Source organism: Siphateles boraxobius, unplaced genomic scaffold (genome assembly GCF_051911475.1).
Source record: "Siphateles boraxobius isolate OS27281-9 unplaced genomic scaffold, OSU_SipBor_1 7, whole genome shotgun sequence".
NCBI lineage: Eukaryota > Metazoa > Chordata > Actinopteri > Cypriniformes > Leuciscidae > Siphateles > Siphateles boraxobius.
In genome coordinates this window covers 26,767,603-26,902,971 of record NW_027509197.1, presented here as the reverse complement: position 1 = coordinate 26,902,971, position 135,369 = coordinate 26,767,603, and the positions used below count along the sequence as shown (strand labels likewise).

The window sequence follows — 135,369 nt, the reverse complement described above, 5'->3', positions numbered from 1 at the left end:
AATCACATTCTGACATTTTCATATATTGCGTACCATTATGTCTTCGGGGATTCGTACTATAGAAGAACTAATGAAAAAGCCCTCTGAGAACTCCGTTCATTAAGACTTCACACAGTCTGACTGGAATATTGACAGAAATGCCTTGCAGTAACGCTGTAGCACATTTCTCACAGTCCTCACTTTTTGTTATGTATCTTTTCGTAATGCATTCATACAGCAGCAAACGCCCGCTGCCAGCATTTTACAAATGACTGCATAATATAAAAAGTAGTAACAGAGTCCAGTGAGTATATGGCACTGCATGATAATGCCATTTCATAGAATAAAATATCTGTACACCAACAATTAGGTTCTAATAAGCTTCTAAAAAGAACAACATTTAAAAAGTTCCTGAGCATTTGAAATTCATTTTTTTTGTCCCTGCGTGTTTGAAACAACCAGGTTTCCAGCAACAAACAATTTGTTTGTTTACACAATGTAAATTTGCCCAATCAGATGTTTGTTGTTAAATGTAGTTATGATGACATTTAAACATTTAGGAAATGCTTTCATCAAAAGCAACTTGAGGAATACCACAAACAATTTATAATACAAAAGTATTCAAAGTTTTGTACAAAAAGTTTTGTACAAAAGCATATTCACAGTGACAATATTTGCAATATCACAATAACTATTGTGCAATAGTGAATCAAAATGAGTGGACAAGGCTACCAAGCATTACACATTCAACAAAATGTCCTATCGCACGTCACTTTCGCACCTGGTTAGGTCACAGTGTTAAGGTGCAATCACACTTAGAGCTCCATTCACATATGGAGTGAATAAGAGTCAGTCATAAAGCTGGAATGCAAGCACAAGTTTTGTTTTTCATCGCACACCAAAGTTCAAACTGGTAAAATCTGACCTAGAAATTTGCAAGTTATTTGACCAACAGAAGCTAAAAGTCTCAGACTGTCCTCTTTTGGGTAAAAAAAAAAAGAACAAAAGAACAGAAATCTCAGAGCTGCATACTGTTTGCAAAGTTCCGGGAAAGATAGTAGTCTATATTTAAAAAATATATATATATATTTTAAATTTAAATAAAAACATTTAATTATTAATTTATCTGGGTTTTTTTACGTTTTGTTTTTTTTATAGCCCTAATTCAAGTATTGTTTTTGATATCTACCACAGTGTAACATCACATGCTCAAATCCTAGTGTGACTTTTAGACAGCACTGAAGAATGAAGAGAGAAATTAAAGTGGAGGGGGGTCTTACTGCGGCGGGTCATTATGGAATCAGGCACAGGTGTTTACAATGGCGCCATTTCCGATTGCACTACTGTTTGTTGCCTACAACAGGAATATGGAGGCAGGTGGTCATGAGCCTCTGTATGCGCTCTATACTGCGGCCCAATGCCTAGCCAGCGGATACTGGAATCACCTCAATAAAACAACAGGAACCGGAGAACACACTCGAGCTGCTCCAGGAACAGCCACTTCCCATCTGTCTGCTCACCCCAACAGACACAGCCATCATGTGACCGCATGAAGCGCTAAATTCAGTCCCCACAGACGAGGGACGAAACCATTTCACGCCGATGGAAATGTCTTACTGTTACATATTAATAATAAAAACAATTAAACAACAGCTTGTTTTTGCTCTTCACTTTTAACTTTACATTTATGCATTTGGCAGATTCTTTACATTCAGGGTCTACATTTTATCACTTTGTTTCCCCTCTGAATCAAACCTATGGCATTGCTAACACTTGTTGCACAACAGGAAGTTCGTATCTGCTAATTAACAAATATTATATCACAAATCATAAACGTGCACCACTTTCTTCTTCAGAGACAAGAACACTTCTGTTCTTTGCGAGCTATAACTCTGACGTTGCAGTTATTTCTAGAGGGGAAAGTGGCCAGGGTGAAAGTATTCCAGTAATGTTAACCTCTGAATGGCGAGTAATGGAAGTAAATCGCTCGTTTGATATCTAGAGCTGTGTGATGACATCAGCGGGGGTCCTCCGGGGCTATGGTTGGGCTTGTGTGGAATGATAATTGATGCTCTGTCAGGGCTTCCCTTGGGTAACTGCAAGGACTGATAGGGGCAGATTAACCACAGAGAAGCGTCCACGCATTCATTTGGTCATTGCGATGACCCGCCTCGGACTGTGAGTTTAGCCGGCTTCTCTTTAGTGGGTCAAAGGTGAAGGGTGCAGTGTGGGGTGAGGGCTGAGCGACGGCACTGACGTCATTCGTTCAGGATAAGCTATCTACATGACGAGCATGCAGTTTTCCGACTCTAAGCAAACGCCTCTTGTTTTACTTTCTCTCGCCGTGAATCACATATGAGGTCATGGCCCACATAAACACACACACACACACACACCCACACAAACACACCATACTGTAGTTGATTCAAATGTGGTGTAATACCCAGATAACCTGCAAAGGTCATAAAGCGACATTAATCTCAGTCAGTCCTGACCTTTTCACACCATACACAAGACTGGATCTATTCAAATGCATTATATTCACGCAACCTCCCACAGTCCTTGTAGTGCATTATAAATTTGGACTGTAATGCAATACAATATGGAAACGCTACATATGAAACTCAAGGCAAAGCAGGGGATCCGAAGCATGTCGTTTATATGGGGCTATTAGTTTGAGCGCCTGGATGCGTCTTTGCGCGAGGCATTAAAAGGCACTATTGAAATTTTCTTTGGCGCGCAAATGCATTTGACAATAAAACCCCACATTAAAAGAGTGTATTTTCCCTTAATACCTGAGTGACTCATAGAGAATCTCTTAATATCAGCGCAGCTTACGTGGACCTCAGTGCCAAGGGCAGATTAGAAACTGACGAAAGTTTCTGCATTTCACTTCAGTTGCATAGACTCCATTCCATCTGCTCTCTCGGGTGCCATGGAGACGAGGCCTTGTCTCGACTGTGAATATTTCTGGACGGAGAGCGCTTGCTGCGAAAACTGCCTCTCTCCAAATGCTCTGAAAGATGAGCCAATAATTATATAGGCAAATAAATCCTTTTTATTAAAAAGTGTGTTAATACTCCCAAAGGTTGTTGTTCAAAAGCAAACGATTTGCCTTAAGACACAAGTTTTGACATTGCATAATAAATATTCCATAAATTAATCGGTAATACTTTAAAATGAGGTACAATTTTATTAACAATAGTTAGTACATTAAGTATCATGGACTCATAAAGGAGCATTTTTTTCAGCATTTATTAATTTAGGTTAATGTTAATTTACTGTTGTTAATTGCTAACTCACAGCTGCAAACGCATTAATATGGATCAGGTTTTATTTGTTAACATACTTCTGCAGCATTTATTATTATTTAATGTTAATTTCAACATTTACTACTACATTTTTTAAAACCAAACTTTCTATCTGTTAACATTATGCACTCACTGTGAACTAACATGAACGGGAACCTTTACATTGTTAGTTTATGTTAGTTAATTCATCAAATGAGACTATTGTAAAGTGTTACCAATAACATTAATTTATGCAGCTTGAATGGTTAAAATGTATTATTATATGTAGAACATTAACCTATAAATACTGTAAAAGTATGTTTATTGTTAGTTCATGATGCCTAATGCATTAAAGGGAAAATATATTTGGGTCATACTTTAGATTAGGGTCAAATTCTCACTCTTAACTAACTTTGACTACAGCTTTTGTCTCAATTAACTCATAATTACTGCTTATTAATAGTTAGCAAGGTAGTTGTTACGTTTAGGTATTGGGTAGGATTAAGGGATGTCGAATATGGTCATACAGAGTATGGCATTAATATGTGCTTTATAAGTGCTTATAAACTGCCAATGCATGCTAATAAGCAACCAGTCAATAGTGAGAATTTTAAACTAAAGTTTTAATGATATCTGGATTTTTTTGTTCATACATTGAAAGTCAATTTTATTGTATGAACAAAAAAAAGTTGAAATCATTTTCAAAGTATTTTTTGTGTTCTACAGAAGAGGAAATAAAGTCATACAAGTTTGGAACTACAAAATCGTGAGTAAATGGACAGAATTAGTATTTTTGGGGGGTGAACTCTTCCTTTAACAACACATTTGTGCCACGTGACGCAGATCATTTGCTGTGAATGATAACAGAATCTCGTGGGAGTCGGAAGTTGCCTATCCAGTACCAAATCTCCATACAGACTGATGTCTTACATCCAAACCCTGATATGACTCATACCTGCGCCTAACGGCTGTGCTACGGGTTTGGTGTGACCGTTTAGCATCTCTGGCGGCCCCCTGTGTGGGTGGGAATGCATTCTGTCTGCATTACTCAGTACTAAGTACCTGTGAAGCTTTAACATGATACACGCCATCAACACGCTGCAAGTCTTGTCCTGCTGTAGGGGTTTAGACATTTCTCCTGGTTATCACGCAGAGTGTACAATACACACATGGGTTAGTCTCATGACCACGGCAGACTGGAAGGGAAGAAGGTGGAGGGTGGGAATGTGTCAAGTGTATACATGAGACCACAGTGTATGATGGAGCTCAGGGTGGACACGCTGTCTGAGGGCCCAGTGCTGACACGACATGGACCTCAACTATCAGATAAAAAATAAATCATCTTGTTTGTTGCTTCCAAGGTTATTATTGCTACTAAAACTATTACGAAGAAAACCCTACTGCAGCTGTGTTAGAATGAACAAAACGTTGAACTTCAACACTGATGGTATTATTTTAAGTATGATAATTCATTATGCCTCATTGTGGGCAGATAGTTGTAATAAAGTACAGATACTACTGGTCAAATATACTACGTTACAAGTAAGATTTGTAAAGACCGATTTTTACTTAAGTAAAAGTACAGAAGTACTCGTTTTTAAAAGTACTTAAGTATCAGATGTAAAAAGTTAATGTCAATGTATTGTTTTATTATTGTTACATTGTTGTATGAAATACTTACAGTACCTTTATACCAGTATGCCTCTGAATCTATGCCTGCCTACATACCCTCAAAAGTGGGATTGAATGTGAGATTGAATAAGTGCAGTCAATAACGTCCACAATGGTTTTGGACACCCTAAAAGAGTGGTTCCCTCAAAGAGTGGCCTATTTAAAGTTTGGCTTTTAGTATGAATATGTTAGCCTTATCTATAAGCTAGTGTGCTCCAAAACAATGACAAAATTTGCATTTAGAAGATCAAACCCAATGTTGAAAATGAAAAAATAAGGTTGATGTCAGAATACAATGTCAGGTTGACGTTAATCTCCAACTTTGGACAGACGCTGTATTGTGGTTGAAAATGAAAATCGGGTTGACGTCAGAAACCAACATCAGTCGTCCATCTGACGTAGGGTTCTGAACCGACTTTCATTTCCGACCAAAATCCAACCCCTGCTACCAAAATCATCCCCTGACATACGTTACAACTTTCTACTCAAGGACCTTGACAGAAATGTAGTGGAGTAAAAAGTACGATATTTGTCTTTCAAATGTAGTGAAGTTCAAGTACAAAGTAATACTCAAGTAATACTAGAGTAAAGTACAGATACTAAGTACAGTGTACTTAAGTGCAGTAACCTACTCAAGTAAATGTACTTTGTTACTGTCCACCTCTGCTTAAATTGTGCAAATAAAATTATGTATGAAACTAACTGAAACTCCGAAGATTCAAAAGGCAAATTATACATCAAATAAAACAAGACCAATTAGATTTTTGCTGTTTGATTTAGTTGTGTTGTATATTAGTACAATTTTAACAACATTTATTAATTTAGGTTAATGACAATATATACACTAAAGTTCAACATTTTAGGGTCTTATATTCTCACCAAGGCTGCAATTATATGATCCACAAAACAAAAACAGCATTCTGGTCCTTTCCACATGTAGATCAGCGGCCAAGGAAGTAGATCCCCTAAGCCCAGATGCATGTGGCGGATGTGCTTGACTTCCTCTTTCCCTCCTTTCCTTCCTTCTTTCTCTCTGTCATGATCCAAGGTGTGCACATTCCACATTTCGTCCTGATTCCTGCCGCTGGATAGAAGGGGAGGTTAAACAGACAAACATGAATCCCAAGGGAGATGATCACTGCATGCACTAAATATTTGGACTCCAGAGACTTCTGGGCATCCTTATCCGCTTAGTTGGCATAGTTGACTCCAATATGTTCATACATTCATTCTACATCCAAATGTGGAAGAGGAGCCCATGCATGATGATACATCTTTCCAATGTACATTTTTTAAACTGTTTACTAAAAATACAAATGTTCCCGCAGTCAGTCATCCGTGACCCCGCATTAGGGCTGATGAAAGTCAATATGTGTGCAGACAAGACTAGCTGTTAGACATCTGAGAAGAGGTCAACAGTCAAGGGTTAATTGTCTTTTAATATAGCAGCATGTCCTCATGTCTCTTTCCACTTCTGAACTGTGATATCACTGCCTTGCTATGCCAAGGCTGCACACAGTGAATCAATTGATTTTGCATTAAATTTAATTTAAAAACAGCCGACAGTTGTACTTTTGTCATATCCATCAGTATTTGAGATTGTTTTTATTCTTAAAAAATAGAATATGCTTTAGAATTTGCATGAATGCTATAGTTTAAATATGAATCAGCTGTGCCTACATTTAAGTCATTTAGACGTTAAAAAAAGAACAAAATTTGCACATAAAATAAGTAAATTAATAATGCAGAATGTGCTTGCACTATATATGCACTATATTCTGATTTATTTTATTTGTGCAAAAATTGGTGTTCACAACCTTTTATATAGTGTATGAATTTTTATATTAATATACATTTTTACAGACAACTGTAAAAGAATATAAAAGAATATTAAAAATGCAATAAGAGTATTAACTCAATTAATTTTTATAGGACTATTATTTTATAATTTAACTATTAGACTATTCATTTAATTTGTTTACCCTATTTACCTGAAGTGTTTCCCCAGCAGATGAAAAAATGCGATCCCTACAAAAAAAGCAATATCTTTACTAAAATTAAATCCTTCTTAGAAATTCACTGCAAAATTTCGTAAGATGTTTATTTGCAAGAAACTATCTCTATTTATAAATTATAATAACAAAAATATAGTTACGCTTTAAAAAAAAATCTGAGTTTGAACAATCTTAAAAAACATTAAGAGGAAGTTATCATGTCTAAAACTCCAAACATTTGGTATGTCTGAAAAGCCCAGAAAATCTGTTATTATTTACTAACCATCATGTTGTTCCAAATGTATGTTATTTTTCTGCAAAAATAAAAAGATGAACTTATATAACCACACAGCTTGTTTCCTTCTGACCAGTTCTGTCAAGCTCTAAAGGACAAAAAGCACCACAAAAGTGGTCCATATGGCCACTTATATTCATGTCACTAAGTAAAATCTTGCCTTGCTACTAAATAATCTATAGTTTTCAATCTATACTTTCAAATCTATAGTTTCTACAATTTTTGTAGAAAAACTTTTCATTTCATAATGTGATTTCCCCTCCACTTTCAATTACTTTACTTCAATGAAAGGTTACATTTTTGCACATTTTTTTAATGAAAGATCAAAAGGATAAACAATGCGGATTTATTTTTTACAGGCATTTTTGATAATATTTACCAGAGCTGCCATTAATTCTGACCACAACTGTATGTCATTGTGATGATCTTTCAATAGATTCCATTTCTCTAAAAGGAACAGTGTGACCAAATGTACTCATTTACTCTCCCTCATGTTGTTTCCACGCAGTTAGATCTTTTTTTCTTTTTTGCACTCTCTGCACTCTCAGAAAAAAAATGGTACAAAAGCAGTCACTGGGAGGTACCCTTTAAAAAGGTTATAATACAGGTGAAACTCGAAAAATTATAATATTGTGCAACAGTACAATATTCATGTACTTCAGTAATTCAAATTAAAAGGTGAAACTAACATATTTAGTATATATAACTATACATCTGCATGATTATACTTTTCAGAGGGTCAACATTTCTGTATTTAAAATCCTTTTTTTTATTGATTTCATGTAATATTCTAATTTTCTGAGATTTTGAATTTGGGATTTTCATAAGCTGTGAGCCATAATCATCATAATTATAACTTTTGCACGATATTCACATTTTTTGAGTTTCACCTTTATATAGGCTACCTTTGAGGTACTAATAGGCACTCTTTAGGTACAAAGGTGTACCTTTTTAAAGGGGTACTGCGACAGTGTACATTTTTTCTGAGTGTGTGAGCACAAAAAGTGAATTTTTTAAGAATGTAGCCTACATACAATAAAAATAACATAACATTGGGTTAGAGTAGACAATACTATGGAAGCTTGTTTCCCCCACAGAATAAAAGAGTTTAAAACATAATTGCGACTTTTTATTTCACAATTCCATTTTTTTCTCACAATTGCGACTTAACATCTCGCAATTCTGAGAAAAAAATTCAGAATGGCGAGATTTAAAGCCAATTGCGATAAAAAAATTCAGAATTTTTTAGCAAGACGGGATTTAAACTTTGTCAGTTGGAGAACCAAATTTGGATTGATGACCAAATCGTTCCAAGCACAATGTTCTCTCACCATTCCTGATTTCAAACAGGCACTCACAACGTTCTGCGTGGTCTTGCGTGGTCTTGCGGCTATCAGAGCAGAAATGAAAGCTGCTCTTGGTATGTTTTTCTGTCTTCTCCGGCCACGTTCATATGTAAATTACGCAAGCTTATTTCGTCCATTAGATCGAAAGATCTGAAAAAAAACCATACATTTACAAGCCCATAGACCCTCCCTCGAAAAAATCAGGACAGAAGTGGTTGAAAGTGGACAAGAAAGACGTATTAAAATACCAGGTGTAAACGGGTATGTCTCCCTCGTCTACTTGTCATTCGATCGACCAAAACGCATTTTAAAACCAGCTGTAAACAGGGCCTTAGAGTGACACTATGAAAGGTAACGTCTGGCTGTCAACTGTGCAGTTCTCTTGGTCATTGCAGTAGCTGAGTCTGACCACATGACCCTGGTCCGGTCCCTGATGCCCTATAGTGCAGGACAGTAGTCTAGCTGTCCACAACAAAATCTGGCGAGCCAGCACAACTCAGCAGTCAGGGAGCATCTGACCCCAGCCAGTGGCATGTGACACGGGTTAGGTTTTCATTCATACCCTGAGCCCTGTAGAAAGGAAGCTGTTGTGCAATATGAGGAGGAGGGGAGAGAAGCCATCATTGATAGATGAAAAAGAGGAAGAAGGCATGACAGAAATGAACACCACATGACAGGAGGCCACCATACAGGGATTACAAGTCTCTCTCTCTCTCTCTCTCTCTCTCTCTCTCTCTCTCTCTCTGAAAGTCTTTTTTACCATAGAGTTGCTATCTGCTATATATATCCTTTTTGGTACACTCATTGATCTAATTATGCTAAAAAGCACATGATGTTAAAAAATAAACTACACGAAAATTGACTCAACCTTGTGTCGTTCCAAACCTGTATGGATTCCTGTAGATAATTCACACAATGCTCTTTTCCATATCGGTTTTCCACATTCACTGTTTGGAAAACAGCAGTATGAACATTGTGATTAATATCTTGTTTTGTGTTTCACTGAAGAAAGGAAGTCATAGAGGTTTAGAACGACATGAAGGTAGTAAATGATGACAGAATTTTAATTTTTTTAGATGAACTACCCCATTTAATGGCTGCTCCACTGAAAGCTCTGCTGAAGATGAATCTGTGATTTAGAGCTTCTCGCTCTCCTTTATTTGAAGATCCTCTACAACTCGGCACACAGCAAGATTTTGAGTGTGTCCTTTTGTTTCGAGTAGCTTAAGAGTAAGACTGTTGCCTAGCGACTACCCAGCATTACAGCGTTACAACACATACTTGTGGATAAGTGTGTGCGTGTTTTTGTGTGTGAATCAGCTGAGAGCCTATTTTCCAGTGCAGGGGATATCCTAAGGGTTAATCTCTTGGGAAAACATCTTCCCTCTTAATACATTTATGGATGCCAGGCTTTGGTACGGTAAAACACCTCCCAAAGGGAAACATCATTCAAACATTGCTAAAATGATCTATTGAAGGTTTAGGCTGATGAAACGCATTGAATTACATGCAGACCCTGTAGCAGGTGTAGTCGGGATCAAGTATTGGCAGTAAACTCTGTCCATTAATATTTTATGTGCATTGTATTTTTACTGAATGCAAAATAACTTTTCTTCACAGACAAACCTATTAACTATATCTAGTCTTTTTTGTGTTGTATGCTCACCAAGACCGCATTATTTGACCAAATCTGTAAAATCAGTAATATTGTGAAATATTATTACAATTTAAAATACGTTTTTCTATGTCAATCAGTGTAACAAGATACTTCAGAAATCATTCAATGCTGATTTGGTGCTCAAGAAACATTTCATATTATCTGTATATTAATTTCTGTTTCAAGTGCAAGACTTTGGAGTATAAAGAGTTAAATGCAATCCTAAAGCATTGAAACACGAGAGCCGACGAGGAAGAGGAAAGCGAGAGAGGGCATGGGGGGAATTTCAGGGAACCAGAGTGAATAGTCTCCGTCTTTCTCCGTTTCTCTCTTCTCAACGCATGCTTTCAGATGCTCAACTCCACAAAAGTGACAGCTCTGTTCCCCAGCAGCCATTAACAGCGTCGCTGGACTGACACTGCCACGACCGCTATACGCCACCCGACACAATGTGACCACAAAAGGGATCACTTTCATGTCACTTTCTTGGCTTTCAAAGTACTTTGAAGACCCCATTTCCTTGGCAAAGCTGAATCAGCCTTGAAAAATGCAACACGGCTGAGTCACACTTCCTCCTGGATATGACAGTGCTTCCTCCACAAACTGATCTGTCCTCCCTCCCTCCCCTCCCCACATTTAAAATGTTAAAGGGACGGAACATGGAAGAAGTGAGCAGGCAATGAGTCCACTCTGGTCTCAAACGTAAGATGAATAAACCTACATGGAAATAAAACACAGGCTTGCTCAAAATAAATGACTCAGAATGCATGTGATATATTCGGTCTAGATTTAAGTCTGCTTATATAAGTATACTTATATTATATATATACTATTAAATCAAATGTTTGGGGTCAGTTAGATTGTTTTTAAATATTTTTATTCAGCAAGGATGCATTCAATTGATCAAAAGTGACAGTAAAGACTTTTCCATTGTTACAAAAAAATGATATTTCAAATTTTATATTTCTATTTTCATTTTTTTTTTTTTTACTTTATTTTAATCGGAAAATGCTCGGGTGGCGGGGTGGGGGGGGGATTATCACATTTTCCACAAAGATATAAGCATCACATCTGTTTTCAAAATTGATAATAATAAGAAATGTTTCTTGAGTTTCTTACTGTTTTTTTTTTTTCAAATAAATGTTGCCTTGTTGAGCATAAGAAACGTTTTTCAAAAATTCTCCAATTCTCACTATTAACTATCTTTTAACTTTTGCCTCAATTAACTCAGAACTACTGCTTATTAATAATCAGTAAGGTAGTTAAGTTTATGTATTGGGTAGGATTAAGGGATGTAGAATATGGTCAATAAGGAATTAATATGTGCTTTATAAGTAGACTACTAAAAAACAGCCAATATCCTAGTAAAATGCAAGCTAATCAGCAAATATTTAATAGTGAGATTAAACCCTAAACTAAGGTTAGTGACCCAAAACTTTTGAACAGTGTGTAGGAAATTTTCATCAGATATTATTTTTTAATATTAATTTATTAGTTTGTATTTTGTATTTTAGGTTTTTTTATTATTTAATTATTTCAACATTTACTACATTATTTTTTGCAATTATTTTACTAAAATATGTTGTATTTATATATAATATTAGAAATATCTATAAAATAAACATACAACAATTGATAACATATTCATGTGTGATAGACAGTGCAAGGGGAATTCCATAGACTGATGAAAAACCTGTTGCACTTCTGCAAATACAGCATCAAGCATGGATGCCGAACTATGAAGAATCATGAACGTGTCGTTTGAGTAATTAACTGTAATATAAAGCAAAGAAGGGAAAGTTTTGCCAACAAAACGTGTGTCACACGAGTAAACAAACACAGTTCCCATACGCCTGACAAACACACACCCATGTCAATCGGTACGTCATTTCTGCAGGTGTCCCTTGTTAGAAACAGGATCTTTCCCCTCTGCTTTGTTGACACATAACAGCACAGCCATAAAAGACAACGGCAATCATCAGATGAGTGACGCTGACGTAGGGGATCAGCCACAGACGGATTGCACCAATGATGTCATTACAAGCCTCAAACCAGGACTGATTACTTAATAAATTAAATAACTATTTTTAAAGAAAACATTTAGTTTTCCACTGACACAAAAAGACAGTTTCACAAGAACCTGAACTCCACTCACTAAAGCTTAAAAGTCATAAAGGAATTCTGCTCTAATTGATTTCTCTCAGTGAAAAACTTTAAGCTTTCGTTTTCCTTGAACTCTACTCAGGGGGTATTCTAAACCGAGTGAAAAAGAAATGACTCATACAGGGAGCCAAGCGTTGTAGGAAGAGAGAGGACAAATATGGGCTCTCTCACTCTACCTCACTGAAGGCAGATCCGTTGAGAGCGTGGACCGGATCAGGAGCGGTTGAGACCACACTGGAGCCCACAGGGACCCTGAAGGTGTTCTGTCTGTGTGCCAACATTGCCATGCTGATTCATTCACTATGTACCGCAACCCAAACCCTACAAACCCCAGCATTTAACTCGTGGCTGCAACTGTCACAGTTGACGCATCAACCCAGACAGAAAAAACGGTTTTTAGATCTGTTCTAAACATACTTATATTTAAAGTATGAATTTGAGTTTTAGTTGCTTCAACTGGGACAATGTCAATGCAGTGTTTGTGCATAGCGGCTACTGCAACACTAATTCATTTTGTCCTGCAGTCTAGGTGAGGTTAGTTTTCAACAAGGATGTTATCTCAGTAACTATATCAGGTTTTTGCTTCTTTTCTCTAGTGGTTTTGTATCAACTAAATAGTTCAAATCCCTATTAAATTACAATATTTTTATGAATTCTGTTCTTCAAACTAAAATTACAATGACATCATAATTTACTGTTGGGTAAAACAAATTAACATTTTAAACAAGAGACTGAACTGTGTTCTCAGACAAGGGAGTTTTTCTAAATGTCAGGCTGGGGAAAGTTGTCTTAAATGTTATACTTTTTATTTATCAATTAGGCTACATTAATATGTGTTGGGCAAATAAGGGTTTGATATTTCTGTGTATTATATTTCTGTTTCATTTTTGCTTTACTGTTCAAATTTCTTTAAAAAAATAAATAAATTTAAAGGCAACTTAACCCAGATAGTAGGATGGGGCATGTTGTCACAAAAGGTCATCTTGTGTTTAATGAAATTAACTGTATGTTTTTTCCCCTGCACAATATCAGTGGAAACGTTCAACAGAATGTTGATACAGAAAAACTTGCTTTCAGTGCATGGAGAAAAACGTGTGACAACTAGGCTAATCCTTTATCCTCTGATTGCTAGAGTAATTGCATAGAGCTATCGAAGGTATAAGAGAGTCAAGGTGTTTAAAAAAAACTGTAATGTAAGAGGATGTCATAAACAAATCTCCATCTTTTAGGCTAGGCTACAACATTTTAAGTGTGAGCTGCTTTAAATGTTCCCCTCCTGTTAAAAGGGACCTTTCATCCATCAAAACATCCTGCCGGTTTACTCATGAATTAGGAATGACACGTTGAAAAGAAATGCAATTAAAGTTTATAAGCTATATTTGACCATTTTTATTATTATTCTTTTAATGTAAAAACATATTTTAATATAACGCATTGTGCATGATTCTAATATTGCTCCAAAGAACCTAATTAAATGCAATATCATTGTGATGAATACTAAGTTTTCAAAAGTCTCAAAGACAATTCGCATGTTGCTCCTTGTTTGTACAGCTGTCTAAATTGTCTAAATTCAGTTGGAATTGTAAACACCGCCATCGCGTGGTATTTATGTCGAAAAACCACAATACCGATTTCACAGTGCCTCAAAGGCAAACAGCCTACTAAATTGAAATACCTTTCACTTATTCTTCTTTTAGTTCTCCTTCACAGAATTCAGCCTTTAATCCAGTTTGAACCACTAATAACATCCATTCAAACTTTGTTTTTCGCTTAACGGAAGCCGCGTTGTGTTGATCGTCTCGAGCAGCCCAGAGAAAAGAAAGCCTGAAATCAAATACAAAAAAAATGTTGCAAGCTTTGGTGTTTAGCCTACTTCAAGAAATTAATATCTAGCATAGGCCATTCATTATTTTAAACTTAAATTACACGGGTCTTAAGCTCAAATGTGTTTCAAATCTCAATTCCTCTTCACATTGTTTTTCTAGACAATGACATGCAAAAGTGATCCAAATGGCTTACTTAGCTAAAATATTTCATAAACCGTATCATAATAGCAAAGATTTACATAACAATACGTTTTGGTTTATAATAACATTATGTGCAATTTGACATAATAGCGGAAATATAATCTGATGCCACACATGAGTAAGATCATCAGCATGAACACTAACGCTACTGGTATTTGGGGGAATTTTGTGCTCATGGCCATAATAACGGACAAGTCCATTTCCGAAGACACGGATGTAGATCATTCTTTTAAAGAGGCTTATTATGCTAAAATAGAGTGACATTTACAATAGTACCACTATTCATCAACCATGCCATAGGCGCCTAATAAAATTATAAATTTGGTAGCTTTGACATTTTGTGATAGTGCTGATAATTCTAAGCAACATTTAGCTATATTAACAACTGTAATTGACTATAGACTTTTGACAAGAACTAAGCTAGGCTATATGTTTAGACTGTGTACAGTTGAGATATGAGTAGCCTACAGTTGAGACACCTTAAATAACTTGCAAGTTGTGATTTTTGCTGTGCACACTGCACATGTGTATTAGTGTCCTCTTTGATCGTGGGAAATTTGAACAATGGGCGCATCTCCGATCCGAAGATATCAGAATTTTTTTTTCTAAGATATCCGATTTTTTTTTTTTCTAAGATAAGACTTTCACTTCACCATGCACACTCCACAATAAATAGCTTATTATCCTTATGCGACTGTAAAACGTAACTGGTATCATCACAAACGTTATTCTGTGCCTTAAAAACTGGCATATTTCATGGTATTGTGTCATGCAAGGTCATTCCAAAATCTAGAGAAATGTGCGAGGTGGCCAGCGGGGTATGAGACATGTCTCAACTGTACCCCCGTTAGAGTTCTATTAGGAAACACACTGTTTAGTTGTTCAAGTGTTACAGGTTGAACGTCATAATTAGCTAGCATAGGACACACATGAAAATAAAATTTGATATTTGTGATATTTAAACTGTGTATTATTATTGAATATATTAAATATATTGTTCGTGTTTTATATATTTTAACCAGTGCTAATTTAAATAAAATTAATGAATTTAAATGAATGAATAAATAAATGTTGCCTATGTTGCCCAGTTGTTATTTTCTTTATTTGTCTTTATTTATTATATTTGGAATGAACGTTTAGTTATCTTTACATCATTTAAAATGGGTGTCTCATCTGTAGCATTGTACTGTCTCTGTACCACATATGGGTACAGTTGAGACAAAAAGCACCTTATTTTTATGAGCTAATTGTGGAAAATATAAACTACTTATGGGTATTATTGATAGATAATATCTTAGTCTACAAGCTAATGAAATGTCATGTGGAAATTCACTTCTTTCCAGAATCTATTTTTGTGTGAAAAATCAAAACGCAAAAAGTGCCTCAACTGTACTCAGTCTAAGATTAAAATAGCCTAGTTTAATCTAGCCTATGTAATTATTAAGAATCTATCTATTATATAGCTAGGCTACAAAGCTTAGCCTATGTACAATACAATTGGCACTTTTTTCTTATGAAAATTATGTTTTTATTTGTAATAGGCTTTTATTTAGGCTTTTTATTTTAGGTTTTATTTAGTAAGATTCGGTTTAGTCACTTAGTAAATAAACTCGGTTTCCGCTCGTCCCGGGACTCGACTGAAATACCTATGATTAATACACGGTGAGTCAAATGTGCAGTGGACTATTTATGCTCCCTATATAGTCACAAGCCGTTCACACTCAGTGCAGCGCAGGTCACTGCTTTAGCTACTAGCACGTTCGGATTTTGCACCCTAGGCTAAACTATCCCTAAAATCAGAGGGAATAACTGATGGATAACACCGAGAAGCACCTGGTTGTAAGCCTACAGGCTATTTATTTAAATATTTTACAACGTCCACGTCTAGGCTACATTATTTATTTCGTTGGGGCAATGTTAAACAATAGCCTGTATGCCATTATAAAAAAAAAAAAAAAATTCATCGTTGACACACAGACTTGAATAAGAGACTGTTAAATTTACTTCCCTCAAAAATGTAACCATGTTTTCCTGTGGTCGGATGAGTAGACCGAAGAAAACTTTCAGAATTTACTCCCTCATATTGATATTTTCCTTTTATCTTAAATAATCTCTCCGTACAGCTGTGAATCATCGCAAGTAAAAACACAAGCATGTTTAACATGCACTATGAATCACGCGCGTGACTAATGTGACAGGAATAATCTTTAATCTTTCAGTCAAATGCAGTATTTTAAGTCTCACGACTGACATCTATTGCCCGGTTTGTGTCACAGTTTCAGTGATACAAACAGTTGGGGTATTTTTTTTAAAGGAACACGCCACCTTTTTTTGAAATAGGTGTTATTCACCGTCTCCCCTGCATTTAGATAGGTGGGCAAACGCATTTTTGTCTCAGTGCATGCATTGTCTTAGGCCCCATCCACACTACTGCGTTTTAGTTTAGAAGAATTAAAACGAATACGATCTCTGTCCACACCAGCGTTTCAGCTGCATATTTAGAATTGATCTCCGTCCACATTAAAACGACTGAAAACGCGGATCACGTCACCATTCACCTACACTGGGCATGCGCGTGCCGGTGTAAACAGGAAACAGATCGACTATTCCTCAGATTTCGCAGAGGTTGATAAGTGACCATCTGGACATTCTAAAGTTTTTGCACCATTCTTCAGGAACTACAACTTCATTGATAAAATTATCCAACCATGTGCTGGTTCTTCCTGGCATAACCCAAAACCGACGCTCCATGTACGGTCGATACCGCAGCTGCACACGGGAACTGTCACAGATCGCAGGAATAATAGCTTGCCTCCGGCGCATGTAGGCAGTTATAGCATTGTAAAATGCAGTCTACTTGGACTAACGTATAACTGGTAGTCCAGGCTGTTGTTGTATGTTTTCTTCCGTTGTATGACACCCAATCAGAGAACCAAGCGTGAGCCTCTGTGTCATCGTTTCTAAAGTCCTCCGTTTTGACCCGTCTTCACTAAAACGCCCCCCGGAGATTCAGCAGCGTTTCTAAACTTCTCCGTTTTAGGTCTTCGTTTTTGCCGTTTTAGTCTGGACGGGAGGTGCAAATGTAGCAAAAGGTCTCCGTTTCTAAACTAAAACGTTGTAGTGTGGATGGGGCCTTAGTCTGGCAGCGCCGAAACTAGCTTAGCTTAGCATAGCATAATGAATGGAATCCTTTGTTGCCATGCCTTTGATAGCATGTCGTGAGTGAAAGTGATAATAAAAAATAAAATAAAAAAAAACCAATTACTTTTTGTGGCCTGAGTATTCACAACGAGTAAAAATAGCAATGCAGATTAAGAGGCGATTTCCTAGACAGATATTGACTTGGGACTATATGGAGGGGGGGAGGGGCACAGGCGAAGCACTGCTACTTGGGCGCAGAGATATCATGCAAGTTAGGTAGCTGTGACACAACTGCGGGCACGGCCATCTTAATCTGACACGTTGAGCCTGGTCATCGATGGCAGTATCTTGTCCCACTCACCACAGCACATACACTCTATTTCAGACGGCATAGGTTGGCATATTCCCCCACACTCACACCACCAGTTCGTGTTGGCTCTCATCCTCACGTCCTCTGGCTGTTGAGCGATCGCAACCTCCTCCTCCTGTCGTTCTATTTCCAAAGCACGCAGCTCCTCTTCTGAAAACTCTGGTTCGTAGAGGTATGGTTCTGGATCTTGACTGTCTGAGAAGTCACCCTCTTCGTCTCTCACAAAATCCGCCATGTTCATCGCCATTCACTATGTCTACTGCAGGAAAAATAGCCAGCTAATATTCACGCCGGTATGTTGACGGAAGTTGGGGGATTTCAGGTGTTGCGTGATATCTCTGTGCCCAAGTAGTAGTGCTTCGCCTGTGCTTCACCCCAATATAGTCCCAAGTCAATATCTGCCCAGGAAATCGCCTAGTCTTAAAGCTGCAGTAGGGAGTTTTGAGAAAACGTTGACTTAGCCTGAAAATTTGAACAAGGACAACTTACAGGTCCCACCCCCTTGCTCTCTGCTGCGCTACCGCCCCCCTCCACAGCTCCTCCCCCACAGCGGAGCCTGCCGTGAACAAGCAGGCTAGTAAGCAGGGCCACCGATGACGGCGGATTATAAACAGTTATGGCACATTCACTAATAGGGACGAAACATCAACAATATGCTTTACATTGACTATGGCCTGCCCATAATTTGACTACAAACTTGGTCCTCAAATCATTATGTATTTTGCAATACATGAAACTTTATAATGTTGCACTCTTTCTATAAGTTATAAATATCTAGTAAGATAATGTAAATATAACGGTAACTAACGTTACAGTATGTAAGTAATTATTCTAGCAATATGTAATGCTAGATAAGGTTTGCTAGTACATCATTTCAGCAACATGATAAGCCAGTGAATTAGCAGGTTTCAATTGTTGCTTAGCACAGTGCGTGACATTTTTTCTACATGTTATGCGGCTAGAGTTTTGACACCGAGTCAATTGGCTCTGTCTAATTCTTTCTTTTTCGCTTGTTTATCATCATCGGTCTTTTTCCTTTTACCTCTTTGTTTTATGAGCAGGTGCCATCCGAGAAATTGGCAGTTTAGGTTGTTTCTCCGCCATTAGCACAGCTGCAGCACAACGGCAATCTTGAGTTTGAAGGACGGTTCGCGCTGTGCAAGAGAGGGGTGTGATCAGCGCGTACACGAGCGTGATTGACACTGCTAAGACATTCCTCCTGGCTCTGCTTGGTTGTTTCTGACCGGGAGCGGTGTATTTCTGCAAATGGCAATAGGACCACTGGGAGGAGCCAGAGGAGCTTGATTTTTTCACAGATTATCTGTCTCATATTCTACTGTCAGGACATAATGACAGTTTTAACAAATATGTAAAAAAAAATTTTTTTTACAAAAGTTACCTATACAGCAGCTTTAATCTGCATTGCTATTTGTACTCGTTGTGAATATGCAGGCCACAAGAAGTAATTTTTTTTAATCACTTTTACTCAGGACATGCTATCCGGCAACAAAGGATTCCATTCATTATGCCAAACTAGCGGCATCGCTGCCAGACTATGACAATGCATGCACTGAGACAAAAATGCGTTTGCCCACCTATCTAAATGTAGGGGAGACGGTGAATAACCCGTTTCAAAAAACAGTCCCTTTAATAGCCTAGTACAGTGATTCTCTACGGAGCACCTAAAGGGACGTGGTGGTGGAAAAAAATTTAGGATGGGAGAATTTTTTTTTTTTAATCTTTTGCGTTCCCTCGCAAAACTTTTGCGTTCCCCCGAGAAACTTTGCGTTCCATCGCAAAGTTATTTGCGTTCCCTCGCAAAACTTTTGCGTTCCCTCGCAAAGATATTTGCATTCCCACGCAACCCCTGTTGTGAGCTAGGACAGACACTTCCTGTTTAATGTTCCGCTGGCAGTGCTTCAGAGCTCCGTACGTTAATGGAGCGTTTCATAGTGTTTGAACTTGGACTCAAATATTAAGAAATGCTGGCAATATTCAAATAGGCTATTCAAACTTCCCGGATCAATATTCTTGAGCTAAACGTTGTTAAAACACAAACGACACCTATTTACAATCACAGTAACCTAGACAACGAGCTAATTCTCATAATATAAATTTATCTCTAAACAGCCGATTGAGAGACGTCCAAATAAGGGTCCGTCTGCAAAGTTCAAATCCCAAACCCATCTGCACATTTTATATTATTAAACATATTCTATAGCTTCACTATGACATTGTGGCCAAATTCAGTTCACACATCACCGCTCTCCTGCTGGTTATACTACAATACTTAGTTTGATTTAAAAAAAAGCATAGTTGTTATGATTTTTTATGAAATAAAATCAATAACTTCACACTGTTATGTGTAATCCCATCGAAATTCAGTAAGCAAATATAATGCATAAGCTATGATTGTAACTAGCTGCGCACAGTACCAATATAATTTTGTGTAAATAATAGGCCTACTTATTTTTTACGTGCAATTACTTCACATGCTAGCTTTCCTGTAGCTCAAACAGTAGAGCGTTGGTGCATGCAATACCAAGGTCATAGGTTCGTTTCCCAGGGAAGAGCAAGAACTCATAAGAATGTAAATATACACCTTTGGATAAAAGAGTTACATTTACATTTATGCATTTGGAGGAAAAAGTGTTATATAACCAATATTAGAGCAGTGATGTGTGAACTAAATTTGGTGTGTTACAGTGGAGTTATTGAATATTTTTCATAATATAAAATGTGCAAAAGCAGTGTAGTATGACCAGTGGGTCACCATTGATGTGTAAGCTGAATTGGGTGGCACTACAGTTTGTAACATTGAAGTTAATGACTATTTTTTGTATTTTTGAATATGAGTTGATGCTGTAGTCGTTTGTTGGGTTATATTGCACTTTGCAGATGGTCCCTTGACTTGTCTCTCAGCCGCCTGCACATAAAGATCCATTTAGCCTATACAGTAATGGAGAGCATGGTTGAAAGAAGTAGGCTAAATTAATTAATGCGATGAATGAACTGATGTGAATTCAAGTGCAATTTTTGTTGTCTCAAATGATGATTCCTTTTTCTACTGAGAGAAAAAAAGCAACATGGACATTAAATATTTGCTTGTCTTGAATTTATTCTAGATCATTAGACATGATGTTATAGTTCCTTGGAAGCCTGTCTAAAACTTTTCCTTAGTCCAAAAACACTGTCTGTCATACTGCAGAAATAGTAGGCTAAGCATAACATAATAGTATACTATTCTGAACGATAGTCAATATGAACAAAAATTATTGTCAATATTTTTGACGTTGTTATACTATTATTAAAGTTTTTTTCCTCGAATCAATATAAACTTTAAAATGCAATCTGTAAAATTGGATACAGGTGGAGTCAATAATATACACAAAATGGATTAAAATCATTATTCCAGAAGAACTCAATGAGTGAAACTGGGTTTGCATGTATAGCTTTGAAATTAGGCTGTATGCAGGAGGAAGTATTACCATGACGACAAGGGTTATCTTTGTTCTCCATGTGTTTCCTGTCTTAGTGAAGTGTTTAGTGCAGGGGATATAACAGATATACTACGGTTAACACTGAAGAGGTGCCAGTTTATTGTTTAATGTGTTGGTGTGCTCAAGGCTGCAGGGGTTTTAACCATACTGGGCTGCCACTATGGTGCTGTGATTCTGGGGTTTATGATACAGTAATGGCGGGGATATGGTCAGAGGTCTGGACATTGTACCTCATACTGGCACTTGGTACTCCAGACCCCTCACCAGCACCCCGGGAGAAATCCCATGACTTCAGAAGGATCCTCCTAGGTTTGGATAAATGCAATGCCTGCATTGGAACATCCATTTGCAATAAGTTTTTCAAGGATGAAATAAGGTAAACTTAGATATTTCTTATTTATGCAAAGAATACGTTTCTGTCAAGTTAAAAAGAAATGTTTGAAATATTCATACTACAATAGATTATTTACAGGATCCTTGGATCAAAGTATCCAAATGTCCAGGGGCTTAGCCATCGTTACAGAAGTGAGGAGGACAGAAGTGTCAAGTGTAATGCCATTTTTTCACTGACCTTTGTCTAAAAGACAGGTTTTATTTTTTTTCTTATATCTTGCTTTTAATTGCCCTAAAAGCAAATACACTGCTGAGCGATAACCACTCATTTGTAGTCTGTAATATTTTCCTATATTGATTATTTTATGCACTACAAACACTTGTGCATTAAAGGCGCATTGTGTAATATTTCTGAGGATCTATTGACAGAATATAAGATCCATAACTATGTTTTCAGTGGTGTATAAAGACCTTGCATAATGAACCGTTATGTTTTTATTACCTTAGAATGAGACATTTATATCTCCATAAACGCGGGCACCCCCTTCTATAAAGGTTGACATATAGTGTCTTCATGTTTCAACCGTAGCCGACAGTGAACAAACAGCGCTACAGAGCGTGTTTCGTCACTACCTTGAAAAATAAGTTTTCAGTGGTTTATAAAGACCTTACTTAATGAACCTTTATGTGTATTACCTTAGAATGAGCAGTTTCTATCTACATACACCGTGGGTTCCCTTACATTGAAATGCGCCGACATGTTTCTACAGTAGCCCTAAACGGACAAACACGTTTCGTTACTATGTTGCTCTTCGTGCAAGGAAGCAAGCTTAGTTCAGCAAATAAAACACTCACAATGATGAACAAGTAACAATAATATTTGCAATAAAATATAGTTTTACTGAATAATTAAGTAAATATAATTTCTTAATTTATCCTTGTAAAGAAACCTCATTGCTGAACTGGCTACTCTCTGCTGTCTCACACGATGACATATTTTCGTAACCTCACCACTAAATGCCGCTAAAAATCACACACTGCACCTTTAAGTCATCATGGATTTTATACAATGTAAAAAAAAAATCACAGAATAATATATTTTAAAGTTTCTAAACTGTAATAAAGGCTGACAATTAAAACTGTATTATTCATTTACTTTATTGTTATGGAAATACCTAGAGACGGCTTGAAAAACAAACAATAGATCACAATCGTGTTTATTGTCTACACATTTCATCAGGCAAAATGGTTCTGCTTTTTTTCTGCTTTGACCATATAAGGGATTTCCTGGAACGTCATAAGTGTAATGACTTCTATGAGTCTCACTTGTGGACTTTTTGCGTGAGAGCGCCCTATGGCTTCCAGTATGAATAAAAAAGACATAACATGAGAGTGTTTAGCTCCATAATGTTCACATCGCCTCAGTTTGGATAAGAAAACGGTCAGGCATAAACTACCTGGTCTCTTTAAATTAAAAGATTTATTCACTTTGGCCCATTAAAGCCTCTACGTGAACACATTTGACCGAAAAAATTATACGCCTTTCAAATGTCCAAATACAAAAATGTCTAGAAATTGAACTGAAGTAAAGATGTTCTGTTACATAACTTAAAACTGTTGCATATCATCGCTGATCTAAATACAGAACTAAATCATTGATCTGAGTGAGCAGCATGAGCAGTGAAACCAAAAACAGGAAGCTAATGTGGACGCTGATTATTTCACCGCAGGCTTGAAAGATGGCTGACTGCTCAGTCTAATCTCTCCTCAGCAGACGTGCGCTCATTTGAGGGGAACTATACAGACAGCACAGCGGGCTGGAGACCTGTGGTGCTGTCCCAATTGATGTCTCCTCACCTGCACAAGATATCAGACAAAAGCATTTGCACCTCAGCAGGCAAAGGGAAATCCTGCAGCATTGAAGCCGTCCTCAGGGCCACTTCACGCTTCCAAAGTTGGGTTCGCTCCAACATACTGCTTCCCGGCATGGTGAAGGTCTGCATTCGGTCTCTGTTTACTAATGTCTATTTGAGGTCAGCATTGGCTCAGGATTTAAGGTCCAAAGAATTACATTTCAAAGCAGTATCAATTTGAAAACTATACTGAAAATTATTATTGTTGTTTTAACTTAAAAAAGTAATTTACCTGGTTGCCTTAACATTTTGAGTTAATTGAAATTAAAAATTTGACTTAATGCAACAAAGGAGATTGGTCTAATAAATAGAAACTCAAAACATTATGTTATCTGAAGCACATTAATTATCTAATTTGATATGACAATAGATAAAATGTTGTTGTGATAAATCACGAAAATAATTTTTTACAGTGCACTGTAAAAATAATATGATCGATAAGTTGACAACATATGTTTTTACATTGTTATACAAGATTCAACTTTTTTTTTTACAGTGTCTGAAGTTGAAGAAAAACCTGTAAAACATTGTCTATTTAAAGTACATTTTTTACCTTCATCCTTCCACACCAAAGCTTTTCTTTTTTTGCCACCTTAAAAGTGCCAAATTCTCCTAATGTTCCAGATTTCAACTTTATTCTTTTAAAAACTTTTTATCATTTAAATTAGCCATTTATGTATATATTTTATGGTTATACCCTTCTCTCAGACCCAGATTTTTCAGTCATAATTTTTTAATGTTTAAAACTATGATAGTGTAAACCACTAGTCTAAAACTTTTGCTTGATGAATGCTTTATGAACAGTGTTAGGGAAAGTTACCTTTAAAAAAGTAATGCGTTACAATATTGCGTCACTTTCTAAAAAAGTAACAAATTGTATTAATTAGTAAAACATACTTGCAAAACATGGATGTAAAACATACTTTTTTTACTTTTTCTCACCTGAGCTGGGCTTGCTTTCTTGCTTTTTAATAGCAACCAGTATGGCACAGCTCAAACAAACCTGTCAGTTGTGCTGCCATTTTGCCTAATAAAAAAAATGTACAAATTATTTTTTATATGATTTTTATGAAGAGTTCTGCCATATCTGTACTTTTTTTTAAATCTGTGGTATATATATATATATATATATATATATATATATATATATATATATATATATATATATATATATATATATATATATATAATATACACTCTGTTGGACATTGTTAGTGGACAAATTATATAGTGAAAAAAAGTGTGACAGTGTCAACCAAGCCCATAGTTGAAGAAACATCTTACACGTCACATTTGACTGCTTCTAATGAGTATTATTTATCAAAACTCTTTCTCTATACTACAGGGTCTGGTCACCCCGATGCTGCGCTGTCCATCTCAGAGGTTGCTGGACCGTATTGTGCGACGCTACTTCGAAGTGACTGATGTGGGCAGTGTGCAGATGAAGCACTTCAGTGAAAAGGACAAACTCAGACTTCTTTACACTCTGGCTGTGAATCAACAGCCTCTTATACTGCTGGTATGATGATAAGCAGGCCAATATAATTAGCATGGCTCATGATTTTTAGCATGCTAGCAACATCAAGGTCATGGGTTCGATTCCCAGTGAATGCATGAGCTGATCAAAATATATACTTTAAAAATGCAATGCGAATCACTTTGGATAAAAGCATAAATCTGAATGTAAACAGTTATTTCATATAATTTAGGGAGCAGCTTTTCAAGGGTAAGGGGCATTATCTGAGACATTTCAATATCGTTGTTTCCAAACAGAGGAAGAGGGACTGTCTACCTCTTTATGTAAAGAAAGTGAAAATAACACACATTGGCATTGCCCGCTCAAGCTCCCTCGCTTCCTGTTTTCAGCCCTACTTTCGCCTTTTCTGCCTACAGATGTTTCCAGGCACGGAGGGCTGGCCCTTCCTCCGCTACCACGGCTCCTGTGGAAGGATGATGGTGTGTGCAGGGAGCAGACCCCTCAGGAGCCTGTTTAACTCTCCATTAGAGCACCGTGCAGACATCGTCTACCAGCTCCTTCACATCACCCAGAGCCTGAGCGCCAACAGCCTCCAGTTCAGCCTCTTCTACACCAGTGTCTCAGAGGACATGTTTGGCACCTTGGATGATAGCAGGGTCTTCATTGTGGATGCCAGTACCATAGGGATCATTGACTTACAGGAAGGTCAGTTTGGGCTTAATCGCTAGATTCGCTACAGTAAAAGCTGTAGTTTTCTGCAGTAAAATATTCATTTTACCATGTACACAGACAAACCTTATGAAGAAAAGAGTTGTATATACTGTACATCAACTGCCAGTTGGAATAAGCTTTACACCAGCAAAGCAAAAAAAAAAAGTACATATTCCTACAAACAGTTTGGGAATAATGTGCTTATTGGTTCAATATATATACTTATTTGCTCTTTATATTTATATATGAATGCTTTTTTGTGCCAGGTTTAAGGTACAATTTATAACGTTCACTATATAAACTAACATTCGAAAGTTTGGGGTCAGTAACATTTTTTTGTTAACAAATCAATACTTGCATAAGCAAAGACACACTGAATTGATGAAAAATAACAGTAAAGAACAAAGTTTCCACAAAAATATAAAGCAGCTCAATTGTTTTCAACATTGATAAAAATAAGAAATGTTTATTAAGTACTAAATCAGCATATATAGATGTACAGCATGATTTCTGAAGGATCATGTGACACTGAAGACTGGAGTAATGATGCTGTTCTGGAGTAAATTCAGCTTCGCCATCACTGAAATAAATTACATTTTAAAATATATCGAAAGTTATTTTAAATTGTAATATTCCTCAATATTAATGTACTGTATTTTTGATCAAATGAATGCAGACTTAGTGAGCATGAGACATTTTTATTTTAAATAATGTAATTTTAAGTGGACCCCAGGATGATTGATTAGTAACCACTTTGTGAAAGCCAGATAAAATATAAAAATAAAAGCTTTTTATTTATTCATAATTCTGCTTAAATGTACAGTAATCATTCTTGTTTAACCAAATCTGGTGCTGTGCTATACCTCTAATTAAATAATACCACTCCTTCCGGCAGGACATCCTCCTGATGAAGACTTGCTACCAGAATACCTTGATGTCTTCTCCCGTCTGAGTGAATCTTATGCGAGACCTCCCCCATGCGAGACTGTCCGAGCCACACAAAGTTTTACCCTACTATGCAAACATGTCCTTAACAAACTGCTCATCCCTAATGATGTGCAGTTCGGTCAGCTTCCCAGAGCAGCAGTGAATGAGCTAGCTAACTGCGCAGACCAATCTCAGTCTGACCAAAGAATAATCACTGCCATCCAAACCTTAAAAAACATCTTACAGACACTAAGGGCATGCAGCGCTCTATATGGATACAGGTATCCTGAATGCCTCTATAGTGACAAGTTCTAGACCATAACTACGAAGGAATAATTCTCCTAAAAAATTTTGATTCTGTCATTTTCAAACCTGTATTCATTTTTCCTATATAACATAGAGAATGGAAAAATGTAGCACCAAACACTAATTCAGATCAGACAAATGAACAAACTCCTTGCAGTGCGTAGATCACACGGAAAATAGTCCAACAAGCTCACACGATTTTATTGCCCAGAGGCCACAAATAAAGTGCAAAAAGTGCAAGGTGCACCTGAATGATATCAGGGTGAGTAAACAAAAATAGAATTAAAATTTTTGGGTGGAGTATCTATTTAAGTATGTGTGTAAAGTTCACAGATACAGTCTGAACCTGGTAGTGTCTTCCTGACACTACAACTTTACCAGCATATATCTAATAAAGAACGTTTATCTTATCAAAGTATTGCCAGCAGACAAACCTTGAGACATTATGCAATAAATAAATACACTAATATATATATATATATAAATTATTTTAAAAAAGAATAAATATTATTCACACCTGAGACAAGGAATTTCATCACAAAAGGAGAATATTTTAATTACAAAGACAACTCTGATTAGTAACCCATAAACCATATCAATCTTCATGTTTCTGTACAATGCTTGCTAAGCAGTTTTATTCATGTATATAAAATGTAAAAAGAGAAATTTTCAAAATTACATTACTCCATAAAATTTAATGGCAGGAACTCTGGAAAAAAATAACAGCATTCCATCAACAAATATTTTCAAGCAATAAATATTTATAAATAGTGTAAATTTACAAGATTAGAAATATAACACAAAAAACACAAATTAAAGTTTATTCCTTAGTCTATGTGCAACCCATTTTTCTTTGTGACTTGGCTATCCACACACCCCCACCCCCCACTTAACTTTTTCCTTAAGAAAAAGGAGTAAAAACTATTTTTAATAATAATAAAAAAAAATTCACATTACAAATTTCTTTTTTGTTACCTAAAGAAAATGTTGAACAAAAAAGACCAGCTACGGTAGTATTTAAGAGGAAATAAAATAAAAAATAAAATCATCATGTATCAGCCCATACATGAAGTACAGAAAAAACAAAAGAAAAACAAAAAAGGATTAAAGCAACAATAAAAAGGAAGAGTCAGTAGTTTTGAGTGATTTTGACATTTGTGGTATATACACAAAACCATTTTTCTTCAGCAATTAGTCTATTTTGAAGTTTGTGTTTCAAAGAAAAGTGATGCTGAACAAGCTGGAACAGTCCTGAAGATGGAGACGATCCCACTTCACTCCAGTGGGCCGAAACTCCATACTTGGCAAGGTTGCATAGACAAACAGCTTAGAACCAGCAGCCTCGTGGGGGTTTGCTACAGAAACCAGTGGTGTGGAACTGGGTCAGGTCTCCTGAATATCAGAAAGGGATGCGTTGCGTTCCAGGGTGTTATCCGAAGAACCGTTAATGTTAACGTCAAGACGAGGAGGAGGAGGGCAGGGGTGGGGCCTGTGGAGAGAGCAAGAGGACGTTAACCATGCTCAATGCTTTCTACCTGGGATTATTAATCGTATGAATATAAGTTGATATAAAAGCTTCATGCAGAGATTCATCTACAGGAAGTTGAGACTCACTAATGTGAACTGGTCATACACTTGCATGAGGTCCTCTATTTTGTACTGCTCTAAAACCACAAAGTTCTCAAGGTTAGGACTGCATCTCCGAGCGCAGCCCTGGCAGTGCACCACGTACGTCTTCCGTGAGTTGCTCTCACTGGTGACAAACAGCATATCAAAGACCTCCACCTGGGAAAGCAATGGAAAAGATCAGTTGACAAAAAAAAGAAACGAAGCAAGCATGGATAGAAAAGATCCAATCAAATGAAAAAGGACAAGTAGAATTAAAATCAACTAAAATATAAAAAAACCTCTCTAGTTAACTAGAAAAGTCTAGTGTCAAGAAAAAGATTGATCGAAATGTTCCCCTATAGAAATTTAGATTTTTCGTCACCCATTCACAGACCTGCAAACTCCTCAGAGTAAAAAAGGTTACAGTGTCGTGCTGGGGGGGGATTTGGCTTCACACATTTCTGAGCGCTTTATTAAACAGAAATTTGCTGTTGGTGTATTAGGGCTATTTAGATAAACAATCTGGCGAGCATGTTGTTTTAGGCTATGTTGTTAGAATTTACTGTTTACCAGGTTTTATGTTTTTGGTAATTTCCTTGATTAAATTTTTTAAATTCTTTTTTAAATGAAAACTAACATCATAAAGTATGATTTTTTTTTTACTTTGAGCAATTCTGGAGCTATAATTGACTCTTCTTAGGAGCATATAAAACAAAACAGCTCCTTGGAAAAAATGAAATGTAATATTGTAGTAGTTATAAACAAACATATTTTAGTTCAGATTAGTTTGAGGGCAGCAATTGTATTCATAATGTCAAAATAAAACCGACGTAATGTTACTTGAAGGCATTATAGCCTACTATTCCTGCCAAACTTCCATGGTTGCAGTTAGTGTTACAACAGTTAATCCATGGTGAATGTTGCTGATCTGTGGACATTGGATAGTTAATTCATGGCACAATGTTTCTTCCTGGTTTCCACTTCAGTGCTGTTTGATCCGTTAATAACGGAGAAATGTGAATGTTTCTCACTAGATCTCGCAGGAGATCTAAATTCAAATGCTTCCTTTACTGGATCTCTTATTAGTGCTGTGTAGTAACAGTGTCGCTTGATCAAGATCGTCTCTCGCTGCTTTGGTCCAAACCGATAAACGGTCCGTCAACCACACAATAACGAGCAGTTTCGTTCCGCTTGCATTACGTTTGCCATTTGATGTTGGGCAATGTTGTGGTGGCTCCGGCGGATTATGAGCGCGCTTACCACGCGCAACGCGCCTACATTTGAAATAACGAAAAATGGCCTACACCCCCCCCCTCCCCCCCTAAAAAAACTCTCCGGTTCTACACGATTCACGTAAATGACCCAATTGACCAAGAAAACGGCGATTGTCGCCGAAAAGCGACAAGTTTGCAGGTGTGCATTCACTATAAGATAATCAGGCCAATTTTGGGCCCAATTCTCCCCTTCCAACAATCCTAGGTAAAGTCCTGATTATCTTGATGGTTCTATAGATTATCTTATCAGATTTTCCTGTGGTGTGATGTGTTTTAAGAGTGATTGAATCTGCACGGAAGAATGTCAGGGCTGCACTGATCTCTACATGTTGAATATTTACAATCTGAAATTCTGTTGTGTGGGGGGGAACCCCAAGGACAAACACACGCGCACACACACACACAGTAGTTTGTCATATAGATCGAAATTATACCAAATCAGAAAACGAGCTGATGGAAAACTGAAGCATAACTTCCTCCAAACAGTTTTCTCTTCTTTCTCTTTCTCATTAGGGCTGGACATTGACACAAATTTAACGATTCGACTTCAATTGACTAGCTTGGATTTCGATTTCAATTCGATATCAATTAATCAGGGCCTATCAGGTACAGTACATGGCAAATGTCCTTAAGAAAAAAATTCACTAATGCTGTAAACTATACAGGGAACCCCAGGTGGTACATCAATATTAGATGTTGAAAAATTATCTGATATGTATAGGCTACTTGCATTAAATTACACATAAGAACGTTTTTATAATATTCAATTTATTATAACATTATTATAAAATTATATGAGTTTTTTTGTTTTGATTTTTTAAACAAACTTTTAGATAGTGGCTGTCAAAGACAGATTTATTCAAACATTAAATATTGGAGAACAGGTGGAGTAAAAATACAATGAATATGGAATATAGTGTGCATATTTAACAAAATGCTCCTCTCTAAAGTTTATGGTCACAGAATTGCTTTTATGAGGTAAATGCAACATTACGTGGCATTGTTTACGTACTGTTTTATTGACATCTTTCCACGTTTGAAACGCTGGTTTAGCAATTACGTGACATTATACAGATTTCAGTAAGTTTTACTGTGTCTTTCAACATACCTTCTGATGTTCATTCATGTTTATTTTGTGCTAGGAAACATTAATGAAGAATACACACCTCACAGATGCTACAGTAGTGAGCAGGTTCGTCCTTGGTCCTTCCATGCCAAACTGGCTCTTTGCCAGCCGCTATAAGAGCCTCCTTCAGCATCTGACACTGCTTTAGTGTCCTCAACAAACAGTACCTGAGGAAGAACAGACCATATTTAACACTTCCATTAAACTGCTTGAGTTTTCAGTCACAATAAACTCACTCAGAGCCACAATCATTAATGTGGTGCAGTAGACTCACTTGATCATCTCAAAGAGCTTGTGGTCTGACACTTTGATGTTCCTGGCCATGTTCCAAGAGAGGTGAATCATAGGAACGATGGATTTGACACTCTGGAGTTTGTTCCACTCGTAGCGTTCCACAGCTGACTTGTACTGATGCACTGAAGGACGAATAAGAATTAGACCCTTCTGTCAGTTAACAAATAGATGAACTGTATTACACCTTAAGGTTTACAGAAAAAATTACCTAATTATCAGTTATATATTTCACTTAAAGGCCTGTTCCCACCGGGACGAATTTCGCGCGATATTCGCCGACGTTTAACGCCTCGCGATTAAACAAAGGGCCCCAATGTGAGTGTGCATACCGACGTGAAAAACGTCACGCGTAAAAGCGTCATTTTTTTCAAAACGTCTCGGTTTCATTTTTTGGGTTTGACACACCGCGTCAAAAACTATCCAACCAATGAGATTGGTGCTTTTGCTCACGTGTGTGGAGCTTCTGAAGTTACAGTAAAACACAACTTGGGGGCGCTCAAATACAAACCCGTCTTGCCGAGCACACATACGTAACGGCGAAGAAGATATACGCCAAGTAGCGTCTACACACTGCCAGGAAGAAGACGAGGAAGAAGCAAGCCAAGATAAATGTAGAGCTGCTGGTCTCGTTGGTGTCGGAACATAAGGAACTGTATGACAAACGCGACAGCGACTAAAAAAATATTGATAAAAGAGAACTGTTATGGATTGGTATTGCAGAGCAAATGGGCCTTGATGGTGAGTTTCATTTCACTTAATTGTCTTTCATGTACAAATTGCTTCCAACGTAGTGTGTTCCAAATCAGTCACTTAAGACAATGAATAATGGTTTGGATGCTGTCTCAAGACAGCTGCATAGGTAGGCAGTGTGTCTTAGGCAGCTCATTAGAACAGATCTGGTGGTCCAACAGTAGTGATAAGAAACTTGGCAAATTTACCAGTGAGTGGTCCTACATTCCAGGCAATGTTGTTGCACCAGCCAATAGCCTGAACCCAATGCACAGTGCCTGTATTGAGCCAGACCAGATCACCTGGTCGCTGGATAAAGCGATACACTGGAACATTGGCCTCATACAAGTCCTCTAGATTTGGCCACCATGAGCCCATCAGGTAATTAATATTATTCCTGCATAACAAAGAACATGTCAGTCAGTGCATGTGCAAGATAAGTCTACTATATTGAGACATACTCATTTTAGCATATAATGATTCAACAAATTCACAGTTTTTGACAGCGCTCACTTTTCACAGAAATCATTCATGACACCCCAGTACGGCTCAGGAACAGCAAACCATTCACAATCTCCAGGGCCAATATTAATGGTGACAGAGCAGAAGTTGTTATTTTCTTGATGACCTGAATGGGTAAAGAAACATTTAACATCTACACTTAATCACTTTCAATTACTGTATTTGAGAATGCTGCCTCAGTAAAAGCACAGCAAGATGTGCATGTCCTTGCGTGCCAATAAACTGACCTGGTGTCCTGCTGCCTGGGACCTTCATATAGAGCTGTACGGTGTTCATGCCGAGAATGGTATGGCCCACATGACTGAGCAGATTCCCTGCAGACACCACCCGCGCAAAGGCAGGCAGCTTACTCAACTCAGCCAGCTGCAGCTTCCACCTGCAAGGCCACAGGGCAGAGAGTTCAGATATGATGACCTAATATGTCTTCCTGTTCCATCACAACTCTTAGGAGTCTGTCTGAATGCTGCAAGTGGTCCATTTAATTTTCACACAATCCTCAGATTACAACAGCCCCTTTCACACAGCGCGTTGATCCCGGTAAATTGCTGGGAAATTGCCAGAACTCCTTCTGTGTGAACACAAACACGACCCGGGATTGATCCCGGGATCGATGCAGGGTTGAGGACCTAGTAACATTGCCGGGATCAGTCCCGGAATGCGCGCTGTGTGAACAAAAGCCGTAATCAATGCCATATCGTAATGATGACGCTGAATTGAAAGCAGACTAGTGAAACGGTACATAATGCGCTAGTTTATGATCGAATCAAAGAAAAAAAATGCACAAGCGTGGTTTCTCGAGAGAGAAATCGCAGCTCATAGGCAAACTATAGACACTGCTGAGACATTACATGTCACATCGATGTCACGTGTCTTTACGGGATTTTTACGGGTTGTGTGTGAACGCACTCTCTGATCCCGGAAAATCACTGGCAGTGTGAATGAACCAAAATCAAACGAACCTGGGTCAAATCCCGGGTCACTTTATCCGTGTATTTTCCGGAATCTCTGTATGAAAGGGGCTAACGAAAACTCAAGAGCATTTTGATGAAGCACTAAACCACATGAGGCATGCATTAAAGTGATTGCATTACTAATAAAGAGTGTTGTCAAGCACTACAGGAAGCAGAGAGCCTAAGACTTCATTTCACCATGGTAAAACTCACTGCACTTCATGAACTTAAGTAGCTTACTGTTTTTTAAACGAACTCTTGTCCATTAGATAATCAAAAGCATTTAAGCTTTTTTTGCCAGATTATATTGATTTCAGATTCTGCTAGTTGACTTATCCTAGAATGCATTAAGCTTATCAAGAATAACTGTAAAGACATTTATAATGTTAAAAATGATTGCTATTTCTATTTCAAATAAATGGCAAATACGAAAATGTACAAGAAATGCAAGTGTACTCAACACGTCATAAACAAAGACACTGTACTGCTCCGTTTCCACACTTCATGAAGCAGCACATTCTTTTTCTACCAAACTTTTCTTGTTTCTCATATTTAAAAAGAAAAGTAATAAGAAGAAATTATGGATTGATTTTTATGGATTTAAAAATATATAAAAAATTTAATTATGAATTATATAAGTTTTCTTAGTGGACTTTAGTGATGAATGTCTTTTGAAAATGGAGCTTTGCAAATCACAGCTAAAATATATATACAGAAATGCTATTTTAAATACCAAAACACCATAAAAATGATTTTGTCTGGTTGAATGGCAGTGTTTAAACATACAACTGATGCGAGTATTCTCCAACTACAGAAGTGAGTACATCTGATATTTTACAACCAAATGTTTCTCCAAATACATTTTTATTGAACAAGTTGTGGCTATACAATGAATTTGGGACTTTTGATGCACACAAGCGCGTCTGCAACTTTGTATATCATGTTAGATGGTTGGGGTTTAAATAAAGAATCGCTCAGAGGAGGAACAAATCCAGTAAGCACTTACTTTTTCTCATCTGACAAGTCAATGTTTGTCCCAAATTTGATGTGCTTAAAGGAACCTCTTCTTCTCCGCAATACACTGAAACACAAATGCAGGATCCAGTTAAAGACTATGGTTCTGTCAAAAGTGTTTAAAACATTTAGGCTTTAATGGAACAAGGACTTACTTTTCTGACGGAGCAGATTCTGTGTCTGAGTGGTCTTTCTGCCCTTTCTTTTCATTTTCCTCCTGTTGGATAGTAAAAAAAATGTGAAAAGGAACCATTAGAAACCAAAGCACCAATCATGAACTCTTTCTCACTATCACTATTTCTCACATATGTCTTTTGTGATCTCGAAACACAGCTGGCTGAAACCAAACGCTTCAAGTATTTGGACTGCCTCAGAAGCTGCTAATGCACCTCTGCCAATGGGCATGATAGTGACAGAAAAACATACACACACACCCAAACTATTGGCATGAAGAGGAAATATAGATTGTTGACATTCTGGCCCAAGTTCAGAGCAAATGCACAATCAAAAGCGCAAGATTCTGGCCATTATTTTCAAGTAGAGTGATGAAGAAATGATCATGACGACCAGGATATCTGAAGCCATGTCAAACTTATGACACTAATGAAATATTTCTCTAATCTACATGTTTATCTAAGACAGCACGTTTTTTTCTTCATGATGGAATGACGACAACTCACCCGCAACGATTCCTGGAAAGACGAGGCCTGGTACTGAGCGTATCTGGCAATGGTGGTGTGAGACCGGCTGCTCTCACAACGCCACATCTTCCTGCTGCCCGTCACGTCCCAGTTCTCATCAGTGGGCTGAGATAACTGAGTCCTCACCTCCACCAGGTGCTCTGGGTTGGCCTCAACCAGAGTCTTGGTGGAGAACAATCCTAGGTCTGACACGAAGAGAAGTGGAGAGAAAGACATCAAATGATGAATATGGATATAAATTAAATAATATCCAGGACCATCAAATTGTCAGATCATAAGCTCTTTGAGATGATCAAGTGAGTCCTGCAGGTCCCAATGATGAAGTTTAAACAAGAGATTAGGTATTATAATAAACATTTAAATTACCAAAAAGGGATTCCCCTTTTAATTTATTTATAGGCATGTTTTTGGAGAGAAAAGTCGCTTTTCCAACGTCGGGCCAAACCATTCTCGTTGCTTCCACTGTGGGGCTGAAAACAGAGCTCTTTGGAATGTATATAGCGACTGATTTATGGAGGATGATCAGATATTTATTTTAATTTTATTATGAACTTTTATTATTAACTGTTTACTTCGCACAAATAGCGATCTTGGCCAGGTACAGAGAAACTGGGCAACAGACAAGAAGCTTAACCAATCCTGAGTGTCGACATCACTACACGCATTCTACCAGCATGGTTAACCGTGGCTAACTGAGCCGAGAACGGTTTGTAACCGTGCCTTGCCGAGCCAAGCTCAAGTGGAAATATAACTAACCATTCCTTATGTTACTTTCTTAGAACTGTTCAGCCCAATGGTGGAAAAGCAGCTAATGTGTCATTGAAATTTGCAGCATTTCTAAATCAAATGAGAAACAGCATTAACAAAATAAAATAAAAATAGGAGAAAGGGGCCATACCCTTTCTACAACTCAAATGTGAATATATTTAGGTTTCAAACCCTTACACACAGATTGTGCCATACGTGGAAAGACAGACAAACAACACTTGCCCTTTACTATGACTGTAAAAGTAGTGTGCAAATTTTGTCTAAATGGCTCAAATTTTCCAAACAACCAAAAATGATGAGATAATACATAACAGGTCTAAGATTGACAGGCACAATAATGCATACGTCAGTCGGAATCAAATTTTAAAAAGTAAATGTAAATTCTCCCTAACGTACTTCTACTTCCTGCAGACCATTAGAGACTATTCTCAAAGGAAAATGATATATTCCATTATGTCATTTATTAGGTTTGAAGAGCAGGTACATAAAAAGTCCATTTAAGAAGAATCCTGCTACTGTATTTTTCTTTTTTTGGTAGCAATTTCTTTTACAGTCCTGTTCCACATGAGCATACTATGCACTTCTTATAGTTATTACAATAACTGCGTAATAGCTAGGTACCTTATGCATAAACCTAATTTTAACCCTTAAATTACTCCGGTGTACTTTACAGTGTTCTTACCTAAGTGCACATACTGTAAAATAAAGTTTTTCTGTGGTGGGGATGCTTTTATGTAATGACACTTTCAGCATGCAGATGGTGCTGTTGTCATTTGAAGCCAAGTCATCTTGAAATGTGTTCCAAAACTCACTGTCTGTAGCAGTGCTAGTTAAATGTCTCCTGACTGTTGTAGTTTTGCAAATGAGAGCACTAAATTTAAACAAAATCAAATTTAAACAAATCCAAAATGAAAATAAAACAGACCACATCTCAATGCTCAACCATGTACGCAGTGCTTTGGCAAAAACACAAATGTGCACAAGCGCTCAGAAACACGCTCACCTAGCTTGAGTGCTCCAGCCAGGCCACGGATCACTGTAACGGGGTTGGCTGCGTTTGTGCAGAACTGGTGTAGCGGCGGAAAGAAAGCGTCCCTCTTGTTCTCCAACTGTCAAGGTTTTAAAAGGTAGGGTTAGGTGACTGTAGAAAATAACAGCTTTGAATAAAATAAAAAAGGGTGTAATAGAGCGAGCATAAATGTAGGTTTACTTAAATATCTTTCCAATGGCAAAAAAGTGCTTTCATTCAGTGCAACTCGTTTTGTTTTTTTGGAATGTACTTTGCCTTGTAAATAACATGCCGGCAGCAATACTAGAAAGAGTTAAGGAGGACAATCCAGGCCGCACCGTGTCAGACGTCGATGACATTTACTTACATAAATACTAGGGGTGGGAGGATTGAGCTTGTCCTTTGGCAGAGGAGGGAAGGGTGGAGGTGGTAACCGCGGAGGGGGACACTTGTCCAGTAAGATGCTGTTATTGGACACACCATTCTTTCCCAGGTTTCTGCAAAATAATTTTCACGAGATATTTATTAGCCCTTTTTCAGATGGTTTTATACTATAATATTATACAATAATTGATATAATAATGTTACAATTATAATAAAAAAAAAAATTTATTATATTATTGAACATTTTGATAGAGTGCATGATGCAGTGGAGAGCATCATTTCAGATGTCTTGTTAGCATGACAGGGACACAGGGTAGGGCACATGTGCTGCTGCTTTCTAGACACAGATGGAGCCACAAACCAGATTACTAGAGATCAACAGCCATTCCAGTCAAAACAAACAGTGTAGGAAACTTCCCACTTGATACAACACTGCATAGGGTTAAAAGTTCAGGAAATAAAATGTCTCTAAATAATTACTGCTGTGAGGATGAAGCATAGTTACACTTCTTTTGTTTGGAAGAGGAACCTTGGTGCTTGTGAAATTTTAAAAGTTTGACAGTCTGACATTTTCTGGCACTAAAGGCCTCATTATGCTTCTGCGTCAACTCCATGGCGTAGCTACGCCGTCACTCCTACGGCGTTGAGCCCGTTTTATTGTTCTGCGTCAGGTTGAGCTGCATTGCGGTGCATCTGACCAATCACAGCCCTTGTGGTCTGCGTCGCCTCGACGCGTAGTTACAATTTTTTGGAGGTGCATGTAGAGCTACGGCGGAGGGGTTCGCGGCGACGCAGAGGGGTCTGCGGGGGTACGCCGTCGATTCGACGCAGAAGCATAAAACAGGCTTAAGTCTCTGCGTTGTTGAGATCGTGGCACTTTGCTGTCATTTTTAATGATAGAATAGCTCATTTTAACATGCTGAGGCATTACAAAAAAATATATTTTGCAAAATGGAATTTATAAGTTAAGCTTATTACTAGGCTCTAGTATATATATATATATATATATATATATATATATATATATATATTTTTTTTTCTTTTCTTATTGACAGCAAAAACACTCTGGGATATCAGGGAAAAAAAGATTTAAAAAATGTATTGTTCATGGCTCTTATAATAACCAAGGCTGCATGCATTTGAGCAAAAATACAGTAAGATTTTCAGCATCATTACTCCGGTCTTCAGCCTCAAATGATACTTCAGAAATGATTCTATGATGATTTAGTTCTCAAGAAACATTTATTATTATTAGCAATATTGAAAACTGTTGTCCATAATATTTCAGTGGAAATTGAGGTACATTATTTTTTTTAACCCACTGACCCCAAACTTTTGAACGGTAATGTAAATAATTACTTTATTGGCCGGCGTGTATTGAAAGCAATCACACCATCCTGAAGACAACCACACAACACATCCTATAATCGTTCCCATCAAAAGTTATACAAATGACAAAATATCGCACTTTTAAGCTCAAAGCAATATTTCTACTACCTCAAAATAATGAATAGCTAAACACCACGGCAATTCAATTTAACACACAATTCAGAAAAATACATTTATTATAAATAATATATATAAAATAAGTCATCAACCTAAACCATAATTTTAAGGCAGCTTTAAACTAAATCAACTAGGATGGACTTATATTAGATCAGGGTTTTTTTAATCAAAGACAGTGGGCAATCCTTCTAAACTCCTCATAGTATGAATTGAATACAGCCTATATTAATTACTTATAGGCTACACAGATCCTTAATAAAGCTATGCAAGATATTCAGTCAAGAGCAGTAAATGGTTTTCAATTTCATTTGTTGTTGGATTAACATTAACAACAGACAGCAGCAGGAAGGCCTACATGGGGACTCCGTCACTTCAAGACTTTATGCATAGATCCAATATAGGCGAATGATAATTTTGCCCAACTGTAAACTTTCAATTTAGACATAAAAACGCAATAAGCCAGAAAGTGAACTTAATTCACGCTTCGGATTTGCTCCACAGAAAGCCACCCGTCAGTACCGGATCAGTTCTCTTTCACGGTTTATTGTGCTTTCAATAACTCATCAAGCACGTCCCACCCTTCTTCTCATTCATCCATGTTTCTTTGCTACTCTATCATGTTTAAGCAGTCATGCGCAGCACAGATATATATACATAATTTAGATAGAATAATCTCTATCGATTGACATGGTCATGTCACCCAGGCCTACTCCGCACCTCCCGTGACATGCTCTCAGGGCGGCATACCCCACACTTTGAAAACCCCTGTATAAGACAATAAAGAGCGGTGTGGATGTGGTCTGGGTGTGTCATTTGCATGCAAGCAAAAAAAACTAAAAAACAACAACAAAGAAAGGTAATCCTGCTGGGGTGGCTGAGGAAAACAAAAAAAGAAACAGCAGTAGCACAAATTTTGTGAAAAATACAATATCTACCTAGAAATCTGACAACTAGCTGAATACAGGAAGGAGTCAATTACCTGCATGCTTTGAGCACATCACTGGAGCTGGGGTAGATGGAGACAGAGGACCACGGGGCAAACGAGGGAGGTGTCGGTTTCCTACAAACCAGCGGAGATGCCACCTTCAAGGGGCTCTGAGAGTCCTCCAGACCTTTGCCATTGAGCGTGGGACTGTTAAGGCTGTTAACACTGTTCTGAGCGCTGTGATGGTCTGCCGATTTGGGTGAGGGTGTGGCCGTGGACATGGCAGAACACGGAGAGGATGCCACCGAGTTTTCCTGCGCCTTAAGCCCTGGGTGCAGACTCGGGTGAACGTTGTTAACCTTTGTGCCGAGAGCTGCCAACCCACCGCCATTACTATTATTACTATCATTGGCTTTTCCAATCAACAAGGCAGAGAGTTGAGGATTGTCTGAACTAAGTACACCTGGTGAGCAGGGTTTTGCCCCAGCATCGTCTGCCTGGCCCTGATGGACGTGATTAGGCAGTCCTTCTGCAGTGGCAGTGCTGTTAGGCGTCCCTGCGGAATGCCCGTTTCCTGAAGGCTTGCTCTCTTTGGTGTGCACCATGCCTTGCTGTCCACCTGAGGTAGCAGAGTGAGGGGAGCTAGGCGAGGGGAGGTGATTGTGACTGGCCTCCTGCGCTAACGTGTCGCTGGCTGTGGCCGAACGTCCGACCTGATTTGGAACGCCAGTGCCGGCTGCCGGGGTAGGCTGGGAAGTCCCAGCAGAAGAGAAAGGCTGCTTACTGTTAGGACCTGGACTTTTCTGAAGCCCCTGTGATAAATAATAAGGAAATGCTAGATTAAGGAGTGCATTTGTTACTCAACTTTTCATACACTACCATTCCAAAGTTTTGGGTCAGTAAGATTACTACTATCATGCAAGGATGCATAAAATTGACTGAAAGTGAATCTTAAAACTTTTACATTACTGCACAAAAATTCTATTTCAAATAAATGTTAATTTCTTTGAACTTTCTATTCAAAGAATCCTGAAAAAAAGGATCACTCTTTCCTTAAAAATATTAAGCAGAACATTAATAATTAAAAAAAAAAATCTTGAGCCCCAAATCAGCATATTAGAATGATTTCTGAAGGATCGTGACACTGAAGACTTGAGTAATGACTGCTGAAAATTCAGCTTTGCCATCACAGGAATAAATTACATATAAAATGTATTAAAAGAGAAAACAAATGTATGTAAATAAAATAAATATAGACTTGGAGAGCATAAGTGACATATCTAAAACTATTAAAAATTTTTTTTAGTGTACATTAATGTTGTGTTGACCAAATTCACTTGTAGCATTTAAAATTGTTGATTGTAGTTTTAAATGCATTATTTTTAATGAATTCCTAAACAAAACAGTATCGTTTAATATCGTCCATAACACGAAAATAATTAAGATTTTATCATATCGGCCAGGATATTTAATCTCACCTGAGTGGAGTTGATGTGTTGGCTTTTCCACGGTTCATCATCCATGCTGCTGCTGGTGGGGGTTGTGCAGTTATGAGGTAGTGCGTTTTGCCGCAAGTAAGGCACATTTCCGTTGCTCCTCAATCCTGGGAGGTGATTATTGCCCACAGAGACGGCATCTGTGTTACCCAGGGTTCCCGCCGTGCTGCATGGGGTGGGGCTTGCAAGGACAGGTCCGTTGGCTATTGGCTGAGCAGCGCATCGCAAGTGGGCAGAGGGTGTGCGACAAAGAGGGATGTGTGGATGGTGAGGGGATGATGTGGAATTAGATTTCATAGGCAGTGAGGAGTCCGTTACAGGACCGTTGGACACATTGGGTCGTATCTGACCCATAGCATTCAGCCTCATCTGTTGGAGAGAGCAAGAGTGTTAGCCAAGGCACCTTTATCAATATTAAAAATCTCACTAAAGTAAAGAAATGAAGACTAGAGAGGGCACAATCATGATTTCACTTTCACAACCACTCATACACTACCTCTAGTCTTTCTCAAAGTTTGCAGTCTGCTTTGTGCCACTATAAATGATCCATACCTGCTGATTCTGTTGCATTAGACTGAGCTGCTTTTCCAACTGTTCCAACATTTGCAGCTGCACTGGCTTCAGATTGGCCCTGTTGGTCCGTAACTGTTCAAGAAGCTGTGTAAACAAACCACACAATAATAAAAGTTTGTTTAGCCCCAGCTGTAATAAATACATAAATCATTCACTTTCAGCAGTTTAGATATATAACATTTGGATCTACAAACCTGAAGTTTCTGTGGGGTTAAACTCCAGTTGGGGACTTGATGACCTGGATCATTTGCCCAGGAATCTGGTGAACTCTGATGGCGGGACAAGAAAATCGTAAATCAAATATTTCCTGTCAGTTGTAATAGATTAAACAAACTAAAATGCTGTCTGTCCCTCAGTACCCTGGCTGGACTAGCAATCCTTTTCCTTTTGGCCGGGCTGGACTGGTCGTCTGTCTGGTCAGAGAGCATATGAGAAGGAAGAGACTGGCCTGGGATTTGGGACTGTGCTTCATTGCTCTGATGAGCTTTGCAGGTGGTCTGCTATAGGCAACAGATATAGAATTGCAGCTAGAACAATTGCACAAAAACATTTCACTAAACTAACCCAAATCTTCTTTTTTTTGCACCACTCAAGCTTTGGTATTGATTATTGTCAGACAGTGTAATACCACTCCCCACGACAATAAGCAAAAGGGCAGACAAGAGAAAGTGTCACCTTTCTCACTCTCAATTATATCAGTTAAATATATGACATATGTAAAGAATTAGAAGATTTAAATGGGTCCCCAAAATTAGTGACAAATATGTTGAAACAAAGGATGATGTGTGGTGATGAGTGCTATGGTCTAATGAACTAGAGGAAATAACTTTAAACCTTAGCAGTTTAAGATTATTCTCCAGAATCAATGTTAACAACAACATTGTTCTGCATGACTGGAAATTAAGGACCTTTTAGTGGTACTTAATCATGAAGTCAGGCCTTACCACACATTTTGATGTTTCATTAAAGGAATGTTACAGGTTCAATACAAGCTAAGCTCATTGAATGCATATGTGGAGATTAAGAAAATCTCATTGGGCATTATAAACATTATTATGTGCTTCTGTTGATTCAACAACTGTCACACATGTACAGTCACACACTACCGTTCAAAAGTTTGTGGTCAGTAAGATTTTGTCTCTAATGTAATAACCGTAATATTGTCAAATATTGTTACAATTTAAAGAACTGTTTTTTCTTTTTATTATATTGAATGTAATTTATCCCTGTAATGGAAAAGCTGAATTTTCAGCATCCATTACTCCAGTCTATAGTGTCACATGATCGGAATCATTCGAACATGCTCAATAAACATTCGTGATTATTATCAATGTTGAAAATGGTTGTGCTGCTTAATATTTTTGTAAAAAAAAATTAATTTTTTTCATTATTCTTTGATGAATAGAAAGCTTTTAAAAAAGGATTTTTATCTGAAATATAAAACTTCTGTAAAACTATAAAATGTCTTTACTGTCACTTTTGACCAATTCAATGCATCCTTGGTGAATGAAAGAAGGCCTATTCATTTCTTAAAAAAAAAAAAAAAAAATCTTACAAACCCCAAACTTTTGAACAGTAGAGTAAATAAGTTGAAATTGTTTTCTGTGGTAAACAATGCCATAAATTAAATGAAGCTAAACCTGTACTGAACCGAAAATATTCCTTTAAAACGGCACAATATCCAAGCTACCTCTACCAACATTTTTATAAGTCTAAACCATTATAAGTCTAAGCCATTCTTACTGGCTTGTCTAGCTGATCTGTTCTCACCTGTTGTGTTGTGTTGAGTGCTCCCTGTCTGGAGGTGAGCTCTGCTGGGATTGGTAGGCTCCATGCCTCCTCAATACTAGGGAGCATTTTACTTTTACTTGGTAAACTACCTTGCTGAAGATTACACAACTGAGCCTAGAAAAAGATTGCGCAGAAAACATGTTCAATGTCGGATTCGGCTAAGCTTGAGTCAATGCAATGGTGGTATGCATCAAATCACAGATGAAAATGACTCATATCATTCTCAGTGTAAAGTATGTCAGACACGGGGGCGTGAATCAAATCAAACAAGGAACTTAAAAAAAACAAAAACAACGAACAATGTACACAATCTGTTTCCAAAAAGAAAATAGTAATAATGACAGGCACATTAAAATGGAACATGTACACTTCCTCTCCTGATAATGTCACGTGCGAGCACTCTCTCTACCTGGAGGCATTTAATGCGAGCGGTTAAAGCTGGGATGTTACTGCAGGACTTGCTGCATGTGGCATTGATGTAGCACTTTATGGCATCCTGCGGCTGGTTGCAGGACTCGTACAGCGTGCCCAGGTCCATCCAGGCGGCCGCATGGCTGTGGTCCAGCTGCACTGCACAGATGTATGCCTGCAGTGCGTCCATCGGCTGGTTCTGCTGCTGGTACAACACACTGCAGCACAGCAGAGAGGAGGGGTCAAAGAGGAAAAGCAAAACAAACAGCGAGTCCCTAACTAGCTGCCACATGATAACGAGCAACCGATAATATCTCTCTCATGAGCCTTTGCAGCATTAACCTGATAAACAATGTTCATTAAGCGCTTACCCAATTGAGCACCATGTATCTGCACTGGCCTCAGACTTATCAATAGACTGTCGGTAAGATATGAAGGCATCTTGGACCTTCCCAATACTTGAGTAGCACCTGCATTAAGGCATAAACAAATCAAATCCTGACACTATAAAGCACATGGCGTGTAGAGCATACATGTGAGATAATTACTTTTATATGTTTCTTAATTTGACAGACACTCGTATCCAAAGAAAACGACATTGGTTTTGAGATATACATTTAATCGGTTTGAGCAACAGGAACTAAAAGGAACTTGTAGTTTTATTAAATAGTTTGGTGATCACTTCAGGACACAAGCAAAAAACGTTTGGTCAAACAACAGATAACAAATAACTAATATTCTGATTAATGCATTGTTATAAAAAATATAATAAAATTATACACGCACACACAAAAAACATTAAAAAAAATTACACTGATGTGTGTTAATTTAAATCAGACATAACACTACTACAAGATGTAAAAAAAAAAAAAAAATGCCTACCTGCCCAGAAAGTACCAAGTCTGTCCCGAACTGGGGTCTGCTTCTAGGGACTTCTGCAGACACTGAATAGCATAGCTATTTTTGTTGGCTTTATCTCCCAACTGTTCGACTGTGTGATGCATCCAGCCTGAGGAAACGGTGGGAAACATGAGAATTAAATCAAAAACTGCATTCTCAACAAAACAACTGGAATACCATCAATAACCAAACACTCTCTTCCCCAACACTAAGCCACGGTGTGGGCTGTGAAAGCTGTTACGCTGGTGCTTATAAAGGAGCAAATGGTTTGTGCTTGTATTCAGGGTAGGGTGGGGAGATGAGGTTGAGCTGGTGGAATTGGCGGCTGGGGGGGTTCTACTACAACCAGCAGCTTCAAAAGGTCCCAGCAGATATGGCTCTGTCCAAACAGCCCCTCTACTCTCAATTCCCACCCAGCCAGAGGTTGTTAAGGAGAACGAGACAGTGTGCAGACAAAGAACTTCCCCCATGAGGCCTGGCTTCTCCTAGACACTGATCCCAGCCGAGCTCTTAACACCTGTGGCAAGCGCCTGCACCCGGGACCCGTTACTACAGCAACCCGACCATTGCCGCCAATTGCAGGGCAACGTGGAAATGGTTTTATGGCAGCTGTTTTTTTTTGCTTTCTTTTTGTACTGATACAAGAAAGAAGCTTGGAGTGACGAGGAGCTGGTGTTTAAGGATTCACAACTCGCCACTGCAACAATTATTTAAATTATTATTCCATTACTTATTTATGCTTTTTACCCAAAGCACCTTACAGACAGTCCCATCCTGGAGTCCTTTGCTCATTGGTGGCAGTTTCCAGTTAAAGGAATGGCCTTAGCTCAGATTTCTAACCACACAACAGCATCCCAAAAGGAATTTGTGTATTTAACATTAGCACTTGCATCTGGCAAACTTGCACACCCTGGAGAACTGGGACACATTTGAGAAAACCTGGACAGTACATTTGGCTATGGGGTTGTTGAGAATGCCACAAAGATCTTTTGGGGAGACAGCATGATGCAATACCTTAGTGTGGAATGGATTGTTTGAACACTAATGTATTATTATGTACAATTATCTAAACTGAAAACCTGACATATTCTTACTACGGTTTTACAATTATTTCTAAATATGCCACATTACACATCTTCCGAATCATGTTTGCAGAATTTCACAAACACTGTGCAGAATTCCAAACATTCAAATCCCAATCATTTACATTCTTTGACACAACCCCCACCTTCTTGCATACTACTTTTTCTTACACTTTTGCCCAATTGTGTTTAACATTACTAACAAGACTGTCTTGTTTTTACCATTTCAGGACATTTTTTTACATTCAAATCCAGATTTTGTATACAAAATATGTGCAGAAAGTGTGCAGATTTCATTCTTTGACTATACTGAAAAAAAAAAACAGCAAACAAACATTTTAACAAATAAAAATTTCAGCAGTTTGTGATTACTGAATAAGTTGGTTTTAAAAAAATAATAATTTTATAAACACTGCACTAGAGTAATTTCCAATTGATGACATATTTAACAGCATAGCATAACTAGAAAAATATTTGATGACAGAAATAATGGCTTTTCCATGACTTTAATATTTTATTATCGAACATAACTTTTCCAGGCATGCAAATCTCAAATTCCCTAATATCCACAGGTACTCCATAACTGTGGGAACCCTGTAAAGCAGGAAGCAAGTAAAGCACACTCACCTAATTGTTGGAGCGTAGTTGCCTTCACCTGTGCAGGGAGATTCTCTGTTTGTAACAGACTCTCGTAGGCTTCCTTTGCGATGCGGTATTTCTTCTGCAGACAAACAGAGAGAGGAGAGATGTTTTAGCAGACAAAAAGGGTCGGCGCTTTTATGGCCCCTCTGGTCGAACACAAAGGGCCCTCGTCAGACTGACCACAATGTATGGTCTCTGGAAGAGATGAAACACACTGGACACTGACCAGGCCAGACACAGGGACGCAGAAGACAACAGACAAACACACAGACAGACGAGGGGGAGGGTCAGTCCAGGCCAGGCCAGACTAGACTTAACAAGTCTGACAAACACACACATGCTCTGTATCAGTGTAACTTGAGAAGCCCTCTCAAGAGTAAGTGTTTGTTTTTCTTAGCGACCTTGACACAGATCTTTGTTAGAGCTGATGGCTGACCACCATAACAGACCGACCTGAGCAACCTGACTCCAAACACACATGGGTCTAACAACATGAAAGCAATCTCATCTGTGAGTGGTGGACAATAAAATCATCCCATTGCAAAACGTAAGTGCTGGTTGGCAGGTTAGTGTAGCAGTCATTGCTTATAGCAAAGTTTTAAAATCAGTATAAGATTCAATTTAATATAAGACCAGGTGGATAATAACTATCCTGAATAGAAAGGACTAACTGAGTGACAAGAGTCTATCACTCATAACAGAGACCAATAATTTGAAGCAAAAATGGGAGGCCAGTGTGGGGACTGGTTGGCTGGCTGTAGACACAAACTATCAAGGATGCACCCTAAAAGCAAATCCATCAATCAGAGTGTTTGCAGGAGCACTAAACTGTGAGCAAAAGAAAACCCCAGATCCTACAACACTGTCCTGTCACCTCTATGGCCTGCATCCTTTACAAGCAGGTATCTTCAACGCCTATAGACCACAACAGCGGGGAGCTGGAAGTTTTAAAAATCAATTTAATTGCCAAATTCTAAGTGAAGAAGTCACAAGGTTTACTAATCATAGAAGCCAATTTTAGCATAAAAAAAATGATAATGGCAAGTAGGACTGTGGTGAGTTTGTAATGTTATGTAGTGTTTTCTGAAACAAACATATGGTGTTTTGAGTTTGTAATTAAATTTCAATTTTTTATTAAAAAGAAGATTCCCTTGTGGATTACATTATTACAATATATAAGTGGTTCTCAATCATGGGGCTATGGATTACTTAAAATATATTACATTAATAAAAATATATTTTTATTAATAAGAGCTGGGATAATAACTTTTCCAATATTGTTTGTATTGAAGAACATAAGATTATTTAAACATCTGGAATCATAAATAGAATCGTCGTTAATTTAATACATCAATACATCAAAAAAAAGTTTGAATATAATTGTAATGATTTTCTTTCAAAATGTTGTCATTTAAATACTTGATGCCAAAGATTGAACCCTCTGTCTACCCCTAATAGCCTTACCCTAATTTCTTTCAAAATAAATATGGCATCTCCTCTGACTAAAGTCTATGGATGGGAAATTACTTCAGAAACCAAGGTCTGAGTCAGAGCAAAGTCACTGCTGTAGTCTTTATCATACTGGACATATAAATCATTATACCCCCAAACATGAGTATCAGTGAAACACTGCAACTTATGATAAAACGTTACAAAAAGGGGAACACTCACCTGAATTTCATATACATGAGCGATGTGGAACTGAACTGTGGAGACAAAAAGAGGAAGATCAATACTGGAAATCCTTTTTTGATGGAAACAGTCCATCCAAATCTGATATGAGGTCAAAAATAAAACCAGCGTTCTTTGTCTTCACTGTTTCAGCTTGAGGGTTAATAAGCTTATGGGTGTACAGACACCGGGAAGGAAGAATATAAGCTTGCCCTTTGTGCACTTCAAGCATGTCATTACTGCCCGTATGCAAGGCAACACACGGCTGAATTTAGTCATGCAGTTTCCCTGGCAACTGGAGTCTCAGGCAGGATGGAGATGGTGAGAGGAAAAATCTAATTGAGGAAAGACTCAGCAAAGACATGCCAACCTTTTTCCTTTTCAACACTTTGTCTTTACTGCTAAAAAAATCCCTCATGCATAATGTGACAATGCGATTAGCAAATAAAAAGATATTTACTAAAAATTGACATTCTTAGAAGGGTACTTACTTTCAGCTTTGGACAAAGTGCAGGGAGTGGAGTCAATCAATGCCAGCTGAAAATGCTGCAAGACAAGGTGAAGTTTGATTAGACTGCTGGATATAGTTAGTAACACTTATAGATATTGGGTATTTTTACAGTCTGAATTGTCATTCTAAAGTCCTACTGTTAAATATGCCCATATGATTTTTTTACATCCAAAATCAATACCAACATAACAAACCATCCCATAAAGGATAAAAAGAAATTGGCAGTTTGAAAGTGCTGTTTCTTCTAAGTTTGCTACCTCTAATAGTATGGAAAGAGCCATATGGAATAACACCACAAATCTGTTTTTGATGGCATTACAACAACGGAAGTTTGACTAAATTCAACTACATCATAATAAATTGTAATTATGAAAGAGAGACAGAAAGTCAGGACAAGCATCGATCACCGTTTTCCCAAAACAACCTCAATCACAATTCCATCCATCAAACTATCCCATGACTCCACATCTAGTGAAACAATGATCATTGGACATTTGGATGTTGGCCAAGAACTTATGAACCGCAGCCGTTTTAAAAAACTACAGTTTTTTTTTTTTACTATTGAGAAAATGCCTCAGTACTACGTATTCACCAGCTGCCAAGGTTCCCTTCATTCTATGGGCTAGTCTTACAAAATTGGTTACTATTACCAGCCTTTCTTCAGTACCGGTAGTACTAAGCACCGGGTCAATCCAGAACACGCAAATAGGTGACCGTTTTCAAAAGTTCCTGTGCGTATTTGTGCAAGCACTCTGTGAAGTGCATTAACGGTTTTAGAATCATGTAGCCAATCGCAAACATGTTTGAGTGTGTGAATGCAACGGCCAATCAAAGGAGTTTAAGTTTGTCAGAATCCGTTCAAAACACCACGGTTTGTGTGCGAGCGAGTTCTGCATGCCCACAACCAAGTATAAACAATACATAAAAGAATCATTGTACAGTATAGACCGTTATTTTATTTTACGGGAGTTGCCAATTCAGCAAGCTTGTGCTTTTTGCTTGGTTTCAGAATTGCAGCCCATTCAGAATTTAAATAAAGTTTTATTTTTCATACTGGCAAGTACACGGCAAAGTTTTAGGACTGACAACCATATTAAAATGCGGGACTAGATCTGTGCATTAAGTCTCGCAGTGTAAGTGCTATAGACCTGCTACGTCCCATTACCTGTAATGCACTTCATTGTTTTTCAATTAATTACTAACTTTTAATTTGATATTTTTAATGCAATGTTTGTTTAATTGAGGTATCCATATATTATTTACTTATATTTTTATTAGCATAAACAATTAACTAATTTAATTTATTTAATAGCATTTAAAAATTTACTAATTTCATAAAAAAAAAATTTTAAGTTACAATAATTTTTGCTTTGCTATATATGAAGACTTCAGCTGCCAAATCCTCTAAGTCCATCTAAAATTTTTCTTTTAAATTAGCATTTTTTTCAGGCTCCTATGTTTAGGTTCAGTAATTTCACTTTAAAGGTTATTAGTCAGTTATTGAAAAATTTTATTTTCAAAAATGTCACTTTTTCAATTCGTTGGCATTTAAAAAATTTGATTGTCTTGTTCATGTGTGCTTTTTTTGCAAATAGCTTTAGATCTGTTCTCTGATGTAGGTTATGGCCATTTCTGTCAGAGTTACAGTAGCACACGAAACGCTGGTTTTTAAATGCTACTCACAAAATCATGTCATAGCCACTGTAACCCTTTTCTTTAGCCTTAAAATGGGCAGTAATATGAAGTTGATGAGTTTCCTTTTGACAGTGACTGAAACTACCACAGGCTCATCCATTTTATCATACTCTTCCATCTTTAGTTAAATATCTCTTTAAACAGACTTGCAGCCAGGCAATTAAAAGAAAGCTCATATAAACACCATTATTCATCTTAAAATCATGATTCCATTTGTCTCTCCTGATTGGTTTTATGAACCTGGAGGCTTTTGCTGGCAAAGGGAAGTGGTGTTTAGAGGTTTCTGCCAACGAACCAGTATTTCTGAATGGGCTATGGCTGGGATTTAGGGAACTAACAAACAATACTTGTACAGAATTTAATCATTTTAGTTAAAAATTATTTTAACATTTACTAATGAATTGAGATCAAAAGGTGTATCTATTAAAATTAGTTAATGCACTGTGAATTTTTATTAACAACAAACATTAAAAGTTAATAAATGCTGTAAAAAATGTATTGCTCATAGTTAGTTCAGCTTAATGCATTAACTGTTAACAAATGAGACCTTATTTTGAAGCGTTACCATAATTTGATGTATACAATTATAATATAATTGTACTGTTTTTAATTTATGCCTATTTGCATTTTTAATATTAGAATATTTTTATAGTATTATAGAAAAAAGAAAAATGCAGAAAGTGGGGGAAATGTTTGCCATTATTGTACTGCTATTATTTTATAGGTCTACTCATACATATCCTCCAAATTACTCTGACTCAAGAGAGGAAACAGCAAGGTCAAGAGGATGTGATCTTGTAGTCAAAGACAGCTACTGATGTATATTAAGATGGACACAGGGCATAGAGAAACCCTCGGTGAGCAGCATGATCACAACACTAATCACGAACCCTTTGACATGAAGAACTAACAGCTGCTCAGGTTACCAAGAAACCAGCCTAAAAGCACAGCCTCTGCTCCTTATTAAATAAAGCACTGAAAACTGTCCTAGCACAGAGGAACCTATCGGAAATCATCCACCTGCATATTCACAACTGAGGAAAGTGGCCATGCATTACAATGTCCTAAATTTGATGTCCAGACCACAAAGACAGATTACAAAAGGACTTAAGACTTCCAACACTCCACATTTACAGCCTACCTGTACAAATCACTGAGTCAAATTAACAGACAATAATCAGAGACACCAAATTCATTTTTTAGAATAATAGAAAGATAAAATGGTGCAGCCATTTTAAAAGCATTTAACAATCTTAGCACTTACATGCCAACGAATCTTAGCACTTACATGCCAACAAATCATCACTGCTGTCAGTCGAAACAAGGAAATCATACAAACACACACCTATCTGCTTCATACAGACATCCTCCACCAGACAAAAACACAGATTACTGACCATAGCAAGCCCTTTGTGCTGAGCTGGTCTCCATTGACCAACTGCTTCCTACAGTTTGCTCTCTCTCTCTCTATGCCTCTCGACTGGCAAGTAGATAATGCAGCAGGTTTACCAGTGTGTTTCTCTCTCTAATACTGATTACTATTCAAGAGAGCAGCGGCAGCAGCTGAGAGATGACACGCTGCTCTCTCCTGCCGTAAGCTTTCACTCTCTGCAGGAAATCGGGACAGAGGGACAGGTGTGAATAGGGAAAAAACAAGATGAAAAGACAGAAGAGGAGGCAGACTGTTCAGTGAATCACATCAGCAGGCATTAAAAGAGTTATATGGAACCAACATGCTTTCAGGACAAGTTCTTTATATAAAAAAAAAGCCACTCAAAGCATCTTAACGCGGTTAATGTCGAGAAACAATGAAATAACAGCACCCCATGCTGCAGCGGCCTATGTCTGAACAGACAATATAAAATTAATTAATTAATAACAAACAATTTTTGAAAAGTCTGGGGTAAGTACGCTTTATTTTTTAAGGAAATACCTTAATTTAGCAATGGATGCATTCAATTGATCAAATGTGACCGTAAAGACATTGATAATGTTACAAAAGACTGTTGCTGTTCTTTTAGACTTTATAGTCATCAAAAATGTATCATTGTTTCCACAAAAATATTAAGCAACACAACTGATATTAACACTGATAATACCAAGAAATAATTCTTGAGCACCAAATCAGCATATTAGAATGATTCCTGATGGATCTTGTGACATTGAAGACTGGAGTAATGATGGCAAATTTCAGCTTTGCATTCACAGAAATAAATTACATTTTTTTTAAAAAATATATTAACAGTTATTTTAAGTTATTACATAATATTTTGACTATATTTTTGATCAAATAAATGCAACATTGGCAAGCATACAGGACATCTTTAAAAAAAAAAATTTTAGAGACCCCAAATTATTTTCTGGCAAAGCCCTTTAAAGGATACAAGTAAAGCTCCTATTAACTGGAATTGTGAAAAATTGAAATCTAAATTGATTTTTAGGGTGGTCTAGTTAGTCAGTGAGCATACTCAATGTACTTGAATTATCTAATCTATAAAAAGATGACTGGCTCTTTTAACTTTAAGGCGGAAATTCTTACAGCAGCCACATAGTGTTATGAATTCTACCCATTAATATTTCTAAACAGATCCTCTCCACTATGCAGAACCTGCAGTAAGACAACTTCAGCCATGATGATTGAATAATCAATTCAGAATGAATTTAACACTAGGGATATTCAAGTATATAAATTTGAGATGACCATCACATTTATGCTACAGTTGATAAACCATTTTAGTTATGGCCAATATAAAGGTTAAGCTTTTGTAATAAGTGGATAAAAAGCCTAATATCATTTACTTCTAATAGCGTTGGCGCTTGTAACGCAAAGGTCATGGGTTCGATTCCCAGGGAAAGCAAAAACTGATAAGAATGTAAATGTGTACCTTGAAATGCAATATAAGTCGCTTTGGATAAAAGCGACTGCCAAATGCATGAATGTAAATGACTATACATTGACTACAATCCTGAACAGTTATCAAACTTTTAAATGCTGATAACTGATATCAGTCCATCTCTGCCAATGCAATGTCAAAAGGGATGACGCTGCAGTAAACAAAGCACGGTGTCTTTGCAACAGATTTATGACGCATAACGCTACAGATACAATGCTTTAAAAACGCAGCCGTAATCCTATAGTAGACACATACCAGAGGGATTTGCTCAAGGAGTGCAGAGTGCAGCGCACGGGTGCATAAAGAGAGCACTGCTGCCTGTCCTCAGAGCTGCTGCTTTGTTCCCGTAAGTGGGATGCACAGGGAGCAGGAGAGCATTCAGCCCCTGCCACCCCTTCCCCAGAGCAGAGGGAAGACTTATTACCACTCACTCACTTACTCTGGCTCACAATACCCTGAAGAGTAAGAGATTGTTGAGGATGTCTAATGCATTGCATTCCACACCTTCAGACTCTGCAGTTCAATCTAAGAACCTCTCACTTATGCTGGGTACACACTAAAAGATTTTTAAAATCGTATACAATTTTCAAAATGTAAAAGACCACAAACATGAGGACAAAAAATCCTAGATTTAACCGTTTTGCTACTATAGTGTGTGGTGTGACAAAGACAGCACACCACACACAAACAGATTTTCAACCAGTCATCTTGTCATAAAAAATAAAATAAATTCTAACTATAGTATTCATTTGGTTATACAAATTTTCAATACGCCTATAATAAAAACATGGTTCATTTTCAGACTCTCTCTGTCTCACAGTCATCATGTGTACTGGAACACCTATCCTCATGTGGAAGTCCCATATTAGGCGTAATGGTTTTTATACTGAGCTAATTACATTTTCTAGCCCCTTACCCCAACACAGAAAACTTTATGCATTTTTACATGCATAAATATGGGTCCTCATTCCAGAATGTAGGTCAAATGCGCACGCACGCTATTTGATTAGCTACCTGGTACCATAGACAGTAAAAGAAATGGACACAGCGACCCCATTGATTTTAACGGAGAAGACTGAAGCCCGATTATTGCACTTCCTGTCTGATGGCTGAGCGACTGCGCAGGCTCAAACTGAGCTTGACGACAGTCTGAACGTTGTAAATCTTCTAGTAGCTGTGGCAAGACAAATCTGAATCACCTAATTCCTCAAAAACGTTGTTGAAATATTTTGTCCCGTTGTTTTTATGGACTCTATCTATGGGCTTCTCCCTTCTCCTCCTGTCTACACGGTAATGTCTCTATTGTGCGATATAAAGTCGCGTGATTATGACGCAATCGTTAGCCTGTTTTTAACAAAGACGGCTTCTACGGGGCCATAACGTAAGATACAAAGTAATGGAGCCTTTTATACATTGGCGTGTTTCTTTAGAAATAAATAATGGACAAATGAAGTCTTTGGAAGCCTCAGATGTAAAGTTATTCGCTGTCAAAGTGACGGCAAAATGAATGGGAGTCAATGGAATGCTAACAGCTGGTGAAGTTCTGCTACAATGGCAGCTCCCGCGAGGCTTCAGTTTCCGGCTGATGGATTACCGCTTGCCTGGTACATACACTGCAGAAGCTATTTCCTGCATTTCTTATGCTTCCGTCTTCTCTCAGCTTGCTTTCTGATTGGATATTGTTTTGTTTGACGTGATAATCTCTAAAACGTGCCTGCGTTTGTCCTCTGGGTTCCCCCTACACATCAGAATTTATAAACATAAATATTCAAAATGTTGAATATTTACGATTCGCGATCGGGGCAGCTCCGACGTTCTTCTGAGCAGACTCAGTCACTCTTTAACACACCTCACACCAAGGGAACATCTGATAAGATAATCTGTAGAACCATAAATATAATCAGGACATTACACAGGATTGTCGGAAGGGGAGAAATCCGCCGGATTATCTTGTGGTGTGTACTAAGGGTGTCACGATTTAGATTTTAAATCGAAATCGATCGAAATTAATTCACAATCTCGAACTTCGAATTAAAAAATGGAATTGTCAATGCTGCCACGCCCCCATGTCACGTCCGGTCGGCGTGCCAAGCGGAAAAAAACACGTGTGTTGAAGTGCTGCGAGTCTATGGTCAACCTCCTCTAACTTACCTACAGCCACTCAAAAGATAGCATGGCAACTGCAGATGCAGGAGACCCATCGACAGAACTTGAACCCCCTCCTCTTACATTGAAGATGCAGGTGTGGTAATTTTTTTGATTTCCAGTGAGTTATGTTGAGAACGTTCGCGCTTCAAAAAAGCCACAGTTTGCAGACATCCCAAGTCTCGCGGAAGTTCCGGGAGTCTCCCGCATATTGATAGCGGCTCCCTGATGTACGCAAATTAGTTAAAATCTCCCGGAATCTAGAGTGAGCGAGCCAAGAGTGCGCATGCGAGACAGAAAAAACTGTGCACCAAACCGTATAGCGCGCGCACGGCAGAGAGGGAGAGAGCGAGAGACCTTGCGTGTGTGCCTCATGAAGCGCATGTAAGACAGAGAGCATCCTGATTGGCCGGTTTCGGCTTTAAAAAAAGTAAATGTAAAAATCGAATCGAACCGTGACCTTAGAATTGAAAATTTAATCGAATCGAGGATTTGGAGAATCGTGACACCCCTAGTGTGTACCCAGCATTAGACAGGAAGAGACTATCTGACTGACAAGTAAAAAAACACAATCACAGTCGATTTTGTACAATGTTTACAGTTATGTCTGATAGAAGATTCAATGTCATAAACCTAATGAACTTGACAAATCAGTCAGTACACAATAATATCAAAAAGCATCACAGGTAGCCTGAATTCTCAATTTCTAATAGCACTGATAGCTCAAGAGTTCTTGCTGGTGCCCTTAAAGGGGTGGTAAAACACGATTTCACTTTTCTAACTTTAGCTAGTGTGAAATGTTGCTGTTTGATCATAAACAACACCTGCAAATTTACAATGCTCAAAGTTCAAAGCAAAGGGAGATATTTGCTTTTAAAGAAAAGGACTACAATAAACGGCTTGTAGGGACTACACGACATTCCTCCCGGGTTAGTGACATCAGCAACCCTAAAATGTACATAAACCCCGCCCCCGGGAACACGTAGTCCATGTTGAGAAGAGGAAAAGTTGTTGTATAAGACTACATTTGTGAGTCAGCTCAAACTTTAGCATCCTTCTTTTCACATGCAATAAAAAGTCACTCTGTGTGCATCTCACAACAGTTCCTATACGAGCGATATATAGATTATCATGACAGAATATGCTAATTGACCCTTCGCAAAGACCCGCCCCCCTTAGTTACTGTCGCTATGTCCAACAAGCTATGCCGCTCTCACGCACGCACACACCATGTTCTCACGCAGTGAAAGATACATCGCGGACCAGAGAGGAGAATGACAATACGCTGACAGACAGGACAGACCAGGTTACTTTTCGGTTACTTTTGATATTAAACATATTAAACAAAGTCTCACCTTTCAAATTTGGTCATTTTTAAAAAGAAATTTAAACAATAAATACCGTTTTGTGGCTCTTTAATGTGTCGTGACAGATCGCTGTAGAGCCTCAGTTAAAGTTGCTTGTGAACCGATCATCTCTTCCTTCTAGTTAATTTATAGCATCAAATAAACATGAATGAACATAAGGAGGAATGTTTTTTTAACCGTGGAAAAACATCAGTATATTCAGTTTTTCAAGTTCAAATCCTCCCATGTTAATCTACTAAATCTCCTGACTGCTTTGTCGGACAAAATGGCGGATGGCGAAGTATGATTGGTCAGATCACCTGTCAATCAAGCTCCCTGCGAAGGGTCAATTGAAGATAGTTAACTCCACACTCCAGAGACGTCCTGTTGCATTCCACATGTTGTCATTTCTTGAGTCTCTCCATCTTTGTCTGACTGTTTTAACATTAAAGGCTGAACAGTTTCTGTCATTTTAGTTTGTCTGCATGAGGTAATCGCAGCTGCTAACACACAAGAGCTCTTGAAACCCCGCCCTCTGAGGCAGCTCATTTGCATTTAAAGGGCCAGGCACAAAACGGTGCGTTTTTGCTAACCCTCAAAAAGTGACAACTTTAACATGCTATATAACAATATCTGTGGGGTATTTTGTGCTAAAACTTCACACACACACACTCTGGAGAAATAAGAGATTTATTTTACATCTTGTGAAAAGGGCATTTTACCACCCCTTTAAGACCATGGAGTGGGATGAGGAAAAGAAGAGGAAGTCAATAAGCTCAAAAATCAAATCCTCTGCACAGAGGTTGTCTTTCCTTTAGCCCAGATGGCTACTCAGCATGCACACACTCACACTAGAAGAGCATGTTGAGAGGGGGGGAAGAAGAGAAGAAAAATTTCACACTCTGCCCTGCACTTGGTGATGACAATAAAAGGAGAGATTCATAAAAGAACAATAAAATTGTTCCAAAACAAAAAAAAGCAATAAAACACAAATAAGTAAAAAGACTATGACAGTGTATTTACAGTTTAGACTGTGAAGCTGAACAAAATCCCATAACGTAGGCAAAGACTCACTGGTTACTCAGTGACATACAAAACAGTTACAGTCTGCCAAATACAGCCTCTAGCACTGTAATCCCTGACCAGAGTAGAATCCAAGAGACTGGAAGAGCTAATTATAAGCCTGCTAATCAACCTAATACAAGCAAATAAACAATAAATGTATACATTTTTACAATATAAAAAAGTACAGATAAATATTGAATAAATATTAAGGAAAAGCTCGTTAACACGTTAAACATATGTTCATTGGTAGAGCTGCCCCCTAAGAGTAAACTAATTGTCAGTCGACTAGAAGAGGCCTAGTCGACCAAAAATTATATTAGTCGGTTAGTCAGATTTTACAACTTTACATGGCTGCTCGTTCTCACATTAACCTAGATAAATGTACGCTGTTATTAGGCACATATCCAAGTGTTTATGCGGTGTGAAAGCTATTAGCAAGCTTACTGCATGCCATGTAGGTTCCGGCACGATCACTTGCACTTAACTTAAAATACTCCGTCATTTTTGGTCTTACATCAAGAGTAGCCTAATATGATATTCAAATCTGACTAATTTTATTTGTGTGCACTCACAATAACTAAACATTACACTTTTGTAAAATAAAGAAAACAATCAGGATGCGCTTTCTACAGTCTCGGTCTCCGTGAACTTAAGCGGGTCAAAAAATAAAACCGGAACTTTACTCACAGACATAAGAAATACATCTATTGAAAGCTTGAAATGAACCGATTCAAATGGAAAACAAATATTATCAGATTATGCTATGAAATGTGTATATAGGTGCATGCAGTATTCTGCGGAGATGACTAGTCAGCATCGGCAACTTAATCACTGCAGCCGGAAATGCAGAAAAAACTTGCACTGTGGCAAGCTTTATGTGTGCCCTTAAGCGCTGATTAGGCTATGTATAGGCAATTAAAGGGTCATTATCATAATTTGGCTTATTAACATACATGTGCGATTAGTCAACTAATCCCTTAAATGAACGACTTATAGTCGACTATAAAAATCTTTAGATGAGGACAGCCCTACTCCGGTCAAATAACGTACAGACATGACATTTCTAATACACTGATCCGCTCCCTGCTACGCTCTCTGCTCACATGCTCTGATAATAATAGCTTTCTAGGACATAATTATTTGAAAAATTGGTCAAAAAAATAAATCTGTTAAATCTGATTCGGTTGCAAAGAACTGAATAAAAAATAATACATTGATATTTAATATATTTTCTGTCCAATATTAGTGTTACTTTCGATAAAATTGTGGTCATTTTAATTTATTTTTCTAGATTCAGTATCATTAAAATTATTGAATTTAATTTTAAAGTCTAATATTAATAGCATTAATAGCATTTTAATTTTCGGTTTTCAGCCAAGTGCATCCAGAATTTTCAGTTTCGGCCCAGAATTTTCATTTCTGTCCATCCCTAAAAACTAATTAAATTAATGCATTAAATCGAACAGCCCTAATAATAATCCAATACAATATTATAATAAAAGTTAATATAATTATTATTAATAATAATAATAATAATACTAACAACAATGATAACAACAACACTTATTTATTTTCATTTTACAGAACAATTACAATACGAAAACTTTTGGCTGTTTTTAAACGTTGAATCATTGAGCTTTTATTTTTGCGGAAAAACGCAGGGACACCTTATAGCTTCTCTTTGTCGATAACATATTAATAAACGATTCTCATATGAATGTTGAGTTCCCAAATGCGAATGATAAGATACTCAAACACACAGCACTTGTAGAACAGCATTTATTATGAATCGAAACTGAAAACACAGTGCTGTTACAGTACTCTGAAACATGCAGCACATCAGACAATAAATTTACATAATTACATCAGAACCGTTGTGATGTGATGATCTCATTAAGCCATATCAGATTCTCATCACTAAGCATTGTCAAATTTCGGTACAAATCATTACCGGGCAACTGCGAAGTAACCGTTTCAACGCTGATTTTTACTCTGATTTGATGCTTTGAACCATGGCTAACATACGAAGGTGTCCCGCAGATGGTTAGATCCCGCCATGAGTTATTGCAGTGGCTAACCATGTTAGAATCCATGCATGAAATAAATGTAATAGAAAATGTAACATTTTGCAGTTTATTTATTAAGGCCATTTTGCAATTTCAAACATCGTACAGTAACCTGCACTTCCCCCCTCCTCCAAAAGATATTCTCTTTCTCAGAAATACGCAGCTCTCATGGGTCAAAATTTTTTCAGGGTTGAAAATACTGTTAATCTGTATAAATATGGGAGGGGGGGTGGGGGGTGGGGGGAATCACATATCTGCCAGAATTATAAAATGTATACATATTTAGAGACTGTAGTTTTAGCTCCAACAGAAGAGCACAATGCTAGAGACGAAGGTCATGGTTCGATTCCCAGGGAATGCAATTGATAAAATGTAAATCAAGTTGCTTTGAATAAAAGTGTCTGCAAAATGCATAAATGTAAAATATTCAGGTAGACAGAGCTGTTAATAGACATACCTTGAGGCTTGACTCATAGTTTGTGTTGACTTTAAACATCAGGCCGAGTCGTAGATGGATCTCCTTGGCTCTTGAGAAGCTGGGGTCAATGTAAAGCACCTCTTGAAATGCCTTTATTGCCCTGCGAAAGACAAAAACAACAACAAAAGGAACCTTAAGGAAGGACATCCATAAATTTGTTCATGTGTAGAATGTGAATTAAAATGTGAAATGAATGCATAAAAAGCAGCAAAAAGTAAAATTAAACAAACAAAATGGTCCATGTGCTTTAAAAAGAAAAGCTAGCAGCAGAAGCACAAAGCATTTGTGCCGCATGGTTGATTCTGTTGTAACCCATCTCCCTGTATAATAGAGACAATATTGAGTGTAAAATATATCACAATATTAACTTATTTATTGAACTGTTGTATAAAACCAATATCACATTTGCACTCGTGCTATTCGATACAAAAACACTTGTGCGATTGTAGTTGCTGCTTGTGTGATATTGCTTAACTATATCATAGGCTTGCTGCGATAGTTGGTGTTACACAGTGTTCAGCTACACACCTATTACATCACTTGCCCACCGTGGCACCACCCCCCACTATCGTTTAGTTTTTTTTTTATAGCAATGATAATCATTTAGATCAATTAGAAAACAGACACTACAATTAATATATATATGCATGTATGACATTCAAATTTATAATAGCCAGAGTGCCACACACACACAGTGAACCATAACACATGATCTCCAGATATTGCAACACGTGGTCGGCTCACAGCGGTGGGCTTTGCTTGCTTATACAGTGTCTGTTCAGGCAAACAGAGGGTGTTTTTACTGAACCACGGCCCAATGAACTCAATGGCCCCAATCCCCCCTCCTCTCTGCAGAGCACTGCAGTGTGTGAGAGCCCTGCTGCATGACAGAATGAAAGCTTTTTCATCATTTCTTTATTGCTCGCAGATGAGCTGCAGCTAAATGTGGCTATCTGGCAGGCAATCAAAAAGATCACTCTATATGAAATTCAAGTGTCAATTGGATCAATTAGTATGTCTGGCTTCATAAAACGAAATACAAAAAACAAGCCAATCTGAACCCATCGTTTATCGATATAAAACTGACAGGTTTGTTATTTCAAACTGTAAAAAAAAGCTTTTTTTGGTGCTTTCCATTAGCATTCCATTTCAGCTCAGTGGCAAGAACCCACAGAAGTTTGACATTATAAATCGGCCATCTTTGCATATGGGCAATTCGTTGAACTGTAATGAACTGTAAATACCATGTGATTGATGACATGAAAGGCAGTTCATTTTAATCTCCATTTCATGCATTTAAGAGGGCATTAAAAAAGTCAGGCACTGACTATAAAATAGCATAAATTGCTTGCAAAACATTGAATATTGTTTTTTTAGGATGCACAACTTGTGATTGGCCTTCAATAGGGAAAGATATTAGGGGCTTAAAGCTGCTGTAGGTAACTTTTGTAAAAAAAATATTTTACATATTTGTTAAAACTGTCATTATGTCCTGACAGTAGAATATGAGACAGATAATCTGTGAAAAAATCAAGCTCCTCTGGCTCCTCCCAGTGGTCCTATTGCCATTTGCAGAAATACACCGCTCCCGGTCAGAAACAACCAATCAGAGCCAGGAGGAATGTCTTAGCAGTGTCAATCACGCTCGTGTATGCGCTGATCACACCCCACTCTTGTACAGCGCGAACCGTCGTTCAAACTCAAGATTGATTGAGATCAAGGTGCTGCAGCTGTGCTAATGGTGGAGAAACAACCTAAACTGCCAATTTCTCGAGTGCCACCTGCTCATAAAACCAAGAGGTAAAAGGAAAAAGACCGATGACGATAAACAAGCGAAAAAGAAAGAATTAGACAGAGCCCATTGACTCTGTGTCAAAAGTCTAGCCGCATAACATGTAGAAAAAATGTCACGCACTGTGCTAAGCAACAATTGAAACCTGCTGATTCACTGGCTTGTCATGTTGCTGAAATAATGTACTAGCAAACCTTATCTAGTATTACATATCGCTAGAATAATTACTTACATACTGTAACGTTAGTAAAGCCCGACCGATATATCGGCGAGCCGGTATTATCGGCCGATATTAGGCATTTTCATAACTATCGGTATCGGCATTTAAAATGGCCGATAAATTAATATTTCAAAAAATGCGGCTGCGGTGATTCATGTAAGGGTGGCGCTGCCAATAAAGCACCTAAGAAGTGTCACAAAGAACTGGCAAAAGCAATTATATGAATACATCAAATATAGCAAGGAGACATTTTAATTGTTTATTAATAACAAGTGTTTTCAGTCATTGTGGGCTGCAAAGATGAAGTTGACGATGCAGACTAGCGATCTTTGAACGTGCCAGAGAGAAATGCACATTTCATACGGATTATATAAGCAGAGAGCAGTCTGTCGTTTTGAATTGATCTGTTTAAAAGTAGACATTTCAATATAGATATTTCTCAGGTCTATCTCAGGTCTTCTGTTCGAGGTCTCTGTGAAAGTTTTAAAGCACTTTAGTGCCGCTTTCAGTGCGGTCATGTCCATAACATTGTTTTTTCCTCATAAATGCAAACTCGAAAAATAAAATGAATATTTTATTTCTGTTGAGAGCCAACACTTCTTCATCCGGTGGGTAGTAGCCTATTACTTTTGATTTGCGCCGTGTAATTCACAGAATTGATTTCTCTGCTACCAGCCTCTGTCAGGTATTGTGTGAGCTTGTGACTATTGCAAGCGTAGGCCTACAGCTGAGAAGTCCTGATTATATTGTCTGCTATATTTATTTCTTATTCATTAAATCCAGGCAATTGATTGATGAAAAATTGACAGTAAACTGATGCCTCGTTCTGCTTTGTAACGGGCGCTTTCTCGCGTCTATGGTAAACAGCTGTTGCGACGTGAGCAATAACGGCCGCGTCCGGTGTAGACAGTGTTAAAGCTCATTCTGCCTATAACGCTACGCTACAACATCAAGCAATATTCCAATCATTTCTATAATTATAACACTTTATATAGGGCAATTTTGCATTAAGAGTGTAGTTTCATGGTACATTTTGCTTAAGTATTTAAAATATATTAAAAGTACTGTACATATGTAATTAAAAACGTTTTCGTCATGATATTATTAATTTTACTTTAGTAAAAAGATCTGAGTTGTTTCTCCACTGGTAGAGATTAGAGGAATTAAGAATAAAAATAGAAGATAATAAGGTTTTGTTAGTGACACTTTTGATCGATTTATTGAAGTTGTTTTAATATAGCGTGACTAAATTAAAAGACAAAGTCGTTAGTGAAGATTATGCAACAGTATTTAGATAATAATATAATATAACATGCAATGCAAACTAGTTTGGTTACAGCTCAAATGTATCATTCTCATTCTATCATTCCCCCTGCCTCCATTACATATCTGTCACACAAGTGTTTGATCACCACATTTGAGTGATCATTGCGAAACGTTTATATATTTATTCTGTTTAAATACTATGTATTCTATATACAGTACCCATCAAAAGTTTGTACACATCAATAGGAAACTGTGTCCAAACTTTTGACTGGTACTGTACTATAATACACATAAATAATATTGCTACTGTACACAAATAATATCAGCCGATATATTAGTATCAGGCTTTTTTTTTATCCGTATCGGCCCACAAAAATCCATTTCGGTCAGGCTCTAAACGTTAGTTACCGTTATATTAACGTTATCTTACTTGCCATTTATAACTTATAGAAAGAGTGCAACGTTATAAAGATACATGTATTGCAAAATGCATAATGATTTGAGGACCAAGTTTGTAGTCAAAGTATGGGCAGGCCATAGTCAATGTAAAGCATATTGTTGATGTTTCGTCCCTATTAGTGAATGTGCCATAACCGTTTATAATCCGCCGTCATCGGTGGCCCTGCTTACTAGCCTGCGCGTTCACGGCAGGCTCCGCTGTGGGGGAGGAGCTGTGGAGGGGGGCGGTAGCGCAGCAGAGAGCAAGGGGGTGGGATCTGTAAGTCGTGCTTGTTCAAATTTTCAGGCTAAGTCAAAGTTTTCTCAAACTCCCTACTGCAGCTTTAACAAGGGCTATACAGCAAAATCTTGACTCCTTGTTCAATATTTATCTGAATATTTAAACATTTGTACTGAAATGGTTTAAAAGCAGCATTGCAGCCATTGCTGCCAAATACAAGCAAACTAAAAGCAAAACTAGTTCCATTGTTTTACAGTCATGCACCGAAAAAAAAATTCTGGGCCGAAACGGAAACAGAAAATTCAGGATGCCCTTGGCCAAAAACCAAAATGATTTTTTTATACTTATTTTAAATTATATAGTTTTGTATAATTGCATTAATATGAGTTTAATTAATTTAATTAATTCACTTAAATTACAATTTTCAGAAATAAAAAAAGTGTATTTGTTAGCCTAATCAATTAATGAAACAAAATGTATTTAATAACACACAAAAAACAGTATACAAAAAATATACAAAAATAAACAAAATAAAATTGAACATGAGGCAGTTTTTATATAAACTTTTTTAATAATAGAATCATGTATGCAACGGATCGCAGTGGATTCATGATCCGTATGGACCAAGCCCCACACATCGGCATGCATGTGATTCGCGGATTTAATTGCTTGCTAAATTTAACCATTATAGAGTGAAAGCTTATCATTTGCACATGTTTTATCTTGCCAATTTACACATTCAGGTGATTTTGAACCATTCAAGTGCAAGAAGAGGCGATAGAGAACTCTGTACCCATGCGCTGTTATCTGTGTGCACAACTCAGGCATGTGATTGGCTAAGGACAAAAAAGCAGGAAAATATACAGGAAAAGCAGGAAAAGATGTACCCCAGTGATTTCCATAGTATATTTTTCCCTATGGAAGTCAATGGGGACCAGCAACTGTCTGTTTACCCAGATTCTTCAAAATATCTTCTTTTGTGTTCAGCACAAGAAATAAATTAATACAGGTTTGGAACAACATTACAGTGAATAAATAATGACAATTTTTATTTTTGGGTCAATTATCCCTTTAAGGACAAGCAGCTGCATGTTTATTATTGGGGCTACTGTCTCTTTAAGAGCTGTACGCGATGCGTCTAATATACACTCGCATTTGACGAGCAGATTTCTCTCAGTTTTCTCGGTTTGCTTTAAGTTTAAACATAACCAACTTTCCTTATGTAAACCTTGTGTGTATTTGAGAGTATTAGCGAAATAAGACTCGAAAGATAACTTAGTCCAGTAACCAGACGCTGTTAGACAGGCTGTTTAAAGAGTGTGAAAACACCAAATTGATTCTCGTTTTGCGTCTCCTTGTGCTTGAACGGACACACACACACAAAACTATGTTAAAATACCAGTCATCAGTTATTTTTTCTAGCCAACTAACAAGATTTGGACATATATGCTGTCACGCCATATTAAAGAGTGCCAAAACATTTATCCTTTGAATTCATCCATTACATTTTTTTGATTATATATATATATATATATATATATATATATATATATATATATATATATATATATATATATACACACATACACACACACACTGACCTAAAGGATTATTAGGAACACCTGTTCAATTTCTCAATGCAATTATCTAATCAACCAATCACATGGCAGTTGCTTCAATGCATTTAGGGGTGTGGTCCTGGTCAAGACAATCTCCTGAACTCCAAACTGAATGTCAGAATGGGAAAGAAAGATAATTTAAGCAATTTTGAGCGTGGCATGGTTGTTGGTGCCGGACGGGCCGGTCTGAGTATTTCAGGATCTGCTCAGTTACTGGGATTTTCACACACAACCATTTCTAGGGTTTACAAAGAATGGCGTGAAAAGGGAAAAACATCCGGTATGCGGCAGTCCTGTGGGCGAAAATGCCTTGTTGATGCTAGAGGTCAGAGGAGAATGGGCCGACTGATTCAAGCTGATAGAAGAGCAGCTTTGACTGAAATAACCACTCGTTAGAAACAAGGTATGCAGCAAAGCATTTGTGAAGCCACAACACGCACAACCTTGAGGCGGATGGGCTACAACAGCAGAAAACCCCACCGGATACCACTCATCTCCACTACAAATAGGAAAAAGAGGCTACAATTTGCAAGAGCTCACCAAAATTGGACAGTTGAAGACTGGAAAAATGTTGCCTGGTCTGATGAGTCTCGATTTCTGTTGAGACATTTAGATGGTATAGTCATAATTTGGCGTAAACAGAATGAGAACATGGATCCATCATGCCTTGATACCACTGTGCAGGCTGCAGGTGCTGGTGTAATGGTGTGGGGGATGTTTTCTTGGCACACTTTAGGCCCCTTAGTGCCAATTGGGCATCGTTTAAATGCCACGGCCTAACTTAGCATTGTTTCTGACCATGTCCATCCCGTTATGGCCACCATGGCCACCATCCTCTGATGGCTCCAGCAGGATAATGCACCATGTCACAAAGCTCGAATCATTTCAAATTGGTTTCTTGAACATAACAATGAGTTCACTGTACTAAAATGGCCCCCAGTCACCAGATCTCAACCCAATAGAGCATCTTTGGGATGTGGTGGAACGGGAGCTTCATGCCTTGGATGTGCATCCAACAAATCTCCATCAACTGCAAGATGCTAACCTATCAATATGGTCCAACATTTCTAAAGAATGCTTTCAGCACCTTGTTGAATCAATGCCACGTAGAATTAAGGTAGTTCTGAAGGCGAAAGGGGGTCAAACAGTATTAGTATGGTGTTCCTAATAATCCTTTAGGTGAGTGTGTGTGTGTATATATATATATATATATATATATATATTAGGGGTGTCCGTGGTTAACCGATTAACCGTTAAAAATTGCGTAACCGAGTGAAACATTTTGCTCGGTTAAGTGGCGTCAATGGCGTGCATTGAATTTAGTTGTAATACATTTTTGCACCGCCAGAGCGCTCCCAGACATTTGAATTGTCCACAAGAAGTTCACTTTTCATAATTTTAAGGCCGTAAATAGGCTTTCATTTCTCAAATAGTGTAATGTCTTAATTTTAGTTTGAATAGGTCTTAAATTAAGGAAAGACGAGGTGTATTCACCTTGCTGAGGGGGATGTGATCAAAGCCTGGAGTGGAGCGAAAGCACGTTCCTCTCTCCACTCTAGCATTCTGTAATCACTTCGCTAACAGTCCACTCCTGGTTTTCAATTCCCGCTCACAGAAAAAAACAAACATGTAAAAAGACCGCTTACAAGTAAACATTTTTTTAATAGTTGGTTGGGATGAGTAGCCTAACTGAGTAGCCTATTTAATTGGAATATCAAATAGGTTGTGCGATTATTTAAAAAAATCTCCATCTCCATGTTTTCGGTGCTGACGCGTTCATGTAATGTAGCCTGGGTTGCGCTGCCAATAACCTAAAAGCTGTCAAAAAGAACAGGCAAAAGTAATGATTATGAATATGTCAAATATAGCAAGGAGACATTTTAATTGTTTGCAGGCTCACTCAGCTGGAAAGATGAAGTTGACAATGCTGATTCGCGATCTTCGCAGTGACCTCGCCAGAGAGAAATGCACTTTTCATACGGATTACATAAGCAGAGAGCAGTCTGTTTTCTTTCGTTTTGAATTGTGTTTAAAAGTAGACATTTCAATATAGATTTATTTCTCAGGTCTGTGAGACAAGTAGGCTACCTTATAGCCTACGCTGAGTTTCGGAATTCGTTTATGAGATGAGCTCCAGTTCACGCGCCGGCGGCTCTGTATTATCTAATGTCTGCTATATTTACTTCTTATTTCCAGGTAATTGGTTGATGAAACATTGATTAAAATTAAGATACAATTAATACAAAACGAAATTCACTTTAAAGAAAGGCTTTGTGCATTCTGTTTGAGGTCTCTGTGAAAGTTTTAGTGCCGCTTCCAGAACTGCCACGTCCCATTGTTTGTTCCATATAAATGCGAACACGAAAAATAAAATAAAATGACTATTTTATGTTCTGGGGAGAACTGGCCCTTCTTCATTCGGCAGTAGTACTTTTGGTTTGTGCAGTGTAATTCACAGAATTAGGTAGCCTAAAACAATATTTTGCCACCTAAGAGTTAAAGATGTTTTGTGCAGTTATTAAAGGTGTTAAAAATGAACTACCCCTTTCTCGTGTGTCTCTGTCTCGAGGTTGCGGCGCGTAGACTATGTTTAACCGAGTATTAACCGCTAAGGGCCTCGGTTAACGGTTAATGAAAAACTTGAAAACGTGCAGCCCTAATATATATATATATATATATTTTAAGGGTGTCACGATTTCGATTTTAAATCGAAATCGATCAAAATTAATTCACAGTCTCAAAAACTGAAATAAAAAATGGAATCGTCGATGCTGCCACGCCCCCATGTCGCGCCCGTGATGGAAAGTTCGGATCATTTTACTGACTCTATTGTTCAATCTCGTTCATCAAAATTAACTAATCTTTTTTCTAGTCATTTCAGGGGCTTTAAATGTTATACTTTTAACAGGCAAATTCCCCGAACACATCCAACTACGCAAACTTGATCATATTCTGAATTAAGAAATCATTATATTGCAGTCAAAAATAATTTACAGGGAACACACTCCCAACGCAATAGAGTGCGGCGCGGGACTATATTTGATGGCGGAGTGCGAGCGCGGGCGGTAATGCCATTAATAATTACTTGACATTCCGAGTCTTTTGTTCATTTGTCGCGTGAAAGAGGCAATTTAGGATAGTTCATGAACGACTCATCACGGCGCGGAGAAAAAAAAAAACACATGTTGAAAGGCTGTGACTCCTCTAACTTAGATTCTGTGCCCGAGCCCGAACTTGGCCCGACCCATCTATAGACGTGCACTCACTCTGTGTGTGCGGGAGAGTAAAACGATTCGCGGGACTCTCGCAAACTAGAAATATTTATGAATAAAACATAAGAACTAATACATTTTTATTTATCTCAGGGTATCTGCACACTTTCTAAAGTCAAATTTAAGGCTTTTTAAGACCTTTTTAAGACCTGAAGAAATCAAAATTAATACCTTACATTAGGGGTGCGCAAATTGACAAAAATTTGTCTCAATATTTTCTAAGTTTTGTTGATAATTAGATGATATTTTACTGATTGTATTTGTGTACTGGTACCATGGCTGGTTTAGGCCTGTTGTTGACAGCTGACTCACGAAGATATTCATATTTTTCATATTCTATGCAGTGGTCAGGTCACAGCAGTGAAAGAAATAAACAATTTTTATTTTTTGCAACCTTAAATTGAGTTCCAGGGGCATTTTCACCCATATATTGACTTTTTTTTTACTTGGAGGTATGCATCACCTTTTATGTCAAATTCTAACATTCAAATTAAATTATATTAGAATAATAACAATACCACTGTTACCAGTTAAATTAAATCATTAAATCAAAATCCATCTTTGCAGTGCAGAGGAGACACAGAAGCAGCATCAGAACTGGCATTAATATATTTACACTCCATTTACAATTTCTAATTTCAAATTACGATTTCTAATTGTAACATTTTAATTACAGGGTACTCTAAATGTGAAACTAAATCTGCCAGTAGGCGGCGGCAAATCACTGTCTCTGGGAGTCATTCATTCAACTGATTTGTTCAAACGGCTGATTCATTCAGGAACTGCAAGTGATTGTTCATTGAATCGTTAAAATTATTCAGTCAAAACGCGGATTTCAGTCAAGAAATCATCGCTGTCTTTTGCATTGAGACTCTGCTACGGTTTCATTTTGAAATTCTCGTCAGCGAAATAAAGAGAAAACAAACAATATTGACATTATTGTTTATAAAATGTAACTCACAATGTTAATTTAACTGTTATATAAAATAAATATCATATTTGCTATTGTGCACGGGAAAACAGCCCTCTTACTGATGTAATATTGTATGATAACAACATATGATAAAATACAAAAACTTTATACGTCTATTAGGGAACATACCTATAACTGCACTGACACATTACGCAGTGAAAGCACACATGAGAAACAATGCGATGTCAGCTCGCAGTGCGCCCTCGTACATAGTTAACGTTAAAGTAAAACAATGTTTACAATATCATAACAGACAATACACATCGCACACCACTACACATATAAAGAATGAACTTACAATTGAACTGAAATTAACCAGCTTTCTTCTCCTCTCCTGCTGTTTCGCATGCAGGAGACGGACGTAATGCTGGCGCGAATGTGACGCGAACAAGCAAATCCACAAAGAACGAATAATAAATAAAAAAGTACGCTATTAGATAGTTTTAATTTGGAAAACATTTAGATATGTCTAAGTCAAATTGCCATCGAAAATTTAAGACCTTTCATAAGTAAAAATAAGACTAAGACTTTTTAGGGCCTTACATTTTTAAAATGTAATTTAAGGCTTTTTAAGGACCCGCGGACACCCTGTATCTGTTGCAGAAAGACACAAAGAAATTTCTGAACAAATAGGCTGTTCCCAGAGTGCTGTATCAAGGCACCTCAGTGGGAAGTCTGTGGGAAGGAAAAAGTGTGGCAAAAAACGCTGCACAACGAGAAGAGGTGACCGGACCCTGAGGAAGATTGTGGAGAAGGACCGATTCCAGACCTTGGGGGACCTGCGGAAGCAGTGGACTGAGTCTGGAGTAGAAACATCCAGAGCCACCGTGCACAGGCGTGTGCAGGAAATGGGCTACAGGTGCCGCATTCCCCAGGTCAAGCCACTTTTGAACCAGAAACAGCGGCAGAAGCGCCTGACCTGGGCTACAGAGAAGCAGCACTGGACTGTTGCTCAGTGGTCCAAAGTACTTTTTTCGGATGAAAGCAAATTTTGCATGTCATTCGGAAATCAAGGTGCCAGAGTCTGGAGGAAGACTGTGGAGAAGGAAATGCCAAAATGCCTGAAGTCCAGTGTCAAGTACCCACAGTCAGTGATGGTCTGGGGTGCCATGTCAGCTGCTGGTGTTAGTGCACTGTGTTTTATCAAGGGCAGGGTCAATGCAGCTAGCTATCAGGAGATTTTGGAGCACTTCATGCTTCCATCTGCTGAAAAGCTTTATGGAGATGAAGATTTCATTTTTCAGCACGACCTGGCACCTGCTCACAGTGCCAAAACCACTGGTAAATGGTTTACTGACCATGGTATTACTGTGCTCAATTGGCCTGCCAACTCTCCTGACCTGAACCCCATAGAGAATCTGTGGGATATTGTGAAGAGAAAGTTGAGAGACGCAAGACCCAACACTGGATGAGCTTAAGGCCGCTATCGAAGCATCCTGGGCCTCCATAACACCTCAGCAGTGCCACAGGCTGATTGCCTCCATGCCAAGCCGCATTGAAGCAGTCAATTCTGCAAAAGGATTCCTGACCAAGTATTGACTATTGAGAAAAACACTTATTTTATTGGTCGGATGAAATATGCTAATTTTCTGAGACAGGAATTTTGGGTTTTCATGAGCTGTATGCCAAAATCATCAGTATTAAAACAATAAAAGACCTGAAATATTTCAGTTGGTGTGCAATGAATGTAAAATATATGAAAGTTTAATTTTTATCATTACAATATGGAAAATAATGAACTTTATCACAATATGCTAATTTTTTGAGAAGGACCTGTATATATATATATATATAAATATATATATATGAGATTTAAGAATTAATATCAGTATCGATTAAAAATCGGGGAATCGTCATAGTCAACCAATCCCTGGAGTCCACACAGCTGACACGTTCAACTGTTTTAGTTTATCCACATTGTGTGGCTTTAACTAATTGTAACTGTTTCGGTAATTTTCAATCCTACATAACCATTTCGGCCCTAAAAACCTAATGCCTGGTTCACACTACAGGAGTTTTAAAATCCTAACCGATATTGAAATCTGGTTGCAGCACACACTTAAGGAGAATCTTTGCAGATCTTCTTCCCTCAAATCTTAAACATGCTCACACTACAAGATTTGAAAATCGCAGCGCATCACACACTACACAATGTTATTAAGATTATCGTGCCAGAGGAAGCGCCTTGATATGATTCCACCATGATCATGTGATCTCATGCAACAGATCGGAAGCAGAAAAGTGGGTGTAAACTAAATATCTGTCCTTCATATCAAGTCATATTCATGAAAAGGTTGCCTTGACCAAGGAAAGCAAAATCTTTAAAAAAAAAAAAAATCACCCTTTTAACATTTAAGGATATTTCTATGAATGGCGTCAGCTCTGGTCAATACAATAAATCAATGCCATTGATCTCTATCATGAGGTGATGCATCAGCTTCAGCGTTACCCATGCGTCAGATTGCTGCTCAGCTGAGTCTTATTAAGTGGAGCTTTCATTTTTTTAAAATTAAATATTAAAATAATTAACAGCTTGTTTCATTACATCTTAGAATGAATCCGATTTTTTTTACATTTTCGTTGAATGAACAATGACTCACTCAAAGGCAGTGCCTTGTCGCCACCTAGTGTCGTAACAGTGTAACTGGACTGAGTGACAGCCTGTCTATAACACGCAGAGACGAGCAATGACGATACTGGTGAAATATCAGCAGAAAGCCTCTCGTTAGGTGAAATTCGAGGATCGGGACTAACTGTTATATAACAATGATCTAACAAACTTATTGTCAGGTTTATGTTCTGTTATTATATTATGTGGACCCTTATTTTGACATCTTCTGTTTAGGCCTACTCCACTTTTTTTAGTTTCGGGTTCATTACTGAATATGTACTAGTCCTCGTGCCTGCTGACAACAGCGTAACACTTATTTATTTAGCAATACATAAATAAATTAAGATAATACTGCATATCACGCTGTTGAGTCACTCAAAATTACCTCAATGGAAATTCCTTCACCACAGCCCTACTTGTTTCTTATTGGCTATTGTGACAGTACTGACGTAATCACAATCTTGATCATCCCGATAAATATCAAACATGTTTGATATGATCGGGGCGAGCCCGATTTGTGTGAGAGCAGATCGGGAGGTGCAAGATTCGATCTGTGAACGCCTCACATTACCAGATAATCTGCGCCGAACATCGGAACCGATCGAGGTCCTCAACAAGATATTTTCTCCGATTCTCGGGAGGAGGAAATCGGGCATAAATCGGCCTAAAACTCCTGTAGTGTGAGCCAGGCTTAAAATAACTGTTTTGTCCACTGCAATTTCAGTGCATTCCTAGTTTCACAGAAATAATTTTTACTTGCATTTGTATGCAGGATAACTGATCTGCAAAAAAGATTAGATGAAAAAACGAATGACTTAAACAATAAGTCATTAGTTCTAGCAGTCCAAAACTCATGCCACAACCAACCCAACACACAAGCAGCAATGTAATCAAACTACAGGTTTTATATCCATTCCAAAATACCAAAAATAGAAAGGCAAACAAGAATAATTTAACAACCAACAAAATCCAAAGAACGTATTTGTAATCATCTTTTAGATCATACACAAACAAAATCTGACCAGATCATCTTCTTATAGTATGGACATATCTGCCTTCACAGCTCTCAACCTTATTGGATTTGAAGAACCCAGAATTACTGCAAGCAAGTTTATTTACTGAGCCTGTATAAGAAAAGAAAATCCCCAATGCTGAGTGAGTGGACAAGAATATGAGAGAGAGAGAGAGAGAGAGAGAGAGAGAGAGAGAGAGAGAGAGAGAGAGAGAGAGAGAGAGAGAGAGAGAGAGAGAGAGAGAGAGAGAGAGAGAGAGAGAGAGAGAGAGAGAGAGAGAGAGAGAGAGAGAGAGAGAGAGAGAGAGAGAGAGAGAGAGAGAGAGAGAGAGAGAATGTGAAGCAGGTCATTTAAGTTTCCTGCTCAGGAATCAAAAGGCAGGGGAAGATTACCTCATCACCAGCTACTAGCATGCAAGAAGCGGTGACTGGGTCAAGTGCTCTACAGTCCCTGCACACTGAAATTAATGACTTAAGTAACAGAAAATATAACCTACAGGACAAACATGTGACAAAGCAGTTCAGACCTTAAATGAGTAATTGATTCAGGGATCTGAAATGTCCATGGGGTCAAAAGAGACAGCTAAACGGAATGTTCCAGATTCGTTCTACCAACTGCATTTGTGGCATGCTATAGATTGGCAAAAAAAAAAAAAAAAAAAAAAAAGTATTAAGGATTTTATGGGGAAAGACGGTACCACAAAAAAAGTACAATCCAAAAACTTATAAAGAAATGAGAATGTACTGAAATGTGTTGATGGCTTTCTGTACATCACCGCAAACGTCTTTACCTTTATTGCAATCCTCATTCATCAAAACTTCACTAGCGAGACACTGGTTTGCTTTATCCAAGAGAGAAATGTAGTTTGCGTCAGAGTTTCCGCTAGAAAAAAATGGTGCCAGTCAAAGTGACCGGCAGAGGTTTCGTTTTACGGACATTTTGATGATATGCCGGTCAAAAATCGGGTCTTAGGCCTTGTCCACACGGAGACGCGTTTAGCTGTATACGGACAAATTTTTTATCGTCCAGACGGATCCGGCGTTTTGGGAGACTGAAACCACTATTTTTTGAGACCGGGTCCCAGGGTGGATAAATCTGAAAACGACACCCTTGTGTCTTCGTGTGTACGGTCAATCCGTATATTTTGTGAAACGATGATGTCAATCACCCCACGTGTCGACTAGTCAGACGCGCTAAATCAGTAGTGTAAGACTGGAAGAACTGGTTGATGGAATCAACCTCACCACAGGTCTATAACACAAAGGACCTTGCTTGCACATTAACATTTGAACATCTCACACACACACACGCACACACACACCCCACACACCCCTTCCTCTGAGCACCTTATCTACATTTTCTCTCTCTCTCAGTCAGTAACACTAAAAACTCACACAAGAATATATATGGTTTTAATGTGAATGTGATTATCTTTAAGGATTGTTTAGTATCATTTTAAAGGTCTCAGGGTGACTGGAACATAATGTCTCATTCCCAAAGAAGTAAAACAAAAGGTAATAAGGTTTTTAAGAGTTTAGGAATAACTGGCACACAAAGGAATGTGGTCTCTAGGCACTCCCAAAGGTGTAAATTCATGAATGCTAATTTCAGATGGTCAACTTCTACCCATAGTAATGGTGGGGGAATACAGTAAATTTCCACTAAACTCAAGTTTAACATATCAAATAAGGTCTGGCTATATAAGGAAAATGCAACGAGAGCTCAGGGCTGTTTTCTGTATTGAGATTAGCCCGTGTGGTTGAGGGTCTCGCGACTCTCAGCTCACGTAGCCATACAGTGTCGGGTAAAGGATTTTCCTCTTTGTTCTAGAACATTTGATGGTTTGCATTGATTATCTTTCAATTGATTATGGAATTGTAATAATACATTTACCTGACATAATAAATTGTTATATTTGATTATTGTAACAGACTTTGACTTTATTTTCATTGGAGTTAAAAGGAATAGTCAAACATTAATGTATATTTAATGATGCACAGATATCATTGAAAAACCTTTTCATTTTATGGAGTCAGATGAAACGAGTTAATACATAAGATAAAATGTATTGCTTTTAACCAAAAATACTTTGCCGCAAGAAAACACAGTAACACGCAAAGACCTTCACCGCTAATTCGATTACCGCCATTGGATCGAGTTAGACGGCCTTACAGTAGCCTAACACCAACATCAACTGCGACTACTTGCTTGAGTTCATGCTTCAGAAGCTACTGAGCCTATTTTATTTCTTTATTTATTATTTAGGCCTATTTTAATGTATTTTTATTTTATTTCACTTCTTTATTTGTTTATATTTCTTTATTATGCTTTGATGCTTGTATTTTGTCTGATTAAGACATTTCGTATTTTGTAGGGGTGGGCATTTCAAGCAAAAATAATATGCGACGAATTATTTGATTATTCAAAAAACGCACCTGTGCCCCCTCATGCTCAATGGTAACACGGCGTTCGCTCTGACATTAAATGTCTCTGTACTGTAGGCCTACATGTTGTAGCCATTAGAGAAAAGTTAGTTTCATATTAATGTTTAAATATGTTATTTTTTCCATTTCATATATGTTGATTATATGAAAAGTGAACAGCCTGAGCAGCCAAATCATAAGATGCGCAATATCGAGACATCATTTTGACCACTTCATTGAGTTTTGTTTTATATAAATACTTTCTTTAAAGTGAATTTCGTTTTGTATAAATTGTATCTTAATTTTAATCAATGTTTCATCAACCAATTCCCTGGATTTAATAAATAAGAAAATATAGCAGACAATAGCCATCAGGACACGGAGGCGCCGACGCGATATAACTTGCATCCCACGTGAACTGGAGCTTGTCTCATAAATGAACAGAAACTCAGAAATATATCTAAGCTTGAAATGTCTACTTTTAAACAAAACAATTCAAAACGAAAAGAAACAGACAACTCTTATAATCCGTATGAAGTGTGCATTTATCTCTATAAGCACCTTCACCTACTGCGAAGGTGGCGAGTCAGCATCGTCACAGAAAATAATTAATAAATAAAATGTCTCCTTGCTATATTTGACACATTCATAATGATTAGGCTATTTGCCGGTTCTTTGTGGCAAGCTTTATGCGTCTGCTAACTAATCGAATATCGTGACTCATTCCTATTTTGTACCAGGCCATTTATGGTTTTTCATATTGTTCAATAAAGTTCTTGGTTAAAAAGAAAGAAAAAAAAAGCTACTGTTCCTAATATTATTGTATACAGCGCGCAAGGTTTATGCGCAAGTCTTCTCTGTTTTTAGTGCATCTGTGTCAGAAATACAGCGCCTCATACTGGTCTGGCATGTAAACTACATCGGTTTCAGCGGTTTCGTGTGTACGCAGATTGTTCTTGAGACGCCGCGTTGTTTACGGAATTTTTTTTAGAACGAGGAAAAAAAAGATCGGATAGGGAAAGCTCTGGCTTCGTGTGGACGTGGCCTTAGTCAAGTTGTGGAAAACTGGAGGCAGTCTATGTAACTTAAAAAATGACATAATCAGGCCGTATAGAACGCAACATGTTCTTATTAGCTTAACTTTCAAATAGACAGAAAAAAACATGAACGTCCGCTTGGCGTCAATAAACGCCAATTGTTTTCTACTATGGTTTCACACACATTCACTTTTTGAAACATTGAGGCACGGATGTACCTAATACAAACAAATAAAACATCTCCAGTTAACTAGATTCATTCATTAATTTAGTTCGCTATTAAATAAGAGATCTAGCGCTAAAATCAGTTGTTTTTGAAATCAAGCTGAGCGCTCGTGTCCGCTGCTATCAGTTGCATGGACGACGCCCTGCGCGAGTTGTGCAATCTTCACTCGGACACGCGTTTCAATCTATCGCCGTTGCAGTGACTCTCTACTCATTCCGGTGAAATCACAACATAAAATGCACACAAAGGTGTCCCTGCTTGATATAGACTGTAAAGATGCACTGATGAACATAGGCTATTCAGTTTTGAAGAGAGAACAAAAAACTGTACGAGTTCACGGATTAGAACCACTGATCTATAGGCTATAATGAGATGTTCCTGATTCACCATCGTCTGGCCTCTGAATAAAGATTTTAAGGCTAGTCTGTCTGGGCCTGGCCATATTTGAAACGTCTCACTCAATTGTTCGATGTTTAGGTCTATATTACAGCCGTTTTAGGCATGCGCTTTATTTGAAATGCAGCATGAGATGCTGTTTCATAACTTTCAAATGGTATAGCCTGTTACTTTATATTTATAACATAGCCAAAGGTCGGTGTATTTTTGCTTTATACATTTTAGGCTTATTCTCAAATTCAGATTGTGTTATTGGGATTATTTGTCAATTTTAACCGGACAATTTGACCAGAGATTTAATTTTGTCAGAAATTTCTTTTTTTTCCCAGCCAATGTCCGGTAATTACTGGACAACGGAAACCTTGGTTTGCGTATCATCTGACCTTACAGCGGTGTGATGTTTTGACGGTCCGTTCAGTCTGTATTTCAGACTGCGTTCTCTATTCTCTCTACCATCTCTGATGCAATCAGCCTCATATTCTTTACATTATTTCTGTTTTTGACTGATTGTTTGAATTAATTTGCTTACTGGATCATTGGACGGAAAACTTTACTGGAGTTTAGCAGCTTAAAATCTGATCTGGAATTTTAAATGCAATTTTGAATTAATCACACTTTAAGGCTACAATGTCATTTTTTTCATTGCTAGGGGTCGCTAACCTTTTACAATAACAAAGGCGTAGGTTGATGACAAGCAGAATCATGGAACTTGTCGTCATGCTGATGGATCTAATAATGTTTATGGATTAGGGATGGAAAGATTACCAGTTTCGCAATAAAATGTCCTCACGGTTAGTATTATCATTTAAAATTTAATTACGAAAACCGTTCGATTATTACGATTTTGAAAAATCGCGGTAAATCCTGTCTAGGCAGCATCATTCTGACGCAGCCGCAGCAAGCAATGTTTGTTTGTTTTTTACGAGAAGACATGGCGGAAGGCAGTGACAGTACTCGGGAGATTCATCACCCGAAAAACCTCCCCACCGCGGCTCTAGTGACGTCCGATATTGTACGTACTATTCTCTGTTATTGTTAAGCCCTACTAAAGATATAAAAAATATTGTAAAGCACCATAAAGTTTTCATGCACTATATTCCAAGACTTCTGAAGCCATTTGATGTGAGGTACAAAACGAATATTTAAGTAATTAAAAGTTAAGGTCCTCAGTCATTCTCCATTCAGCATTCAAACAGCGGGTCTCGTTCGGTTACGACAGTAACTCACTCCAAGATCAATGTATTATATTAGGCCTATAATACTTTTGCCCAATGAACGATTAAGATTATTAATGTAGGGCCCTATAATTAATGCGTAATCTAGTGTTAACGCAGAATTTTACATATTTGGAATGAAATTCTGTTTTTGAAGAATGTGTGTCTAGGGAAAGGCAGACCGGGGAAAGCAAATCTGGGTGACAACCCCTCTCGTCATTTCATTTCATGTACACAAATAAAACAGGAATGACCTTAAATTTATTGAGGTAACATCACATTTACTCAGTACTTTTCAGGACAAATACTGCATGATGCGAAACGCAATATGTGGCAGCCGGTGTTGATTCTGTGGCGCACCACGACGAATTAGTCTATGAGTGGGAAACGCTGCATAAAATTCACGTGGGAACTGCTCGGCACGGTACTGAGGGCCTAGCGTCAAGTTTCTTAACTTTTTCGCCGACGAAAGCAGAGCCGTGGAGAACCGCTTCGCCATGCTTTCATTGTTTTGAAGGGGGAGAGGCAGCTGAAATGACGGGAGGGGTTGTGTCTCCCAGATTTGCTTCCCCCGGTCTGCATTTTCCCCAGACATACGTTCTTCTCCCACACAAAAATTGTTTGGAATTTCATTCCAAACATGTAAAATTCCGCATTAACACTAGATTCCGCGTTAACTTGCAAATTCTGCGATTCCGTCCGTGATTCTGTGACTGCGGAAATTATAGGGCCATAATTTTAATGAAACGAGAGAGCACGTCCACGCTGATAGAATAGATGTGTGCTGTTAAAATGCGTTGCTATTGACAACGTTCATATAATTTAATGTGTATGCTTAAAAAAAAGTGCATAGAGCTGCTAATTTTATTTGTTTTTTGTTGATTTCCAAATATAAAACGTGTTGAAATGTTTTCAGTGAGTCAGTTCTATTTGAACCTTTTCATCTAATTTTTACAAAGATAATCGCGATAATTTTGGTCACTATAATTGTGATATGAAATTTTCATAACATTGAAACATTCATGTTTCTTAACATGACTGTGGTATGAAGCAGGGCACGATTGCTAATGAGAGAGAAATCAGCATGGACAAAGGGATAAGGACATTTCATTCTACCGACCTACCCGCAAGTGCTGAATTACTACTCACACAGGTCAGTTTATTTGACGAATTAATCTTGAGGCAACGCAGCGCTGTTTCATTTGGTCTACTACACTATCATCTCGAAAATCTGATATTGATCCTCCTATAATTTCTACTTTTGTCCCAAAGTCTGCTTGGCATGGTCCATAATGTTTTAAGGAAACAACAACAGCGTGAGCATGCCCCTAGACGTAATGCAGTTGTTCATGTCTGTCGCCACGGTTACTATGGCAGTATAATCGGAAACCAGGGATAACATGGATATTACGTCATTGACAGGCGACAAGTGACGGGCACTATTTAAAATTGGGAATTTCTCTGAATTTACAAATTCTTGATAACATTTAGGATAATTTAAGTACACAATTGAAAGAAAAATGTATAGGCTAACACTGTGCAAGTGGTTTTGGATATTTTGCTACAAAATCCTTCAATATTGTACCTTTAATGTGTTAACGTTGACACCACTAATATTAACAAAAACAAATATCATATATACTTCACCTTTAAAGATGCAGATGCTTTATTTCTATCATCTATCAACACATTCCTTTTTTATCCAATATACACAATGTACTTCCACATATTCCAAGTAAATGCAATTCCTGCTGCTGAAGCAAGCTGAACAATTCTACAGAGCATGTCTGAGGCATACCCTTACAAAACCAACATGGTATGCCTACCTTCTCTGTCCAGAATGGGCATCTGAGGGGGTGCGCTGCACTGCCCTAAGACAAGAAAAGAGGGGACCTCCAGTAGTAAATATCACAACATGCCATCTGTACATACATTTGCCAAATCAATACCAATATCCTATATAATTTCATAGATGGTACAATAATATATATATTAAAATGACCATAAAAGCTATTGGGGAGGGAAAAACTGATTCATGAATGAGGGAATGTGATGCTTTTCCCATTTTCTTTTAAGACCCAGACCTCCATTGAGTGATGGCACAAGATCACCAACTGAACACAATAATGGTCTTTGGCAGATCTCAAATGTAACCTAAAATTCACCAGACTAGAGACCGTTAAATCATATACTTATAATTCCACAATATTTGAAAGAAAAAAAAACCTGCAATAAACTAGTAAAGCATAGACAGCTGCACAGAACAAAAAACACGAGGCAGAGGCAGGCATTAAACTCGTTCAAGAAAATCTGCATCCCCATCCCCGCAAAAATACCTATATCTCAAATGTTATAGTAACATGTACAGATATTGTCCATCCGTAATAAATACTGCATGTTTTAAAAACAATCCTGAGCCTGTTTTATGGCTTAGTTATAAAATACTAGTTAAGTTGAACATAAAACAATGTCGGTCCATTGCAGTTTTTCAGCACCTTGTGCGATAAGTGTTGCAATTTTGAGCTTCAAATTAAAGCAGCGAGGACAGAGAAGGTCATAAACCATAAATGAATTAAGTCCATAATATTTTTGTTTATTCATAGACAATGTCAAAAAAACAGAAATTTTAAAGAATTACACTAAATATTTATTAACTGCAGTTGCAACAAAAGTAGCTGTCTATTTGTGAACACTGTGGCCACTTCTCCAGCAATGTATGCACAGAAGTAAACACATATGTGGTCTTCTGCTTGCACTTTGCTGCTGTAGCCCACACCGCCAACTAGAGTTTTGGCTGTGTACTTGCAGAACACCAACGCAAAGCTATGAATGCAAACAACCATGTTGTAGGCTTGACTTATAATCATAATGGCCGAGAGAGAGTCTGTGGATCATGTCCATACTGGAAGCCACTCAAAAAAACAAACAAAAAACATGACACGCCAACCAACCAACCCCCACCCCACCGCACATGCGCGCGCACACACACACAAATGGAGAGACCCTTTACTTTGAACCACAAAAACTGCGTGGGACCATATACATATATGGCAACATTTTATGGTTTAATCACATAACTCAAATATGATTTTAAATCAATTTATGTAAATTGCCCTACAAACCAAAGAAGAGATAATGCCTTAAAAACAACACGTGTTATTTATCAACAGAACAACAATTCACACATTCTGCAGTCTTTAACAACAAAGATAAAAGGCTAAAAGTATTAAAAAAAAAAAAAAGTTAAAAAAAGAGGAGCAAGTGTATGATAAAATACAGAATTTGAAATCAGTCTGTATGCTGAGAAAGCATCAGCATCACGCATCAGGTCATGAAAAATGCTATAAGGGATAATATTTGAACAATCTGTGTTAAAGACGAAAAATGAAAAAAGAAACCACATGGAATGCATAAGAAAACAAATGCATTACAGAATACATTGAAATTGTGTACTTACCACTGAAAAGCATTGTAATGGAAGTAAACCAAACCAAGGCCATATAAAAAGGCAGCATTCTGGGGAAAAAAAGAGAGCTGAGAGTAAGAAACTTATGAAAACAAACTATTCATTAATTCATCATAGTTGAATTAATCTGTGAGATGACTTTCTCATAAAGGATGACACCTTAAGCATGAGTACCCTCACAGCAGGTCTGACAGATCTAATGCTAATGAGCAAGAGTTAAACTAAATAGGTGGCAAAGTCTTCATCTCCCGCAACCACAAAAGGTTATATTTACATAACGGAATGAATGTACAGTGCAAGAAAATATGGATCAATTAAACATGATCAGGTTATGCCTCAACTTGTTATCTGCGCTTGCAGAGGCAAAGTGTGACTCAAACTGAAAGCCACTGCGGCTCGTCTTCCCCACAAATGAACTTTCACTAGATGATGAAACTAGATGGCAAGCTCCCGAAAAACTAATTTGAAGTCCCCCTGTATTCAATCATTTTATCACTTAAAAGTCATCGTTGATCACCAAAATGACATATTTAAAAGTTTTTTTTCCAATGAAAAAAAAAATATTCATGCCTTAAAATAGCTTGAATGTAACTACATCCTTGCTCCATTTAGTTTATGCAAAACCATGAATATGCTAATTAGTCTGCCTCCACTCACTCACACCAGCTCAGAGATCCACTCTGTCAACTTTACTATAGTAAATGCTGCACAATGGCAAGTAGTAATACTGGTTTAATTCAGCAAAATATTTTTAAAACCAGAAACTGATTCAGAAGTGGAAGAGTGAATTATACAGGCACGTAATCGTATACAAGTCGATGCATCAGAATGGCAATATGTTTTATGCATTGCTCTGTACAACGTCGGACACATAACGGTAATTAATATGATTAGCCTTTAGCTTGATTACATTATCAAACAGCTAATAATGTGTTGCTGATGTTACACAAACCATGTTCACGTTCACCATCTCAGTCAGACAGCTGTTCAATCACCATGTATGCAATCAAACAATTTAAGTCCAGCCTTCTTGCCCTTATCTGATTGCAGTGAATGACAAAGAATACATAGACTACTATAATTACATGATACATGACATGAGCAGAACTCTTCACTCCAGTTTGCATGCAATTTTCATTATTCTGATTATTTGCTAATAAGTATGGTTATATCACTTAGATAGCCATACAGTATGCATGTTACAGGCCATTGTTTTAATCTACTCACATTAAATTTAAAATACATTTTTATGGACGTACTGGATTTTATTCTGTGCCGTGATGAATATCGCATGAAGATGAAGATACGGAGCAGAGACTGCGCAACGAGTTGTGTTGACAGAGTTTAGCGATTTGGAAGAGAAAACTTCAGAATAATGTCACGGAGTTCAATTCTGAACTTGTGTGAAAAAAAACAGCACCCATGTAAAAAAAAAATTTTTGTGTGAATAATCCCTTAAGCCAGAGCAAAACTGCAAAAAAACATGGTAGATATAGCATAGTAAAAGAGAAAATTTTACATTTGACAAATGCTTTTCTTTAAAGTGACTTTGCATTCAAGTTATATGTTTTTATCAGTTCATGAATTCCCTGGGGGTCAACCGGTTGCTGACACCATGCTCTTCTGTTTAAGCTACAGGAAATTTCACAAAAATACAAAATAAACGGCATAATAATGTGTAATGAATCAGGGCCACTATGTGGTGAGACAGAGTAAGAGAGACTGAAACTGATCCACCAGATTCACTCTTGTGCATTTAGTACAGCTTCAGTTCTGATCACTGATGTTAGATATTATATAAAACTTTCCCCATGCAAAATTGATGGAGCTTCACTTCAAACGACAAGACTTAAAAATGCAAACCAGGTTTTTCATTTTAGATGAATGCAAAACTAACTGAAGTCCTGCTCTGTTGAAATCCAATCAGGAAGGCAACAATGACCTGAAGTTTTAACGACTGGCATTAAAGCATGCGCTACTTGGTTGCATTCTAAAAAGCTAGCAATGTGAAGTCAGGACAAGCGCGGAAAGAGACTGCCAGACTCAAGAATTGACTGCAGAGCACATGGTGCATCACTCTGACAGGCTGACAGTACTGCACATGACTGCTCCTCACACCAGCACAAATCCTACACAGCTGTCTGAATGCAGAGACAGCACCCTTAACCCCTTCAGAGCAGGTACAAATTTAGAACGGGCCCTGACTCTAAAAGCCAAAATATTATTCTGACTCCTAAACAGAAGGGGGGTGGGACAAACTTTGCAGGAGGTACAAAATCTTTAACTTCCACAGCTGCGCTCTGCAATAGCTAGGTTTCCATTCATTTTTTTTTGTTAAAAAAAAAAGTTTAGCGCATAAATCTTTTAATGATGTAGCTGATAGAAATGACAATTATCATTAACTTTTTTGCAAATGTCGACAATCTTTTTCCATTGAACTTTAGCGCATAAATTCTAGGTCGAATACTTCAAATACTGCGAAAAACTAATTTGGAAACACTGTCTCAATAAAAAGGGCTTTATAAACGCAAACAAATGTGGTGTCACATGATAGAATTAGCCTATACTACAGCGTCCGCATTCGTGGTGTTGCTCCCGTTAAAGCACCGTTTCTCTGTAGTTAAGGCACATTAATCTATTATATAGGATATTTATTTCTTTTTACAGTGTATAAATTCAGAATAGGCAGTTGTTGCTCCCATTTTAAAAATAATAAGCCTATGAGCAATCATTCTTTTCAGTCTACAATCTAATAAATGTTAATCAGAAAAATAATTCAACTTTACCAGTTTCTGAATATTGCATGATCACGTCTAAATAGTCTTTATAATGAAGTTAAAAAAACATGACAAGTTAATAAAAAATCATTTTATGTACACTATTTAATAATACATAAAGTTTTGTTTCAAATGGATGAGTAAAATATAGCGCCAATCTATGCAGCTTGTCAAATTAAAATCAGACATCTTTCAAACGAATGAAGGCTTTTTCCAAAGCTGACAAAAAGAAAGGTAAAATACACGTTACTTGTGTATCTGAATAAAGTCATAAAAAAGTCTGAAGCTGGTTACTTGAGAAATGAAAAATCACAAACATGACACATTAAAGCAATTTTATATTTACAATTTATTGTAATATAATTTTCTCTCAAACAAATTAAGAAAATTAAGTGAATTGAATCTAAAAACCTCTAAACGAATTTTAGAATTATGAAGACGGCATCAGTTAAGCAATAGATCATTTCAAAAAGTTAAGTATAGGCCTACAAAAAAAAAAAAAAAAATCAGCAGCAATATGATGTTTTTGATCGATTTGATGTTATTGAAGCAGAGCGAATAACTTTTTTGGTTTGAATGATCTGAATATGTGCCACATCAAACCGCGACTGGCTTGACGGCATGTTCAAGGCTTATGTTAAAGACATGACAGAACATTTCACTGAACTGCCAACCCTTTTTATGGACCCTAGAATTTGGCATATGCTACAGGACAAATGCTCCATGAGGTTCATCAAATGAAGGCTTTTACATGCAGTCCTGTCAGACCAGCAGTCCCACTTTGCAGTGATCTTCTGATTTCCTAATATTTCCTAATTTAGTAATAGGCATGAAAATAATAAACGGTCCAATTCCAAATGCCTCATTACTCTTTCACATTTTTTGTAAAATGCAGATACTACATCACTTGGGATATACGCGAAAGAATGGAAATGTCTCGAGGGCAGATTTTTTTCTTCGATACAACAATCCAGGGTCTTTTTAGGGATGATGTCGTTACTAGGGATGGGAATTGATACGATTTTATCAATATCAATGCCACTGACGATTCTGCTTATCGATCCGATTCTTTAACGATTCTCTTATTGATTCCTGATAGCACTGTGTGGAAATTAGTCATATGCTTTTTCAGCAAAAAAAAAAAAAAAAATTAAGTGTTTTATTGTTTTAAAGCTTACCCTTGAGTAAGCATTCTGTACTTTATGTAATAAATGGAACCTTATTGTAAAGTGTTACCGATTAGTTACACGATTCAGACGTCTGGTGAGTTCAGTGTTGGAAAGATCAGTTGTTTTAACCATTCATTAAATTAATCGGTTCAAATGAGTTTCGCGAGTTGGACGTGTCATGTGCGTAGTGTGATTATCCCAGCAGTTAGGACATGGACATCCCACAAGATTTGTGTGAACAAAGAAAACATTTCATCAATGGATCATTTTTTTAATTTATTTAAAGGGTTGTTTTATGTCAGCTGAATGTGCGGAACGCTTTTCAGAGAAGATAAGGTAACTTATTTTAGCACAATTCACACCCAGCGGTAAATCAGTAAAACAAAATCTCTAAATGCTCCACATGAAACTTTGGTCTTCCGACCTTTTAACATCATGTCGATTAATTTTGGTTAATATGTGTGAGGGAGAGGGAGCAAGACAGCGCTTAGTGTGGAGATGGTGAAGTCTTGTTTACAATTTCGCCTGGTTCCGAAGTGAGAGAGTGCGCGCGCGCGACCGGGTCTCTCTCTCTCTCTCTGCTCGTTCTTTCAGTTAAACATGTGCCCTGTCACAAGCGCAGCAGTTCATCTACATTATTCACCGATCAAATAAGACTTTGGCAGGACAAAAATTTGTTTTGGCGGGCGCTAAAAAAATTTCAATGCAGGAAAAACCCTGTTATTGCAAACTGGAAACAGCATAATTTGTCTCGTTTAGTAAAATAAAGCCAAGCTTTAGATCGTCTTTTCCACTCAATGTTTACCTCCTCTGCTCAAATCGCTTTGACATCATGACGCACAGATGCGTATAGGACGTCGCGCTATGGTGCCCGATAAAGGACAAAAGGGAAAGTTGTGAGTTCACGGTCTGTTTATTATGGTTGGGACTCGGAGCAGGAGCATCGATAAGAGGGAATCGTTAACGTCGAGGGTAGGGGTGTGCCATATCATACCGTCCACGATAATACCGGTATACAATTTTACATGATAAAAAAAGTGTCATATCGCGATATCAATGATATAATGACACAATGACGTATGGCGCATTTACATTACCTAGCACGTACAACAACAACACCTGTCTGGGCGCGAGCGTTTAGGAGTCGGGACATGACTGAATGGTCTCTTGCACAATCGGGCCATCAGTGCATCGTAACTAAAGTTTATAATTTTCAAGTCTTCTTAATTCTTTTCAGTTTAAACATTCAAGCGGTTTTAAACTATCCAGTAAGCTACTCGCGCACTCTCTGAGAGAGTTGCGCTGTGTGCATACATAGAGTAGCCTACAGCTCGCTAAAGTTATTTTTCGCAGATTATATCCTTTAATGGGGGAAAAACGCAAAATTGTGTAAAACTTCCTGTCTTGGTAAGTATACTCATAAACACAGTCGGTTATGTATAAAACGCATGTGACAGACAGTATAATGAAAACAGCAATGGATCCGTGCACTAGCTGTAAAAGTGACAGCAGCCCATAGGCTATGCATCTGTGATTAATGTTGTCGTCAAAACAACAAAAGATAGCTTTAATTGTAATGAATGAGGATTATTAGCCAATGTATTTAATTTAATCAGGAAACAGAACTAAAAGACTACGTGTTATTTTACATTTGATTACTTTATGTTTCTGTAGTATTTCTGAATACTGGTGTTAGACCTACACTAGGGATGTAACGATTCACTCAACTCACGATGCGATACGATTCACGATACTGGTTTCACGATACGATTTTCTCACGATTTTTTTAACAAGTCATTAATTTAAGAAATTATAAATGAAAAAGTGTCCCTTTTATTATTTCTCAGACAAAATGCTGCATATTTCTTTTTCATTTTGAAATATATTTGTCAAATTAAAAAACTTCATTGAAATTTAAAAAAAAAATTGCTTCAAGGTTGTTTCAACTCAGTCTTTCTGTCTGTCTGGTCAAGAGGGTGGACACTGGTACCTTCCCACACTAAGTAAAAGACTATGTAAAATTAGTACCACATTTAGAGGGCTTCTAATTTTGTTATAATTTGTATCATTACACTAGCAAGAGTAAAAAAACAAAACATATTTAGAAAAATATGCCACAACCATCAATAAATTCTCTATATAAAAAAATATATATCCATGTACACATTTAGAGAAAGAGATCGTAAAATAAATAAAACACCTGGTTGTCACGAAAACACTGATGCACCTTGTGATCTCCGTGGCTCTCGCACTTGTCGTATTAATGCCTTTTACATGAAAACGGAGTTGACTTGTGCTTCTCACAGTGGTCTTTATTATTACTCTACGGAAAGTCAAAATGCCGCCACACCTCCGATTTGAATGAGTCAATATCTACGCTTGCCGTCGCCATGTGTTTGATGGCGCGTGCACACCAGTGAGGCACACACTGGCGCGGCGCGAGCGGAGCAAACCGAGCGTTTTCAGTCCATTCCTATAGAAGTTGAGCTTGGCTCACACAAGCTCAAGTTCAATGAATGAAGTGGAAAACACTAGCTAGCTTCGCGCCAGTGTGTGCTTGCTGCTATTGTGCCTGTAAAGCGAGGTTCACAACTTCACAGTAGGCTACAGTATACGCCCCTGCCTAAAACGTGTATCGCGATTCGTTTAACATTTCAACCGACTTGAATCGTCACACATTTTTATCGATTTTCAACCGGTTGCAAGTGTATCGTTACATACCTAACCTACACACATTTAACATTTAATTCAAAGATTGAAATCAAGCTTCCTTGTGTTGTGTAAACTCTTAACAACAAAATTACCACATTGTAAAAACGCAATGAGTGAGCAAACATTTAGGCGAGATAAACATAATAAGACAATTTTCAACAACAACAAAAAAAATTTCTATATCGTCATAAATATCATTATCGCAAATATTCTTGAAATATCGTGATATAATTTTGAGGCTATATCGCCCACCCCTAGTCGAGGGCATACAATATCGATGGTTCGTAAAACTTAGAACCGGTTCTCGAGTCGAACCGATTTTCAATTCCCATTAGGGCTGCACGTTTTCAAGTTTTTCATTAACCGTTAACCGAGGCCCTTAGCGGTTAATACTCGGTTAACCATAGTGTACGCGCCACAACCCCGAGATACAGACACACGAGAAAGCACCTTTAATAACTGCACAAAACATCTTTAACTTTTAGGTGGCAAAATATTGTTTTAGGCTACCTAATTCTGTGAATTACACTGCACAAACCAAAAGTACTACTGCCGAATGAAGAAGGGTCAGTTCTCCCCAGAACATAAAATATTCATTTTATTTTATTTTTCGTGTTCGCATTTATATGGAACAAACAATTGGACGTGGCAGTTCTGGATGCGGCACTAAAACTTTCACAGAGACCTCAAAGAGAATGCACAAACCCTTTCTTTAAAGTGAATTTCGTTTTGTATTAATTGTATCTTAATTTTAATCAATGTTTCATCAACCAATTACCTGGAAATAAGTAAATATAGCAGACATTAGATAATACGGAGCCGCCGGCGCGTGAACTGGAGCTCATCTCATAAACGAATTCCGAAACTCAGCGTAGGCTATAAGGTAGCCTACTTGTCTCACAGACCTGAGAAATAAATCTATATTGAAATGTCTACTTTTAAACACAACAATTCAAAACGAAAGAAAACAGACTGCTCTCTGCTTATGTAATCCGTATGAAAAGTGCATTTCTCTCTGGCGAGGTCACTGCGAAGATCGCGAATCAGCATTGTCAACTTCATCTTTCCAGCTGAATGAGCCTGGAAACAATTAAAATGTCTCTTTGCTATATTTGACATATTCATAATCATTACTTTTGCCTGTTCTTTTTGACAGCTTTTAGGTTATTGGCAGCGCAACCCAGGCTACATTACATGAACGCGTCAGCACCGAAAACATGGAGATGGAGATTTTTTTAAATAATCGCACAACCTATTTGATATTCCAATTAAATAGGCTACTCAGTTAGGCTACTCATCCCAACCAACTATTAAAAAAATGTTTACTTGTAAGCGGTCTTTTTACATGTTCGTTTTTTTTCTGTGAGCGGGAATTGAAAACCAGGAGTGGACTGTTAGCGAAGTGATTACAGAATGCTTAGAGTGGAGAGAGGAACGTGCTTTCGCTCCACTCCAGGCTTTGATCACATCCCCCTCAGCAAGGTGAATACACCTCGTCTTTCCTTAATTTAAGACCTATTCAAACTAAAATTAAGACATTACACTATTTGAGAAATGAAAGCCTATTTACGGCCTTAAAATTATGAAAAGTGAACTGCTTGTGGACAATTCAAATGTCTGGGAGCGCTCTGGCGGTGCAAAAATGTATTACAACTAAATTCAATGCACGCCATTGACGCCACACTCGGTTACGCAATTTTTAACGGTTAATCGGTCAACCATGGACACCCCTAATTCCCATCCCTAGTCGTTACGCACACCATTTTATTGGTAAAAGGCCAATTGGATGTTAAACAGGCTGGAGACAGCAAATTTCACAATCTTTTTTAACGCATGTTCACTTCGTCGATAACAAAACAGCGCAAAACGTGGATGGAAACTTGGCTTAATTTTTCAATCAGCCATCCGAACTTAAATAGTGCCAATGCAAAAATTTAATTTATACTAAAAACGGTAAGAAACTCACAAAAGAACATTCAGCTCATCTGTGCTGAAAATCAGCTTCTATTAGCCGTATGCTGAGGCTTAGCGCCTGATATGTGAGAGATGTCACCTCTACACTTGACAGCCATATCTGAAGTCAAAAGCACTCCATCACGGTGAAAGTTTACACTGCCAAAGAAATTTCACAGCCAAGAACGTCACTATTGCTCAAGGAGAAAACAGTGTTCGGAACCCAGAGCTGTCAGAGGCCATTACTGACACTCACCCAGGATCTAATTCCACATTCAAAAACCTTCTTACAGACAGCTACACATAGCCAGACACATCAAACTGTATTGCTTTCACTAATGACAGACACCTGGAATTGGTCCTACTAAAAATAGTCTTAGTCTTGAGCAAGTATGCGTTTATTTTTCATTGTATCATTATCACTTAGCTTACTTTAAGTTAACCCTTGTTTGACACATGATTACACTTTACGCAAGTACATCACCGTTCAATATGCATTAAAACAAATGCAATGTTGCTACCTGCATCCATGACCACATACGAGTGTGGTAGTAATCGGATCAAAATGAATTTCAAAAACACACTGGTCCCTGTTAACACCTGTATTTAGTGCTGTCTACTAGGGGTGGAACGGTACACAGAAGTCACGGTTCGGTTCATACCTCGGTTCAGACATCACGGTTCGGTACGAGTTCGGTACAATGGAGGGAAAGGCAAAACAAAAATGCAGAAGGCAATTATTTTTATTTTATTATTTTTTACACCCACTTCTTGTGTCTAAATTAGTTGCTTACATTAACAAAATGAGCCAACAATAGCAGACATAAGCCCTTTAAATAAAAATAAATGGCCATGTTTTATAAAAAGGTTCACAAAACTAAATAAAAATGTTTAGAAAATATGTAAGATAAAGTTAATTTAGTTGTAGGTTACGTTCTCATATCCATTTTTTTTCTAATGTCACAAGGAATAATCTGGTTTACTGCTTTACACGATTCTTTAGTAGTGTGGTTTGAGTGTCCTAAAGTGTTAGTAGAGTACTAAAGTACTAAAATAAACATTCACGAGTGTACCTTAATTCTCACCGCTGATTCCTGATGGTTTAGAGGACAATTACACCGAGTCGCACACTGTTGTTTAAAAGAATAGTACACCGGCGAGCGCGAAGTATAAATGCCTCGTCCATTTGGGAAGGCGCGCGCACGGTCAACGGAGGCTTGCGCTGCGGAGGCAGGCTAAAGTAAACAAACCTAGCAGGGCAACAGATTAGGTGTCCCTAAAGGACCCGCGCATCTAACAGTAGTTCCGCAGTACATTAATTAATTTGCACGCGAGTTTTATTTATTTTTATACCGTGTATTCACTGTGTTAATTCATGCACCGAACCGTGACGCCCGTACCGATTCGGTTCAATACGAATACATGTACCGTTCCACCCCTACTGTCTACTTGTTGAATGGATTTAACAGCAAATGTAAACTATGCCAGAGTGTAATCAATGAAAATCAAGCATCCCTCACCTTCCAGTAGTCTGACTGTAAACTGTAGTATCTCTGGTATGCAGATAATGCTGAAGAAAAAAAAAAAAAAGAGAGAGATTATGGCTGGTTGTCACATTTTTTTAATGAATAGAATAAAATAAATATTCCTTAAGTCAGAACTCACCTTTAGAATAATCTTCCAGTAAAAGGTTGAAGTGTCCCAACTGGCAAAACACCTCTGGCTCCACTTTCCCTTCAGCTTTTAAGATGTAGACGTCATAGCAGCGAACAGCCTGTGAAGGAACAGCAAACAAAACAAGTAAGAATGACCACCTGGAAAAATCAATCAGTTTGTCTTGAATTTGGTAACAATTTACAGGACAAACCAATTGGGCCTGTTAGATAAATTTTTCAATCAACTTTACCATAGTCATATTTACCATTAGATACTCCAGCGTTGCTCATATACAATGCAGAAAAATATATTCTCTTGATACTTCTAATGCATGTAAAAAATGTACAGGTAGTTGCACTTAAACAGTCTAATGCTCAATCCAAACATATCTCAGCCCACATTATGAAATATTCTGTAGCCAAATGTCTGTATTATTTAACATGATTCAAAATTCAGCAGCAGCCATACACTACCGTTTAAAAGTTTGGGTTTTCCGGGAATAGGAGAAAGCAGCGAGGACACATTAAATGAATAAATTTTTAATGCTAGAAAAGATTTCCATTTAAAATAAATGCTGTTCTTTTGAACGTTCAAAACATCAAAAGTTTTCATGGTTTCCACACTGTTTTCAACAATTGTTTCCTGAACACAAAAATCAGCATATAAGAAAGATTTCCAAAGGATCATGTGACACTAAACTGAAGACTGGAGTAATGATGCAGAAAATTAAGCACTGCCATCACAAGAACAACTTCCATTTAAAAAAAGAAAACACTTAAATTAGGAGTGGGCACGATTTTAGATCGTGAATGATTAAAATGTCTCCGCGAGCTGCCTTTGTTTATGTAGTACGATACTACGATCTGTTTTCAGTCATTTATATCTTATATTTATATCATGTCAGAAAAGTGTCATTATCATTAATTACAAACAAAATACAAAGAGATAAATCACTCACTGATTTTGCTTGATTAACTTCAGTAGCTTTAAGAATCAGTGTATACATTTAATTCTAAGTATGTTTTATTTTTACATTTGTTTATTCAATTTCTTACTCGAATGCTAATGTTACAGTAAATACACCTACTTTGTAGCTGAGAATATTAATGCACTGTTTATTTCATTTTTATCTCATTGTTTTTGACCTATTATTTGTAATTTGCAGCTTTGCTCTTATTTTCAATAACAATGAAAAAATAAGCCTAATAATAATAATAATAATTTTGACTATCGTCCACGCCCACCCTTACTTACTTGTCCTACCTTGTAAGGCTACATTTTTAAAATAGGGAAATTAGTTTGACCATACTGCTCAGTGACTTGCAAAATAGTCGTAAAAAAAACTAAATGAATAAGTATCGTAAAACGATTGAGATCCTGTCTGACAAATATCGTGGTATGATATTTTTGCCATATCAAACACCCCAACTTAAATTGAAATATTATTTTACAGCCTTGAGTTTCTTCTAAACCCCAAAAATCCCAACCCCAAAGTGCCTTTACAAAGTTCAACTTTAACCTTTACTTACACGTTATAACGTTTAACATTTACTTCGTTTCATCTAACAAGCTTAACTCCAAAATAAATGTGACGCATGAATGACTAATACAGTGTTAAATACTTTTTTTATCTGCTTTGGTAGAATGTTTGAGACAAAGCAACAGAAGTACAGAAGGAGCAATCATTGTAAATATACTAATGCAGCACACAATATTCAACCGGTGGTCTTGTTTGCTTGTCCCCTATCGTTATACTTTAAAGCTCTGAATCTGATACACCTACAACATCATTCAAGTTGAACAGAACTGAAGGTCACAGAAAAGGTTAAATACACTGGTCATTTTCTAAGACACAAGCAGTTCAGGAGGATTCAGTTTGTATTATTATATGTTTTGGACTATCGTGTTAAATTGCTAGAACATTAATTAGGCTGGAGATGATGAAATTGTTATACATGCACACAAGCTAAACACACTGACTACCACATGCTTTATGACATATATCAAATGATTGATCGCTTGTTTACAAAGATCGGTCAATGAGAGAATTCTGTAAATTCAAATAATAAACATTGGCTACCATAAAGTCTTTTTAGACAGACAATATCTAGAAACCAAAAAAAACTTCAGAATATTTTTTTGATCAATAATGTTTGGGCCAATATTTATACATGTTTTGGTGAAACTAAAAGGAAGAAGCGTTAATTTAACCGCTGCACTGTGCAGTGTTTCCCCTACTATTGAGAGAAAAACTATCATCATGTCATAAACACACAGAAACTCAAAGGTCTTCACGGCAACCCGTCAAAATAAAGAACTTGACAGAAATATATTACTGTTGTACAGTAGAATTTAGATACGTCTGAATGTAATAATAATAATACTAATAGAAATAAATTACGATCAAAACTTTATTTAAGGAATAATCACAAATGTTCTTCATTGTTTTAATTTTGACAGTAAAGCTCATTGTGCAGCACGTTGTTGGACAAAATGTTTGTTTAATTTCATGATTAAAATAAATTAAATTAATGTTTTATGTCTTCATTTGATCACCAGAAATTTGTGTGAAAAATAAAAAAAATTATAGAATCGTTTTAAAATATAGATAATTGTAAACAATAACTTAATTGTGTAAGTTTAAAGGGGTCATGACAAGAGAAACCAAATTTGCTTTGATCGTTTGGTATATAAGAGGTCTTTGTACCATTAAAACCTCCTGCAAGTTTCATAGCTTAAGACGTCCTCCCCATTATAAACAAACAATTTATTTAATCAAGCTCTGAATACAGCTCGTTGGGGATCCATGGTACGAAGTGACTTCACGGTACGAAGTGACGTACCAGTCGTTTGCATAAGACCGCCTCAAGCGCAAGACGACTACGCCTCATTTCGCATCATCGTTCCTGGCTGTGGACAAACATGTTTGAATACGCTGCCGAAAGATCCAGAAGTCAGAGAAAAACGGATGCAGATTATTTTTTGCAGACGTCCCAGTCACTGCAGTGTTAATTTAAACTGTCTTCTCTAGCCTACATTTCAAGGATGACTGTTTTGAGAACAAATCGCAGTATGATGCTGGCTTTGCCAGAAAACTTTTGCTTAAAGATCAGACCGTGCCGACTATTCTAGGCCCAGCAACGACACCGCACACTGTAAGTAATGTATTTCATCTTAAAACTACTTTTTAAAACGTTAATTGCAGGTTCATTCATTATGAATAATCACAGTGTTTTTACTTAGTTTACTTGCATATTGTTTTCAGAGTCCGTCATGTTCAGGCCCCGTATTAAAAGATGTAGGATGTCAAACTGACCGACCCACTCAGACAAATAATGTTCAACTGTTAGCAAATTATAGGATGATTACGCAACAATACCCCGTTTTCAAGTGTCTCGGGTTACAAATGACATATTCATTAAAAATAGTTTCACACTTTCCATGTGGACACGGGCTGATCCATTCCTAGTTGTTGTGGTGATGGTTCATTTTCTTCTGATTCCATATCTGATTCCGGCTCAAACATATAGGGTTCATCAACATATCATTGCAAGAGCCATCGGCTCGCACGCAGCAATTGGCAGCACCCGCTACTAATGTAAACAGTTCCGCAGAATCCGTGCATGTTCTGCCTAGGGGGCATTAATAATTTATGCATAAGCACTGACGTTAGCCAATCATAACAGTGGGCGTTAACACTGAACTCTTAAAGGGGAAACACCCCCAAAACAGACTGTTTGAATCAGAGGATGAGAAACAGGCTGGGAAAAGGTCATAAATCACTAAATTTTGTCCAAAAAACTATAGTAATATTATAATTGCACCTTTTGTAGCCTTTTGTACACGTTAGCGCCTGTTTGTTTACGCTAATAACTGCTAGCTTGGAATTCGCCGACTAAGTGACTGAAGGTGCATTCACACTGGCAGTTTAGTTGCGTTAGCCCAGTGCATAACAACAATCGTTTGTACGCATATGAGCGGATGCTGAAAATAGACAGGCGGCAAAACAAACACATTAATCGATACTCTTGCGGACGGATCGATGCATCGAATCGTCGGCTGTATAATCGATGCATCGATACGAATCGATTAATATTTACACTCCTATTTTTACACCACGTATCCGTAACACGCCCGCTCCGCGACACTAGTTTTAGAGGTGGAAACACTGCTGTGATCTTTGAAGAGAGCTGTATCTGGGACAACATGTTTTGACAGACATGGCTAGTTGTGGGAAGAGTTGAACAGAGGCAGACAGACAGCAAGCAACGCTCTCACCAACAGCACTGTGCCGAGTGATACAGAGATGTGCACGTTTATTTCTAAATGAATAGTCTCATTCATTTTAGAGCCACCAGAACTTCAAAATGTCTGGCTTATTGCAGAGATAGTAATTAAACATTCCACCTGTCCATCTCCTGAGAAAAATCCAGATGATTTACAAAAGAAGATGTAAAAAAAATAAGTCTACATGGAATTGTAGAAATGTGTCTGCTACAAAACATTTCATGTGAAACATCACAGATGACCATTGTTAATGCCTGTTCATGCCAATAACGATAACAACTATAAAGCATCCACACCAATGGACAATAACATTGTTTAGCTATTGGTTCTTGTGGAAGCTCAAATGTGTTGCGTAACAAGAATGAACTTCATTGGTTCTCGCATGTCAAGCAAGAATGCCAAATGATGTGTGTGCATTAATGAATGTTTATATGTGCATTTATATTGATGAATGTTTATGTGAATAAATGCGATTTAGTCCACATTTTCATCAAGTCTCTTCAGACAATATGGACAAAACCACTCAATTCCTATTAGTTTACAATCTCTTTATGACTTTTTGAAGCATCAAAGTGGTTGTTGCAAAGCTATCTATGGTGGGATAGAATAGAAATCACTCAGATTTCATTAAAATATCTTCACTTGTTGTGTTTCAAATATGAATAAAAAGTATTACGGGTTTGGAGCAACATTAGAGTGAGTTGATGACAGAATTTTTTATTTTTGTGTGAACTAAACCTTTAAGGTTTTCTTATCATTATCAGCAATTATTTAGTACATTTCATGTGGCCAGTAAATATCAATTTCTATGAATAATAAATCCAACCTATTAATCTCATTATCTTACAGCACATTTGTGTCTATAAGCTTACATCCATACTTCTGATAAAACAATAATCCAAAATATTTTAAGTGCAGAGACTTTTTTCATTCATTTTTCTAAGTGCAGAGACCTTTTTCATTTTTATAACTTAAACCTTATACTTTATTGCAGTATATATTTATATTAAGGGTCCTGCAAAATGACAATGAAAAATGCAAATATGTTGTTAATATGTGACAACAGCCACATATTTAAATAAAACATCAGCCATTAAAACAAATTAAAGGCTCATGAGACATAATATCCACTATCCAGCACTGGCGTACTGCAACAAATGCTGCATGCAAATGCAGGAAAAGTCATGCAACCTAGCAAAGAAACCTAAGTCAACTGGCCAAATGAAAACCTCCATTATCCGCAAAATCCATGGTTAAACAACATGCAAGTCCTCGTAAGCAACTTGCTTGCTTTACTGAAAGAATGGCCGATGAGAAAAGACTGAAAAGAGACCAGCGTTCAGCTCACATGCAGTTACAGTTGGTTAGCATCACGCTAACCAGCTAGCATGTAGCCACTGCCGGGTGAAACGTTGGTGGGGGATCAGAGTTTTAACCTTCCCAGTTCCTCTCGAAGCACTACAATAGCCAACAGACCGGGCTAAGATCTGAAAATAAGTTCAATAATTCACAACTCTGGCCTAACCGAGTATGACCAGCTCAGCTAGCTAAACTTACACACTTCAGAGTGTTTATCATCATCATCATCATCAAACGACAGATGCACCTTCTGGCACAATTCTCTATAATTAAGAATGTAGCTATTCACACACACACAAACAAAAATCTTTGACTGTTTAACTGATATTCAAATGGATGCGAATAAATAAAAATAGCCTCCTCATTGCACTCAACTCTTCATTAACGTTACCACACTTCAACGAGATCATAATAGACAAAAATTAGTGAAATCATTTCATACAATATGGACTGACAAAAATAAATGTCAACAGCAAAACAACGCACAAAATGAAGAAAGTCTGACTGCAGTTTAAACCCAAACAAACATAACACTCGGTTTAATAACTCCATGATTACTTTCAAGGCAATCAAAATATTAACTGAGGGGAACAACGACAGAAACGTATCCCTGACATGCACAGACCAGCCTATCAAATCCATTTTAATTGAATAGTGCTTTTATTACAATACGCAATGTTTCAGAGCAGACTTACACAAAGTAATGATGGTAAAAATTATATCATCTAGTCGCATTTAGCCGATAAGAGCTAAGGGATAGTGTAGTTTAAATTTTGCAACGATACACAATCACGCAGATTTGCTTTACGTGAGTCACGTTATACTGAATATATGCGGATGTAAGTCGGATGTAGACCAACTATCCAACTTTAAATATATCGCTGGGCGATAATTTGGTTTATATTTATACATCTATGTGGCTTTATAGTACACGGGTAATATTGTGTATAGCTTCTATTTCTTGAATCTTGTTACATTATAAATATCGGTTTACAGCGTCATAAAAGTGTCACGCACACAGCATTATTCTGTACAATGCAATGTTTTTCGGGCTGTATATGGCTGCTGATTAATAAAGTATACACTTATGTCTATAGACCCCCTTAAGTGTCATTGCATTACTGTATCAATTTAAATGCATTTTTTTCTGTGCATTGTGGTTACATTGTGGAGACTGGTGTTGCGTTGTAATTTCCCTTATATGATTAACAGAGTTATGCGTCTATCTGTCTAGAACCCCATCAGTGTCATACACTCGTACCTTTAACAGCAAGGCCTTCGTTCTGGCGCCATCTTCATGAAGCCTCTGAAATCCAAACAGTGTGCTGCAAATAGAGGACAACACAGGCGGTTCCGTGTTACTTTACCTGCACCGCATTCATTTGCACTGCTTTAACATGCGGGAAAGGCTCATGAAAATGCACAGAGGGTCATCGGTGCAGGTAAAGGGGCTTTAACTGACCTGTCTATGCTGGCCAAGCGCTCCCTTTCTTGCGGCGTAAGCTTCGGAAAGTCCTCCTCGGTTTCACTCGCTTTTCCCGCCGCCATTTTCTTTTCCTCATCACCACCACCAGCAGCAGCGCGAGCTACAGCGGCCACCGACACTCCGCACGATTTCATAGACAAAAAACTCCAGCGAAAATATTTACGCACCGCAAGCCGAGCACCCTTTTGCGTAGATCTACACGCAAAAATGAATAGACGGAAAATAATTTCCTCTGAACACCCCCTTTTTCACATTGTCCTCGACATAAATGAGTCGCAGGTAGCAGGTACACCAAAATACATGCAAAATGAGCAATGCAAGGTTTAACGGTTTAAATTGTTATTTAGTAATGTCTCAAACTTCCCCCTAGTCGCCAGCTCAAACTTGTTATAATTGTGTCACTCAAGCGAACCCACGCCGCCGCCGTCGGAACGCCTTCTCTGTGGTTTGGGCCAATCGCTGCTTTCGTCGAGGACCACGTGATCGGCCTTGTCTTGGGATCCTTTTTTTCACATAAACTTTCAAGGGGGAGGGTAAATAACAAACCCCTCAACTTTACGCCGTATCTTAGCCTGCTGCGATTGGCTCATCTGGATTTATTATGATTACGTAACACAATCATAAAATGCATTATTGGTTCAAGCATCTGTCTGTTTGATAACTCAGGGTTTTTAGGATGTAAGGAGAACGTTGCTAGTATATATATACTATACACACACAGTATTTTATTGCATTTTATTGTTTTTTGCAGTTCTGTGATATGTATGTCTAATGCTGTAATGCCCCAGTTTCAGATAATAAATGCCACCATATCCCATAAAGTATAATCTTATCGTCCTTTCTTTATTAATAATAATAAATTAGTAGTTGTTTGTTATAGTGCAGTGTTTCTTATTATATAAAATAAAGCCAGTTTCAGGCAATCAGACCTCTGGTAGTGTAGTTAAAAAATATTGTATATTCTACAATTACACTTGAAACAATTTGCTATGTATTTTAGAATAGCACGTATACGCAATCGTATGGGTCTGTGGGCAGTGATCGCACGAAAATTACGCAGGATTTTGCGTAGAGCTGCAGCGGTTGCGAACATTGTGAACGCAGCCTCATAAAATGGCGGATCGCGGTGAAGGTAAATACATTGGCCAACCAAACGTTTGAATGAATAGTCTTGATTGTCAACGTGTTTATTTAACTATATGGGTTATGTACGAGACTGAATGTAATTGCAGGATGTTCGATTATTATGTCAGCAGACTATACAGGAAAATCATGATGCTAAATCGTGGGAGATTCAACCATACTTGTTTTCATTTTCATTCGTGTCTTTCTAATTGAACGTCAGTGAATGCATTTAAAATAGACTCTAAAGAGCCTTTACTCTCAGGTTATATTTCAATATATTTGCGATGATGAGGTTGGCGACCCTATTATCAGTGTTAAAAAAATACTTAAATAATGGTTCATGCTGTTTCTCACAACTTATTTTGTTTTTGTATCAGATCATAAAGGGGTTAATCAAAATTAATAAAGGATGTAAAACAGGTTCTGTACCAACAATTTCTTTTTGGGTAGAAGTACACGAATAATCTGTTTAGTCATTGCTTACCACTGCAAAACATTCAAATGAATTATATGAAGGGGCATTTCACTTGCATCCATGTTTTGTGATTCTGTATACAATTACTATATTCATCTATAAATGACAGTTACTGTTGTTTTCAGATGTAGATGCAGAGAGTGAAGATGAATTGTATGAGGTGGTTAACATCACAGATTATGCCAGGAGGCATCAATGGTGGAGTCGTGTTTTTGGGAGCAGCACAGGACCCATTGCAGAAAAGTACTCTGTGGCTTCACAGATCATGATGGGTGGAGTGACAGGATGGTTAGTGTTAATATAGACAATTAATATTCTAAGTTGTTCCACATTATGAAATAACTCAATACATGCAACGATTATTTGAATGTCCACTCAAAGATCTCTGTCCTCTAGGTGTGCTGGTTATCTCTTTCAGAGAGTTGGAAAAATTGTGGCTACTGCTGTTGGAGGGGGATTTCTTTTGTTACAAGTATGGATTATTAAAATGCATACATCATATAGCCTAGCCATTTTAAGGATTATGCTTCAATGTCATCTTACCTATGGGGGGAAATAGCCTATATTTTCTTATTTCAGATTGCCAACCACAGTGGCTATGTGCAGGTTGACTGGAGGAAAGTGGAGAAGGATGTCAATAAAGCTAAAAAGCATTTGAAGAAAAAGGCAAACAAAGCAGCCCCTGAGCTCAATTCCTTTATAGAAGAGGTAGATATTCTGTTATACTTTCATCATCATGTAACATGTATACAAAAAAATTGTAAAACTCATTTTGTATTATTATTTAGTGAATGCACATAATGCTTCAGCAAGTTCTTATAGCGTAACCTACATTCTGTAAATGTTATTTTTGTCCTATGCAGTCTACAGAATTTGTGAAGAGGAATATTGTTATCTCAGGTGGATTTGTTGGAGGATTTCTGCTGGGCCTGGCGTCCTAAATGAAACCTGGATCTACTGTATTGCTACTGATATAAGTATTTTGCACAGTAATATTCTCCCTTATTTCAGTATCACAGTGGTGCAACACTGGGACTTGATTTATTGTCAAAAGCAATTAGTGCAATGGCCATTTACTGAACTGTTGTTCTGAACATATTCCTCTAAAATGTTGTTCTTAACTGTACATAGCCCAAACAACCCGAAGGAGAGAGAGGTGTATCTTGTGCCAATAACTTTATAGAAAATTGGTGTGGTTTTTATGTTGTTTTTAATTTTATTTAGCTTATTGTTAATCAGTAAAACATCAACATAAAGTCTGTTACATATACAATTTACTAAAGGGTTTGTATTTTGTTTTTGACCGTACATTATTTGAGTTAGTTGTACAATTTCTTTAATATCTACGTGTCAAAAAGCATGCATTGTTTTTTGAGAGTTTTACATTTGTGATTTATTTTATTAATATACATACTAACACACCAATATCATGTTTGTGGAAATAATAAAACTAATGTCTTTCTGGTTATTTGCAGTCTATTCATACTTTTTGATCTGTTTTTTAGTTTTAAGTGAACCTGGCCTGTTGCTTTTACCTTCATCTGGTTGGTCTCCAGTGGTGCAAGGAAAAAAAAATGTAAACTTGAGGAAGGTTTAAAAACAATTTGATGTATCTTTTTACAGTATGTTTATAGACGACAAACGCATGAACGTATTTTACCCAACAGACGTTTTACAGGGTAATTATACTTATGAGAAATTGGCCGCCTCACAGACAACAATCATAGATCATGTCTTTTACAGTATGTAACAACAGCTTGGCTGAAGAGATTGAGAAGTAGTAATGTATGTCATTAGCTAAAATTAATTTGTTATTTATTAATTAATTTCTGACTTAATTGCATGTTTCGCGTTATCGAAACGGTGATATTCAACATTGCCCTTTGTTGCTGAGATACCGAAAGTATGATTACTGTACTTTAAACGAAAAGCATAATAGATTAACCGATTTCATGAAGCTGTAATGAATGTATTATCACGTGATCTGTGCTCGTTGCCTAGCAATGATATTTGCAAACAAGTTATTACCTTGGCAACCAGTTGTGCAGTCTCTTGTCTGTCGTCCTGGTCTGAGGAAATATTACATTTTCACTTGCTACTAATAATGGCGTTACCAATGCTGCCTGGAAATTCAGTCAACAGAAATGTTAAGTATCTATACAAATGTTTTGTCTGCGTTGAGGAAAAAGAAATATGGTGAATAAAAGCTGTCTGTATTGTTAGCTACGTATGTTAGCGGCCAAAGCGGTTTACTTTTGAAAACATTTAAAGTGTGTGTGTATATAAGATATAACGTTATGTATAATACTATCATATATATGTATATATTCAGCCATTCAGTACTGCTGATAAAAATTTAAACCTCATAAAAATAACAAATGTAGAAAACATTTTACAGCGTGGAAAAGCAGGATTTTCAGGAGATGATTGTACATTGTATATTTATTAACTATTTTCCAGCTTGGAAGAGAAAAATTCCACAAATCTCAGCATTTTGATTATTCAAATGGAGTAGCAATGATGGTTGGTACAGAGAAGCCAGGCATAGGAGGAGAACTGCTTCTGGGGCAGAGCGCAAGACCCAAGTATTCACTTTTTCCAAAGAGAGAAGGCAGTGACACTCCGGCATGGGTTGCCTTTAACAAACAGGTTTGTCATCATTATAAGGAATAATATACTTTCTTACCTAGTGCTGTGCAAAGTATATTAATTTCCCCTCATTATCTTCTTACTTGAAGGTCCTGTGTTTTGATGCTTATTTCCAAGAAACTGTACCTCAGAGGAGGGAAGAAAAATATAGAGTACGAAAGTGCAAGATTTACTTCTACCTGGAGGATGACACCATACAAGTAGTGGAGCCAGAACTCAAAAACAGTGGGATCCCACAGGGTAAACTATCAAAATCAACCATACAGCATCCAGATTAATGAGAAACCAGTTAAAACATCCTGTTTAAATCCAGCTGTTCTCGTTCCACATAGGAACCCTCATTCGGCGCCACCGTATTCCTCTCCCAGCTCCTAAAGATGATTGCTTCTACAATGTGTACCATTTTAACATCAATCAGGAAATATTGCTCTATTCCAGGACCTTTATGATTACAGACTGTGATCCCTTCACACGCAACTTCTTGATGAAAATGGGGGTGCGCATAAACCCCCTTGCTTCCGCACCAGCAGATCCCTATACCACACTTCGACAAGCGGTAAGCACCATGTGTCTAAACAGCAATATCAGTACTTGAATATTATAATCTTTCTTTCACCCTTGCAGATGGAGGAGAACATGAAGCCACTTCGGCCGTATGAAAGATTGGATACCCTGAAGCAGTTTTTGAAACATGACCGAAAAGTCCTGCGCTTCTACTGCTACTGGGATGATACTGAGAGCATGTTTGGAGACCCCAGAGAGATGATCTTGCATTATTTCCTGGCAGATGACACCATGGAAATTTACGAAGTTGTCCCTCCAAACTCCGGTCGAGATGCTGTCCCTAAATTTCTGCACAGGGGCAAGCTTCCCAAGGTTAGTGAAAAAAAAATTATTATTAAAATATCCTTAACCATGAATCAAAATCATCTTGTTTTTTTTTAGAATATTTCAGAATTTACTATAATTTACCCTTGCACATTATTATCATTATAAAAAAAAGAAGAAAAAAATAATGTGCCCTTGTAATTTTTAATGAAAACAACTTTCCCTCCCTCTTCTAACAACATCTTCTATTCTCTGATGACGCGTTTTTCGGCATGAGGGTGGGTCAACCTGTCACTCACATGACATCACAGCAATAGCAAAACACAAAGATCCAATGAATTCCCGATGGACAAAATCCTACATTTTTCTTGTTCGATAAAGCCTTTATATTCGAATATACATTATAATAGGGAAGAAAAGATTGAAACCGTTTCATGCCGACTTGAACACATCCTGAAAGAGAATTATCAGTTTCAACAAAAATATTAAGCAGCACAACTGGATTCAATATTGATGATAATAATAAGAAATGTTTCATGAGGACCAAAGCAGTATATTAGAATGATTTCTGTAGGATCCTGTGAAACTGAAGACTGGAGTAATGGCCGCTGAAAATTCCCAACTTTGCCATCACAGGAATAAATTATACACTTACACAGGAATAAATTATACATTTTTACAATTATATATTTAAAAAATAATAAAATAGAAAACAGTTATTTTAAATTGTTATGACATTTCACAATATTACTGTTCTTACTGTATTTTTGATCAATTCAGCCTTGAGCATAAGAAACTTCTTTCAATAACATTACATTTGAACGGTAGTGTATAAGCATGGGTTTAAACTTAAAACAAGAAATCAACTTGCATGTAATACAAATTATAAAAATACTAAATACTATGTGCTAAAGATGTGATGATGTCAATGAGGGTGAAATTAAATGAAAATGAGTCTTCACTGTTTGTTCCACCTTTATACGAGACTAAGTGGTTATCAGTTCCTCTTTCCTCTTTTGCTTGGACAAATTTCTCCATCCTCCATGCCAAGCTTTTATCCAGACTGACAGGGCTGAAAGAACATCCAACTTCCCTAAAGCACTTTTTAGTTTCCTCCCTGCTTTTGTTTTTCAGTCTAAGTTTATTATGAAAGATGGGTTTGTTCAGGGTTTTTTTTCTGTTGTCATGTTGTTTTGTCACACATTCTGTTGCCTATAACTAAATGTCATCTGAAAAGGTTTGCAGGAATCCCCCTGTGAGAAAATAATAATGAACCCATTTGTAAATTTTGCGTGTCCTTCAAGTAATGAAAAAAATGCAATTATTTTCTCTTGCTTCTGCCAAACAGAATGCTCCTATTCCCAAACGTCAGCCTGGAGAAATAACAGACCGCACAGTTCTCAATGTATTTGGACCAGTTGGACAAGGAGGACGCTACATTTTGGATAGCCTCAAAGTAAGTAGTGATTAAAAAATAGTCCATTGTGAACACCCCAGGAAATTCAAATTAACAGTTTTTTACAAATACAATTTTTAATTAGTTTAGTAGCCAATTGTTTCAATTTTAATGGACTAGAATGTCAATGTCTCTTTGACATTTACAGACTGGAGCAGTAGATGAAGAATTATACAAAGACTGTGACCTGATCATTGGAGGCGTCATTAACGTGTGGGGTCGTAGGGTCTTGTTATGTGACTGCGACAACTTCACTAAAGAGTATTATCGGTCCAAATATGGTATTGGTGAGTTACATCATGACTCAAGGGGACGGAGTAGTATTTATGCTTTTATAGATGTTGAGATATTGGCTTAGCGTTATTGATTTATCTATCATATTTCATGATTTGTAATAGTTTTGTCAGTGAAATTAATCCTTACATTCAAATGAGCCATTTGTCTTATTATGATTTATTATATTATTTTTATAGCATAAAAGTATAAATATTTAATATCAACTAATAAATATATATATATATATATATATATATATATATATATATATATATATATATTTTATCATATATATAGAGCTGCAGTAATAATAATAATTATTATTATAATCCCCACAACCCTACATAGGACAAATGCTGTGGAGAATGGATGGATGATTGTTAATATTAGTTTTGGAGATTTTCAGAGGGAGGACTATTTTCAGGACGTTATTAATGACCACATGGTGTCAGTATTGAGTTTCATCTGTTACTCTGAAGCTATGATGAAATCACATTTATTTTGTTTGCTACAAACAAACTCTCTACAACATGTGCATCTTGTGCTCTATTGCTTTTTTTGCAGTGAAGTAAAAATCAAATTTAAATATCTCAACCCCTCATTCTCAGTTCACATCTCGTCTGTGTGGTCTGACAAGCTGTTTGTTATTTTCAAAGTCTTCCTGTCGTAAATCCCACGTCTCTATGAGAGACTAATGCTCCCCGGTGTGCTTTCATCCCTCTGAATAACTGTCGGAATAACACACATTGAATAGCTGAAGACTAATGGAGCAGAACTGATTGACACCTCAAGGTGACTTAGTTTTTGGACAGCAGATATGAGCAATGGCCAGCCAGGCCTCTTTATCTTCAAAAGCCCGGACATGAGAAGCAACCAAGCTCCGTGCCAACAGTAACACAATACGGGTGCGCGTGCATCTGTCTGCTGCGGCGTTATGCCGACTGAAGAGATCATAGCATTAGTTACACATGAGCCTAATGGAGCCAGGTTGACACAGGCTCTGATGAAGCACTTGTTCGTTTTAAGATGAATTGAATTCATATGGGTAAACGCAAACTCTGTATGGCCTTACTTTCGGTGTTCCATGCTTATGTCTGCTTAAATGTGTGTGTGGGAGATCTTTTTGATGTTTTCTTCCTGTGTGGCTTCATAGAAGACTTCACACCTGTCTCATTCAAGGCCCCGCCCCCTCCTAAACCAGCCAAACAGGTGCCACCCTACAATGGATTTGGATCTGAGGAAGATTCGCTCTGCTCCTGTCAGGGTTTGCTGTCTAAACCTCCACAGAAAGATTTCAGGAAGCTTATGGAGAAAGACAGGTAACTAGCGGCACTAATCTCCCTTAGGACGTCCTGAGTATATTCTTCCCTTCCATTTTTAAAACCATTAATATTATACCAAAACAACATGTCAGGCTCAAACACAATCTCATGATACTTCCGATATAAAACCAGCTCTTGCAAGTCAGTTTATTATTATACATTGTTTTCACAGTGCTTCACTTCCAAATATAATCCCAGAACCAGTATCATGCTGCAAATTATTCTCTTGCTTCATTTGCTTTGGACAATACATTGTCATACATTGGCATGTGTAGAGTTTGAAGAGAAAAATAAAGCTGTTCAAAATAAAGGATTTAGGATTCTTTTATAGATAGTAATAACCTCAAAGCAGGTAAGTGACAGGACTAAACCCACAGTGAATAAGCAAAGAAACATCTTGAATTTAAGTAAGGAACCAAGCCACATCCTGATTTTGTCTGACTGTTGACTAAATATTTAAAGAAGAATCATTACAAGTTGGAAAGAGGATAGATCTTTAGACTTTCTAGTAAGTTTGGATGCACATAGTTTTTGGAATGGAAAAAGTTAAATGGACAAAGTTAAAAGTTTTTTTTTTTTTTAACTGATTGCAGATCTGTTGGGGTTGATGAAATCATCCTGTATATTGTAAAAAAAAAAAAAAAAACATTCTCCTGCCAGATGATAAATTAGTTTTTTTCCCTCAACTCTAGGCAAGGTCTGGTGAGCAATGTGTTGAGATTTGTGGGGAAAATGCTGACTGACAGTCCTATCGACAAAGAACGCATTTTTATCATATGCATCTACCTCAGTGATGACACCATAGCAGTCTTTGAACCTCCTCAGAGAAACTCAGGTACTGCCGTCCTGTTTAAATTCAGATCAGAAAAAAAACATGATAAAGATTCTGCCTAATTTTATTCCATTGTTCTTGTGTTTAAGGTGTGATTGGGGGTAAGTTCTTAGAAAGAGGTCGAGTGAAGAAGCCAGGACAGGAGCTGTTTAAGAGTGAGAAGTCTGAGTATTTCACAGCTCAGGATTTATATGTGGGAGCTCGAGTGGATTTGAACAATCAGCCTTTCCAGCTGCTGGATGCTGATGAATTTACATTCAACTATATGGAGCAGCATGCTGATGAGGTAAAACACACAAAAAAAATAGTCTTTTCTCTTTTTTACACAACCTATTTTGATTAACATTGTTTAATGAACAAATCATCCAACTTTTTGCTAAGCTGTGCCAAGATGTATGTTTCTACACAGAAACTTTATTTGAAAGCCCTATGTTTCTCAATTACTTAGTTCCCCAAGGCCAATATTGGCACCACTATCAGCAAGGTAAAATCCATCAGTGAGGAACAGCAGAAGAAAGTAAAACAGTTCATCATGATGTGTGACCCAAGCAGCACTGGCTTCATTCCATATGAGTCATTTAGGTAAGGATACGGCCAAAAATTCACCCAAAAAAAGGGTGCATAACTCATCCTGTTCTAACCTGCTAAATAAAAAGTCATACGGAATGAGATTTTGGACCAATTTCACTGATTTTGAGTTTTGTGGGCGGGATTACCTACAGAAATAGAACTGACTGACGAAATTTCCTGTCGCAGTCATGGCCGATTTGGGGAAAAAGAAGAGACCTTTTATTGGTCATTGTCCCTGCAAGACACAGTATAAGAAGCAATGACTTTTGTTATAGAAAACACATATTGTCAAAAAGAAGCAGTCGGCTAATTTAGACTCCACTGACAGGCATCGACCAATGCAGACTTTTTCACCAGATTACAGTAGGTCTACATTACTTCTCATTCCAAGAGACGACAAACAACGATGCAACATGTTCAACTGGCAAAAACAAGCACCGACCAACGGAAACAGACGCTGACAGCAGTAACACACTGATTCGACAGAACTCAATGAATGTGTTTGTTGCCATCGATTGCGTTGCAGTGTGAATTGGCCTTAAAAGTACTATTTAGCAAACTATTTAGTTTGACATTGCACTCAAACTTAAATTCATGACTGTGTTCTTTACAGGACTCTGTTGGCAGATATGGACATTCAGTTGTCTGAACACGAGATCATGACACTGGGTCGCAATTATTCAGTGCAGGAACAGCCAGAGGTGCATGTGGGCCTCATGCTTGCCGTGGCTCAGGATCAGCTAAAGAAGAAAAACTTTGAGAACTTCTCAGATATGATCCGTGCTTTCACACATGAGGACCGGGACAGGTAGAGTTTTAGCAGGATTTATTCATATAATCATCTTTCAATTTCAGTCTCGAATCTTAACTTTTAAAATATATTTTCTGTTTTTTATATTACAAAGTAAAATTGTAATATATATATATATATATATATCTTATGTAATTAATTGTGCAAATAGGGCTATCAGAGACAAAAATTTAAAATACAGTATTTATTCTTATGATTTATTATTGGGATAGTGTTAAATTTATATATTTTTCTGCATATATGTTTAGTTTCAAAATGGCTTAGTCCAGAAAAATGTTTTTTTGTGTAATATGATAAATATTTCAATTCATAGGCTTTATTCTCATACCATTGATAAGACATTAAAATGTGACTCTATGACTAAATATGACTTTTAAATGAAAGACTAAATATGAAAACAAATACTTTTTCTAAAAGTCTGAGGTCACTACTTCTATTTTAATATTTTCTAGATTTTAAATAAAAAATCTTTAGAAATATTCACAAGTTATAATACCTGCATAACAATTTGAATGAAAATTTTCGAATGACCTCAAAATAGTCGATCCTAATTATTAACGATGCATTTTAATACGTAATCAACATTGACATAAACATGCATTCATACAGAACCACAAAACCGTTCCCCACTTTTCTTTAAGGACACACACTCATGCAGGCACTGATATGGACCACTAACAATCACGGTGAGGTAGAATAACCATCAATCTGCTTTCGATTGAGGGGGTGCGATTAGTTCCAGCGGTTCATGTGAAGCATTGGAAACAGATGAAGACCTGTGGCATGTTGCAGGCAGGGGAAATTGATGAGGAAGAATGCTGGCAGGTCAATGTGCTTGTCCTGTTTATGTCACCCTGTGGAAGGTTTAGTTATTTTGAGATGTTCAAAATGTTCTGAAAATAATTTAACCTAGAACGTCTGCAGCTGTCTGTCATGAACTCCATAAGAAGACTGTATAATTTTATAATCAATTATATATAAGTCTCTTATAACATGTACCATTCAAAAGTTTGGGTTAGGTTGTTTTTTGGTTAAAAGAAATTAATACTTTCATTCAGAAAGGATGCATTAAAATGATCAGACAGTAAAGACATTTATAATGTTACAAAATGATTAATTTTATTTCAAATAAATGTTATTTTCAACCTTCTATTTATTCATCCAAAAAATTTATTACTTTTCCCACAAAAATGTTCAGCAGCACAACTATTTTCAACATTGATAATAAATATAAATGGCACCAAATCAGCATATTAGAATGATTTCTGAACTGGAGTAATGATTCTGAAAATTCGGCTTTGCCATCACAGGAATAAATAAATTACATTTTATAATATATTACAATAAATAATATTTCACAATATTACTGTATTTTAAAAAAAATCTAATATATGCAACCTTGGTGATAAAATGTTTTCAAAAACATTAAAAATCTTACTAACCCCAAACCTATGAGTGTGCATATATTAAGTTATATTAATTAAAGAATGTGATGACAAAAATTGCTCATTCATCTTTTTGTCTCATTTCTGTCCACACAAATTGTGCTGAAGATCTGGACACCTCTCTTCTAAAGAAGCACGGATCATCTGTAAAGCCTTTCGCCTGCCCCTCTCTGATGACCTACTGCGAGGCCTTCTGCAGAAGTAGGGTCAACAGAGCAAAACTCCCATTTATTATCCATGAAACATTTCAAAGCAACGCATCCATATTTCCTGCATCTCTCATCTAGGTTTCAAGACGAGTCTGAGAAGATCGACTATCACGCCTTCCTATCAGGTATCAACTGGAGAGAAAACCCCGCCCCTGCTGTGCTTCCAGATGTCACCGTGAAGGTGAGTTTGAACGTGGTCTGGATGCAATGATGACTATCAAGAAAAATAGTCAGTTTGTTGTCACCAAACACATACTTTGAGACGTCATACTTTTTATCGTTTGCTAAAGCCGGCACATGCACATGAGAGTGTTTGTGTCAGGGTCCAGGAACTGGTAACCTGTGGGCCCCACAAGCTTTGAGCACCTCCAAGCCTCATCTCAAGTAAATCAGCCTTGGGAAAAACCCACTCAACAACTACTCTGAAGTGGAGCTTTTATTACAGCGCAGTAATTTAGCGTGCCTGCTTGGAGCCTAAGCAGAACCATCTGCTCACTGACTCACAAAGAGAAGACTTCCAGTTCTACAGGGTCTCAACTGAACACCAGGGGGAGTTAGCAGTCGATTCATCTCTAGTTTCTCTCTGCTGTCTTTTCTATTTAATAAGGGCTTGCAGGAGCATACATAGTGATACGAAGATGAATCCATGAGAAGCAAGTCAGACTGTGCGAGTCTGCTTTTTGTTTTTTTTTGCTTTGCTCACTCATTTCTCATTTTATGTTGGTTATTGACTGTTAAATTTGCCATTTCCTGTAGCCTAAATTAGCAGCCATCATAATGGTGAATTACCCTGCATTTATCAAACACTTCTTAGTATGAAAAAAGTCAAGTCACATTTATTTATATAGCACTTTTTACAGTACAGATTGTTTCAAAGCAGCTTTACAGAGATAACAGAAAAATAATGCAAAAAAAATTTGTTTCCAGAAGAAAATAGCGTCACCGCCACGCTTATGTTCAGAGATGTTTCATGAACATTCTTCAAAACAGAAGAATATGCACCTTTAAGGCAACATTGAAACTGTAAGGACCGATTGATCTGTCTAATTGGTCTAGTGAATAGAGCCATGTTTCTGTGCATAAGAAATATGTATACTTACTATATAGGTTATCTAGGTAGGTCATTACGTGAGGAAGTTTTTTGTCCAATAATTAGAATCTCTGTTTTTTTCAGAATTAAGTAATAGGAAATTGCTAGTCATCCAGTTTTATGCATTCCGTTAATTTTGTGAATTTGTAAGTTTCATCTGGGAGTGAAGAAATATAAAGCTAAGTATCATCAGCATAACAGTGAAAACTAATACCATGCTTCCTCATGATATCTCCTAAGGGTAGCATGTACAGAGCGAACAGCAACGGTCCTAGAACTGAGCCTTGTTGTACACCATACTAAACTTTTGATCGATAAGACATCTCTTCATTTACTGCTACAAACTGATAGCGGTCAGATAAGTATGATTTAAACCATGCTAGTGCAATTCCACTAATGCCAACATAATTTTCGAGTCCATTTAAAAGAATGTTGTGGTCAATAGTGTTAAATGCAGCACTAAGACCGAGTAACACTAATAGAGAGATACAACCACGATCGGATAAGAGCAAATCATTTGTAACTCTGATGAGAGCTGTCTCAGTAATATTGTACGTCAAAATCTTTATTGAAAATCCTTGCAGATACCATTTCTCTCTAAAAAAGGAACATAGTTGTGAAGATACTGTCTTTTGACTAATTCTGTAGGATCAAGTTGTGTTTTTTTAACAAGCGGTTTAATCATAGCGAGCTTAAAAGTTTTTTTTACGTATCCTAATGACAAAGATGAATTAATGATATTAAGAAGAGGATCTATGACCTCTGGAAGCATCTCTTTCAGTAGTTTAGTCGGTATAGGGTCTAACATACATGTTGTCGATTAAGATGATTTAATGAGTTTAGGAAATTCTTCCTCTCCTATAGTAATGAATGAATCAAATTTTTTCGTCAGGGAGACTACAATGCACTGTCTGATGCGATACTGTAGTAGACGGTTGCATAGTTATAATTTTCTCCCTGATATTACCAATCTTGTAAGTTAAGAAGTTCATAAAGTCATTACTGCTGTGCTGCTTGGAAACGTCTGGGCTTCAAGCTTTATTTTTCGTTAGTTTAGCCACTTTTTCAAATAAATACCTGAGGTTTTGTTTATTTTCTTCGAATAGGGTTGCAAAATAAGCACATCTTGCAGCTTTTAAGGACTCTCTGTATGCAATCGTGTTCTTTCCATGACATGCGAAATACCTCTAGTTTTGTTTTCTTCTAGTTGCGCTCCATTTTTCAAGCCACTCTCTTTAGGGCCTGAGTGTGCTCGTTGTACCACGGCGTTGGACTATTTTCTTAAATCTTCTTTAAGCGCAAAGGAGCAACTGTGTATAAAGTGCTGGAAAAGAGAGAGTTAAAAGTTTCTGTTGCAATGTTGAGTTCTTCTAAGCTATCTGGGATGCTGAGATGATGCAACTGTTCTGAAAGATTATTAATAAAGCAATCTTTAGTGGCAGAAGTTATAGGCCCAACATATTTGTAACACGGAGTCGGCTTTGCAGCCTTAGCTAAATGATGTAAGTTTCATTCTGTTTAGTTTTAACCTTATTTTTGGTTTAGTAATTTAAGAAGAATAAGGGTGTTGCGAGTTATTTTAAACAGTTATTACAGTTCATAAGTGTGTGTTTATGACTTCACAAATTTATGGTAGTATGTCAAGAGTATGATATACCATAGTTTATCACAGTACTACATTTACCATGGTCAAAACACAAAACTGTCCCCCTTTTTGAATTCATTGATAATTACATTGGATATTTCAATGATATATAGACTGCTGAACAAGAAATGTTCTCGGTTTTCATTTCAGAAATCTGGTGATCTTAACATATTGAGCAATAAAAATCTTATCTGCAGCAATTCTTTTTAAAAGACGATTGCAGGTCTGATTTACTGAAGCACACAAAGTCGTTAAGCATTTGTCATACATTTTTAAATAGCAGGTACAAGACATTTACCATGTGCTAAAGTCAATCTGGCCTGATAAATCTATCTCTCAGTGCGCCTTAATTTGCAGAGACATGAAATTAGAGTGCCAGCTAAACACATGTGCTCCAGGAAACTCTGCAAACTGTTTCTCAAACCCTGTCTTGCTGTTGTTTTTAGTTTGATGCAGACTGGAGGGGAGAAGCTGCAGACCCTGCAGTTAAAACAATCAACTACTCACTCTGGCTGGAGGATGTCTTTGGCAGCGCCACGAACATTAATGACAGCTGAGAACGACCTGATGGGATCACCGATAACATGAGAAAAGTCAAAAAACGTTGTGTATTGTCCTCTGAATAAATTCATGTTGTTTCTGTTGTGCTGCATGAATGTCATGATACCGTTTATGTGTGTGTGTTTTTTTTTTTATCTGACTTAAAATCAAAAACATGCTGAAATGAGAGAGCTGTTTGGAAGTGCCTTGGGACCAAGCGTGGAGCAGTTAAAAAATACGAGCAACTAAATCAAACCATATTTCATATACAGGCAGACAGACATGCACATTTGCCGTGATTGTGTGGATAAAGATGTCAATATAATACGTCAACATGCCATGGCCATGAGAGAAAACAACTGCCCGTTGCAGTACCCAAATTCATATTTCCCAAAGGCATTTTCATGATTTAGTTAAAGTAAAGCAAGGGTTTTATCCGTGGTAAAAAGTTCCAATATTCTCATTTTATAGCCTGCATTGGCTGTTCACACTCTGATCTGGCACATTATGCAATTGATAAATGCTGATGCTGTATATAAAAAGACAGGTTGAGCGTGTCTGTAATCAGAGCTTTTGCGTTCAAGGCCTCAGTTCCTGGCCAAGACAGAAGAAGTGCATTACATCACACCGGTATTATCAGGTCTTCATTCCTAGCCTTCACACTTACTAAAATATTAGCCTCATGAGTTAGCAGGCTTCTGTCTGAAACACAAAGGCTGACGCATCTAGGACATATTTAGCCTGGCTCCAGTCAATGAGGCCACACTTTGACATCCTAGAATGCAACAATGACCCCGGTTACATCTGGTATTAACATCCATTTCTGTGGTCAGCATTAAATGCAGGTATAAAACTGGGTTCAAATTGTTTTTGGATCTGATCACTCAAGCCATATTCTGAAGTAGTCAAAAATCATGTGACCACATTGTATTTTTAGTGTAAATGTTTGTCACAGGCAACAACTAGGAATTGCCAGACATTGTCTGCAAAACAAAGTCTTGGTAACTAAATAAATGTAGATCATGTTTAAGCATGCACATGTTCATTTAATACAGGTACTCAACTAAAATAACTATATACGCATTAAGACAAAAATTCTCATATCACCCAAGATATTAATGTCAGTTTTGAAATATTCTCTTAATGTTATTATTGTGGTTGATTTCATATCTGTCTGTTGCATGAACACATTTTTGTCACTGAGCAGGTGAAATCACAAAAGTAAGATACAGGCCTATTGTATTAACAATAATATGAAAAAAAAAGCCTCCTGATAGTTACATCCACAATTTCCTTCCCGAATATCAATATTAAGTTTTTGTCAGGAAGGAGAAAAAAAAAATGCGGGTAAAAAATGTCCATTGTCAATTTCAAACTAATCAGCTTTTTGTTGGCCAGCGTGGTGAATTGTGGTTACCAACTTGAACATGCATGGAATCTGCGTCTGGAACTTTTTCGCCCTCACGCGAAACTCCCGAGCTCCTGGATTCCTCCGGAAATGACTGAATTTCACCCGCGAGCATTGGTAAATATGACCGCACTTTACAAGTCATTTATGTGGCAAAGCACATTCTATACAAGACTACAAATTATTTAGATGTGCAATGTTAATAGAAATTATCAATAAACGTACAGGGCAACATTTAGAGGGACAATTCACCCAAAGCAAACTAAGGTAAGTGTCATAGAACTTATAGATCATCCGCTACAGGGTTTATACTTTCAGAGCTTAAACCAATAGTGTGTTCGCTGTTTTAATGTTTCCTGGCTCTTGTTTAACTGATGTTTATCCAGTCTCTAGTCGAGTCTCCTTAAGTTTCTGCTCAGGAAAATGTCATAAAATCTCTGGTGCAAAAGATCTCCAATTAATTTTTTAAAGGTCTATTTTGGTGGTCGCTAAACATTCTAATTATTGTATTATAATAAAAGCCAGTCGTATTGCTCTAGTTATTACTTCGTTAGCAAACACTTTCTTAACCAAAATAACTTACTACTGAAGAGACAGATCTGAACCAAGATTTAACTAAACTGCCACCAAATCATGGATCATTACAGAGGTTTTCCTATTGTTAAAATACTTATGAGTGAGATCAATATGAATAGACAACAATAAGTATGCCATTTTTAATTTCTCCAAAAAGTGTCAGAACACATTGTGGCTTTGTGGTGCCATCAAAACATTGCTGATTTTGTTTGAGCACCCATACACAGCAACAGTACCTCAGCCAATGGCATAGGTTTGGGGGTGGGGCTAGTTGAATTGAACTGAATAATGGCATAAAGGGGGTGTGAGAAACCCATCTGATATCAGTCATATAGTATTAGGTAAGGGATCCACAAATTACACACTTCAGCTTTAAGGACAATTATTTTACATACTTCCAACAAAAATAATATTCTGCCAGATTTTGTTGTAGTCTTACCATTTCATATTAAAATCTTTTTAACATTACTAATAAAGAAATGTACGCACAATATCAACTTTAATAGATGACTCCTTTGGGTTCACAGTGAACAAGAGAACCTCCTAAAATTGTAATTATCTCGTAAAAACTACACCTATGTGACCCATCTCAATACAAAATTACTTTTTTTTAATAGCATCTGGTCTGTGGCGTGTGCTGAGTGCTAATTTTTTGTTTCAAAGATTTGTTTAATCTAAGAGAACATGTGACTTACAGCAACTTCCTAAGACAACTCAATTAAATGAGTTTGACCTTCTTATTTTTTAGAAGGGTTTTCATTTGATTAAAAAAGGTTCAGGAAATTAGTGGACGGTCATTTTGCCTTGTCCTTTTCCCAGCTACAGTGATTTGACAATGCCTACAGGAATTGGCACAGGGATAGTAAACAGGCAGAATTAAGACACTTTCTTTGTAGGCCAGTCTCTGCCTCAGGTACACATAGGGAAACAGTTACATTCTCCTCTGTTTTGCCTTTAGATGCTTTTTTTTCAGCACTGACATAATGGACTCTCCTGACTAATTCATACAGAAATCTTAATATTGCTTGAATTCTATATGCATTTCCCTGTTATTTCTTAGCAAAGTACTTATTTTAGTAGGTATGTGTTTGTTCCTGCCAGACCTGGTACAGTGATCATTGCATGGTTGTCTTTGGCAAGTATTATTTTAAATAGCTAGAGGAAGACAAGTTTTTCTACACTGGCTGTAAATTAGGACTATGGACTGTTTTCATCCAGGTCAGCATTCCCAGAGGAGCTCATTTCTGGAAGACTGTGTGACAGCATGCATTGTTTCAATATAAATCACCCAAAATTATGAGACCTTTTTGTCATGTAGCTTGAAATGAGACTTCATGATCAAATCCTGAGCTTGAAAACTTTGGCTCGCTTTGTGTTCTTCACTTAACAAGCTGCTTTGCAACCCTTGGTCTGTCTGTTGTGGGTAAAAATAAAAGCCAATTTCATTAGTTGTGGAGACTGATATGAATCTGTGGATGAAGCCATGGATAAATACTGTCATGTAAGACGACATCAAGGCTGGCAAACACGCATGTCTGGATTTTGCAGAGTTAGATGCGTTCCTGGGTCAACATATTTTGTTGACCCTGGAACAACATTCCTGTCCAAAAATTTAGTCTTAACCATATCCCTACCCCTGAACTTAACCCTACCCATAAGTTATCCATAAAATCAGAGGGGAATGATAGGTGAATAACACTGATGTAGAAGCACCTAAACCTTGTTGTTAGCCTAAACTTGACACAAACTGTAAACTTGTCCCTCAAATCTGATTGGTTAATTGGAATGTTGTTCCAGGATCCACAAAAATATTTTTCTAGGAACATGTACTTGATGAAATAAGTTTCTGCGGCAAACACGATGTCTTTCGACAATACTCAGCCCCCTTTGTCCTTCTAGAAAATTAAAGTTCATCTGTAAAAAGGTTTGAAAACACTGAAACAAATAATAGCGTATTAGATGGACATGACCGAATGGACAAATGCAGACAGTAAATCACTTGATACTTGTGCCACATCAAATAGCAAAACGGAAGTTGAAAGAATAGTTGAGTGTTGAAAGACTACAGATGCTCCTGGATACAATAAAAATATGATGGACAGGCATGAGAAGGTCTCATTTCCAGGATGGGAAGCTTTTGGAGGAAATCTCTGCTAAGGCTATTTTGCTCTCGCTGACATACCAGGTCAACGCCAGTATTCATTTGTCTCTCAGTCATAGAAACGATTCAAAGAAATTATTTATTTTTACTCTATGCATATGTGCGCCTCACTAAAATACCCAGCTAGTGGCTATGTAACTCAACCCTGTTGTCATGATCAGCCCACTTTGGATTAGCATTGCGATAATCTACTTCAATTCAGATTTGCAGTGTGTGAACAGGAGTTGCTGGTTGTTAATGATGGTGATGTCAAGGGGTCGACTGGTAGAAGGTGAGAACATCTGTGAGGTCACATCAAGTCTTGCAGGTAATTTATGTTGAATCAACTTTTGACCTCCTGAGTTTTTAGTTTTTAGTTTTTGAGTCTTTTTTTCTCAAGGGGTTTCCAACTTTGCATGATGGTTTGTGTATGCCATTTAATCACATTTTCTACTGCATTTCTTTTGTAAAACTGTATGTTAGACATTATTTTTTGTTTTGAGTCATTTTTAAACAGTTTTTTTTTTCCTCAAACTTAGCATCATGGAAACTGCTGGATAAAGTTGGTAAGATCTGACAATCAGATAATGTCAAGCCACACTCAGTTCCCTTTCGGATGAAGTCCATATCTCATTTTTTTTTCTCCCTCTAGTGCCAATATTTGCGGTAATTTAATTTCAACTGCCTCCTCCACCATGATCTTTAAAGGACATTTTTTGGCCACAGGAGAACAAACTTTGAGAAAAACAGAAATGTTTGCTGGATTCTCTCCATTTCGGAGATGTGAAATAGTAATTATGCGTTCATTGGGAACTCATAATTGCACATCTGTTTTGTATTTAATATTCCAACAATGCAGTTATGTGCTTTGCATTTGAATGCCATTTCATCGCATTTTGTAAGAATTTCAAGACTCATGCTAGCGTAAAGATATGAATTTAATACAGCAACCATCAATCCCCCTTTGTAGCTGTTCCAAAGGTAGAGAATAGGGTTTTTTTTTTTTTTTCATTTTCCTACTACATATAACTGCATGCATGCTTCAAAATAGCTTCCAGCTGAAATGAGTTACATCTCCCAAGTCTCAGGAAAGACAGCAAGAAACCCAGAAGACCAATTGTTTTTAAGTAAACTAACTCCGCTAACAGTTTTATAACCTGGACCTCGTAAAAGAGGGCCAGACTTTTGGTCATTCCTCTGATTTCGCTGGAATCCCCATTTGCTTGTTGGTGTGGCAGCTGGGGGCGAGTATGTGTGTGTCCCTAAGGTGATATATGACTGCTGTGTCACGTTCCACATCTGACAACCATCCCAAGATGTACATCATCCATCCTTTTCCCGTTTCCATGTGATTCCTCAATAAAAGAGGGGGTGTGAATGTCGAAGCGGGGGGAGGGGAGCTGAGAGGGAGGGGAAGGAATCAGAGCTCACACACAATCGGCATGCGTGAGAGAGAGTAAAAGAGAAACAGAGAGAGGGGAGAGAGCAAGTGGATGAGAGAGAGGGAGAGATCTAAAGGCAATTGTTGCTTAAGAAATTTCATTTCTGTCCTAGAGGAGCCAGCTGGGATTGGATATTGCAGGTTAAACAGCACCAGGCAGAAGGTAAGACCACCAGCGCTGTAAAGGTGACCGGGTCATCAAAGTTACTTTTTACTTTATCGCTGTACATTAGTGTTTTACCGTTCGTCTGGTTTCAGCAGTGAATACATTACTAAGTATACTATATATAAATATTTATATAAATATTGATTGATATTATATATATATATATATATATATATATATGTATGTATGCGTGTTTGATTTCTTATTCTTAAATATAATGCATTGTTAGCCAGAATTGACAAGTAAAATATGTTAATCGATCTACCTCACAAAGGCAAGAGTCCAGTTTTTACCTGAGTTCAGAGTGACGGTGCATATTAATTTGATTTGATCAGATACATAGTGATTTTTTTCAGAGTGACTCATAGCCGAAGTAATACGGCTATGATAAATATGATAAGGCTCACATAATGTGTGCTGTGGGAGATTGGTTGCTAAGGTAAGTCATCAGCATTATATTGAGAATTCAGTCCCTGTCTGTGCAATACAAGCAGCTAAGCCAGAGGTCGTTAGCCGAGCGCACCAGATGAGAAATCATAGATATTCTGAGGATTGTTTATGGAGGAAGAGGTGAGCTAGAACACACTTCCCCCCCAGTTGTTAAATGTAAAAGCTAGCAATGTCAACCAGTGTTATGTGTGGAACTCATTCATAATCAATACGTAATAGTCATTTGACGACTTAATCAAGTATTAAAGCCTGAGGTATTTTTAGAAGATGACGACAGCCGTCAATTTGCACATCACATTAAAGCGGGAAGGTTAACAGGACAGCATATCAGGGTCTCTAATTAATTTAACTGGAAACTCCACCACAGCTCTGCTATGCGCAGACCCTTTCATCTTTTAGCATTCCAATCAGACCGGCGCTTTTCTGAGAAGCCAAATGTAAAGCTAACATTAGTTTAGCGATGGCTCACATGGTGGCCCGGCTATTGGCATCAAACTATGTTCAAATCCATTGTGTTTGTCTTATCTTTATCACAGGGGATATATTTAGCATGCGGTTTAGCTCTGGAGACGCGGGTTACTGGCGTCTGCGTGTAGTGGCAGTGCCCCTGGCATGCTGCTTGTGTTGCAGATGGGCATGAGAGGAGGGCTGCGGGGTGATCCCTGCAGGAATCTGCCCTTTGGTTTATTAAAAGCCGGTCAAACAATAGGGTGCTAAACAAGCAGAAAACAGTGACGTAACCCCTTCGCCGGAGGAGGGGGTTTGGGCATGTCAATGTGACTGAGAAGACAATACTGCTTATTGGCAAATACTAGGCGACCACACGCCTCACTCAACAACTGTGGACTCAGCTGCTGTCAGACCCTTCTGAAGTTTGATTATCCTTGTTAAAGTACTCCAGCTATGGAATGAAATCTGAGTGATTCAAAGGGAACATGAAGTGATTTACCTAATTTTTCTTGTATAACCAACAAGCATACTTAATTATAATTATACAACAGTTAAGTGGTGGGGATTTTTCAGTGACTCTTTCTACACTTTTCTACATCGTTACGCCATTAAGTGGTGACAAGTAACTGTAGTCATTGAGTCACTGAGTCATTTATTGTACCGACTGAAAGTACCAGGATGACCTACTACTTCCGGTGAGATTCTGAAGTTCGCATTTAACAGACACTTTACAAATTGTGAATGGCAGTGAAGCCAGGCAACTGACAGTGTAAATCACATGAAAAAGACAAGATGGCGAATGTAGCACATTGGGATTTCATTCATACTGTATAGAATTTACTTTTTTTAATGGTCACAAAGCAAGTTCTTATTCAATTGTTGTACCTACTCTGACAGTTTGAGGACCCAGCATATTTCAGACCCAGCTAGTGACTTTACAAATGAGTCAATCAAACAATTTGTTCAAAAACACTTATTCGGTCAGGAATGTGTCTACTTGCTCTGAGACACAATTCTGCGTTGACTAGGAACTATTTTCGTTGACTGCGCAAAAATAGGTAATCAATATTGACATTTTGTTTATTGAACTGTTGTACAAAAGCAATATTATTATTGCTTAATCGTTAATAAATGTTCTTCAAATACAATTATTTTCTCAGCATAGTTTGGTTTGAAGGCATTAGACGACTTTGACATGGATTACCTCGAAAATTGAGCTCTAACTTCAGATAAGCCTGTTTCTACACAATAATGTTGAGGAAGCTATAACTAATAATGTGGATTCAATTGTCTCAATCCACATAATCCAAGCCCTTAAAATGACAATCTGTGCTTTATCTTAAGCAGAAACAGCAGCAAGGTTTAGAACAGGAGACAGAGACTGAGATATCAAGAGCCCATGATCCCCTGAGTTCTTTCAGTGTCTGCAAAGAACAACCACCATGTGAAGATGACTTGAAATGAAAAGCTCACGTGTTCCCATGGCATTTTATACTCTCTAAATCAAATAAACACTAACTATGAGACGGTGAGAAGCAACACTGAATAGTGTGCAACAGCTCCTACATACGGCCCCTAACCTGTGGCTGCTTTTGAATGTGAGGAATTTCACAGTCCTAATGGTGCAGACGGCAAGGCCCCTCTCTAGCCTTGCCATGGCCTGAGAGGATCAGCAATGATCAAAAGATCCATACTCTATTTGCACAACCACTAGTGCCATGCCTAGGGACAGTTCATTCCAGGGGTCTGCTCCCTAAGTGGCTTTATAGCCGCTGACGGGACTCCCGGTTAGGACACAGTCCCTAGGCGAGCAGTCTGGGTCTGAGAGTTCAGTGCAACGGGGTTATGGCATGTCTCACCCGGTCCTGGCTCCTGCCTTCCTCTTAAATTTGTTTTTTGTTTTTTTCTTCCTGTGGGATAATATTTGGCAGTTAGTGAATATGAAAAATACCCTGTTTTGCATCTTGCAACTCGGAAGTATTAAGGGATAGTTCACCCAGAATAATTTACTCACCCTCATGTAATTCCAATTACTTTCCTCTGTAAAACTCAAAAGAAGATATTTTGAAGAAGGTTTCAACTGTTTTAATTCAAACAAAAAGGATCATTGGGGTTCAAAACAACACTGACTTTTATTGTACGTACAAAAACACTTTTTCATTCTTCAAAATTTTCTTTTGTGTTCCACAGAATATAGAAAACCATATCAGTTTGGAATGACATGAGGGCGAGTAAATACAAAAGCTGTATATATACCAATATGGTTCACTCTACTTATGCATGGAAGAAACTGCAATGCAAAATATGTTTTTAACTAGTACCGTCTTCGGTAGAAATAAATACTAGTACCGTCTTCTTTAGAAATAAAGAGCCAATCAGATGTTGTCTCAGAGGGGATTGGAAGTCCTTCTGCTGTTTGTAGACACACTGGGCTTTATAAATCTACAGGCCGAAGCAGGTGTGGATGCTGTGGTGGTCAATATTACCTTACACTGAAAACTATGGAGCAATACACTCACAACTGCCCTTACAGCACTAGAAGCCTTCAACCGATGATGCTGCCATGGATGGTTACGCCATGAGGTCACCATCTCATTGTTTATGAACTAAATTGGATCTGTAGTTATCTTTTGAGCTGGGGTGTCTACACTGCATTGTTAAGGCCCATTACAGTCACTACAGATCAGAACGGCAGACGCTCTCAACTTGGTTTGAATGTCAACAGTCGTGCCTAGGCATGATGATGATGATGAAGATGGCAGTTGGTATGCCCGATATTAAATAAATGACGAAGTCCTGTATTTGAAGCATCCCAATTAAGAACAGACTGTGATGTGTGCTTGTGTAAACCCAGCAACACATGCTCTCTGGTGCAGTTAAACATTTCAGGGAGTATTTATTTAAACAGGCAAATTGATACCTAAAACCCTACACGAGGAATGCTAAAGTTAAATGAGTCGCTCCGGTAAGAAAAACACAAGAAGAAAGTTTTAAATTAGCCTGATGTGTTTGCGATTTCGGAGCAATTGCGGGTTTCAAAATAAAATTCGAAAGAGGTTTAGACATAATGCAAGGTATTGTTTTAGTGAATGATAATTTCCTCTCTGTCTGATCCAGGTTTTTGGAGTCGGTTACCCTAAGGGCTCTGCTACTCTTTCTCTCCCTCATTACACCAAACCTTTTAGCAGTCGTGGCTCAGTGAATTTAACTGCCACACACGAAACATTATCATGAGGACTGTAAAGCACTAAGCACATGAAAAAATAAGTATATGTGTACCTAAGTTGGCAATTGTTTTACTGTCATGAGAGAACTTGCACCGAGACTTATTTCTTTTTATGAAAAATTCATTTCTGGGGAAATTTGCTCCGGGCTGTTTATTAATATATTAGGTTTCTTCACTGTGTAATAAAAACACCATTTTTTTCAGTGTTGGGATTGTAAGAATAACAGTACAGCGGTCTGCCAGAACTCCTCATACATCACAGCCCACTTATTTCTGGCTGGAGACATGGCAGCAATCACCTTAACCAGCTGGCAGAGGCACAACAGACGTCTGTCTCGGGTCATCTGTCACTGACGGGTTCTCACGCAGACAAACTTCCACTCTCCCTTACGTTGCACCTTACCTCACCTGCCCAGTCCTTCCACTAACAACTTAAACAGCTCTGAGTAACCTGCGAAACATTACCTGAAATCGCGCTCTCAGCTGGGTGTTTTTTCTGCAGCTTGCATCCTGGACTAACCGTGGTTCCTTTCTTTGCCCACAGAGACATCCAGGCCACTCAAGGAGATGGCTGAGTTTAAAGACAACGCTAACTACATATTTCGGTTCACTTATGTGGCATCAAAAACACAGTGGAGACCTCTTCCTTGTCTTCTGTAGTAGACGGTCAAGCTTTCTTTTGTTTTACCTGTGGAAGCTGTGGACAATATGAGGAACTCAGTCGCTCTGGGCCAGCCTGGGATTCTACTTCTTCTGGTCACATGTCCTCTGCTGACTATCCTGCAGGGTGTCACCTGTAAGGCAGAGAGTGGACACTTAGGGGACAATGATCCTGACAGGTGTATGAGACATCATTTTGTTGAGACCATCACACATCCTATCTACAAATGCAATTCAAAGGTAAGAACTCAAAATTGTGATGCTGTCACTGTAGTGATCCTGATTGTATTTGTGCCATATAAATATGTTAAAAATCCATAAAAAATGTTTCGTTCAAAAGATGTCATCATGTTTTCTAAGAAAATTTCTGCCTGTTTGATCCAAAATGTCAGCTAAACTAAGTTTGTATCCAATAATATGTATATTTTTTGTAAAATTTAGAACACTATTATTAGAAGGGATAGTTCACCCAAAAATTTAAAATGATCAAATTGTTCCAAACCTGTATGAATTTCTTTCTTCTGTTGAACAAAAAAGAAGATATTTTAATCTAACGTAACCTAAAATTGTAATGAAAACTGAAAATATAAAAATAAAAGGCAATTATAATAGTATATAAATAATAAAACAATGGTAGGAAACACTAGCATGCACAAAATGATATTTGATGAAACTGCAAATGATTTCAGATTGTTACACATGTTTTTTGTCTCATATCAGTATGGAGGAGAAAAAAAGCCTTAACATCCAGGTGAAAGGAACAAAAAAATTGAGCTCCCTTGTTGCTTATTGAATTACAAAAAATAGTCTGGGAGGTCAGGTCTTCTTGTAAAACAATACACTCTCTACACCCACAACTTTTCTGCTAACAAGCTGCTTAAAACAAATCAAGTCTCCTGATGCTTTAGAAGGTTTTACATTTAAACACTGACCCCAGGGATGTCCCTCATAATTAGAACCCAAGAAACCCTGTTTTCATTTATTGAATCAGATAGCATGGCTCGCTTGTCTAATGACCTCTACCTTTAACTACTTTGACACCTTGGCAAGGAACACTGCCTGCCTGTGCGGCCTAAAGCCTCGCCAGAAATAAGCACTCATGAGGTGCATAAAATATCTGGAGGTGGCACAGTTCCAAGGTGTTGGACACAGTGTTACGCCTGAGTCATTTTTTGCTTATCGAAACAATAGAGCGCCTCAAATACGTCCCCTTAAAATAAGCCATCGATAATAAAAAGGATGAGTTCCAGATGCTCTGATTCACCTGTTCCCCTCAGAATGACAGCCTCTAATGATCTGTATATTGTGAATTGAATTTCTCAGGCTCCCGCTCTTACAAACCCAGCTGGGCTGTGTCAACAAATATTCAACATCCAATAAACTGAAGATGAGCTAGTTAGCCACCTGTGCTGGAGCTAAAAATCTTCATTCTGCAAGCATTACACAAACTGTATTTTCTAATTACCAGACAAACAGCATGATTATCCAAAAGCAGTAAGTAGAAAATGGAAAACGTGGCTAGGTAAAGTTTCATTCAAGGATGCAAATAAAGCTAAAGTAAATTAAAACCGACTCTGGGTACATGATTGCTTCCAAAAAGTAATTAGTGGGATGTAAAATACTGACATTCCAATTAATCATAGATTCCTAAAATCCCAAGAACTATCCTTTATTTTGCCTGTACCGTTTTCAGTGGCGCACTCCTTGTACTCCTTGTACTCAGTTCACAGTGTTTATCTTTGAATTTGAACAAACTTAGTGTATCTAAGTGCAGACTATTATGGTTCATGATCAAATATCCCTTTTAGTGAATCAAAACCATTCAGAGCAACCAGTGTAATCAGATTCATGAAAAAATTACTCAAATGAGCCAGTTCTTTTTAGTGAATCAAAAAGCATTAAGTGCAACCAGTGTAGTACCACTCACAAAAACTATTACAGCACAATTTTGAGAGTGATATTGCTTTTTTTATACAAGTTCAATAACCAAGTTAATATTTACAAACAAATCCAGACAACACAGACAATAAGAGTAATACAAACTCAGTGTTGTTTGGGCTCAGCACTCTTGGAACTCTATAATGAATAACTCTATTACAGTTTTAGAAGCTTCCCAGTGTAATTTACAGCATCAGCTGGGAGATAATTTCTTTGATACGCAAGCAAAACAGATTTTATAACTGAAATATGCCCAAATGAATCGGAATCAAATAAAATTGAATCAAACATGTGTATTGGAAAATCAGCTCTACTGGTTAAAAGTAAGAACTGTATAGCCACTAGCCAGACCATTTTGTATCAAACAACTAAACCCAACAGTGAAATATTTGATTAGTTTCTGATTGACAGACCTCAGCATGTACACAGGCCCATTGTCTAAAAGCAGCACAATGGATTAAGCTCAACTCAGTCACCTTTAAAGAAGCCTATTACACATTGCATTAGTTATGAGGATGGCTGATGCTTCCATGCAAATTTCAGTAGTGCTACACAATAGGGTCCACCTGCGCAGTCACTCTGAGATAAATATAGAGGGGAAGAAGAGCTTACATCTGCTGCCCAGCTTTTGTCACCTTGCCATGTTTCCTTGAATATTCATCTTCTGTGGCCACACACCTCCACTGCACCCCCCTCTGAAATCCCCCACATCTATCCTCCGATTGTTTTACGAACATGGCCGTATGCCTACAGTTTCAGGTGACATTAAATAATGACATCAGCTAGAAGCAGCAAGTCAATGCCGCTTCATTCATGGATGTCGGACCATGAGTGATGCATATCGGGTGCTTTTTGGCCTCAGACAGGCTAGTGTTCCTTATAATGGGGGTGACACTCCACTAACACTATGCAGCTGAAAGACAACATGACAGGAGTCCATTTACGGAGTGTTCAGGAATGTGGCGGCCTGCGGTCTGGCCAGCACCTCATATTCCGAATCAGTAGACCATTGAACTGGGTCACGTTTGTGTCTATCATTGCAGATGAGCATCACTCATATACCTTTAATTACGAGAGAACTCTTATGTAGGACAGCGCTTTTCAAAGGGGGATTTTTTTGATGAGCGTATCTCTCTTCATCAGCCAGTGAACTCCAGCGATGTAGCCAGGTGGATCTGACCCCCATAAATCGGTCCTGCGAAGTGCAAAACCTTTCATCTGTCACACAACAATCCTCACAAAGTAGATGAGGCAAATTTGTGAGATTGAGGTATTTGGGGGAGTCAAGTAGCCTGAGCATCCAGGTCTGGGAGAGATCAACCACACTCCCATCACCATGCAGGTGCAAGGTCAAAGTGAGAGAGTACACAAGCTTTCTTTGTTCAACACTGCAAACTTTCTCAGGAAACTTATCTTAGTTCTTCTGACACAGGGTTCAAATTAGGGATGGCACAGGACTCTTTCTTTATAATAACTACAAATACTTGTGCAGACAACGAAGGATGCCCACTGGTAAAACTACTTAGTCAGAAAATCTTACACACATTCCAGTTTTTGTTGATGTCTCCAAAAAAGGGGGAAGGCCAATTTGGGAGTAAAGAAATGGAGACTGAAAATAATTTCTTAAAACAAAATTAATAAACAAATTGGGCGTTACAAAGTTTTTGTAGTACAAACATTTTTGTGTGGCATCATCCAACTAAAATGTTACAATATATGCCTATATAATATTTTACAAGTGATCGACATAGATAGATTGTTTTTTTTTTTCTCTTTATGCACTTACATGATTAGAAGAACCTACAATGCTTTATAACCTGAATATATTCACCTCTGACACTGTAAATGTGGTTTGATGTGGCAAAATCACCAAACAGTAAAGTACAGTCTTATTTAAATTATCGTTTTCTCCTTTATCTGTTGCTGGTTTAAGTAGCACACACACACACACACACTTTCTTTTAGTGAGGTTCAATGAGAATCGCTTATGGTAAAGACAAACAGTTCTGTGTAATGAAAATGTGTGCCTTGAATTCATTCAGTCATGTTCGACAACCACTAAACGATCGATTACTAAACGTTTGCCATGAAAACACTCTTGTGTGATAAATTTATTTTTAGAACAATCTTTTAGAAAACTAAATTGGGGCTAATAGTCTTAGAGCACAAATATTTTCTCATACGGTTTTATTTTTTCCAATACTTATCTAGATAAGGAAATGATTCAAATCAAATTTCAGATAGATAGATAGATAGATCATGAATTTTAATTAATGTGTGACAAGAGAAAGATGGTAACACCCGTTTACTTAAACATGGATCTAAATGAACCTTTTATGCTCTACAGATGGTTCTCCTGGCTCGATGTGAGGGTCACTGCAGCCACACGTCCCGCTCAGACCCGCTGATCTCTTTCAGCTCAGTCCTGAAGCAGCCTTTCAAAAGCACTTGTTTCTGCTGCCGTCCACACACCTCCAAACTGAAGGCGGTACGTCTGCGATGCTCGGGCGGGACACGGATAACCGCTACTTACCGTTACATCCTTGCGTGCAGCTGCGAGGAGTGCAGCTGAATAACTCCAGCTAACATGACTCCAGCTGTGTCATGGAGAAAGACCCTCTGGCTGAAAGACAAAAAAAAAAAATAGTTGAAGGGTACACTTTATTGCTGATGATTCAGAGCAACCATTTTACGATTCATTAGCACTGCCAACAACCCATCAAGACTTCAAGAAGAATCGCATGTAAAGTGTTGCATGCACACGGATTTCCAGATGTCGGCCCGGCTGTCGCACCTGCGCATGCGCTCAGCCAGTCAATTTACTTTTATTGCATTCCATTGTTTTGATCACCGCGTGTGTAAAATAGCGGATGCCGACAACAACATTGTAAATCTTGAGGGAAATTTGATGAAGCTGAGGGGGAGTCACTTTGGCGGACTATGTTTTACAATATCTGAGAGATTTAATACACAGACCAGGACAGAAGACTGGATGTTTGCATAGACAATGCAAGTGGTGAACTATATAAGTTTGATTTATAACTAGGATAGAATTTAAATGGATAGTTCATTATTTACTTCAGTCGTTCCAAACCTGAAAGACTTTATTTATTCTGCAGAACACAAAAGAAGATTGTTTTAACTGTTTTATTCAATGAAAGTCAGTAGAGTCCAAAACAACACTGAAACCCATTGACTTAATATCTTCTTTTGTGTTCGACAGAAGAAATACAGGTTTGGAACAACAAAAGGGTAAGTAAATGATGACAGAATGTTCATTTTGTGATGAACTATCCCTTTAAGGTCTCTGGAATTGCCCACATGTTCCAGGCATACATCTTTGCTTCATTATACCGGCTTAATATTTGAACAATGAAAAATACTCTTGTACAAATCATAGTGCCAATTATAGACTTTGTAAACCTCCTCCAGGTTTTTACTGTGGGGTTCACAGCGATCTACCATGCCAGACTGTATGTGGAAAATGTCAGTGTTAAGTCTGTTTATTTCATCATCAAAGTCTCGTAATGGCTCATGACACATAATAGCAGCAAGTTGTCAAGCCAATCACGTACAGTTATAATAACTATGATGTTTGCATTGTGGAATTGTACAGTAAATGACAAATGCCATATATAAAAAAATGAAAGAAAAAGTATTGTTCCTCAAATTTCTCTAATCTGTGGAAATAAATTCACCCTCTACAAACTGCTGAAACTATACCACTGGGAAATTATGACAATTTGCTTGCTGGACAGGTTTGTAATCCACTACAAATATGACAGCTTTTTGGGCTCTGCACATGAATCTAATAAACAGTGCTCTTTTGTTTTTAAAGTCTGACTGGCTGCCTTGTGCTAGCTGTCTTGTTACACATACTTAGGCTCCTCCATACAATGTGACTTTCAGTGGGGCTATAATTAACTTAATGGCTAATTTGACAGCATGACAGACAGTCCACATAATAGCTGTCAGTTGAGTTCTCTGTAATTTTTATGGCTGCCCTAAGACATCTCCCTACACGATCGTCTAGGCACCCAGCTAAATGACACATCATCTTGTTCTCTGACCTTCCGTTATTCTAACGCTCCAGGTGTTGTACACGTACGTGTCTTCTTAATCCCCTCGCAAAGTGAATATTCAAGCAAAACCGGCAGGTGATTCTAATAGAACGAGGTTAAATAATAACACTATTAATTGAAGCCAGTCCCAATTTTGACCCAAGAGTGTGACTTTTCCTTATCGTGTGGTGTCCAATTGAGTCCAATATCAGCTGCAATTTTTCAGTCCTGAAATTGAAATGGTTATTTGCTACTATTTGTTTTTACTACTCACTCTTCTTTGAAAAAAAATCCTCCTTCACTGGCTTGGACAGCTACTTTGCAATAAAATCTGTTGTCAGTAAAAACAGACAAATAATTATTTAAACAAAAGCAGAAAACTATTCTAAACTGGCTGTATATCACACAAATGGTTGTAAAAGGATGTGCACCTCATTCAGCCATAAAACATGGTATTGTTTTAATCTATGATATGACTAGGAGTATCCGGAGGTATAAAGGTACACTGTGTAGGAATTTCTCCCATCCAGCGGTGAAATTGTATTTTGCATTCAAACGAATAGTGCCCTCTAGCGCCTCGCTTTTCCAAAATGCGTGTTGCAACTATAGCCGTTAAGAAGCTATGACAACATGTAGGCATGAAATGCAACCCTTATTACATCAAACATAGCCTATGATGCTATTCATCAAAGAGCCTGTTTAGCTTTTAACTATACATGTTCTACTGTTATGCTGCCTATATAATAAAGTACACAACAAAGCAATTAAAACAAGCTTGTAATTTAGACCATAACATTGACTTACTTGTCGAATGCAACGCAGGCAAACTTCAGCGTCCCTTTCGAAGTGTTTCTCCTTCATTAGCTTTTTTATAGAAGTAAAATAATGCCAAATGTTTTTGAAACAAAAAGCATGTTGCATTGTACTACTTGAAAAAAATATGCATTGCATTAACCCTGCTTGTATTTTAATGCTTTGTATTTTTAGGGCTTGCATTTTTATGGGCTGAAATTTAGCATGGTTGAACATTTAAGCTGTGAATATTTAAATTCAAAACATTTCAAACACATTTTCATTAGTAAAATTTCAATAATCCATATCCACCTTTCATATTTCACTTCCAAAATATTCAAACTGATTAAAAATACAACCTATAATATTCAACAGGCGGTTTTCGGTCCATTTTATTTCGCATTGCAAATTCGCTTCCACAAATTCAGTGGTTCAAATTCGACAGTAAATTCAACGTTGACATCCAGGAACAGCAGGAAAAGCAGTAGATTACCGAGCATTATCTCCATCTTCTGTTAGTCTACCTCACCAGCAGGGGGTGCAAGCGCGTGTTGTTGAGAAGAAAGAGCAACAGTTAGAGCAAGACATTCATTCATAAAAACCCATTTACAACAATGTAAGTGTATCTGTGATTATTATGACGTCTGTTTTATGTGAAATTCAGTGTCTTCACGATTACTTTTCCTGTGTATCCTACATGCATCTTTCTCTACCGTGAACGAGATTATAATGTTAAACTTATATTGCGGCTATTGTGCTGCATGCAGTAGGCCACTAGGATTTCCCTCAATACTTCAGGATTCCCCTGCTGGACATATAAAACGCTTATCGTAGCTTAATGGACTAATACAGTGGTATAAAAGACCAAACTCGCAGTCAAGCAGAAGGACTCAGAATATGAACTTAACGCGCAAAGTTTAATGCTCAGCGTTTCTCAGTGATACTGGCATTTAAGTTGGCTTGACATTGGACATTTGCACATTTATGGACCGTCTCTAAAGTTACATACGACATTGGTATACACGTTTCTAACTTCAATAGCATTTGAAGAGAACGACTTGCAGTCCTAAAACCAACTGTAAAGTGTTCACGTAGGTGTCAGGCATAATGCGCAATTTATTCAAATAAATTGAAGTTTGCTATTGAAGTTAGAAACGTTTAGGCCTATAGGACTACCAATGTTACTTTAGAGACGGTCCCTAAATGTGCGAATGTCAAGACAATTTTACATTTAGTCATTTAACTGACGCTTTTATCCAAAGCGACTTACAGTTAAACTAACAATATAGGACACCAATATGAAAGTGCTATGAACCTTCCCAGTTTAATCTAATGCAGTACATGTATGTAGGCATACTTCCCCAATAAGGTGCGAGTTAAGCGTTTTGTCTTGACAGAAGGGGAATCCTTGAGTATGATGAGGTATTGAAGGAAACCGATTATAATCCCGTTCATGGTAGAAAAAGCTGATAACATGTAAGGCTATACAGGGAAAGTAACAATAAAGTTAATGAATGGAACATAAATTTTGTGCAGCTTTTGTGCCTTTATCATTTTTTCATCATATTAAGGCTACTGATCCAGACAATCATCACAAAAAACATAATGCATGCTCAATTGTTGTAAATGAGTTTGTAATGAATGAATGTCTTGCTCTAACTGTTGCTCTTTCTTCTCAACAACACGCGCTTGCACCCCCTGCTGGTGAGGTAGACTAACAGAAGATGGAGATAATGCTCGGTAATCTACTGCTGTTCCTGCTGTTCCTGGATGTCAACGTTGAATTTACTGTCGAATTTGAACCACTGAATTTGCAAAGCGAAATAAAATGGACCAAAAACCGCCTGTTGAATATTATAGGTTGTATTTTTAATCAGTTTGAATATTTTGGAAGTGAAATATGAAAGGTGGATATGGATTATTGAAATTTTACTAATGAAAATGTGTTTAAAATGTTTTGAATTTAAATATTCACAGCTTAAATATTCAACCATGCTAAATTTCAGCCCATAAAAATGCAAGCCCTACACATACGATGCAATAAAATACAAGCAGGGTTAATGCAATGCATTTTTTTTTCAACATGCTTTTTGTTTCAAAAACATTTGGCATTATTTTACTTCCATACTCTTTCCACATGGAAAAAGCTATCCCGAAATTAACCCTCGTTTTTTAAAATCGCTGATCAATTTTCCTTTTACGTTCAATTTCTTTTCTTTTTTTCTGGCGACGAGGAATCCGTCTCCTGATGCTCGGCATACCTGGTCCTGCATTATAAAGTACTGACTCCAAACAGAAATTTATATATTTGTATCTTTTTCTTTTGGTTTATTTTATTAATTCTTTCTTTGTATTTTTAGTGTGTTGTATTTAATTACTTTGAAATTGTAAAGCACTTTGGTACACTCTGTTTTTTAAGGTGCTATATAATTAAAGTTTTATTTTAACTCTTATTTTGGATATTGCATAAACATTGTATGCATTACCAATAACTTTTTCATGACTC

The 135,369-nt window shown here is 37.5% G+C and overlaps 5 protein-coding genes and 1 long non-coding RNA gene across 11 annotated transcripts; 4 read left to right on the top strand and 2 right to left on the bottom strand.

Annotated features, from left to right (window-relative positions):
- Positions 1-5,846: 5,846 nt before the first annotated feature.
- Positions 5,847-9,731, bottom strand: LOC143723523 (uncharacterized). Its single transcript, XR_013197138.1, has 3 exons — positions 9,661-9,731; positions 7,218-7,248; positions 5,847-6,024 (listed from the first exon to the last, which is right to left on the bottom strand). It is a non-coding gene; the product is annotated as an uncharacterized LOC143723523 (long non-coding RNA).
- A 9,694-nt stretch (positions 9,732-19,425) lies between these two features.
- Positions 19,426-27,507, top strand: dipk2b (divergent protein kinase domain 2B). The gene is made up of 5 exons (XM_077216818.1): positions 19,426-21,809; positions 23,497-23,761; positions 25,025-25,198; positions 25,573-25,861; positions 26,763-27,507. Exons 1-5 carry the CDS (start codon positions 21,541-21,543, stop codon positions 27,107-27,109), a joined length of 1,344 nt encoding a protein of 447 aa, XP_077072933.1. The 5' UTR covers positions 19,426-21,540; the 3' UTR covers positions 27,110-27,507.
- Positions 27,508-27,630: 123 nt separating this feature from the next.
- kdm6a (lysine (K)-specific demethylase 6A) lies at positions 27,631-100,726 on the bottom strand. 4 transcript variants are annotated; one of them, XM_077215381.1, is made up of 31 exons: positions 100,259-100,726; positions 100,058-100,121; positions 93,160-93,268; positions 93,015-93,064; positions 82,875-82,933; positions 81,244-81,288; positions 60,656-60,776; positions 48,968-49,022; positions 48,477-48,511; positions 46,791-46,884; positions 45,064-45,190; positions 44,553-44,651; positions 44,180-44,399; positions 43,750-43,884; positions 42,339-42,479; positions 42,174-42,248; positions 41,959-42,063; positions 41,389-41,775; positions 39,965-40,722; positions 37,463-37,592; positions 37,090-37,195; positions 35,298-35,503; positions 34,773-34,834; positions 34,610-34,684; positions 32,881-33,029; positions 32,645-32,759; positions 32,341-32,528; positions 31,383-31,524; positions 31,149-31,275; positions 28,715-28,885; positions 27,631-28,589 (listed from the first exon to the last, which is right to left on the bottom strand). In XM_077215381.1, the coding sequence occupies exons 1-31, from the start codon at positions 100,414-100,416 to the stop codon at positions 28,557-28,559; spliced, it is 4,341 nt and encodes a 1,446-aa protein (XP_077071496.1). In that variant the 5' UTR covers positions 100,417-100,726; the 3' UTR covers positions 27,631-28,556. The 4 variants fall into 4 exon arrangements, with proteins under 4 accessions (XP_077071496.1, XP_077071497.1, XP_077071498.1 ...); XM_077215382.1 differs by having other exon boundaries at positions 42,339-42,476; XM_077215383.1 differs by lacking the exon at positions 81,244-81,288.
- Positions 100,727-101,345: 619 nt separating this feature from the next.
- fundc1 (FUN14 domain containing 1) lies at positions 101,346-103,350 on the top strand. The gene is made up of 5 exons (XM_077215473.1): positions 101,346-101,414; positions 102,008-102,170; positions 102,279-102,354; positions 102,462-102,590; positions 102,746-103,350. The coding sequence occupies exons 1-5, from the start codon at positions 101,396-101,398 to the stop codon at positions 102,821-102,823; spliced, it is 465 nt and encodes a 154-aa protein (XP_077071588.1). The 5' UTR covers positions 101,346-101,395; the 3' UTR covers positions 102,824-103,350.
- Positions 103,351-103,863: 513 nt separating this feature from the next.
- On the top strand, positions 103,864-115,677 carry efhc2 (EF-hand domain (C-terminal) containing 2). Its single transcript, XM_077215444.1, has 15 exons — positions 103,864-104,028; positions 104,343-104,531; positions 104,621-104,771; positions 104,864-105,087; positions 105,156-105,407; positions 106,708-106,815; positions 106,964-107,102; positions 108,245-108,410; positions 109,106-109,248; positions 109,335-109,531; positions 109,694-109,827; positions 110,429-110,623; positions 112,180-112,272; positions 112,359-112,461; positions 115,462-115,677. The coding sequence occupies exons 1-15, from the start codon at positions 103,987-103,989 to the stop codon at positions 115,570-115,572; spliced, it is 2,247 nt and encodes a 748-aa protein (XP_077071559.1). The 5' UTR covers positions 103,864-103,986; the 3' UTR covers positions 115,573-115,677.
- Positions 115,678-116,972: 1,295 nt separating this feature from the next.
- ndp (norrin cystine knot growth factor NDP) lies at positions 116,973-131,847 on the top strand. Of its 3 annotated transcripts, XM_077215356.1 has the most exons (4): positions 121,135-121,283; positions 125,957-125,987; positions 126,110-126,312; positions 130,358-131,847. In XM_077215356.1, the coding sequence occupies exons 1-4, from the start codon at positions 121,173-121,175 to the stop codon at positions 130,580-130,582; spliced, it is 570 nt and encodes a 189-aa protein (XP_077071471.1). In that variant the 5' UTR covers positions 121,135-121,172; the 3' UTR covers positions 130,583-131,847. The 3 variants fall into 3 exon arrangements, with proteins under 3 accessions (XP_077071470.1, XP_077071469.1, XP_077071471.1); XM_077215355.1 differs by lacking the exon at positions 121,135-121,283 and adding an exon at positions 116,973-117,080 and having other exon boundaries at positions 125,957-126,312; XM_077215354.1 differs by lacking the exon at positions 121,135-121,283 and adding an exon at positions 117,087-117,230 and having other exon boundaries at positions 125,957-126,312.
- The last annotated feature ends 3,522 nt before the right edge of the window (positions 131,848-135,369 follow it).

What these genes read in the sequence shown, in the direction of transcription:
- dipk2b (XM_077216818.1), top strand. Translation starts at nt 21,541, where the DNA reads ATGTGTTGGTGTGCTCAAGGCTGCAGGGGTTTTAACCATACTGGGCTG. An exon ending in TTTTTCAAGGATGAAATAAG is followed by an intron (nt 21,810 to 23,496) that starts GTAAACTTAGAT and finishes ATTTCACCGCAG; the next exon opens with GCTTGAAAGATGGCTGACTG. An exon ending in GATCATTGACTTACAGGAAG is followed by an intron (nt 25,862 to 26,762) that starts GTCAGTTTGGGC and finishes TCCTTCCGGCAG; the next exon opens with GACATCCTCCTGATGAAGAC.
- kdm6a (XM_077215381.1), bottom strand. Translation starts at nt 100,416, where the DNA reads ATGAAATCGTGCGGAGTGTCGGTGGCCGCTGTAGCTCGCGCTGCTGCT. An exon ending in CGCTTGGCCAGCATAGACAG is followed by an intron (nt 100,122 to 100,258) that starts GTCAGTTAAAGC and finishes CTCTATTTGCAG; the next exon opens with CACACTGTTTGGATTTCAGA. An exon ending in ACTGGAAGATTATTCTAAAG is followed by an intron (nt 93,065 to 93,159) that starts GTGAGTTCTGAC and finishes TTTTTTCTTCAG; the next exon opens with CATTATCTGCATACCAGAGA.
- fundc1 (XM_077215473.1), top strand. An exon ending in GGGGATTTCTTTTGTTACAA is followed by an intron (nt 102,355 to 102,461) that starts GTATGGATTATT and finishes TTCTTATTTCAG; the next exon opens with ATTGCCAACCACAGTGGCTA. An exon ending in TCAATTCCTTTATAGAAGAG is followed by an intron (nt 102,591 to 102,745) that starts GTAGATATTCTG and finishes TGTCCTATGCAG; the next exon opens with TCTACAGAATTTGTGAAGAG.
- efhc2 (XM_077215444.1), top strand. Translation starts at nt 103,987, where the DNA reads ATGGCGTTACCAATGCTGCCTGGAAATTCAGTCAACAGAAAT. An exon ending in ATACCACACTTCGACAAGCG is followed by an intron (nt 105,088 to 105,155) that starts GTAAGCACCATG and finishes TCACCCTTGCAG; the next exon opens with ATGGAGGAGAACATGAAGCC. An exon ending in TGGAGCAGCATGCTGATGAG is followed by an intron (nt 109,532 to 109,693) that starts GTAAAACACACA and finishes TCAATTACTTAG; the next exon opens with TTCCCCAAGGCCAATATTGG.
- ndp (XM_077215356.1), top strand. Translation starts at nt 121,173, where the DNA reads ATGAGAGAGAGGGAGAGATCTAAAGGCAATTGTTGCTTAAGAAATTTC. An exon ending in TAAACAGCACCAGGCAGAAG is followed by an intron (nt 121,284 to 125,956) that starts GTAAGACCACCA and finishes CTTTGCCCACAG; the next exon opens with AGACATCCAGGCCACTCAAG. An exon ending in CCACTCAAGGAGATGGCTGA is followed by an intron (nt 125,988 to 126,109) that starts GTTTAAAGACAA and finishes TACCTGTGGAAG; the next exon opens with CTGTGGACAATATGAGGAAC.